At 50.8% G+C, this 134,890-nt stretch overlaps 12 protein-coding genes across 13 annotated transcripts in view; 2 read left to right on the forward strand and 10 right to left on the reverse strand.

Moving 5' to 3' along the window:
• Positions 1-433: 433 nt before the first annotated feature.
• Positions 434-9,956, reverse strand: ENO2 (enolase 2). The gene is made up of 12 exons (XM_066341109.1): positions 9,829-9,956; positions 6,830-6,921; positions 5,825-5,920; positions 5,479-5,537; positions 4,420-4,489; positions 4,128-4,261; positions 3,202-3,424; positions 2,564-2,761; positions 2,233-2,434; positions 1,928-2,036; positions 1,732-1,790; positions 434-1,399 (listed from the first exon to the last, which is right to left on the reverse strand). Exons 2-12 carry the CDS (start codon positions 6,912-6,914, stop codon positions 1,330-1,332), a joined length of 1,305 nt encoding a protein of 434 aa, XP_066197206.1. The 5' UTR covers positions 6,915-6,921; positions 9,829-9,956; the 3' UTR covers positions 434-1,329.
• Positions 9,957-10,168: 212 nt separating this feature from the next.
• LRRC23 (leucine rich repeat containing 23) lies at positions 10,169-16,102 on the reverse strand. Its single transcript, XM_066341110.1, has 7 exons — positions 16,007-16,102; positions 15,818-15,930; positions 14,718-14,971; positions 14,501-14,631; positions 11,610-11,746; positions 10,799-11,021; positions 10,169-10,514 (listed from the first exon to the last, which is right to left on the reverse strand). Exons 1-7 carry the CDS (start codon positions 16,100-16,102, stop codon positions 10,476-10,478), a joined length of 993 nt encoding a protein of 330 aa, XP_066197207.1. The 3' UTR covers positions 10,169-10,475.
• A 3,568-nt stretch (positions 16,103-19,670) lies between these two features.
• TPI1 (triosephosphate isomerase 1) lies at positions 19,671-22,458 on the reverse strand. Its single transcript, XM_066341113.1, has 7 exons — positions 22,275-22,458; positions 21,404-21,527; positions 21,243-21,327; positions 20,984-21,116; positions 20,788-20,873; positions 20,505-20,592; positions 19,671-20,229 (listed from the first exon to the last, which is right to left on the reverse strand). The coding sequence occupies exons 1-7, from the start codon at positions 22,384-22,386 to the stop codon at positions 20,111-20,113; spliced, it is 747 nt and encodes a 248-aa protein (XP_066197210.1). The 5' UTR covers positions 22,387-22,458; the 3' UTR covers positions 19,671-20,110.
• A 146-nt stretch (positions 22,459-22,604) lies between these two features.
• On the reverse strand, positions 22,605-37,424 carry USP5 (ubiquitin specific peptidase 5). 2 transcript variants are annotated; one of them, XM_066341114.1, is made up of 20 exons: positions 37,269-37,424; positions 35,717-35,842; positions 35,357-35,423; positions 32,374-32,507; positions 31,928-32,073; positions 31,461-31,645; positions 30,800-30,894; positions 30,101-30,294; positions 29,877-29,948; positions 28,575-28,656; positions 28,230-28,355; positions 27,639-27,792; positions 27,077-27,251; positions 25,687-25,775; positions 25,301-25,492; positions 24,627-24,770; positions 24,334-24,479; positions 24,096-24,249; positions 23,375-23,459; positions 22,605-23,207 (listed from the first exon to the last, which is right to left on the reverse strand). In XM_066341114.1, exons 1-20 carry the CDS (start codon positions 37,374-37,376, stop codon positions 23,114-23,116), a joined length of 2,568 nt encoding a protein of 855 aa, XP_066197211.1. In that variant the 5' UTR covers positions 37,377-37,424; the 3' UTR covers positions 22,605-23,113. The 2 variants fall into 2 exon arrangements, with proteins under 2 accessions (XP_066197211.1, XP_066197212.1); XM_066341115.1 differs by having other exon boundaries at positions 25,370-25,492; positions 37,269-37,423.
• CDCA3 (cell division cycle associated 3) lies at positions 37,398-40,222 on the forward strand. Its single transcript, XM_066341118.1, has 5 exons — positions 37,398-37,912; positions 37,986-38,115; positions 38,197-38,385; positions 39,316-39,437; positions 39,830-40,222. The coding sequence occupies exons 1-5, from the start codon at positions 37,799-37,801 to the stop codon at positions 39,962-39,964; spliced, it is 690 nt and encodes a 229-aa protein (XP_066197215.1). The 5' UTR covers positions 37,398-37,798; the 3' UTR covers positions 39,965-40,222.
• Positions 40,223-41,519: 1,297 nt separating this feature from the next.
• Positions 41,520-51,319, reverse strand: GNB3 (G protein subunit beta 3). Its single transcript, XM_066341117.1, has 10 exons — positions 51,094-51,319; positions 46,467-46,568; positions 45,890-45,928; positions 45,635-45,741; positions 45,460-45,523; positions 45,183-45,345; positions 45,009-45,075; positions 43,905-44,106; positions 42,597-42,813; positions 41,520-41,789 (listed from the first exon to the last, which is right to left on the reverse strand). The coding sequence occupies exons 2-10, from the start codon at positions 46,521-46,523 to the stop codon at positions 41,683-41,685; spliced, it is 1,023 nt and encodes a 340-aa protein (XP_066197214.1). The 5' UTR covers positions 46,524-46,568; positions 51,094-51,319; the 3' UTR covers positions 41,520-41,682.
• A 1,549-nt stretch (positions 51,320-52,868) lies between these two features.
• On the reverse strand, positions 52,869-63,962 carry P3H3 (prolyl 3-hydroxylase 3). The gene is made up of 15 exons (XM_066341116.1): positions 63,547-63,962; positions 62,793-62,945; positions 61,904-62,090; positions 61,645-61,776; positions 60,652-60,785; positions 60,280-60,369; positions 59,904-59,956; positions 59,666-59,724; positions 58,381-58,505; positions 58,161-58,256; positions 57,067-57,217; positions 56,781-56,898; positions 54,355-54,430; positions 53,815-53,955; positions 52,869-53,562 (listed from the first exon to the last, which is right to left on the reverse strand). Exons 1-15 carry the CDS (start codon positions 63,955-63,957, stop codon positions 53,350-53,352), a joined length of 2,139 nt encoding a protein of 712 aa, XP_066197213.1. The 5' UTR covers positions 63,958-63,962; the 3' UTR covers positions 52,869-53,349.
• A 1,109-nt stretch (positions 63,963-65,071) lies between these two features.
• GPR162 (G protein-coupled receptor 162) lies at positions 65,072-71,445 on the reverse strand. Its single transcript, XM_066341119.1, has 5 exons — positions 71,304-71,445; positions 67,823-69,593; positions 66,835-67,024; positions 66,122-66,273; positions 65,072-65,957 (listed from the first exon to the last, which is right to left on the reverse strand). Exons 2-5 carry the CDS (start codon positions 68,660-68,662, stop codon positions 65,430-65,432), a joined length of 1,710 nt encoding a protein of 569 aa, XP_066197216.1. The 5' UTR covers positions 68,663-69,593; positions 71,304-71,445; the 3' UTR covers positions 65,072-65,429.
• Positions 71,446-79,320: 7,875 nt separating this feature from the next.
• LOC136375555 (T-cell surface glycoprotein CD4-like) lies at positions 79,321-90,963 on the reverse strand. Its single transcript, XM_066341120.1, has 10 exons — positions 90,617-90,963; positions 84,642-84,772; positions 82,924-83,100; positions 82,692-82,835; positions 82,177-82,449; positions 81,367-81,729; positions 81,004-81,246; positions 80,795-80,913; positions 80,489-80,556; positions 79,321-80,069 (listed from the first exon to the last, which is right to left on the reverse strand). Exons 2-10 carry the CDS (start codon positions 84,700-84,702, stop codon positions 80,036-80,038), a joined length of 1,482 nt encoding a protein of 493 aa, XP_066197217.1. The 5' UTR covers positions 84,703-84,772; positions 90,617-90,963; the 3' UTR covers positions 79,321-80,035.
• An 8,794-nt stretch (positions 90,964-99,757) lies between these two features.
• Positions 99,758-105,898, reverse strand: LAG3 (lymphocyte activating 3). The gene is made up of 8 exons (XM_066339022.1): positions 105,819-105,898; positions 105,441-105,612; positions 105,019-105,245; positions 104,492-104,749; positions 104,034-104,327; positions 103,420-103,710; positions 103,033-103,148; positions 99,758-100,519 (listed from the first exon to the last, which is right to left on the reverse strand). Exons 1-8 carry the CDS (start codon positions 105,871-105,873, stop codon positions 100,412-100,414), a joined length of 1,521 nt encoding a protein of 506 aa, XP_066195119.1. The 5' UTR covers positions 105,874-105,898; the 3' UTR covers positions 99,758-100,411.
• A 15,588-nt stretch (positions 105,899-121,486) lies between these two features.
• PTMS (parathymosin) lies at positions 121,487-124,395 on the reverse strand. The gene is made up of 5 exons (XM_066341121.1): positions 124,166-124,395; positions 123,371-123,442; positions 122,567-122,648; positions 122,353-122,417; positions 121,487-121,741 (listed from the first exon to the last, which is right to left on the reverse strand). The coding sequence occupies exons 1-5, from the start codon at positions 124,211-124,213 to the stop codon at positions 121,691-121,693; spliced, it is 318 nt and encodes a 105-aa protein (XP_066197218.1). The 5' UTR covers positions 124,214-124,395; the 3' UTR covers positions 121,487-121,690.
• A 7,448-nt stretch (positions 124,396-131,843) lies between these two features.
• MLF2 (myeloid leukemia factor 2) overlaps positions 131,844-134,890 on the forward strand; it is a 6,529-nt gene continuing 3,482 nt past the window's right edge. The window contains exons 1-3 of the mRNA XM_066341122.1: positions 131,844-131,997; positions 133,771-133,897; positions 134,370-134,405. Of these exons, the coding sequence (XP_066197219.1) occupies positions 131,948-131,997; positions 133,771-133,897; positions 134,370-134,405 (213 nt within the window). The 5' untranslated portion in view covers positions 131,844-131,947. The remainder of the gene's footprint in view (positions 131,998-133,770; positions 133,898-134,369; positions 134,406-134,890) is intronic.

Consider the following 134,890-nt stretch of genomic DNA (forward strand, 5'->3'; position numbering starts at 1 on the left):
GGGAGGACAATCAGCATTTTCTCTCAAAGACTTGCCACTTCTGTCTACCATCATCTGAGTCCAGCAGACAGACTGTTGGGGGCCAACCCTGAGGTCTTTACATCAGTGGAAGGCACAATTAAAATCCCGGCACAGCAGATCTTCGTGCAACACGGTTTACTGAAGATGACAGGGGCAAGCCATCACACATGCCTTCCCTTTGATGTTTCCTGGCTGGTGGCCAAGAGAACAGTCTGACTGTGGGACAAAGCTGTGAAAGCAGGTGAGGGGAGCTGGGCCTTTTCTTCTGCTTGCCAGTCCCCTCTGCTTTCTTTTTTTTTTTTTTTTTTTTTTTTTTACCTTTCTGTGTAAGCATCTCCTGCTCTAGTGTCAAAACATCCCCACTTCCCAAACACTGGCAACTAGAGATAAACATCAGGCCAAGTCAAGCAACTCAGGTGTGAAATACATTTTAATAGAGTTTAGGGATCTGTAGTTTGTCTGTTGCTCAGCTGAGCATGGGCTGTCCAGAAGGTGAAGCAGACATCATGGGCGGAGGGGAGGGTGAAGGAGTGCAAGGGGGAAGAGAACAGAGAGAAAAAGGTCACAAGAAGCAAATGAGAGCATGGGTTTGTTTACGGATGTGCTTTAATATATTGCCCCGCAGTACTATGTGCTGAGCCAGAGACTGACAGCACGCACACGCACACACACACGCACACCCAGTGTGGGACAGCAGTGCACTTCAACACTAAGCTGCCGGCAAGCACAGCCCAACACAGCACAGCCCAACACGACACTGCCGGGGTGGAGGCGAGGGGCGCGGGTCCCACGGGGCTCAGCGCAGACACACGCCTGGGGCACAGGGACACGCCGTAGGCCAGGACACGTACACACACCTACACATGCACAACGAGAGCGAGCCGCTGGCAACACTCGGCCAGACACAGCCACGGGGGCGGCAGTGTCCGGGCACACCGGCCGACGCACAGATGGTCACCGCACATGCTTCGGCGAACGAGGGGACGCGCTGGGCACGCGCTCCCGTGCTCTGACACGTGAGCGGAGCGGCCCAGGCGTGGCCCTGCACAAACAACAGAGACACACAATGCCTAGATCCAGGAATGCTTATGACCCCACAGCAAGGGACATGGGTGTAGGCCGCTCTCTCATCCTTCACCTGGGTACATCTAGCCAGGGACACTTGAACTCGAAGGGTTTCGAGGTGAGAGGAAACCAGGTGACAGAGTGGGGAGAAAGAGCAAAAAAGGGAGCAGTGGAGGGAAAGGGGGGTTCAGAGTCTGTGAGGTGGGAAAGAGCAGCAGGATGGCTGTGCCCTGGGGACAATGTTCAAAGAACACTTGGGTTGCGAAAGTTGTGTCCGGCGAAGCGTGCTTCATCACCAAGCTCTTCCTCAATCCTGCAGGAGAGAGAGAGCACATGTCAGGCCCTTGTAGTAAGGGAGTATTGGAGGCAGCAGGGTGCCAGAGAGGCAGCTCATAAGCAGGGAGCTGACATGTGCCCGAGGAGCTCAGCTCCTGCCTGCTGCTGTGACTGCAGGGCTGCACCCTCATGCCAAGGAGGAGGAAAGGAATCCACCCCAGAGGCCTCCCTAGGATCCTACTGTCATCTCTGTGCCTTGTCTTTGTAGTATTTCACCGACGAGCCCCATCTACCCTTGAGCTTTCAGCTTCTTCCACCCAATTGGTCACTCCCCTATTCTTCTGCATTCCCATCCCTGGAGCCCCTTACCTCATAAGCTGGTTGTATTTAGCCAGGCGTTCAGACCTGCAGGGAGCACCCGTCTTTATCTGTAAAGCATTCCCCAAAGCAAACACTGTAAGACACTGTTATGACTTGTACCAGTTTCCCATGGCAGGGCAGGGGATTCTGTTTTGACACCCTTTTGCTTTCCTCCAGGTCTGTGCATGGCCTGGGTTTCACCTACCTGCCCAGTGCACAGTCCTACAACCAGATCAGCAATGAACGTGTCTTCAGTCTCCCCAGATCGGTGGCTCACCATCACACCCCATCCATTCTCCTGGGCCAACTTGCAGCTGCAAGAAGCGAGAAGTGCAGTCAGTAGCCCTACTCCTACAATTACCACCCATACAGGCACACTCTGCCTCCACTCTCAGCATCCTACACTTTGGTAGGGACACAAGTCTGTTTACCCAGGGCATAGTGTGACACCTGGCTGTGGTTCATCACCAACCCATTCACAGGACAACAAGGGCAGTGGGCTGGGCTTACGCTTGGATGGCCTCTGTGACAGATCCAATCTGGTTGACTTTGAGCAGGAGGCAGTTGCAGGCTTTCTCTTCAACAGCTCGTTCGATGCGCTTGGGGTTTGTCACTGTCAGGTCGTCTCCCACTATCTGAATCCCCACATTGGCAGTGAACTTAGACCAGGCCTCCCAGTCATCTTGGTCAAAGGGATCCTCAATGGAGACCACTGAAAGGACAACCAAAGAGGCACGAGTCAAAGCTGCTTCCCTTTCCCTTCCCACAACCATAGAGGGTTTGTGCCTGGTCGGTGTGCAGCCCCAGTGCCGATTCCCTACAGCCCTACACAGCAGCTCACCTGGGTAATCACGTACAAAGCTTTGGTAGAGGTCGCCCAGCTCATCTCCAGAAATGTAGCGACTTGGGTCATCTGGGGACTTGAAGTCCAGGTCATATTTGCCGTCACGGTAGAACTCGGAGGCTGCCACATCCATACCGATGACAATCTTGTCTGTGTAGCCTGCCTTGTCAATAGCCTCCTTGAGCAGCTCCAGAGCTGAGAGGAGAATTGCAGTCAGGAGAGTCAGCCCATGCAGAGAGGTCTGCCTTTTGGTGGGAGCCTCCCTTGGGAAGGTCCCTAGAGCCACTAAGAGTCTGGTGGTGTGATGGAGAGGTAGAAGGGAGCCCAGAATGCAACAGAAACATGCCAAGGAGCTGTAGGGGCTGTGTCCAAAGGGACGAGGAGGAATTCAAATGCAATTTCACAGCTCAAAGACAAGTTTGTGGAAGGCCATGCACATGCATAAAAGGTTTGTATGGAGAGGCTGTGACAGATCAAGGCAACCACAATGAGAAGGACTTAGAAACATTCCCTAACACAGGAAGTCAATGACACTGAGGCATCATCTTTTTAATCAGTCTGGGGAATGCTGTGAGCTGGGCATAGGAACCCATAGCATTGCAGGCAGGGGTACCCCATCTTTGTAGGGCTCTCACCTTCGCTATTTTCCAGGATGTTGGGGGCAAAGCCTCCCTCATCACCCACATTGGTAGCATCTTTGCCATACTTCTCCTTGATGACGCTCTTGAGGTTGTGATAGACTTCAGCCCCAATGCGCATGGCGTCGCGGAAGCTTTCGGCTCCCACAGGCAGGATCATGAACTCCTGCATGGCCAGTTTGTTGCCTGCATGGGAACCTCCATTGATCACGTTGAAAGCCTGGAAGAGTCCATAAGAGAGTCAGAGCTGAAGGAACTGCTCTTGGCACCCCTGAGAGGTGGTTCTCAGGTGTATCATCATGCCTGTTCATGCCATATCCCACAGGGTAACATAAGCACATCAGCTCCAACCATCAGACCAAAGGCATTTAAGCCTGGAGTCTTTCTTGGTTAGCACATGGTTAGGGAGCATTTTCCCCACCTGTTTCCCTCTCAGAGATCTCCTGAGCTATGTGTGTTTATCTATGCTCTTTTTTATCTATATGTGTTTATCAACAGTGCTGTCAGTCTCTCTTCCAGGACCTTTTTTCTTGACCTTGGGAAAATTTTAGCATCCACAACTCCCCTTGTGAAAGAGTTTTTCAAGGCAGCTTCCCCTGGTGTGAAGATCCATATGCCCTTGTTTTGAACTGCGCCCCAGAGGGTTCACATGATGCCCTCTGGTGCTTGTGCTAAGAATGAGTTCTTCAGTCAGCCCACCACCAGAACCTCTACTGTATCCTCCTCAGGTTCCTTTTTTCCCATTGAAACTTGACAAATCTAGGGCCTTGATTTGCTTCCCTGACAAGTACAGTGCACTCAGCTGATGTTTCAATCCCATAGCTCTTCCTTTTATCTACCTCCCAACACCTCTGAAGTTTCTTTTGGGAACACCACCCTTTTGGAGTTTCTGAAGGTGGCTGTCAAGGACAGAGAAGTCTTACTGGCACAGGAAGGATGAGGTCAGAGTTGCCAGCCAGGTCAGCGATGTGCCGGTACAGGGGCACATCCTTCTCTGCAGCTCCCGCCTTGCACACAGCCAGAGAAACTCCCAGGATAGCGTTGGCACCAAACTTGGCTGTGGGCAAAGGAGGAGATTGACTTTTCAGGTGGCAACATCCTGCCCAGTGGTGCCCTTCCCAGCCCAAACTTGGGTTCACCACAGCTTGGACAGTGCCCCCCCCTCCATCCCTGCAGCCTCCCATAATTTCCTGGCCAAAAAGAGGGATGAATTACATTTGTTCTCTGTGCCATCCATCTCAAGCATCAGGTTGTCTATCTTCTCTTGATCCACAACAGAGAGGCCCTGCAAGAAAGAAACAGCTCCTGAGAAGGGGACGATTGGAAGAGCTGCTGGCTCTGGTGTGCAGGTAAGGAGGCGTTGATGGAGAAGCTGGGGGTACAAGGATCTTTTCAGCTTGTGGGGGAATATATACACACAAAGCTCTGGAAACTGGTGCCCTGGTATTTAGTATTTTAGGTTAGGTAACCCTGATGGTGTTGCTGCAGTGCAGTGTAGATGTACCCATGGTGGAGAGGGGGTCAGCTGCAGCCTGGGCAAGGCCACGCATTGCTGGGGATACAGGACTCCCTTGGGGATTTACCCAGCCTTTTGGCAGCTTCCAGGGAGCTTTGCGGTGCTGTGGTCACACAGAAGCTAGGCAGAACAACACAGCATGCTCAACCTCAAGCAAGCAAATGTAGACTGGATGGAGCCATCGCCAGTGAGGGGGAGAGCAAGGCTAGACCCAACACAGGCAGCCCTCCACCACGCTGGGTGTTTTTCAGGGGTGGAGAGAACTGGGCTCTCAGCCAGAGCCAACCATGGGCTACATGGTGTGTAACATGTGGCGTCAGCTCAGCTCTCCTCAAAGCAGGTCTTTAGGTGTAAACAGGCTGCAGGTGTGACGCCACTGCTCTGCAAGGCTATGCCAGACCCTGCACGATGCAACCATTGCTCATCACACCAGGATGAGGCCAGACATGTGGATGTGATCCAGTGCTTGAGGGGGAGCACAGCTGAAAGGGGGTGAGCTCTACAGGGAGCACTGAGGGGACTAGTTAGGCTGCACAGATGCTGCGGTGGACCAGGAAGAATTAAATCCTTTCCTCCAAGAGAAAAGATTGCTGTGGACACAGACAGGCATGGAGGGCGGGAGGGGTGTGCCCAGGTTCACAGAGAGCATCGCTATGTCTGTTAACCCAGTGAGATGAAGAGAGGCAGAGACAGAGATCAGGGGACAGAGACGGACCAGAGTAAGCGTTGGAGAAGGGAGAACAAAGAGAAATCCTTACAGAGCCCACGAGAGCGGGGGCGACAGTGCTGTTGATATGATCCACGGCCTGCAGGACCCCTAAAGAAGGGAAGAGGCAGGGAGAGAAAGAGAGAGAGAGAGACAGAGTGAGGCAGAGAGAAGAGTGGAAGGAGGGAGGGAGAGGACCAATAGAGAGACTGAGAGAGGGAGACAGTGAGGGAAGATCGAGGCCTGATCTTTCACTTTACACTATGTCTGTGGTTCTGTGGTCTCCCTGAGGGCAGTGGGGCACGTCTATGCTACACCAGTGGGTGGGCAGTACCCTCCAGCAGAGCCCCCAACACAGGCAGCCCCGAGGACGAGCTGTGGAGCAGGCATCTCCCCACCTTTTCCAAGGAAACGTGACTTGTCATTGTCTCGCAGCTCCAGCGCTTCATAGATACCAGTGGATGCTCCACTGGGGACAGCTGCTCGAAACATGCCTGGGAAACAGCAAAACCGAGGTGTGAGACAAGCAGAGAGTGAAGAGGAAAAACCCTCATGCACCTGCTCCTGCCCTGCTTTCATAGGAAAGGATGCAGCAACTGCCTGTGCAAATGGATGGCCCCACTGGCTGGCTGCTCGTGGCTGGTTTACTCAGAGGTGGACCTCAGTGGCAGAAATAAATTCACCCAGGGCTTCCAGGCTGAGGAACCTGGATGTCAGGCACCCAGAGATTCACACTGATCCTAGAACTGTGTGTGATGGGTGGAAGTCTGGTTCCTCAGCCCTCCTCCTAGTTCCAGAGGCAGGCTGATTCACAGCCATCTTCAGCTTCCTCCCCCTCAGACTGAGGTTTCTGCCTCGCTGAAGAAGGAAGACAATGGTTGCCTGTCTGCTCCGGGCTCTCACTGCTCCTCACCCCTCAGCCCAAGTAGTTCTGGGCCCCGTGCAAATGCAGTTCTTCCAATTGAGACTCATGTATGGACATAGCTGCACAGGGATCTCAGGAACAAAGCTTCACCCCTGCCATAAGCACGGCCATGGATGTGCTACCAAACTTCTATGCCCTGGGACTAAAAGCATAGCTGCAGCAGGGGTATGATGAGAAGGTGCAGACATTTATGATAGAAAGACCTTCTGTCCCTGCTACGAGCAAGCACATGGCTCAAGTCACATACAGGACAGCCAGCTGTCTTGTGATTTGCCTGGCACGTGTGCAGACATGCTGAGCAGAGGCACAGGCAGAGCCATGAGTGAGTTTTGGTCTCTGCCTCTTCCCCTGGCTTGTTGTCTGCTGAGGGTTCAGCAATGAGAACCCTCCATGGTCTTGGTGTGCCAGGCTGCTGCACAGCACCAGCGCTGCCAGGGTGGGCAGGGCTTGCCTCCATCTCTTATCCTCACCCGCGTACCTTTGTGTGTGTAGAGGTCCACCTCAACGGTGGGGTTCCCACGGGAGTCCAGGATCTCACGGGCATGGATCCTCTCGACTGCCATGGTGAGTCTGTGGAAAGGAGAGAAAAGGATACTTCAGCTCTGAGAGGCTCCCGGATGTGGTGCTCACCCCTCTTATGTCTAGACTGACAGAGACAAGGGAATTCAAGGAAAAGTGACCATAGACATTTGCGTTAAAACTATTTGCCCCGGGAAATTTAGAAATTCACCCAGACTATAGGAACCTATGAACATTTTTCCAGGAACTGGCTATCTATTAGAATTTTCTCTGTCCCTCTGCTGCAGCTGACAAACTAGGAGTGGAACACTCTGCCTCTCTCCCTGCGTCACAGCACAGCGCCCGACGCAAGCCTGGATGGCAGGGATGGGGAGGGTGCCACGGGCAGCAGAGGGAGGGATCAGCTGGCGCAGCAGGGAGGTGCCCCTGGCTCTGGTGTCAAGGACGGGGCAGCGGCTCCTGGCATCTCCTGTCCCCTTGCCGGGAGGCGAGGACAGCGCCTGCCAGGCCAGACAGCAAGCTGCTGCTGTGTCCCTGCGCGGCGAATGGGGAGCCAGCCGAGCGTCATGGGCAGGGCAGGGGGCAGCCAGCCAGGGGGACCCCCAGCCCCTCTGCAGCCCACCATCCAGGGAAACATCCCAGCCTGGCTGTCCCAGACCCCAGCCAATGTCCCCGCTGCTGCCGAGCGCCTGCTCAGCCTCCCTGTGTCCCCTGTGAGCTGCAGGGTCCGGCTGTGCCAAGGCAGAGGGAGCGTGGAGCCTGGCAGCCTGAGGAGCCATCTTGCCGAAGGCCACGGTGCCTCAGACGTGGCAAAGAGGGCTCTGAAGGGAGTGAGGACCTGGCCCAACCCTTCGCTCCAACCCTCGCTCCAAGCTGCCAACCCTTCGCTCCGCTCCTGAGGTGGGGAAGCAGATGAGACTGGGCTGGATCTCTGCTGGGTGAGGGCGTGAGGAAGCCCAGCATTTTGGGGCACCTGGTTAAACCTGAAGTAGAAAATGTGCTGGTGGGTAATGATGGCTGTTTGAAAAAGCTTCTCTTGCTGTGCTTTGCTCTCTAGGGGTTCCAAATCAGCCCATTCCCCTCATGCTACCTTCTCATTCCCATGGCTGTGGGGCTGTGCGATGCTGTGGTGCTGCAATGAGGTGTGTGTCCCCCCATGCTCCCAGCGCTGCCAAGTTTCCCTCCCCTGGCTCCCACAGATGATTCCCTCAACCCTGAGCGGGGCTGGCAGAGGCCAGAGTAGCCATGGAGCCCTGGCCAGGTCCTCCTGTGGTGTGTGTGAGCAGGGGTGCAGCCAGCACAGGGTCTCAGCACCAGGGCAAGGGAAAATGAGCTTGAACCAGCACATCACAGCACTGAGGGGAGCTGAGAAGTAGGATGGGGAAGCCGGAGTCAGCGCTCAACACCACTGCTCTGGGTGGGTGGAAATCCCAAGGGTGTGAGGAAATCGTGCTGCTGCTCTGAAGTTTCAGCCAGAGCTTCTCATGTGGGGAGTTTCAGCCAGCAACTCCAGAGTTCTCTGCACAGGGCCCTCCACCATGTCCATCTGGGCTGGGATCCCCCATCAGCCGCTTTGGCAGTGCTCCTCACGCCATCTGGCACACACCACAGGAACTTCCTCCAGAGTCGTGCCGGCGCAGCCAGCCGTGAGCTTCCTTTGCAGCAGTGTCCTGGCTGTGCCTCAACAGCCTCACGGGGTACAGAGGGACAGGACCCCACTTAAAGTCATCTTTGACAGCACACCCGTGCCAGATGCTGTGCCTCTCTGCTTATCTGGTCACGTTGCCCCTGGTCACATCCCTGTGATCACATCCACCTGCCCCTCTTGGAGCCAGATCCGAGGAAGCCAAATTACAAGCCCAAATCCAGCCTTGCCTGCCCCACCCCATCACTTACATGATCTTCTCTCCCTGGCAGTCCTTCAAACCCTTTTCTCCACTTGTGTTGCTGCCCCGTGTCCCCTGCATTTGCTCTCTTTTGAACAGAACCACCCTGAAATCCCTGGTATCAGCTGCACTGTCCTGAAAGGAGGTCAGAGGCGGATAAGCTGGGATAAGGGATTGGGATGGAGCCATAGCTGGAAAGCCACAGACCACATCCAGGAAGAGAGAGCAGCCTGTGCAGCCCCCGTGAACAGAGGCTGGGCAGCGTACGCTGGGAGGCTGGTGCTGCTGCAATGCCTTCCTTGTGGAGCTGGCGCTGGCAGCAAATCCCTGTCCCTGCCAGGCCAGCACGGTGAAGACCTTTCCGCCAAGGCACCGCCACCAGTCCCGTGTGCTGCTGCGATTTCCCCGGGCTGGGCACTGCTCCCAGGAAGCCCGCACTGCTGCAGTGTCGTGACTGATGCAGCTATTGCTTGCCTGTCACCTCCTCTCCCTGCTCTCCCCCTCCCCTGTGGTGTGGGGCTGTGCAAATAGGAAAACATCCCCTCTTCTCCCTCCCTCTCCCTGAGCGCCCGCGTTTATGTCAACACCTCGGGAGACTGGGGGGCTGGTCCGCCCTGAGGCTGGATCCTTTCCCCAGCGGTGCCCAGACTGAGCGTTGCCTTCTCGCCACTACCACCCCCTCCCCCGGGGAAAGCTCCATCCCGCAGCACCTCCGACAGTGCCCTTGAGAGCACCACCTATCCTCCTTGGTTGCCCCCCCTTCCTGCCATTCCCTGGGTTCACGTCTGAAATGATGATTGCCGGGAGGGGAAAGGGGAGCGGGGGGGGGGGGGGCTTGGGAAGGAGGGAGTACCTCAAATTAAAATACGAAAGAAAAGTCAGAAGGATGGGGGTGAGGAGAGAGAGGTGGGAGGAGCAGGGGGAGGAAGTGAGGGGAGTTGAGTTGTTAATGCCGCTCACCGTGGTCCTTCTCCGAGGGACCCCAAAGTGCGTGTGGGGTTTGGAGGGCACAAGGTGGGCAGCAGAAACATGCACGCAGTGAGGGGTGTGCTGGCCGTGGGGAGACACTTACCTTCCTAGGGCACGGGTGGACGAGAGATTGAGAAAGTGCTGGTAGAAAGGAGAGAGGACGAAGCTGAGGAGGGATGCAGGACCTCAAGGGGAGATGATGTGTCCTCTAAGCCAACGGCGGCGGCAGCAGCAGGATGGAGACGCCCCTGATAGGGCCGGGACAGCAGCATGTGACCCAGAGCTGCGATGAGTCAGGATTTAGCAAAGCTTTGCAAACAGCACGTAGGGGATGGAGAGACAGAGAGAGGCAGGCAGCAAGGGATAGACGTAGACAGATGAGGGTGAGAGAGCCAGGGAATAGGAGTGGGTGTGCAGGATAAACAATCCCAGTCACTCCAGGCTCATTAATTATTTTTATTCAAATCAGAAAATCTTGCAAGGTTTTTTGGAATCAAATCGAACCACAGAACCTGTAACTCTCCCCTTTCCCCTCTCAGGCCTACTGAGAATAGAACATAGTGCAATGACTGCAAAAACACTGCAGTGCCTCAGGGCAGCTTCCAGGACCAGGGTGGGTAGCACTTCTCTTTTCTCCAGAGGTAAAATGATGTGAAGCTGGTACCTACAGTTCTCACTTTTACAGGCTCACATATGGGGAAAGGCATCATTACATCTTGACAGCCTCTGGAAACAGGTGTTAAAAACGGGTCACTCAGTCACTGTATCCTCAAGAGATTCTTCCATTTCCTGAAGAAGGGAAGAGGGAGAAGTTAATGACTCCATGCCCAAGGTCTCTTCCTCTTTCACTGCCCTCTTTTGCTAGGAGGGTCAGGAATTGCAGCAGGGTTGCATGTCGGCCACCACAACCAGGTTGCAAAGCCTGGCCTCTTTTTCAGGCTCTTGTGCTCTTGAGACTGACATCCCTCACCCTTCTCCTCGTGTAAGATAGTGGAGGAGAGGCTTTATCAGCATGCTTAGTCCTTTTTCTTTCTCTTGCCCTCCTCCTAATCCCCACACTGTGCTGTTCTCACCTTTTCTTTTTCCTTCCTTGTCTGATGGATTTTCTCCGCCTCTTCCCGCTCCTCTTGCTCGACTGGTTCCTTGTCGAGGCGCTGCAGCTGTGCCAGCCGGGACAGGACCTCCAGCCGGTAATTGGGTTCTTCAGCACATGGATTGTCCGTCAGCACCAGTGCCTGCAGCATGGGGAGAACCCGCAGCTTTTCCACCTCCTGAAAGCTTTTGATCCCATTGCTCCTGAAGAAAAAGAAGGACAGAGATCAGGGGAAGGAGAACCACGCAAGTAGGGAAATCCCTTTGGGACAGTAAGTGAACAGGACAGAAAAAGCAAAACTTAGCAGCATGAGGGACCACCGACCTTAGACCACAGATCTGTCACCTAAGATCCAGATCTGTCTTCAGCTCGCCAGACTGGGGAACAAAAAGAACACCTCCTCTGGATTTCTCTGTGCTCAGACAGTCCATTGAACCGTGTGACACCACCATAGCCCCACATGGGAAGCGCCAAGAACTAAAGGGCATTTGCAGGCAGAACACACTTTGAGGAACCCGAGTGACTTATGGCAAGGAGTGAAAAGCCTCAGGTGGGATATGAGAATGACTGGACAGACTGGTATTTTCTAAGAAGCCCAGGAAAGGCCCTGGCTGTTACAATGCCTAGACAGCTGCCAAACACCAGTTAAGGATGGTAAATATCAACCCATCCCTACCAGGCCTTCAACTTCCAAACCCCGCCCCCCCCTCCCCAGAAAACCCTAAAGATCTAAGTGGGAGTGCAGTCCGATGAAGGGATCTCTGGCCCAACACAGAGCAGGGAGGACCCACCGTAGATTGAGGTACTGCAGGCACTTCATGCTATCACAGAATCCATCCAGGACCTCAAGCTTGTTGTCACGCAGGTGCAGAATCTCTAGCTGCTCAAACTCCTCAAGGCCTTCAAGGCTGCAAATGGTGTTCTTGGCCTGAGCACCAGGGGGGCAGGAAGAGAGAAGGAAAATGAGGACACACAGGAGAGGGAACGGAAGTTATTTCTGGCCTTTAAACCTCTTTCTATCCTTCAGACTCCCTACCACTCATAACACAGTCTTGTCTGAAGCTCAACCAGGTAGTTCAGGGTCTTGGCTAAGTGGATTCTCAGGATTCATATTCAAGGACCAAAAGTTTGCTGAAAAAGTGTTTCCTGGAGCATCACTTGGTGTTTGAGACAAAACCACCCCACGTCAATACTCCACTGCCAGCACAGCACCTCTTTCGATGGCAGTGCCAAATCTGAGCCTCAGAGAGCAACACCATGGAGGGGAAAGCACACTTGAGCCTAAAATTAATGATTTTAAAGGATGAGTAACCAGCCTTTCTCAGTCACACAGTCCATGTAGTCCAGGCACCTTCCAGTAGCTGCTTCTCTTGTTGGGAAAATCTACGATGACCAAGAAGTCTCTTCTATTTCTCTGGGCTGTGTCTTACTTCAGGAAGTTTAAGATTCCCTATCACTGAATTTCATTCACTTCACTTGGATGTGGGTTAATGAAGCAGGGAAGTACTGAAGCTCTGAATTTCAGGACTAGTTTCACAGCAGGATTTCGGCTGGAAAAGACCACTAGAGGTCTCCTGCCCAAGCGGAGGTTCCCCTCAGCGCCAGCACCGACGCTCTGCTCTGTCAGGCTGCTCACCGCCTTGTGCGGCCAAGTCTGGAGCATCTCTTGCAATTATCATTTCCACGCCACGTTCTCCAGCCTGGAACTGAGCAGGGCTTTCCTTGCCCATATGGCTCGGGGCTGTAGTCGCTAAGGATGCTGAGACCTGAATGAAAAACGGGGTGAGAAGTGCTGTTATGCTCTCTCTTCCTCATAGACTCAAGCAATGATGTGGGCAATACCTGAGACTTAAAAAGGGGCACAGGCTGAACTGGTGGGACAGGAGAACACTTTAGTTCTGAGTTAATTGGGATACGGACGTTTTGTAGAACAGGAAGATTTCAACAGAATCTGGACAAAGGAGAATCTGGACAAAAGAGAATCTGGACCAGCTGGGCCAAGTAACAGGAGTAACACCAGGTCAAAAAGGGGAAAGTTGGATACTTAGTAAAGGCCACGTGAGCAGATTTAACAGTCAGAAAGGATTAGGACATTGTACCCCAGAGAAAATTGTGAGCTGGTGTGGGTGGGGAGCTCACTGATCACTGGTTTATAAAAGGAATAGTGACCTCCCATCACTCTCACTTTCTTCATCATTTCAGTGTGAATTGTTTTGCCAGGTCTGGCTTTGCAAGCACTAGCAGGGCAATGCAGAATGGGTATTTTTCAGATTTGTTTCATTTTTCCCCCCTAAATCAAACAACATTATGTCTGACACACCCTTAGATACCAGCTCTTCACCCAGATGCGATGCCACTGTTTCTTATGGAAAGTTGCCATCCATAGCCCATGATTTCCTCTCCCCTTCCTGCACACTGTACCTTTCTCAGGTTAGCCTTTGCCAGCACTGCTGCACCATGACCAGGAGCTAACACAGCCCTACTGTGAGCCTCAAAAATGATGCAACTGCCCCATGGTACACAGCCAGCTTGTAATCTGCCTAGTACATACCACTTTTTACATACAAAATTTCATCTGCAGCTATGTCATACATTAACCAAATGTGGTTCAATTCCTTAAATTTAACCCTTTGTCTTGAACCTTGTCCTTGAGGCATCAGCTGCACTTACCCAAGGCTAAAGTAACACCAAAATCTTTATACAGAAATCAAACTGTTACTGGGGGAGATTTCCCTGCAAAATGATTTAATGAGCAGGTAGACATGGGAGACAAATTCAAGCCCCAAAGAGTCTTTAGAGTCAGTTGTTCTAGTTTTAACAATCACCCCTTGCAATTTTCCTCTTCCACATGGGCAGCTCAGAAACCCCTCGTGCCAGGAACCTTCCCTCAAAAGAGATGCTCTGTTTGCTTCCCTGAAATAACTCACTAAGGTGACTGGGTATGCTTTGAAATGCTGTAGTGTATCTAGTGACCTATCCACTTCATCCATTCTTGGAGCACCTCCAGTCATAAAATCCCAGTTTTCCATCAGAAAATTGCAGGCAATCTCAGCAAGCAATCTCCTCAGTGTTTTCTGCCAGGGAATCTTGATGAAAAGAAGTGACATAGTTTTTCAAAGCCTTTATCATATTTAATTGCTTTTCAAGAGGTAGTGACTCAGGACATCTGTTAAGTCTTTGCAAGCTGTAGCACAGTGTGATGCATAGGGCTAAGCCATACATACTCTCTTCACTTGCATCCTGAGGAGTAAATGCTTCCTTGAAGTAATTGTTTATGATATTAAGAAACTGCTTCTCCTTAGTTTCACTGCAATATTGAATCAATTTCTTTTTTGGCAGCTGTAGGTGTGAATCATATAATTGTGCTGGCTCGAAACCAGTATTTGATTAGGCCCATCGGAGAGGAAAAAGAGGCATTGCCTCCCTTTGTCACCCAAAAAGCAAAGCTGTTGCTTTGGAGTGATCTCCATTTCTCCAGTGGTCCCAGGACACACAGAATACAAGCTTGCCCAACACTGCCTGAAGTAAAAACTGGCCTCCTGCAGGAGGTTGTGAGGGAAGAACATGATCCACTGAACTGACTCCTCTGTGATTTGTGGCCACTGCCTTTGTGCTATGTGGGCTGCAGGTGCAAGGCTCTGCAGCAGCTCTGTCCCACTCCCCAGGCTGGCTGATCACTTACCAGATAGAGCTTCTTGAGCTTGGAAACACTGAGCCCTGCTGTGGTCTTTATCTGGTTTCCTCGCAGCTCCAGGACTTGCAGACTGAACAACTGGTCTTGACTGAGTCCCAGCACTGTCTGGATTTTATTTTCTGAGTTGCCAGAGAGAAACAAGAAAGTTAATCCCACCTTTCCAAGAGAGTGTCCCCATAAGAATGAAGAGAGGTGGCTCTATCACCTTTCAGGCTGAGGTTGGCTAGGAGTGGGTGAGTAATGCCCTCCAAATCCATGATCTGGTTGCGATCAAAGCTGATGACTTGGAGGAAGGGCAGCTTCTGCATGCTGGCATTGGTGAGCAGATTCCCATCCACCTTCAGCCAAAGCAGCTGGGTTAGGCTGCTCAGTGGGGCCAAATCCTTCAGCTTGTTCTTTGACAAATCCACATACCGCAGGTGAATGAAGCGTTCGAGGAGGCTGATGTCTGTCAGGCCCCTGAGGGAGGGCAAATGTAAATAAAATATCTCTCATATTGCCCTACTACCATCTTTTGGGTTGCTCCTTGTCACTACTGGAGGGAGGACAATCTTCTCTCCTACTTCTCTGCTGTCCTAAAAAGCCTTGCTGAGAGAAGGAAGAAAAAGGCAGGTGATAGGGACAGGCCTGTAAGCAAAGATGAATGGCAAGATTGGACCTGCTTTCCTGGCAGAGGGAGTACTTACTCTCACTGAATTGTATCTGTCAGGACAGGGCATGGCCAGAGCAGAGAAAAGAGTAAGGTTTGGAGAGGGGTCTGTTAGACAATAGTGTCAACACAAAGGACTGTGTGGAAGGACTTTCCTAGCGGAAAAAATAGTGGAGATACCCTATGAGGCTGTTGAAAGAAACAGTCTTAATGGGGCCTTAGTTAGGTGGTTGCACTGGGGAGGCTGAGGCTCCAAACTGTCTAAGGCCATTGTGGCACAGTACTTACAGCTGCCTGCCTTACAGGTTAGCAATTAAGACGACAGATGTCAATGGATATTTCTCAGAGTGCCTGTAGGGAGGTCCCTCTGTTCAGGCCCCCCTAGGAGAGCACAGTCCAGAGTGATGGGCAGGCTGCCGCCAGCCTTGGGGGACACTGATGTTCCCAGCAGTGTGTCTGGCTGTGGCAGAGGCAGTGCCCAGGCCAGAGCTGAGGACGGACAGGCTATGCTGAAGCACAGACTGGAATGCAGGAGGCTGGAGAGCAGGGCCTGGATACGCTCCTACCCCGCGCGTGGCCGGCCACCAGCTTGCGGCACAGCGGCTCCACGGCCACACAGTGAGGGGCTTCTGCCGGGTCAGACATTGCACACTCACTTGGCTTTGGCTTCAAACTTCACATAGGCGTGGGCCAGCCCGTTGCCGGTCTTACTGAGGAGAGAGAGGCCCTCCTTGAGGACTTCCTCCGTCAGGGGACAGGGAACCGGCTCCTGGGAGAGAAGGAGAGAGCACAACGCCAGCGCTGGCCCAACCACAGCCAGGCGGCGCTGAGGGCCTCCCCCTCACCTTGTCTTCCTCATCCTCATCCTCATCCTCATCCTTCTCCTCATCCTCCTGCCCCTCCTCCTTCTCGTCCTCCCCCTCCAGCGGCTCGTCCTCCATGCTCCCGGGGCAGGCCGCGCTCGCCGCCTCCCGCTGCCCGAGGCCCGGCCGCTGCCATGGGAACGGGGGCGGGCCCGCTGCTGTCCCCGGCGCCGCGGCCCGGGCGCTCGCCAAGGCTCTGAGCGTGTCCCGCCCTCAGCACAAGCGCTTTGCGATCCCGCTCCGCCTTCCCGGCCGAGTGACATCTGCGGCTGTTAGCGTACCCAGAGAACCGAAGGATGTTTTCAGTGGGAATGGAGCTCTGTGCGCGCCCCAGCTCAAAACGGGCCCGGTTCAAAGCCAGGCAGGGCTGCCCAGGGTGGCGGGCACTCGGGCGGTGAATACGTAATTAACTGTTAATTCACCCTCTGGTAAATGTTTAATTAACATATTGAGCAGAATTAGCCTTGGATTCGGCATGAAGCCTCCCCAGATATGAACATGTGGATGCCAGGCAGGGGTTTTTGGGGTGCACTGCTCCAGCCCTGTCCTCCAGGCTGTGGAGCTGGGAAGGGCTGAGGCTGCCCGTGCCCAGCCGATGCCAACAGCGCCGGGTGTTTACCGGCTGGGAACGCTACTCACAGCTGATGGTCACCAGTGATCTGCAGTTAATACAAAGTCCAAGGCTCTGCTCCCTTTCCCTTCAGTGCACTTTGCTCCTTTGCAGTGCCTGGGACACGTTAGTGCTACGTAAGCTGGTCCAAACAGAGCTGCTGACACAACCATCAGCCGTCGCCCTTCCTGCGAAGCACCCCTGTGCTCAGGGCTGCACAGCAATCTGCCATCGGTGTGCCCCGCCTTGTCCTGCCCGACACCCTGGTGCCGACCTCTCCTCCTGTGCTACACATCTGGATTCACTCCCTGCTCATTATCACACAACCACAGAATGGTTTGGGTTGGAAAGAACCTCAAAACTCAGCTTGCCTCAACCACCCTGCCATGGGCAGGGATGCCACCTGCTAGACCACGTTGCTGAGGGGTCCATCCAACCCGGCCCTGAACACCTCCAAGGGGGGGGCAGCCACAACTCCTTTGGGCAACCTGTTCCAGTTCCAACCTCACCACCCTCAGAGTAAAGAATTAATCTGCATATGAACACTTCCTTTCCTGCCTTTGCTTCCTGTCCTAAACATCCCCTAACTACAGAAGGAAACCCAAATCTTTAAACTAGAGAAATTTTATTTAGATTATATATATATCCCAAACTTAATTATACTGATAATTTAGGAGGATATGTTCTAAAAGCTGGCCTGCACACCCATAGAGGAGTACAAGGTGATGGTGGCAGGAGAGGGGCACCTGCCAGGCTGCTTCCAGGCCCATCCCAGGAGCCATCAGCCCACTCAAGGCCCATTCCGAGCGGCACAGGGGCACAATGGCAGGTGGGAACCCCAATTAAGGACTCGGAGAAAGGAACACCCTGTCCAGCCCAAACCCAGGGGAGCCTCAGCCCCAGAGCACCTTTAGGATTGGGGCTGTAGCTGTGGTCAGGGATGTGGGACACAGGATGGGATACAGGGGAAGAGCATTTGGGGATTGCACAGGACTCGTTAGGGAGTGATTAGGGCAGGAACCAGGGGTGATCTAGGTCACATAGAGAAACAAATATAGCATACAGAAATAAAAAGGGCCAGTCATGTGTAAATAATTTGTGATGGTTTGTCCATGTCCTGCACCTGATCAGTGCAGCCTGTCAGCTTTTCTCATTAAACTCCTTTTGCACTTTGCCCTGGGCGAGGAACTTGTGGCCAGAGCACCACAGGGAGTTGGCTACTGGGGGGCTGGAAAAGTTGGGATTGAGGGGCAGCTACTGGGCACTGCCTGAGCCCAGCTCAGGAGGAGACACACTGTACATGGTGTAAATACTTCTGTAAATACAGAGATGCTCACCAGTGCACCTCCATCCTGCTCAGCTGGAGCAGGGTGTGGGATGAGGCTGCCAGTGCTGTGTGGGAGTGCTCTGTGTGGATAAATGTGTAATCTGTGTGGCCAGCCATGGCTATGTTTAAGTGGAATATATTCAGAGTCACAGAATAGTCTGAGTTTAAAGGGACACCCACAAAGATCATTGAGTCCAACATGTGTGCATGGTGCCTACTGGGAATACAAGCTCAGCCTGGCTATTGTTTGGGGCCAAGGATGTGGAGCCATTGCAGCCTCTCTCAGGCTGTCACATCTGGCACAATGCATTTTTCTTCAACAGCAACCTGTTTAAGATCCAACAACTACAGTTTGCTGTGAGGATCTGGCAGTATTTCCACTCCAGAGAGCTGCAGTCCTGCCAGAGAGCAGACAAAAAGAAGAGAAACAAGATCTGGCACTCCTACTGATATAGAAATTATTTTCCATGAACATTTTCATGCCCCTGCATTCTCTCAAAGCAGCAAGATCAATGCCCAGCTCCCATCTGTTTTCTTCTATGTAGGTCACTTTCCTGGGCTCTTGTGCCGTGGGCAGGGCTGGGCAGGAGCTGACAGCAAAGCTGCAGCTGGTGGGTGGCCCATCCCTGAGTGATTGTACCCAGTCCCTGCAGCCTTAGGATTACTGTGTGCCCCTGCTGCATCACTGCTGCTCTGGTCAGTGTGGCACAGTGGCCCCAAACTACACCCATGGCCCAGCAGCCTCTCAGAAACACATGCTCTGGTTGTAGAAAAGTTTTCAGGTTTTTGTGGGGGTGTTTTTTTTTTTTTTTTTTTTTTTTTTTTTTTCCCTGTTGTTGTTGTTGGTTTTGTTTGTTTGTTTTTGGGTTTTTTTTTCCCCTTTGAATTATCCTCCTCCTTTCCATATCACTCCACACACGAGCTGGCAGCTGTCACCTCATTGCTGCTGTCAGGCTCTTCCTTCTCAGACCACCTGATACCCTAGGCAGGAGATCCCTCCCATCCAGCACGAAGCTCCCCCAGCAGCAGTAGGGCAGGAGTCCCCACGGCACAAGGCTTTTTCCTCCTTGCTCCTCAGCTCCTGCCCCTCATCCCTCAGGTGATGCTGGCACTAGCAGCTGGAACACTGCTCATAGGCTCCCAAAGACGTATTGCCTCACAAATAAGCTCCTCCTTGTGAGGCACTTCTTTTTCATCACCCTCAGTACTACCAAAAAAAAAGAAAAAAAAATCAGAAGCTGGAAGTAACATGAAGTCTTGCTTCCTCACCCACCAGCACATGGCTGGACGCAGGCAGCAAGCACTGCCCCAACAGAGGGCCTAAATAAAATCCTTCCCTGCAGAATCAGAGCTGCTCCACTCTACATTTCATGAGCTAAGTCAATTAGCAGTCCTTACAGGCAAAGAGCAGGGATGAGCACATTACTGAGCCTGCCAGGGAAGACTGGCTCACTGCTAGAACAACCAGGTGCTCCAGCAGCTACTGGAATAGAGGCACAGATATAACAGAATCACCAGAGGCCCAAAGAAGAGCTGCTATATGACAGAAACAAGATGCAGTTTAAACCTGTGCAGTGCTTACTGAGGTAATAGTGGGCTCTCAGGGAAAAGCCCACAAAGCCCTCTCTGCAACCAGCCACCTCCAAAAGCAGTAAGTTCTCTACACTTCTTGTCCCTGAGATGCTTCCAAATAAGACCCAGGACACGCCTTTGCTTTTTCTGTTTTTCATTTATTGTTCAGTACGGGACACAGTGAGGTAAGACATCTCATGAGGGTCTAAGCTGACAGGTTCCTTGCTGATGGAGCTGAAGGATGCAAGAGACTGTGGTTCCTTTTTCCTTCCTGCAGCACCAGCAGTCCCCTCTCCCTGCAGGGAAAGGGGAAGATACTGGCCAGGTAGGCTGTGGGGTTTTAACAGGTCAACAGGAAACTGAGGATTCAGCTCAGAGAGGAGACTGTCCAGACTCTGCCGAGACAGGCTCCTGCTAACAGGACTCCAACGTGGTGGGGTGGTTAGCAGAACATCTAGAACAATGATTGTGGAGGGGGTGAGCCTCAAGGGAGGCCTCCGTACTGAAACGTGTGCAATGAAAGGTCCCTTCTTGCTTCCATTTGTTAACCACAAGGGACAGCTCCTCATGGGGTGCTTCAGTGTTTGGCATTGATAATATCCACAAACTCTGGCTTGAGAGATGCTCCACCAACAAGGAAGCCATCCACATCATGCTGAGAGGCCAGCTCCTTACAGTTGCTGCCGGTGACAGAACCTAAGGAGGGAGCAGTGTTTTAAGGTCAGATGTGACAGCTCTAGGAAAATAGGGCCAGAGCAAAGGCAGGACTGGCACGGTACCAGCCACCTCTTGTAGACAGCAAGACTATCTCCCATTTATCCAAGAAAGCTACCCAAACAAGCCAAAAGGTGATTCTTCATGCTCTGACAGTCAAGAATTTCCTTGCCAGGGAGAGAATGATGTACAACTGCAGCGACAGGTAGAGAAACTAAGCACTTCCTGCCTTGGAAAGTCGCTTCAGACTCACTTACCTCCATAGATAATCCTAGTGGACTGAGCAACAGCATCAGACACGTGGCTTTTCAGCCACCCCCGCAGCTTCTCATGAACTTCCTGAGCCTGCAATACAACACAAGAGTCACACTGATGCCTGAGCCCTTCTGCACACAGCTCCCTTCCAAAGAAGAGGGAACAGTTAGAGATTCTCTAAGTCACTAAGAATCTCCAGGAGATTTTCAGTAAGAATCTTCAGGAAGGTTTCCTGAGGGGGAAGGGTGAATTGGTCATTTAATCAGTCACCTCCCTGGCTCATACCTGTTGGGGAGTTGCAGTTTTACCAGTTCCAATAGCCCAAACTGGCTCATAGGCAAGAACCACTTTGCTCCAGTCTTTCACATTATCTAGAGAGGAGGGAGAAGGTAGAGGTGAGCACAGTAACCCCCATACTGGGAAAAGCAGAGCTGGAAAACTGCTAAAAAAACCTGAATGAACCACTTCTTTTTCCTCTTACCAGCAATAGCCTTGGTCTGTTCAAAAACCACCTTCTCTGTTATGCCAGCTTCTCTCTCATCCAGCTTCTCTCCAATGCAGGCAATGACTCCAAGGCCCTCAGCCAGAGCATGAGCCACCTTCTGCCCAATCAACTGAGAATGGAAAAGAAACAAGGCAGCCAATAAAACAGGCAGGAGGTCTGGTTTAATTGCTCGCTTTTGCAGTCTTTGCAGACCCATCTGAGCTGGACCACGGCTCCATTCTATGAAGCCACTCACCTCATCAGACTCTCCAAAAACATGTCTTCGCTCTGAGTGACCTAGGATCACCCATGCAGCTCCAATATCCTTGATCATTGCTGGGCTGGGGAGAAAGGACATGACTCACTGGAGGAAATTCACGTCCCAGAGGCACCCTGGTTTTACTCTCTGGGCCTCACCTGATTTCTCCTGTGAAAGCACCCTTTGGGACCTTGTAACAGTTCTGTGCTGCCACTGCAATCTTTGCATCGAGCTTCTGACGGGCAAAATCAAGGTAGATGGCTGGGGCTCCACAAACCACCTCTGCAAGGCAAAGCACATGGTTATCCTTGTGACAGGCGAAGGGCAGAAACTGTACCCAGCCACTGATTCCAAATCCCAGACCAAAGAGGTCATCCCTCCTCTCCTAGGCACGCACAGCCTGCCCCTCCTCACTGACATTTGGGGGGCCCTCAGCCACAGGACAATCTCTGCTATCCGATGACTCGACTCAACAGCAGGGAGGAAAGCCTTTTCCAGAGAGCTTAACAGGCGATACCAGGCCGACGGCCAGGTCACAGGGGTCTCTTGGGGAGTGCTCAGATAAAAGACAGGGTGAGAATCCCACCCTGCAGCCTGGGCCTGCCCTGGCCGAACCGAGGAGAGCTGCACCGGGTTGCGCCTGGGGTTGTAACCGGGCACAGCGGCGGGGCAGGGGCAGCAGGCAGGGCAGGGGCAGCGGGCAGGGCAGGGGCAGCGGGCAGGGCAGGGGCAGCGCTGCTTGGCGCTCCGAGGCCCCCGCTCCCGGGGGCTAGGCCGAGAGGAGGCGCGGTGCCCCCGGCCCGCCCGCTCCCGCGGGGTCTCCGGGGGTCGGCCACACGTGCCCGCCGGGCCCGCGGAAACCCGGATCTGGTTTCGCGGGTATATTTAGGACCGCTGCCGCGGGGTTATATTTAGGCCCCCGCCGCCCTCTGACATTTGCCGCTCCCCCGCCCGGGCCCGGGCCCGGGCCCGGTCCCCGGCTCCGCAGGGCCGTGAGGGACGTGCGCTACGTGCGGGCCGCGCCCTCACCGGTGTCGGCGGAGAGCTTGGCGCCATTCAGCGTGTGGATGAGCTCTCCCAGGCTCTTCTTGTCGCCGTTCATCTTCCAGTTGCCCCCCACGAAGAACTTCCTGGGCGCCATGGCGGGAACGAGAGGCAGCGGGGCCGGCACCGGAGGAGATGCGAAGGTCACCAGCGGCAGCGCGCGTGCGGGGACCGGCGCCGCTTTTATAGAGCGGCGGCGGCAGAGGCCACGCCCCGCGCATGCCCCGCCCCAAACCACGCCCCGCGCGGTAGCCCCGCCCCTTGCCCCACCCGCGCTTTCCCTCAGCCAGGCGGCGGCCAGACAGGAGCCAGGGGGGTATTTCGACTTTTATTTTGTCCCTCGTGTATTTTGGCATGTCAAGGGCACACAAGGGGAAGCGCTGCTCGTGGCCCGCCTTGCTGCCCGCCCCACGCCCACGCCCGACAGGGCGGGCAGCAGGAATCCCACCCCCCATTCACAAGCCACACGTACACACAAGCCCACTCCTCTCCTTCCGGACAGCAAAGAGGTGGCATCATCCCACCAAGCAGCGAAGCACTAGGGCTGTGTGTTACGGGGGTGAGGACAGTGAGGACATTTCCTATAGAAACAGATATTCCCAACCCCCCGAACCCCCTTCACTCATGTCCATGGGGGCTCCAGCCCCCAGTCGATTAGTCAGTGAACTCTTGTCTCCCCCTGTGTCTCCACAGAGAGGCCGTGAAGGGCCTGGGAAAAGGAGCAGGAAAGAGAAGGACCCTGCTCCCACCCTCACTGCCCCCACCCCTTTCCCCCCCACACCTTCAGCCCACTCTCCCCCCACCACACACAGCAAGAGGATGTTCTAGCTGGGAATCCGCTGATAGAAGTAGATGTAGCCCAGGTCCTTGGGGGGCTTCTCAGAAGCACAGACTTTCTGGTCGTTGTAGATCACCCACCTGCAACAGGCACCAGAGGAGCTCAGGAATGCCATTCCATGGTTAAGACACAACTCGATTCCACTCACCCGCTCTCAGCCCCAACCCCCCGAGACCTCTGAAGAATCAGGGGAGGGGGGGGGATTTAAAGTAGTGCCTCAGTTCCTTTACACTGTGGAAATCCTTACCTGCCATCTTTCTTGATGTGACAAACATAATGTCCACACATAGTTGAAGTGCCCATGTGGCTGATGAAGGCAAACAGCTGATATTCTTGAAAGAAGGAAGGAAGAGAGGATTGTCAGGGAAAGAGGAAAGGTATCTTATTCCTTAACACTCTGTGCAAGGCACTCTCTAGAGAAGGATCCCTGAAGGAAGCTCTGCTAGGTAATCATTTAGAACTGGATCCCCATCGTGTGACTGTGAGTGATCTTTAGAGGAAATGGGAAATACTAACTTCCATTTGGTCTCCTTTCTTTCAACTTTTTATTTGAGCCATGGGTGTTGGATAGGTAAGGCAGGGATTCTGCCTCCCTATAGCACCCAGCAGCCAACACCACTGGCACAAATTCTGTGCACAGACTGGAACTGCTTCTTTCAGTGGGAACCAAAAGGGCAAAAAAGTGTCCCAGAACCACTGGATAAAAGCATCACAGCCCTTCCTGTCTTTCACTTGATGGTACTTCCCCAATCTCTCTTTTATTGCCTTCTAGGTAATCCTCTATCAGCCTGAAAGGTCTAGACAAAGGTCTTGCCATTCCTTCCCTCTTCCTCCCTGCTTCCACCTCTACAACCAGACCAGCTCTGTGATAGCTGCCACTAAAGCCTGAAGTAGTGCATGGATCAGGAATTACAAAGTCATGTTGAGTTTGCACCCCAAAGTCCACATTCCTATGGCTTGAAACTCACTTCCAGGTCCATCGCGCACTTTGGGACCCACAGGGACAGATTCAGAGATGGACTCGGCTGCCGAGCGCCCCTCTGAGATATCCATAGCAGCTTCTGCATCGAGGTCATCAATGTGACTGAAGATCCAATCCACAGCACGCTCCAGACTGTTGTTCTGGGAGGAAGAAGAAGACAGTGAACTTGAGAATTCCTGCTCCTGAGAAAATCCTTGCTCTCTGATGTCACCTGTGCCTCTCACCGTGGCTCTAAGCGCTTTCATTGCCTGGTCCCGGGAGAAGCCCATGGAGACAATGGTGGCCACACTGTCTTCTGAAGGAGGGTCTGGGCAGGCAATAGTTGACCCTGGCCCACTGGATCCAGGGAGAACTAATGGGTTAGCGAAGTCTGCAGCAGGAAACACAACACAGCTCAAAGTAATTACATCTCTCCAAGAGGGTATAGCCCAAGTCCAAACTACTTCACTTTTCCAGTGTGGTAGTAGGACACAAGCACAGCAGCCCAGAAGCAATAAGCTTCAGCACAGCCTCATACCTGGATCGTCCATATGTGACATGACCCAGTTCATGGCTGCCTCAACGCCACTATTCCCTGTGTAATACACGGCTTTGCGGCAGGCATCCATGGGAAAGCCCATCTCCACCAGCTGGATAATCACCGACTCATCCAGCATGGGCGCTGTGGGAAGACAGAAGTTAGAGCCACCCACTCCCACCCATCCCTGCTGGCTCCATTTCGTCCTGTGTCACACAGCCTCTAAAGCCACCATTTCCTGGCTTTATTTCACACCAGGTTTCGTCTCTCGGCCTTTCTTCTTCAGAAGAGCAGTCTCACACACAGGTAAAGAACAAAACGATTCAACCCATGAACTCAGGAGCACTGGCTCTTCCCTAGGCTCTGAACCCAACCTCCCACTGTGGTTTGTGAAAAATTAAATACCCCTACCAATAAAATCCTGTGTTAATTCCAGCACTGCCTCCTCTAAATGCATCAGACATGCCATCTCCCCATCTTGCACAGAACAGGAATCAACAAACCCCCTTGCATAACACCCTTGCATAACAAAGTATGCAAGGGACGCAGCTGGCAATCACTGACAAAAGGACAGGGAAAGTCTGAGCAAGTGGGAAACTGCTAGCATGGGACACAAGGCAAGGAGAGCAAGGAAATGAGTCAGGCATCAGGAAGAGAGGAGGAGAATCACTAACATGTCGGAGAGGAGAAGTGAGGGGAGCAGAAGGAGTCGTCGTCCTCGTTGCCATAGAACCCCAGGCTACCTTTGGGCTCATCTGGTGTCACCAGCGGGGGTGCGATGTCCGGCATTTCTTCTTCTCCTTCCTGCAGCCCTGTTCCCTGCAGTGCAGAGATATCCAGCTCCTCTGGCATTTCAATGGAAACATCTGCAAGATATGGTCTTGCTCAGCCTCCATGTAGGGGCAGAAACAAAGGACTCGGCTGGGAAATCGAGAAGGGTAAGTCCCTGGGGATGCCTGGAGCAACTTTGGGATAGCTACTTTCCTCCTGGCAGTAATGACCACAATATCCATATGTGACTCCCAGTACCTATATGCTCTGTACTTCTCATCCTCCTTACCGAGCTTTTTGGGCACCCAGTCCAGACCGAAAGTGAACTTCTTGATCTGGATGACCAGATAATCTGGGAAAGAAGCGAACCGTGTCGTTCTGAAAGAGACACAGAATTATTTTTAAATACTCTGTCAGCAAAGATTGAGGGTATCTAACTGGTCCAAGAAATCAGTGAGTAGGGCAGAGTCATGTCCTGAGCAGGCTGGGGGATACACTTGCCTGTGCAGCTCTCCTGTGCTGAGCTTAAAGCTCCTCAAACACAGAACCATTTCTAAGGCAGAAACCCTGACAAGATGAGATGGAATGCAAATCTTGGAGATGAGAAAAAATAGTACATACTCTAACTTCCAATCCTGTATTTTACAAGCCTGGTCAGATTTTGTTTAATTAAAAGTCTAACCCTTAAGGAATGTAGTGGAAATAACATTTTTTATTAAACCAAGAGATACACCTGCAGGAACTGACAAGCTTTCAAGCACAAGAGCACTTTTTTTTATATGTAACAGAAGCAGTGAATTTTAAGTTAACTGAATTTGATTAAACATTATTTAGTTAGACAATTTGAGAGAGAAAATGCCTGAAATCTATGAAAATCTATGTGAAAGGAGAAGCACCTATAAGTGAGACAGATATTCATTACCAGGTGATACTTGCAACATGCTGTAGAACTAAATTAGGCAAAAGTAAAGCATTTGAATATGACTCAGTAAAAATGAAACAAGAATGTTACTTTTCAATGTGATGTTTGTTTATAGTAGCTATTGCTTAATAATGGAGTGTTAGAAAAGCACTTCCAACTCTTTGAGGACTTCCATTGCAAAAGAACACTCAGTAGCATCACAGCAGAAAGCTGCTTACATTTGTAATCTTGTCACTGCAACTTTGCACTGTTGCATGTGCTAGAGGCAGTGAGAAAAAATAAAGCTGTTTTTTAAACCTTGCTACTAGCATTTAAGTTAGCATTCTTTCAAAGAACTCACGCATCTGTTACACTCAGTGCTCTGCTGAAATTTTAACAGTTAAAAACTTGAAGAAATTTTAGAGATGGTGCAAGATCAGTGTCATCATACAGTCAGTACTGATTCCAAAGCTGAAATTTTAAATTGACAGTAAAAGCTACTAGTTTTCTGCAATATCACTGTGTTTTTGTAGCCCCTCAGCAACTGAAATGTGACAGCTAGGACCTCACTAGCACTGCTGTTCTGCCCACAGAACAGGGCAGTGAGGGCAACCACTCTAGCACTGATGGATCAATCCTCTCTCTGCTTCAATGTTCTATGGACCCAGGGTGTGGAGGACTACAAGCTTCAGTTTGGTTCTTCTCCCAGGCCACTACAAGAAAGCCCCAGAGATGCAGCTATGGCCAGTTCATCATAGCTTAATTGACACACACTTACTTAAGAGCCACAGACTTGGCCTGCAAGGCTGTGCTCCAGAAATCATCCACCTGCTCTGGAGCTCCATAGGCCTCTAGGCAGGAGCTGAAAGGCACCTTGGCTCGCACCAGCTCAGGCAACGGCTGCTTCTCCTCCTCTGCCTGCCTCTTCTTCTCCTCATATTCCAGCAGTTCATCTAGAGAATAAAGCAGAGGAGTCAAGGACCACCTCTAGGTACCTACAAAGCAGCTGGTGTAAGCTACACCCAGAGGCTGAGCAGGCCTATAGATACACGCCATCGAGAACGGAGCACAGCTTCCAGAGCACACTTCTGCTACTGCAGTCACTCCTGCTTTGCAGCTGAATCACAGCCCAGCTTCTGGTGTCCGAGGGAAAGGCTCTAGAGGGACATCACTGTGTCACACCACCTCTTAAGAAATCAGCCCGATCCCACAAAAGCAGGAGAAGGATCTGGCCTCAGAAGTGGCAAAGAAGTCCCTTTCTCATTTAAGGAGTTCTGTAAGGATAGTACAATATACAAACACAGGGTTTGCTACTGTTCTGGTCTTGGCACATTACTGACCTTTGTTGAGTGCAGCATCCATGGGCACAGGCAGCTGCATAATATAGTCCACACGCTGGGTATATTTCACCTTTTCTGTGGCCAGGCACTTCAGCTTCTCCTCCACCAGAAAACGGAAGACCTCGTTAGGGTTCTCCGAGCTGCGGCAGTTCCTCTGAAGAAGGAGAGATTAGAAGGACAGATGTAACATCAGAATGGCAGAAACAATGATCTGCAGTAACAGTGATGCCACACAGCAAGTAGCTGAAAAGTATTCACTTCTGTACCTAGTCCCCTAGAAAAGACAGCAAAGAGGAAACTAAGGCCAGCTTCTGTACTCCAGGAAGCCATGGCATTCCTGCTCCTAAAGAACAAAGTTTACATCTCCAGCTGTGCCACTCCCAAAAAAAGATTTCTCCATGGAATCAGCCCTGAAAACATGGCCAAGCACCTGTCCTTCTCCACCCTGGGAGGTGCTAGATGGCCCATTTCCCTGTGTTCTCTCCTCTCTGCTCCTATTGCCAGCTTCTCACCTCTACTCCTCACCCCTTGGTGTGGGAAGAAAATCAAGCTGGGCTTTTCCATGATTTGCCACACAGACTCAACCATTACCTCCACCATGTTGATGAAGTGCAGAAAGAATTCCTGCGCATCCTGCTGTCGGTTAGTGGAAAATTCTGGGTGCCCCTTTCCGATGAGGGACTTAAACATGCGTGGAGCAATGCCGTTTTGCATACCCTGCAAATAACAACGTGGAAGAGGAAGGTGGTCATAATTTGCCAAGCATGTGTCCTGGCATGTAGCATTCTATTCTTAGCCATGCTTTTCTCCAGGTGACAGGCCTTGGAACAAGCCCCAGCACATGCCTTCAGAAAGGGCTGTCCCTCCTTTGCCACATAGCACACACAATACCTCATGCAACACACGTCTCGAGAGGATGCTGTATCCAAGCCTCACCTTCTGATCTGGCTGCTGCTCCCCATCTGCAGAAGCTGGCCTTGAATACTCCCCAGAAAGCAGACCATGGCCCAGTTTGGCTCTGGAATGACAAGGTCACTGTTAGTATCAATGTTTCTTCAATTTCACATGCTCCAGGAGGCACATCAGCCCATCCAGCTTTAACACTGCAGTGGGCTGTCAGCCTCACATATAACAGCTTCCTCTGCTGCATCAGGCAAGATTCTTATTGTGGTCTGCTCTCTGGCCCCTGGAGACACGGCTTCAAAGTTACTAGGGCTTTTGGGTGCCAACCTCAACCACTGCTTGCACACTGAGTAGAACATGAATGAACAGCTGGTGCTGAGCCACACAGCAGCTGCGCAACAGCCAAGCTGAGCTGCAGCCTGACAGGGGAACAGAGCAGTGTCTGACTGCAGGAGACAACAGGGCACAGAAATTGTCTGAGCCAGAAATAGCACTGCTGGGAGCAGACTGATCACGTTTTCCCAGAGGAAAGACTGACTGCATGAGGTGCTTAATGGACAACAGTATGTGTTCAGCGATTTCCTCCTGTGCCCAACCTTCCTGCTACTCCATTTCACTCCAGTCCTTCCCCATCATTATTGCCATTTGTCTGGAACCAAACCTCAACAACTCCTCCCTTTGCCCAGGCAATAGTCTTTCTGGCTGTCTTACCTGAATCCCCTCTCAGTGAACACCTCACTCCAGGCTGCCCAAATTTAGAATCCTCCTGTACCACTGAACTCCCTGTCCACTAATGCCACCTTCCACTCCTCCACCCCGCACTTCCACATGCTTGTTAGAGAGCAGCTGTAGCACAGACTTCACATCTTAAAATGCAGCCTCATTCCAAATCTCGTGTTCCTCCTTCTGCACATTCTCCTGCACAGAACCTCTTGAGGGAAGCCTCTTTAAGCATACATAAGTCATCTACTGAGAATAAAGCTACCCAAGCATATGTATCCCCTTGCTCTTTGCCATCTCCCTCCACTGCAGACAGCAAGCCCCTTTAAACTGTTATGCAGACAGAAGCTGCTTCCCAGAAATCCCTGCAGTTTAACAGGCATAACATACATAGTACATTTCAGAGCCTGTCATGCACACGGGGTGCACTTTGTCCTCTCCACCTAAGGCATTCAGCTGAACTTCCTGGGCTTAGATCCTTATGGATCAAAGTGTCTCTGGTTACAGGCAAGGAAAGAGGCAGGAGGCTTAAGGGAGAACCCTGGAGCAACGCAGCACAGAGGGGATGCATCCAGGCAGCCTCAGCCTTCCTCCTCTCAACAAAATTCTACGTACACTTGTGTGCTGAAATCCTGTGTGGGGTCCGAAGGTGCACTTTGGAATATCTTCTCCAGCTTGTCCACATACCTGCAGAGCAGGACAGAGCAATCTAAGGGATATGCAGCTTCATCTGGTAAAAATGCAGTTCTGAGCATGATTGCTCCAACAGAAGCTCCCAGCTCTAGGAGATTTTTGTACTGATCCCAGACTAATGGAAAGGAGTGATTAAGCTCACTTACTTTCTCTGGAAGTCTGGGATACTGAACAGCACCTGCATCACAGAATTGAGGTAGCAACTGTTGCCCAGGTTACGGATACCAGTGTACCCAGGCCCGTAGAGGGGCTTGAGTTGAACACCAGACTCCTGGATGAGCTCCCACTCCCCAATGCGCTGGTTCATGTCTATTTCCAGTTCTGTCATTGTCTTGTCTGTCTGCAGAGGGAAAGAACAGGAAAATCCTCAAAGAAGACTCAAGGAAACACCAGAAGTGTGAAAAGTGCAATGCTGTAGAGTAACAGAGTCAAGTGCATTTTGTTTTAGTCCACACATAGAGAAGGAAGAAACTAGAGTTTTTCCATATGTATGAATACCTGGGACAGAAAGAGGAGGGAAAAGAAATATGGGAGAAATCTGAACCATTCCCTATGAAGAGGCATGGAAACCACACACTAACAAAAAGAGCTCAGCACCTGGGAGTCTCCCTGCCCACTGACACATAACCCAAGAGAAATAAACCTGAGGGACTTGAAAGAAAGGCAAAAAAGGGCAATCAAAGAAGAGAAGCAGATGAGACAATTCTCTTTGTGACAAAAAAACCCCAGGGTTTCTTGACCAGGAATGATTCTGCATAGCCACAGAAAGCTGGAATCCAGCTAAAACACCTCACAGTTGCTTCTCTCTCCCTCTGGGCCTATGGAGGACGCCACTTTCTCCTCACCTTCTGCATCTTGAGCATGTCAATCCCAAAGTGTGCCAGGTGTTCTGCCAGGTTGGGGTCCAACACCATGTCATCCTCATCGTAGGAGTAGACATCTATGCAGGAAGACAGAAAAAAGGGAAACTTAAAATGGCCTGTGATCTCAAATTCACAGCTGGATGAAGAAAGCACTCAGAACTGGGAGTTTTGACAAACAGAGTCATTGGGGTTTCTGCCCTTTCTCTGGAGAATTACCTAACAGACAGAATATTGAGATTCCTCCTCAACATGTGACTAAGACAACTTTGTCACCGATCAGGGTACAGAGGTACACTTATGCCAGGAGTAAGGAAAGTGGGTTACTGTGCCATATACTCTCTGCTCAGGATTTGAACACACTAGTCTTCAATAAACACCCCAACACAGAAAATCAGATGGCAACCTGGATAACTAGTCTAAAAGCTCCCAATTACAAGGGAGGGGTGGAGGAAGGCAAGGTTTTTTTAGCAGCTCGTTCTTTGCCTCATACAAGAAGCAGGTCAGAGTGGGAAAGTTCACAATGGGATGACACTGCATGTTCCAGGTCACAAGATGGCCAACACCACCCTGACACCTGCAAGAGATCTGTGTCAGCCTGAGTAGTTCCTGGCATCCCTAATCCAGGGAGGATCCCCATTCTCACCAGCCCCATCAGGAGTAATTGTTCCCAGTTTCACAGCCAGCGGGTAGCCGGTTTCTCGGTAGTGCTCGACTGCGTGGTTGTTGCCACCGCTGCCATCGAAGTAGCGCCGACCACAGAGGATGGCTCCGTCGGTCATGTTCAGCCACAGGTTCTCCTTCATGTCACACTTGCTGCACTTCCAGCCACTAGTGACAAGGAACAGAGAAAAAGAGATCAGAGGGAAAACCTCTGGGTTGTACCTCCCAAGCCCTCGCTGCCCACTGCAATATCCATAGTAAGCGATCTCACTCCTCTTTTACTACAGAACTGAGAACCCTGATATACCTTAGTGTGCCACCTCCCCAGAATCTACTGTGCCAAGGCACACTCAGAGACTCACAAAAGAGGTCTCATCTGCTGCTGCAGCCCAGCACAGGAGAAGGACCTGGGACCCAAAGTGACACACAAAGTTCCAGCACTATGCTTACCACGGTGGGATGCGGACATCGTTCTGAAGCTGCTGCAGGGAAAAAGCGTGTTTGGAAACACGTCGAACCTCCCCATCCCAAGCCTGCACCTCCTGCTTCCGTGAGGCTGAATCTGCTGTCAGGATGGCCTCAATCGCACTGGCAATCTGGAATTGGGACAGCAGGAGAAAACATGAAGGGCTACCCTACCACAGTAAGGGCACAAGAATCTTCCAGTGCCACAGCACTCCACATTTAGGCATGTCGGTTAAGACTTTTGGGAGCCTCAGCCACATACAAGCCAGAACCATGTAATATACAGCACTATGTAAGTGCAGAACAATCCTGATGTCTGCCAGCTGAGACTTCACAGCAACTCTGCAGGATCCCTTTTACACGGCAGTTTCCTTCTCTGTAATAGTCTATTTCCTCACCAACAATAAACACAGCCCTCCACCCAAACATACCCTGTCTTTGACCATGTCTGGTAGTCCCTCCAACCCATCACGTGGAATATCCAAATGGTCTGGCAAAATTACTATTTTTACATCTTCATCATATTCAAACTTTTCTTCTGTGATGTCAAATCCACCTTCTACACCTACAAGAAGAAAAAACATTGTGGTAACAGGTGAAATCAAAGTGCTTGAAAAGCTTCTCTCCCCACAGCTTACATGAAATAAGGCGCCATGACTAAGACAAAGATCTAAATCAGTGATCCACAATCTTCCACTTCTGGATCCCAGAGCTTCTGCTGGTGGTATGGACTTCACAGGACCAATTATAAGCCTAGTGACAATAGGTTTATTTTTCCCAGCTCTCTTTACAGATGCTTAAAAACGATCTCCAGACTGGCTACAACCAGGAAGTAAACTAAACCTCCTCTAGAAAGGCACTGGCCAGAACAGAGCAAATATAAAGCACTGGTGTTCATCCTTAACCAGAATACTCAAGACAATGAATGGAGATGTGCACGAAGAAATCACCTTGTAAGCCAAAGCAAAGGTCAGGTCTACTACCGTCTTTAAGAAGCCTGCCTCTCTTTCTTGCCTTTTCCAGAAAGGATAGTCTAGAGTACCGCACTCAAGCAAGGAGAACTAGGAGTTCCTCTGGAACCAGAATATCTAGAATTTCAGAAAAAGTCTGAATAAAGGCATAGTGATAATAGTTTCTATGCCCACCTAGCTGTGCTTTCCAGAGGTTGCAGCAGAGACAGGAGATCCATACATAAAGGTTATTTGCCAGTTGTAAAGAGTCACCATGGATGCTCACCAAAACATCTGCAGTTTCTGCCGATTCCCTCATCTACAGTTTTTGGATTATGTAGATACTCAGAGGAAAAGCTTGGCCTTCTCTGTTCTGCAGATATTCACATCCTACCTCCCAAAAGGAAACAGGCAGAAGACACGTGGCTTACTAGCAGCCTAAATCTCCTGTGTTTTTAAACTAAATTTACTACATTTCTGGAAAAATTGCATGCTGCGACTGCAATGATCTCTGCAACAAGTATCTGCATGGTCAACAACAGCTGCAAACATCTGCAGCTGCAACAAATCTCTGGAGGGAATAAAAGCTTTTGCTGCACAATGCCTCTGCCTCAAGAATCCCGTGTGCAATACAGTTCTGATAACCACTACTGTATTTCCTTAAAACATTCTTGTCAAAAATATCCAGTCCCATGATATCGTCTGCAACTCCCTCCTTAGATACCTCCGATTTTTTACACTGTGCATGAACTGCTATGTATGAACACAATGATTTTAGAAAACAGTCACCAGCATAATGCGACAACATACCTAGATAATCCTCTTCTGCGCCTCTTCAGCACAGCCCAGAGATTTCCCACCACCACTTCACAGAGCAGAGCAATACACAACCCCCCAGGGCATTACACAATTCCTAAACCCTAAACAAACTAGACCAGACTGATGAGGTCCCCTCAGGGGGTTACATGAACCTTCTGAGGCTCCAGATGAGGACGAGAGTCAACAGCCACCAGCTTGCCCTGAGGTACACTGCCACCCTTTCCATGGTGGAACCTAAGCACTACACACCACAAAAGTCCATCAAACAACATCCAGGCATAGGAGGCCAGCACTGTAGATCTCTTCTCATCATTGAGAGGGGAAATGAGATACAGAGGGATCAAGGGCTTCATTTTGTTCACAAATCTTTCTAGTACTTTAAAAAAATCTCCCGTGTCAGGATTAACTAAACCATCACGGTTCAGCAAAAACAAAGACAAAAAAAAAAAACCTTCTCCTGAACTTGAGACCATTGTCTCAAAGGGCTAATACTTTTTTTTTTTTTTTTTTTTCTCCTGCTCCATTCACACCACTAAGCTGTTATCACAGAGAGATATTTGCCAACCCACAGACAACAATTGTAGCAAGACCTTTGTAGAATTCAGAATGCAGAAATAACTCATAATGCAGACTGGGCCTCATCTCTCCCAAAGCAGCACAATCATATATATACAACAAAGCACTGGCTATCTGAAGAAATAGAGATCCCAGCCTCCCTTTTGCTAGAAGTGATCTTTGGGGCTCTATTCAGCTCACCAGAAAAACAGGGAGCAGCTGACAGTCTTTATAGTGGTGTTTGTGCTCTGGCAGCAGACAAGTCACTAGGGGTCTACATCAGGGAAAAAAGTGAGCCAAAATCAAGATGTTCATGGTCCAGATTCTGGATTTCCCTCTAGTGGTCAGCTTCCAGCAAGCCAAGAACCTGTTACTGCTACAAATGTTCCTGCCCATTCCTTTATGTGTCTCCATAGTGGCTCAGAAATTACCAGCTGAAACTGCTCCAAATAAGCAGCATCTCCACTGATTGCCATGACAGCCCTCTCATCTGGTGAAAGACAGTAATGGAATACTGGCTTTGTTCTTCCAAAACAGGGAGATTTAAATTTTTTTTTAATGTTTTAATGCTCATATGCATCTCCTCCAGTATCAGCCTTATAAGACCCAATGACCCAAAAATGTTAATGCAGCATTTCCCATTAATTTCTTCCCTGTCTGTATCAATAACGCTAGTTCAATATCCGAAGAGTTTAAAATACAGTTTATCTGCCAAGAGCTTCAAACTTACTTTTCTCAGACGCATATTTTCTCAAACTTACTTCAGCCCCATGCTGGGCACATTGTGCTTAAGCAACAGTCCCAGTCTGGTGATCCCCACACCAGGCTGAGCCAGGCACGTGGGGTCATGGCAGAGGCTAAAAAACCACACTTATCCATGGAAAACAAGATGCAACCTTAGACACAGAACACAACTACCACCTTAATGACTGTTCTACAGAAACTGCTCACTGGAGACACACTGGAAAACATGAGGTCTGAATTTGGCCAGGAATACCAGCCAAGAAGTGTAAAGCAAAAGAGACAAACCAGGCAGCTCCAGAGGACTGGCTGAACACCAGGACCATACAGTACATAGGTGCTTCCTTACCAATAGCCAAGCGAGTTGGTTTCTTCCTTGGGGGATCCCCAGCACTGGAGTTGGTGTCTTCTTCCTTCTGTGGCATTGAGAAGAAATAGGGAAATAAGAGTTAAGGGGACAGGCACACTGTGGCAAGCCTTAGGGATTGAAATCAAGCTACTCTGGAAACAGAAGGAAACCAGGTAGAAATAAGTGAGCAATTCATACAACAACTCAGCACAACCAGAACTGAAGCACAGGTGTCCCTCAATTCACCAGGAAAATCAGTCATATCTCAGGAGAGAAAACTCTGTATCTGATGGAATACACAGACACAGCACAGCTCACAATTTCAGAACAAGTTTGAGCATATATATTTTTATTTTTTACCGGTTTACGTGTTCTTTTGAGGTGCAGGTAGACCCGCTGGCCTGTTTTCTGATAGTGCTTTTCCACATACTGCTTCCCAAAGCCCAGGAACGTGTTCATGCAGATATACAAGCCACCATCTGACTCCTGGAAGGAAGGAGGGACAAAACTGAAGGGAATGCCATTCCAGCTGCTAGGATAGGCATGGCAGACTAGTCATTATTTGTTAAGTCATGGCAACAGCTCATTCCTACATAGCAGCCACAAGTAGCTAGTAAGAAATAGGATGGCAAGCCCCAGCCTGGCTGTCCCAGAAGAACAGGTACTCCTGTCATGATGACGTATTTAAAAAACTATTTGTGTGTTCATTTATGGCAGGATGCTACCAAATCCGGAAAGCCTGAGTTTCCACAAGAGTTTATCTCGTAAAAGGCCCTTAGCATGCACAGATTACAAGTTCAGAGTATGGTACCATCATTACTAGCAAAACTGTGGCACCCTGTCCAAATGTGTGACTCTCAGTGCCATATGGAATGATGCCAAGCTACACTGTGAGGAAGGTTAACAGACCACTGTTTACTTTTGCTGTTGTGTTCAAAAGCCTGTGAGCAGCTTGGAAACAGATATAGAACATGCCCCCACCATCCCATCGGCAGCTGGAAAACATCACACTCGTTCAGCAGTTACCCTTTTCAAATTGAAAGCGTAGGGGACTCAAATACAGAAGTTGGAAAGGAGGGAAACCACTAAGAAGCTTTCAGAAGCTGCTGGGACTGAGACAGAGTGGCAGTGCACAGTCAGGCATCACTGTGGAGCTCGGGGAGGGAAAGAGGACCAGGATGCCATGTGCCACTTCCTCGAAGGACCCGTATCTTCCAGCTGCATCCCATTTCTGCTGGGCTGGGGCTCAGCCCGGACAGGCGCCCGTGAGGAAGCTCAAGGGAGACCTCGCCCTCCCGCTGCCTTCGCCTCCGCAGGTCCACTTAGGCCGAGCGAGGGTAGCGCAGGAAGCGCAGGGATGCCAGCGGGGTGGAGATGGCTGGGGAAGGGACCACTGCCATCTTAATGACACAGCACCGCCTCGCCCCTCGCCTGCCGGGCCACGCCGCGCGGCCAGGCCGGGAAGGCGGCTCAGACCCGGGCAGGGCGGGACCCCCGGCCCGTCCCCCCGCCGCCGGGGGCGGGCCCGGGACGCACCCGACCCCCTGCCTCCCGCAGGACTATATGTCCTGGAGAGACCCCGCACGGAGAGTTCGGGCCGGGGGCACTTCCTCTCCAGGGACTCCCGGCGAGCCGGGCCGATCGGGGCGAGCGCCCTGCCCACGCCCGCCCCGGTCCCAGAACTACAGCCCCCAGCGCACCGCGGGCGGGCGGGGCGCGCCGCGGGGCACGCCGGGCACAGTAGTCCGCGAGGGCCCTGCGCGCCGCCCGGGAGCAGACGGCGCGGCCATCGGGGAACCACAAATCCCGTGAGGCCCCGCGCGGGCGGCGCCCCGGCTGGCGGCGGGGTGGGAGCCGGCCGCGGCGGGAGCAGCCCGGGCGAGCGAGCGGGCCGGCGGCGGGGCGCGCTTACCGGCGTGTCGAAGGAGAAGGCGCACTCGTCCTTGTGGACGCGGTCGCCGGCCTTGGGCACCCGGATGGACGGCAACACCGACAGCAGCGCCTCGCTCAGCTCCGCCATGACAGCGGCTCACCGCGGCACCGCCCACAGCCCCGCCCCACCCAATCGCAGCCCAGCGCGGTCAGGCGGGTCCTAGCCAATCGGCAGCGAGGCTGGAGGCCGGACTCACCGTGCCGACCGGCCAGCTCGCCCAATCGCAACCGGCCTTCGGCCATCGCGGGAGGCGGTGCCGCTCTCATCCACCAATAATGGCGTACAGAGGGGCGAGGGGGCGGGTCTGTCCCCGAAGATTGACAGCGGGGTAAGGCGGGACGTGACGGGCGGGGACTGCGGAGTAGACGGGCTGGCGGGGCGGGGAGATAGGAGTGACGTAATGAGCCCCGCCCCCTCGGAGCGGCCAATGGGCGGCGGCACCGCCCGGCGCGCGGGAGATTCGAACGGCGGGTCCGGCGGCGCAGGGGCGCAGTGCGGCCGCCGCCGCCATGGGGGTCTCCGGCAGCGCCCCCGCCACCCCGGCCGCGCCCCGCAACAAGCACCTGGCGCACGTCAGCGACCCCCGCTCCCCCACCGCCGGCATCCTGCGCACCCCCATCGAGGTAGGCGCCCTCCCGCCGCCGCTCCCCCCTGCGTGGCTCCGGCCCGCCACCCCCACGGCTGCCCTCTCCGCAGGTAGTGGGCTCCCCGGCGGGCAGCCCGCAGCCCAGCCCCGCCGAGCCGCCGGCAGGCACCGGCCAGGAGCGGGACCCACGGTCGCCCACGCCCGGCATCTCCCGCACGCCCATGAGAGCCGTGTCGAGTGGTGAGTGAAGCTGCCCTGGGTGGGCGGGCTGAGGGGCTGCCTGACTTAGAGGCTCACCTCGTCCTTCTTTGTCCCCGGCAGACAGCGTGGACCGCCTGGTGAAGCAGCTCAGCGAGGCCTTTGGGGCCGAGGCCCCGGAGCCGGCGCCTCCGGGAGCGGTGGGCCCCGCCGAGGAGCCGGCCCGGCGGAGCTCCCCGCCCGCGGGCGAAGAGGAGGAGAGGCCGCCCTCTCCCAGCACGGCCCGGCCCGGCCGCCCTGCCTTCTCCTCGGGTAGGTGCTCCGTGTGGGGCTCACGGCGCTCCGTGTGCCCGAGAGCCGCGCGGGATGGGCTGTGAGCAAGCTGGGGCTCTCGGCACCATCCGTTTGCCGGTGCCTTTCTCCGGGCTTGCTTCCCGACGGAGCCTGTCCCTATCCCCTAGTCCGGCTGTGTCCCACCGCCTGGAGCCTCTGCAGCCGGGGAACCCCTTTGAGAACTGCTGTGTTATCGAACTGATTTCCGTCCAGAGCTGAGAAATTGTTTTCAACCTGTATTCAAAATCAACTCTTCCCCTCTCTGAGAGGGGTTGATGGCTGTGGAGACCTGCCTAGAGGGTAACCTTAGAGTTTCTCCCTGGGAAGAGCTATGGAGCAAGTGTTGGCAGCACACTTGCGTGGGCACCACACGCTCTGTGCTTTGGCTGAGCAATGTGAGAGACTTTGATAGAGGCTGTGCCTCAGAAAGCTCTGGGCCGAGCACTGCTTCTGGAGGAGCAGCTGAGAACTGTTCAACCTGGAGAAGAAAACTCTCAAGGGGGTATCTTACTGATAGATACAAATACCTGAAGGGAGAGCCAGGCTCTTTTCAGTGGTGCCCAGTGATGGGACCAGAGGCAAAGGGGATGGAATGGTACACAGGAAATAGTTGCTTTTGTTCACGGTGAGGGTGACCAAGCAGTGGAGCAGGTTGTGCAGAGAGGTTGCAGAATCTCTGTCCTTTGAGATATTCAAGAGACACTTGGATATGGTCCTGGACAATGTGCTGTAGGTGGCCCTGCTGGATTAGTTCCTCTAATTAGTTCCTCACTTCCGACATCAACCTTTCTGTGATCCCTTTGCCTCAAAGCCCTTGGGTAAGTCTTTAATAAAGGCCAGGAGGCATTTGAAGTCCAGGACCTTTGAGCCTTGTCATGATGCCCTGGTGTGTTTCCTTTTGTCAACTAGTGAGCAAGCCCATAAGACACAAGCCCAACAACAAATTCATGGCAGCACCTGGAGGAACTGGCCGCTCTCCCCTCAGCGTTCTACGAGATGATAATTCTCCCAGTGCTCCTGCCCCTCGCCAGGTAAAGCTCAATGGGCCATACTGAAGGAGGGAGATTGAGCTGAAAAAAGAAGAATCAAATCCTTTAATTTCTGTATCTTGTAGGGTTCCAGTTTAGAATTGTGATCTCCTAGACCTAGGGACTAGTAACTTGACAAATGTTTTCCTGTGGGTCAGTCTTGTCATTAAATGTCTCCATGTCTTGTTCAATGTCTGTCTTTGGCCTCACCATGAAGTTGCCCATTCCAGTGCATTCTTTCTCTTTAGGCTGTAGAAAAAAGTCACTCTTGTATGTTGTCACAAGAGAGTTCAAGCTGAATGGCCTGAAAATAGACTACATATTCTGCTGAGAATTAACTAACCTTCAATTAACTTGTGTTTTACACTCTGTGTTTGGGTTTTTTATTTCTCTAGGGCAAGAGGCATGTGTTGGGAGAGAACCCTGGGGAGAAGAGGGAAATGGATCTGAGCAGGAGCCTTAAATCTGGGAACTGTGCTTGGAGTGACTTGAACAAAGAGAACCAACAGTGTCCTTTTGTGGAGAACTAGACACTTCTTTTCAGGATCTTGCTATAATTTGCTCCTATGTTTTGAGAATTTTCTAGTGGGGAGAAATCCTACAATAGACTGAATCTCCAAAGCAGTGTCATATTTCTCACCTATCCCTGTTGGGGAAACATCTCTCCCTCTTCCTAGTTTGTCATGTCTTATGTACAGCACAGAGTTTATCTCTTTTATTGTATATCAGCTGTATTGATTTTTCCATTGAGTTTTTATCTCTAGTAAATAAATTTGTGTTCAACCTTTGCTGACTGTATGTCCTGATATTATACTTGCTTGCCCAGCACAATATTTTCTTTGGGACAAGAGTCCAGGAACAAATAGTTCAGCCTTCCATTAGCCTTAAAACTGCCTTGGCCCCTACCTGGAGCATGCTGAAGGGTATGGCCTTGAATCCATGTAAAACAGTGTGAGCTGGGAAGCTGCAGCTCCCTGCAGGAAACTGATGTACACTCAATGTCACCTCTGGAATTGTACCGCTCCTACACTGACTCGAAACTGAGTTTTGTAAGGGACTGTCGTGAGGGTGAGATAAAAAATAACGTGTGATAGTATTGTCCATTAATATTGACCTTGTTGATCTCCAGCTCTCCCTAGCAGGGAGACCCAGGATGTTGCTCTGAGCCAACAAGTGGAAAAGGGGCTGAATAAAATGGCTATGTCCTGTAACTGAGCTAAAATATCCAAGCCTTGAATGGATGCACTTTCAGGTTGCTATCCCAACTCCAGCCTCTTCTCAAATAAAACATGAACCTCCTGCTAAAGCAAGGTCTGTGGATGAGGTGTTGACTGGCTGAGAGCAGCAGGCAATATTCACAGGAAGGGAGTTACATTTGCAGTAGCTCATTGCAATGCTGGAAAGAACACAGCCTGCAGTGCTTCTGTGAGCGTTCTTTATTTGCCTGGGCTATGAAGATCTAAACAGACTTGAAAACATGGGCTGATGGCTACTGGTTAGATAGGGTCACCATACAATGCAGGAGTCAGGCAAAGAGGGAAGGAACAGCAAGAAACAGACAATAAATAAGAATAAATATAATATTCCCTGATATTCTGGCAGGTCTTGAGGGCTACTTTTCTGCCATTTATGCATAGATAAGACTTGAACTAAGAAAAGAATAAATATATTCCCTGCTATTCTGGCAGGTCTGAAGGCTGCCTTCCCCTCCTTTATGCATAGATAGGACTTGAGCTAAGTGCTCCCATGTGGAAATGAGCCAAATTTACACTAGCTTTATGTTTGAGGTGGTGCCATAGAAATCTCAAACCCATTGTGTCTCTGGGGCTGTCTGCATGGATACAGGACAGCTGCACAGAGGAATTAGGCAGACTTAAAGCAGGGAGAAAGCTTAGTCTGGGGTGGGTGTTGCATGAGGGGTCCTCTGAAGGAAGAGGATGGGTAGCAGTGTTTGAAGGAATGTGCAGGGTGTCTGAATTGTACTGCAAAGTCCTGAGACATAAAGAACAGGTCTTCAAGCCTGCAGAAGGCTGGAAACTGCTGGGGCTGTTTAGAGGTGGAGAGAAGAGCCAGTGCATGTGCTTCTCCCCCCTGATCTCCTTTCCCTTTCACTCTGGGAGGCTCCTACAAGTGACCTGTGTCTAGAGACAAGTGGGACTGGTAGGTGGGCGTTTTTGTTGTGCTCATCTGATGATGCTGTTTTGCATGGGCCGTGCTTCTGCTGCTCTTCCCCTCTCTGCTGGCGTCCTCAGTTCCAAATCTTGAGGAAACTGTCCCAGGAGCCAGTGGCAACAGCCATGCCATCCGCCGTCACCCCCAGGCAGCTCACTCTGTTGTCGTGGCCAGAAAGGATTCCTGTGGTGGGAAAGAAGAGATGTCAGGGAGTGAAGGGGGGCCTGTGAGAGGTGATGGGGTTGGCCCTGCTGAGGACATACATCACAGGTCCTGCCTGTTCCCGCACAACCTCTCACAGTCAGCACACGGAACAAAAGCGCAGAGGAACTTTTGTGTGTGCATACAACCACCACCCACAAGGCCTGGTCAAAGGGTTTTTGGGAAGGTATGGCCAGCTGAATCCTCACACAACTGCTTTCACGCTGGAGTGTTGGTAAAACTAAGATGGGATGGGGTCCTTGATAAGGCTGAGAAGCAGCAATGCTGCTTGTGGGCTGCGTTTCATAACTTTTCAGAGGGTAGGAGCCACATGTGAAAGAAAAAAATGCCGTGTGTTCTGTGTATGAGCATCACAGAGTACCCAAAGATGTTGGATGGAAGCCCAGGTGCGCACTTGGCTTGGTGCCTGGCCACCAAGTGGCACTGTGAGTACCTGGAACTGGCAAACGGCAGACTAGGAGAATGTAGGATATTCTATTGGTGGTTGTGAGCAGTTTCAGCTAATAGGAACCTTCTTGTCCCCCTTGAAACAATGTTGTTTAAAGGCTTGACTTCCTTAATATTAAAAACCAATAACTCTTCTACCCCAGTGAGAGTTGTCCTAGTTCTTGTGTGCTCCCTAAGTGCGAGGGAGCTTTGTTGGGTTTCAGTCAGTATAGAACGTCTTCTGTGTAGGAAAAAAAAGTGCCTTGTTATCCCTAAGGTGATAAGGATAGGTAACAAGAGGCCTGGCAGGGAGCGAAAGGGGGACCTCAAGGAGGCACTCACCCACACGCTCTGCTTTCAGGGAGTCCCAGATGTTGCAGTTGAAGTCATCATACCCAGCAAAGAGGAGCCTCCCGCTGCGGGAGAGGGCGATGGAGGTGATCCCGCAGATGATGGTCTCGTGGGAGTACACGATGAGCTCCTGGTCCGCCCGCAGGTCAAACAGGCGGCAGGTGGCATCGTCGGAGCCCGTGCAGATGGCTTCTCCGTTGGGGAAGAACTGGGGAGGGCACAAACCATGCCTGAATGAGGTTTTCCTCTGATCCCGTTGGAATTCCTCAACTTGTCACCCCCCTGCTAACCACCGGGGAGCAACAGAGGCAGGAAAACCTGGTGGGACCAGACACTGGATCATAAAGTTTGAGTCTGATGAAGGGGGAGACTGATACTTCTCATAAGGCCTAATAACCCCCTTCCACTCCAAGAAAACAAATGGCCTAAGGGGCTAGAGCTGTTGCAAGATATCTCAGTGCTTGAGGAAGGATTATTTTAACTCCAGCTGTTAGATTTGGCCTTGACAAGTGTCCACCCATTATCCCCCAGCTGAGGTCTAACATAATTCTGGCTACCAGAGCCTTTCTTTCTCTGATCCTCATATGCCAGCCTTCTCATACAAGCTTGTTTTCTGTGGTTGTGCTCTGAGGAGTAAATAAAGGGTTCCTCAGGAGCAGGTATGACAGAAAACCATGTGGCTGGCAAGGTAGCCATGGGACAACTGAAAAAGGTTTTACTAATTGATGTCCGTGGAGGATGGTTTGAGCAGCAGACTGCAGGAAGCTAGCAGGCTCATTTGGTTAGCTACAAGGATTAGTCTGGCACGTTTCTTGTCCTGCCATCTCTGCAGCTCTGAGGGAGGTGCTTCCTCCCAAATGTCTGAGCTACCTGCCATGAAAATTTAATCTTCAGAAGATTCCGGGTGATCCCAAGTCCCCACCCCACCTCTTCTGTCTGGAGCTGACCTCAGCTGAGTTAGGAATTCCTGCTGCCTCACTTGTGTCTTGTGCCAGGAAGCCTGAACCTTGTGCCTGAACCACAGTTCCCAACAGCTGCCGTGAGCAGAGCTGGACCAGCACCTGTGTCAGGGTGCTCAGCTCCAGAGACCATGGTGTGCTGCCTGCCCAAGGCTTGGATGCTTTGGTGCATGGGAAGACCCCTCCCACAAACTTCAGTGATCTTGGGCACTCTCTGCTTCAGGCTGGATCATGGGGCCAAGATCTAAGGCCCTTGTTACCCTTATGACTGTGACAGCTTCTACCAACCTTGCCCCAGCCCCCACATTCCTCCCTAGCCCTGTGCAGACAGCATACATACAGAGATGGCATTGATGTCGGACTCGTGCCCCGAGAAGGTCTGACGGCAGGAGCCCTCCCGCACGTCCCACAGTTTGGCAGTAGCATCACAAGCCCCAGAGATGAAGAGTTTGAAGTCAGGGGAGACAGCCAAGCTCATGCAGTCTCCAGTGTGACCAATGAACACAGTCTTCTGCTGCCCTGTCTCGATGTCCCAAAGTGCGCTGCAGGAGGGGAGAAGAGAGAACAGCTCAGGGCAGAGCAGACCTACAGCCAGGCTGAAAAGCTGTCCCACTCGCAAACAAAAGGAGGTAAGCCATCTCTACAGCATGGGAAAATGGGTGAGAGCATCCCTGGAGTCAGCTGTATACAACAGGAGATATCTTCACAGCTGTTGTTGGCAATGCTTTTGCCAAAGCAGAGTTAGACTAAGGCTGGGGGGGTGTGAGGTATGGCATATTCCCGTAAGTGTAACAGCTGAAGGGAACACTGAGAGACAGTAAGAGGGACACAAACAGCAAAACATAGCAAACAGCTGAAAAAGGTCTTCTGTGTCCACGCTTGTAAGATGCAAAGCTCTTGTTCAGTGGGATGCCACACCACAGGCAGGCAAACAAACCCTGTGTAACCCTGATCTCTGACAGAAATGACACTCATCCTTGGTCAAGAGATTCTTCCAAAGCAGGTATTGGGATGGGGTGGGGTGAATAAAGATTCAGGACTGTTCTGAGTCACAGCACAGCAAGCTCTGAGAACCAGGAATGAAAAGATCCAGGCACTGCCTCTGCAGTGTCCCTTGCACAGAGGACAAGACTTGAGAAGTGGAGAACATATGAGTGCTCCACACAAAATTAAAACATTTTCTGTCCTGGTATAAATGACACTGTTCATTGTGAGATCATGTTGACATGATCCCTAGTGCTTGACCTGGCCTCAGCTGGGAAAAGAAGCATCTGCTCTGCCAAGGGAAGGAGAATGAATCAAGCTTCCTAAGGTGCTCCATATGGGCTTCCATGTAGGAGCAATTCTTCCTTAGATAGTGGAGTGCTGAAGAACGGAAGGACTGCACTTGTTGGTGTGTTAAGAGCAGAGGTCACGTCACTAGGATGCGGGAGAGAGCACTCACCATGTGGTATCTCCAGAGCTAGTCACAATATTGTTGTCATCAAGAAATCGGCAGCAGGAGAGGTATCCTGGGAAGCAGGAACAAGCAAATATGAGAAAAAAGGCAGAGACAGAAGGGTGAAGAGTGAAGTTTGGAAGCAGGAGGCACCCAGCTGCAGGCAGGCAGCACACACACCTGTATGGGCTGAGAGCTCCCTGCTCACTTTGACGTTGCCTTCACGAGACTTGAGGCTGTAGATGGAGCACATGTTGTCAAGGCCTCCACAGGCCACAAAATTGCCAGAAGGGGCATAGGCACAGGTCATGACCCAGGAGGAACGCAAAGGGATGGCATGAACCTGGGAGGACCAGAAACTGTGTCAGGACTCTTCACAGTAGAGAGAACAGGTCAAGGGCTTCAGCCTCAAGGGGACCCACTCCAGCATCCCAGTTTTCAGCCACCTGACTCCTACCTTGTTAGTTGTGTATGTGTCCCACACAATCAGTTTCCCATCTTGTGAGGCACTGACCATAAGTCTGTGAGAAAGGAACAACATCATGTTAGTGGCTTTCTTCCCATCAGAGCCTTCCTGCCCATCACACCCCTGTGCTGTCCTGCACCCAGCAGATCAGCAGCAGCGCTCTCACTTGGAGTCTGTAGACCAGTGCAAGGCGTAGATCTTGGCCAGGTGTCCCCTCAGGGTCCTCCGGGTCCGCATCTGGATGCGCCCAACAACCTCCATTCCGGACACAATCTGAACAAAGGGAGGTGGGAGAGAAAGAATCTATCTCAGACTACCAGAAGCTTTACTGCTTTCCACATCTCTGCCTCTTAACTCCTTCCTTACTGGATAAAACCTCCTCAGAGTGGTGCTACCTTGCCCAGTCAGCTCTGACCCTTACCTGAGCAAGCGTTGTGTCTGCACAGGCTTTCCGGGCATCCTGGAGAGGAGACAAGAACAGATGACACAGATTTAAAATATGCAGGGAAGGAAATGACAAGTAAAATTGGGGTAGTAGTCTGAGGGCTACTAGAAGTAGGAACTGTGGCTTTGGTCTGTTTGGATTGTGGCGCCAGCACAGGGGGATCTTTGTCTGATGATTAGGGCACCTTGACACCAGTCAAATGTGAGGAAGGGGAGCCAAAATTTGCTCAGCATCCATTTGACTGTGCTACACCCTTTCCACAGACCCTCCCACCTGACAGAACACCAGCTGGATGACAGACAGAGGAGATCCTGGGGATTCACTACACTCTTGGGACCCCTGTCCCCTCTTCTCTCCCTTCCCCTGCCACTCTTTCCCCCACCATGGTGTGAAGATCTCCATTAGCATTTAAAGGGCTGTGGAGAACTGCAGAGGGCTCCAAGTATGCAGATGGAGAAAGCCCAACTCCAGCTTGTGGCTGAGGAAGGAAGTTTGGGCATGCACTGGGGGGTAGACACGCTCTCAGCCGTTTCTTGACTGTTGACAACATTACCGCAATCTGCTTCTTCAGCTGCTCAGCCTCCTGCTTCATCTGCTCCATCTCCCCCATCTTCCTGACCTAGGGGTGGCTCCTCCACGAGGGGCAGCCTGGATTCTGGGGAGACAAATCAAAGGAGAGACACTAATGTGACTGCTCAGTTATGGAAATGTAGGTATCTCTGATAAAGGATTGGTGGGCATTTCTTGGCTCATACTCAGTAATATCATGCTGTGTCTGGCCACAGCCCTTAGCATTTGGGGAGGTTGTGCTGGGCCTTGTCAAAGGTCCATTTTGCCTTGGATCCTGCTTACACATACATGTGCAGAAGCTAAAGAACTCCAGGACCCCTTGCTGAGGTTCTGGTACCACTTGTCTGTTCATTTTTATCTTCTCCATCCCAAGCTTCATCAGCTTCTCCCTGTTCATCGCCAAGCTCTCCATCTCAGCTCCAGGAGAAAGAAACTTGATGGGGGGAGCCCACTGGCTATTTCCTACTGTTTGTCCTAAGCAAAGTCTCACCAGGCAGGACCCACCAACTCTCTAACCACCCTGGAAATCTATGGGGCTGTCGAGGAGCTCTCTCAGGGTTTCCTTCCAGTTTCACATATGGAAAAAAAAACCAAAACCAAACCAATCAACCAACCAAACAAAAAACCAAACCAAACCAAAATAGAATAAAAGGAAAGGAGGATGCTTGGGGAAGGATCTAAGAATAACATAAGTCGATAGGGGAACATCTCCTACTTGTCCAGCCCCAGCTTTTCACTGACAGCCAAAGCTAGAGCAGCATTACTGTATACAAGTCCTTGATGGACTTTTGTTCTGTGCATTTGTCCACACCATCTTTGTGCCCATGCCAGGTACAGCCTCCTCAGTGTACCCCATAGAGATGACTTTCACAGCTGGGTGGCAGACTCTGCAAAGAAGTTCCTGCTTCTGTCACTTCCTGGTCGCACTAGTTCCACTTGACAGTAGCTATATTTTGAGTCAGAAGAATGAGCAAATAACTGGTCTCTATCCACCTCTGCATCACTTGGTATTCTATACATCTTTGTCATATCCAGCCATTTTCCAGACTGCAGAGCAAACCTGGTCATAAGCTGTTACGTCCTATTATCTCTGTTGTTTTTTGAGATTTTTTTCAGTTATTTACAGAGCAGAGATTATATGTTTTTGCAGGGAGAGCAGGGAACCAGAACTGTAATCCATATTCAACATGCAGGTGCATAGTATTGTTGTACAACATCTCTGTTTTGTTCTCTCTTTCTTGTTATGTGCACTTAAATCTTCACCAGTGATTCTAGCATCTCCCACTTTTGTAGACAAACATGATCTTTTAATTGCTCCAACATTTCACCTGGATAGATGTGTGTCCAGATGTGCTCCAGGTGTTGCTCAAGAAGTGTTCCAGCAGCATCTGCAGAATTTCTCCTAGTCCCTGTGTGTCACATGACTTCCATCCCTGTTGCCTGAAGGCCTCATTTCCTCTGGTCAGGGAGGCTTTGGGTCTTTCCACGCCAGTCTTGTTCTCTTGCTGTGGGCAAGCACATCCAGACAGTTCCCAAATCCAGCCTTCGTTTGCTGCTTGACAGAACACTTCGAGTTTCCTTTAAGAGCTCCTTGCCTCGAATGTCACCATGGCTTTCCTTTGATGCCCCAGGCACAGTGGGTTTTTGCTTGTTCAATGATTCCTGAGGCATGGCTTTCAGCGTAGGAAAGAGAATGAGATACAGGTTTCCCCTAGCTCCTGAGAGGCTGTCCCAGCAGAAAGCTATTGCAGCATATACTTTGTAGACAGAGACTTGTGCCTGCTGCCTGCAAGGCTGGACAGAGCCACAGCACTGCTGACTCCCCCCCTGCTCACTGCCCATGCACTGGATGGGGCTGCCAGCCCCAGCAAATGGTGAGGGAGCAGAAGGGCAACCCGGGGCGGCACTCTCAGGGCCCAGAGGAATGTGCCATGGCCTGGGGCTGCCAGCCTCAGCTACACCAAAGGATAGGAACAGACCAGCTCCTGAGCTGGGCCCATCCCAATGGTTTTTATTCTCTCATTCCAACAGAGCAGTGATGAAGGGGCTCCTCCCAGCAAGGGTGCACAGTTGCACCTCATTGAGTGACCCTGGCCATGAAAGCCACCTCCTCCTTTGGGAAAGGGCTGGCATTCCATTCCACCTCTCGGCTGACTGCCAGAGTGGGGAGATGCTGGGGAAAGCCTTACAGCTTTCAGTCAGAGGCTGCATATCCTCCTTATCCTGTGGTGTTTGCCCCTCAGTGTACAGTGAAGCTGCAGGACTTCATCCAGCTCTGGTCACAGCCCACAGCACACCAAGTGGCACATCTGAACTTCCAGCCACCCTGTGCAGCCAGCCCTACCATTGTGACCCACACTTTGCCCTTCCCCAGTGTTCCTTAGGACTGATCCATGAATCCTAAGCACTGGGTTGCCTTGTCCTGCTAGGTAACCCACCTCCTTCTGACTCTCTTGTCCCAACCTCCTTTGCTTGGTTCCCAAGTTCTTCAGGCTGTTATTTCACTGTCCATCCACCTGCCCTAATTTTTCTTCGTAGACTTCTGGCTTTGCCCACCCAAACCTGCACAGAGATGGGAACCTTGCTCTCCTCCCTTCCTTCCAACTCCTGCTCCAGGTGAAGCTGGCTGTACACCTCCTCCTCATACCTATCAGATCTCAGTCTTCCTTTCCTTGCTCCTGCTTTTTTACCACTCTCTTCCCTTCTCCAGTAGTTTCTCAACTCTGGTACTAGCAAGGGAATGCCAGTTCACTGCTCTCTAAAGCTGCACAACCAGATGAGGGGCTTTCAGAGCCATAGGCAGATCAAACAGCAGGGGCAGGATATCGAGGACGGATAAAAAGGGCTAAATATAGAGAAGGTGCAGCTCAGGACTGTGTCCGAACCTTTAAATCCCTCTGAGGGAACACTCTAAATGAAGTTGGGAATTGTTCTCAGCCTCAGAAGGACAAGGAGCCACAGATGAGTGATAATAATAGCTCCATCTTTGCCTGTCCATCATGTCCCAGAGCAATTTGTGGAGAGTGAGTTACCCAATCCCCAGCGTAGTGCAGCTGCCTCCCAGGAGCACCAGGGCAGGTGTGCAAAAGAGCAGCTCATTACAGTCATGTAAATTTAGGGATGGGGGAAGAACAGAGGAAAGTGAAATGGAGTTTGGCCAAGGCATGTTCCTGCCTTGACCAGCAGAACCTTAGGGATACACATTTCTTGTGGATCTATCAATCAGCTCACAGCTGCTCACAGTGGTTGCCCAGGCTAGTTTTAATGGGAAGGGCTTCTAAATGGTGCACACTTGGTACTTTCTGGAAGTAAGGGCTCTTTCAAGTGAATGCTAAGCAGTGGAGGAAACCAAGTCTTTAGGTACCTTTGAAAGAAACAATCCACCACTCTCAGCACAGCTATTGACAGGAGGACCTTGGCACCAGCACTGTTCCAGAGTTTTGCCTCCTGCACCCTCCACCAAGGAGCAAGCACGGCACAGCCAAACAGAGCGTGGGCTTGGTCAGTCCATGCCGGACCTGTTCTGAGCTCTGCCTCAGCTGTGCTCATCCACTTCACAGCTCTTGCCTTTGGAAATCACATTTCACTTCTTCTGCTCTCCAACATGACAGTTCTTTCCCCTCCTGCCTTTTCTAACATTTCTTGCTGCAGCACTCCTGTCTGTGGGCAACCAAACCCATCCTGAGTCCTTTGGTGTCTGCTCATAGCAGATCAAATGCCTCTGCTGTGGTGCAAGACGGATGGAGGGGGATCTGGAATGATCCATCTTCTGCCTTTTGCTGCCACACCCTGACTTTTCAGAGCAGTGGCCATATCCCTTGCATGATGCCATGGAGGTGGCCCATCTTTCTCCCTGGGAGCTGTCCCTCCAAGTCACCTGCATCATCACTCCCTGGTGGGGATAAGGGTGCAAGTAATGGGTGGGAAAACAAGGCAAGGTGAACCCTCTTATTATCTATTCCTGGATAGCTTCCCCTATACTGCAGAAGGAGTGGTCGCTCTGTGAAATGTTGGGAGAGGGCTGTGAACGGAAAAGGGAAAGGTGCAAGAAGAAGGACTCTGTGTGAATAGGCAGTGTCCCTGGGTCTCCGTGTAATCCCTGACTAGCTTTGCAGGCTCGCCCTGGTGACCCTGGGCTCCTTGCAGAGCCGGATACAGAGATGATCCCTCTCTCCTGTGATGGAGATCAAAGGTCAGGGTAAAATTACCCTGCTCTGCTCCTTGCTTTCTGAGGGCTCCTTGTCCGCCCAGAACAGCAGCCAGCTGCAAAGAGGTGTGCACAGGGCACACTGGGAGTGCAGGGCTGCGTACAGGCAGTGAGTGCCAGGTGGCTCAGAGGAAGTGTTACCCTCCCACTCCAGTCTGGAAATTGGTGAGATTTACCTGCCCAGCAGAGAACAAGCAACCTCATCCCAGTGCAAAGATTCCTCATCACTGTAAAGACACCTCAGTGCTAACCCCAGCTCCTTTCCATGATCTTACCCTCCCTCACCCTCTGATGGGACGAGCCCTTGCTCAAAGGCTCGCCACAGAATCACTCCAAGAAACTCAGGGTCTCAAATGCCAGATTCACCAAGGTGACCTCAGGCATCGCAAGGCGGCAACCTTACCGGGATCTGTAGAGCAAGGTGGGTTGCAGTCCCTCCTGGATGGGACCCTCACAGCCTGCCTCCCTTGCTGAGAATGGCTCCTCGCTGCCCAGAAGTCCCTTATACCTCTGCAGCCTCCAGTCAGTCCCGTTGGTCCACCCAGCGAGTCCCTTGCTCCCTCTCTGCTCCTCAGCCTCTCCCAGGACTGATCTCCCCATGGGGAGCTGGAAGGCTGTGAACGGGAGGGGTTGGGGGAGGGCTGATTCCAGGAGCAGCGTCAGGCAAATTAAATCAGACACCAGAGACTTGGGGAAATCGGATTGGGACGTAATGCAAAGCAGGTGGATGGGGAGGGGTGAAAAGAGAGAGTAGCACACTGCTCCTGAAGGGAAAGAAACAATCCCAGGCGGATTTGACTCCCTCTGTTTATATCAGCAACAAACTAATAAAGTGAAGATTAGCCAGAACAGCCTAGGATTACCAGCCACCAGGGCAGGGCTTGCTGTACCTCACAGTCACAGGAATTCCTGTTTTCCCAGGGACAGCATGGCACTTGTGTCCTAGGCAGGGCGGAAAGAGGGATGATGCCACCACAGAGGGCCTGCAAAGGGAAAACCAATGGCAGGGCCACCACACCCTCTCTCGGCTGCAGATGGAGCTCTGGATGGGGAAAACAGAACTGGGCACAGGGGCCAGGGGTGGCAAAAGATTTGGTGGCATGCCTTTTGGCAGCCACTTTAGTGGGATGCTGCGGGGGGATTATCTTGGCCTCAATCTCTTTTAATCTCTCCCGCAGCTTTGGCCCAAGCCTGAGATAAATACCTTTTAACGGATCTCATCTGACGTCAGGAGGCCATCAGTCTAATCACCCAGGCCACCCTTGGGCAAGGCAAGCCAGAGATGTGGACACTGGCCCCTCACCCCCCAACATGTCCTCATCAAACAGGAACCACCCAGCAGCCCCCACAAATCATCGGGATGGACACGCCGGTGCTGGGATGTGACAGGCCCAGGGAGAGGGAATTGGAAATACACACAATCGGACTTTTTCCTGTAACCCTGGGGAGGATGGGAAGCAAAAAGGGTTGCCAACACAGGTTTCCCAAGCCTGAGTGTTAAGAAGTGTCAGGATTCAGACTGAGGAAGGACTTCCCTTTCCATGGAGCAGGGGCCCTGTGCCAACAGTGACAAGGGGATCACTCACCCGCCTCTTACACCACTGGCCCTGGCTCTACAGATTTCTTCCAGCTGAACTGCACTTGGGGTCTCCACACACAACTCATCAAGGCTTGAGTATGTCATGACCACAGATTGATCTCTTGATCTAATGCTTCCCAGGAAAAGGGTCACTGCTCTTTTAGATACTCCATATCCACCCCATTCAATTCCTATTTGGCTACAATATAATCCCATCTCGGGACACTAATCCCCTGGGCAGTGACAGCAGATTGTCTTTCTATCAGGGTGGAAAATGATAAACAAAATCTCTCTTCTGCTTTCAGGGACAATTTAGTGCATGGAGAAGGGAAAAAAATGGAAACAAAAAAAGAGAGCTCTTGCTACAGGAAAACGTGAGTGTACGGTGCTTTTTCTTCAAGGCATTCCTCTCCCTTTCCATGTTAGCCACGTCACAGCTGCCTTTCCCTCTTGCTCTCCCTTATTGGAAGTAGGTGACATCTGGGCAAATACTTTGTTATCTTTCACTGAGGGCTCAATCTCCCATCATTTGTTAATTAAATTTCACTCAGAAACAAGTGTGCACATCTCCCTGGTATACAGACTCAAGCTCCCATCAATATCTGTGTCCAGCATTTGGCTTTTATTCCACATACATTCACAGCCCCTCACCTTTCCTGTCTCAGGTCACTTTGCAAGGTTCTGGAGTTTGCAGGTGCTTAGGAAATTCCAAGGCTTTGAGTTCCTGAATGTGAGACAGCCCTTGCTGAAAGACTCCAGGCTCCTCCTCCGCCTCTCAGATTTAGCCCTGGATGGCCAAGAGGTTGGCACTCAGAGGAGTTCAGCGAGAAGACCTTGTCTTCTTACTTCCGAGTGAGACAAACATGGTGAGGCAGTGAAGCAAGTTCCTGGTGTCACTGACTTCCACACTGTGCCCTTCTCCCGTTTTTCAGCTGCTGGGACACGACAGAGAAGAAAGCTGCACCCCTCCCCATCACTACGGCTCTACCACACTAATGCACTGCTCCAGGCCTCCGTGGTCCCAGTCCTCCTGTGACCTGCCAGGCCATGGTGTGTCACAGTCCACAGGGCCCCATGCACTCAGAACTCATCTCTGGCCCGTAGCACCTCGGGGTGCTGCTTCCTGTCCAAGCCAGGCTTCTGTCTCTGCTCCGCAGGCTTGGTTGCACGTCTGGGAGCACGAGGTTCTGAGGAGGATCTGCTGCTGTGATCAGTTCCCTGACGTTTGTCTCCATCAGGCTGGTCCTGCTCCACAGCCCTCTGCTTCATCAGCTCCTCTGCCTTCACCCGTTCCTGCAGCCACGGAGACAGAAATGATGTGAATCCTCCCTGCTGGGGTCTCCACAAAACACTCACCCAACCGCTCCAGAGCCCACTCCCCCTTTGCAGGACCCGTCACAGGCTGGCTCCTCCACCAGACACCTCGCCAGAGGGCAACCCCCAGCTGCTGCACTTGGCCCTGCCCCAGGGGAAAGCCCAAAGGCTGTTCCTCAGTGGGATTTGATCTCACTTGGAGGTATTTGTTTCCTCAGCATGGCCCTTCACCTGCTCGGCGTGCTCCTGGGAGTGTGTGTACCAGAGGGCAATGGCGCAGCGCCTCCCGCGGCTCACGGCCCACACGCCGTGGGGGTTCTCCTTGCCAGAGCTGAAGGCCACCAGCCGCCCACACTTGGGATGCACCTCGGCCTGCCAGGAGAGAGACAGGAGACCGTGAAGCCCGCAGACCCCTCCACACTCCTTCTGCAGAGGTGACACTGTCTCAGGGAACGTGGAAGAGCAGAGAGCTGCTAGGCATCTGCAGCCAGTCTGTGAGCAAGGCCGTGGAGAGGGACAGAGACGATCAATGAGATAACAAAGGTCACAGACTGGAAAAGCCTAGAAAATCTCAGCGAGGAAAGAGTCAAACTCTCCTCTGTCTGAGATTTGCCTCAATTTGCCTTTAGCTGGCCCTATTTGAATCTGCCACTGCACCAGCACTGGGTTGTTTTTGGAGTGGTGCGATCCAATAACCAACCAGTTTCCTCCTGCCCAGACTAAGTCTCACCTTCAGTCCTCTCTCCCTCTTTTGGCCAGTCCCAGACTTACTGTGACAGTCACAGTGTCAATCTCAGTGAAGAAAAGGCCCCCGCCTTGGAAGTCATCATTGAGGTAGAGAATGCCACTGCGGACAAAAAGAAAGAGTACATATGTGTGGCGAAGCTTATTCCTCCCAGATGCCTCTCCACACTCCTTGTCACAGGGTCAAAAGCAAGTGGACCAGTTAGCAGGAGAATCCATCTGAGGGTGTTAAATACAGCAGTGCCTAGCTCAGGGGAGTCTCTGAGCTGCAAACCACAGGAGGCTGGGAGAGTATGCCAGGGAATTAGCTCTACACACTTGTCCCGCTTTATTTTGGTTTGTTCTTAATCCTCTGCAGCATGCATCTGTGGCACTGTTTGACAATGCCCTGGGCTTGACAGACCTTGTTTCTAACCTGTTGTTTATGTTTCAAAGTTAGGAATAATCCAACTCCTGGAAGAGGAGACTGATCAGCAAAGAAAGCCATGTCTTAACAGCCAAGGAATTTCAGAGTAACATTAGAATTAGAATGGTCAAAGAGAGGCCTGTTGCATGTAGAAAAGAAAATTAAACCAAGAAACTTCTTTACTGCAGTTATACAAAAAGAGAAGTAGTGACACAGCCCAGGTGAGACCGCAGTCAAATAGGTGACAGAATGGACCAGAAACTACCCAGGTTCCTCTTGGTATTTAATTAAGCTGATAGAAAACATCAGAGGAACAACAGAGGCTCTTAATTAACAGGACTGAGAGGAAGAAATACAAATCATCACTGTGGTTGCTGAAGCAATGTTAAGGACATAAAGGCAGTGAGAGGATTACCAGCCCTGAAACCCAGGAAGTTGTAGCTCTTCTGCCACAGGGTTTTAATAAGGCTGTGAAGCCAGGGTGGTGACATGAGCGGAGAAAAGCAAGGACAGCTCTCACACGTCCAAAGGGACAGGAAGGTAGGGATAATGGCTGAAGCATAAACAGTGTTATCCTGACCTCAATAGTCTGCTTTAGACTCCATTTCTGAGAAGGGTAATTGGAGGACAAGAAGTAAATGGAAAACGGTCTTAAAATGTAACATGGGGGTACTAAAACCAGATTGGGCTACCCACACAACGTTTGAAAAAATAGTGGATTTTCGAAGGAAACACTACGTGCTCAATCTCAGCAGTCTGGACTCTGGTAAAACGACTCAGAATGGTGCCATGGGGGAAATTTCTAACGTAAAGAGAAGGTGAAGACAAGCATGAACAGCACACAGGGACCAGTGCACCACTGGCACCCAAAGGAGCACTGTGCACCCAGAGCAGCATCACTGGAACTCGTGGGCCCCTGGGTCCAATCCTGTTCAATATTACCATTAATGTCTATAGCACAGATCCACAGAAAAGATCCTGGAAGTTTGGAACACAGTGACTTCATTCAAAAGGACACTGTAAAGAGCTCAGCCCTTGAGCTGGTGGAGCAGTCACAACTCAAGCTGCAAGAGGACAAGGGTACTCCCAAAAATAGCTCAGTGGCATAGATTCCGAGAAGGTATTTTACCATCCTTTCAGGTGGAGTCAGAGAACCCAGGGAGCAGTGAAGGGACAGGACAGCTTTCTCACAGGAAGGACAGAGATCTAACTAGTTACACGACAAAATCTGGTAACTTGACAACCAAGTAAACACAGCTATCCAAAGGGAAACAAATCAATGATAATGGAAGCCCTCTAAGTCCCATATCCTCATCATAGCTGCTTAGAGATTTCTGCTCTGGATACAGCTACCATTCCAAGAAAAGACAAGTAAAAATTCTGGATGCTCAGGGTGAGTAGATGATTCCTCAAGTAGGAGGAATCAGCTGTAGTGAACTGACCTCATCTGGCTGCAGTGTGCAACAACTGGTATAACCATTAAACTATACTTCAGGGTCTTCCACAGAGGAGTAACACAACCTGACACGGGTTAGAAAAAACATAAACTCTCATGTGGAATGGAAAAAACCCAACACGAAGTATTTGCAGTGAATCTCGAGAAAATAGTCACTGAAGTACACTGACTGCTCAAACAAAAGGAATACAAGGAGCCTGACTATCCTCTTCCTGTAGTTCACAGAATTCAGTAAAAGATGGAACACGACTACAAGAAACAGCTTGTCAAGAGGCCTGGCAGCTCACTGTAGCACTGTGGTAGACCCACAAGATAACAGTTTGATATCATGGTTCTAATCTGTGCAGACTCATAGCCTCATTCTGCTCTCTGTTAAAGCTGGCTGTGCAAAGCAGGGAGGGAAAAAGGGCAGGTCTTCCCAGCCTAGGGAAGGTGTTTCATACCTCGTTCTGAATCTGATGATCCACCCTTCAGCCTGAAACTACAGTCCTGGATGGCTTTGAGCCAACCATCACCTGGTTTCTGTAAGCTAAACTCATCCTCTGATGGGGCCAGGGATATTTTCACATGATATAATGCAGGTGCTCTTACCTGTAGTCCCTGTACACATAGGCAGGAGGTTCCTTCCAGCACTCTTGCCCTTCAGGATCCAAGAGACAATTATCAGCATGGACAGGATGACTAAGATCCATGCGACCTTCCTGTTCCCCTGAAAATATGCAAAAAGGAATATGGGCATTTTCAGTTTCGAGAAAGAATAAAGCAGAGAGAAAGGGGTACAATGAGAATAAAGGGAGGATAGTCTCCTGAGAGCACACGGCTGGGAGTGAGGAGACTCTCTAGGAGACAAGGACTAACAGGATAAAAGGTTCTTTACCATCTATAGCTGTGCGACACACAAGGTGTGTGAATGAAAAATGGAGTTTCTTTCCAGGAGTAAAATAGGACTCTATGATTTGCCGAGATTTCTCACTAGCCTGCAGAAGCAATTTGGCGTCTCTCCATTCCACGTTCCCATTTTGGGCCAGCTACAAGTGAAAAACAAGTCTGTTACAATACTTACAAAGACACTCTAAGAGAGGATACACGTACACAGTACAGAAGAAGAGACCTTTGTAAAGCCCTGTCGTCACTCGGGCAAGAAAAGAAGACATTTTCTCATTTAAATATAACTCAGGAGTACAACTGTACAGCACAGCAATTATTTCCTTCTCCTTGGCCCATGAAGGCACATCAGGAAAGCTGCACCATTTTGGGTCTCCCACTACACAAGAGATACTAGGAGACTGAAGTGAGTCTTGAATGAAGAGTGCTAAGATGGCAGGAATGCTGGAGCACATGACTCAGAAAAAGAGGCCAAAAGATTTGGCTTTCTTCAGTCTGGAGAAGAGAAGGCCAAAGGAACATCAAAGTACACAGTTTCCTGTCACCCAAAAGGGGGTCACAAAGGAGATGGAGACAGTGTCTCCTCAGAGATGCACACTGAAAAGAGGCAGCAGACAAAAGCTGCAGCAAGGGAAATTTTGGCTAGATATGAAGAAAAATTTCACGCTCACAGGACTGGTACAGCACCAAAAAAGTTGCCCAGAGAGGCTGGAGAATCTCTGCCCTTGGAAATGTTCAGACCTTGCCTATGCAAAGAATTGAGGGATTTCATCTAGCTTTGGAGTTAGACATGCTGCAAGCTGGAGGTCAGATTAGAGATCTCAAGAGGCTCCTTCTACATTAACTTATTCTCCAACTCTAAACTAAGCATGTCTGCCTCACAGAAGAGAAAGCACTTGTCAAGCACTCCAGGTACAACATCCCTGAATGTGACTGAAGAGGAAGCAGGTCAGAGGAGACCACAAGTGTTGTGAGGGAGCACACCCATAATAGCACCCAGAGCGCAATTCAGAGAAGAAAACACTCAGGTGGCAAACTCTCTTTCTGGACAATTAAGAAGGCAGCAGACTCACAGATGCATTTTACCTGCATGGCCTTCAAAACAGTTAACCCTTCAAATCTCTCATGTGGGGTGTGAGGTGACCGTCTTGCTCGGTATCCATCTCCTGCTTCCCCTGCTGCCTGGAATACAAGGATACAGGTGACATGCATTAGGCTGTCACCTCTCCTCCATGGAAACTCTACTCCCCAGTCTGCTGAAGAGCAAAGTACACACACAGGAGCTCTTACAGCATCCTGGCCTCACCTTTGTCAGGCGGAGAAGGTCCTCACACTCAGACTCTGTCAGCACTCTGTCGAACACAACCCTCTGCGTCCCATTCATCTGCTGGGAATCCATCGTGACAGCAATACCCTCAAAAGGCAAAGGACCTGTTGAGAAGCAAAGCACAGACAGGCATGAGCAAGCTTTGGGCAAGAATCCCTCAGACACCAACCCCCAGCCTGGATAAGGAAGTGGAGAGACACTATACATTCTCTGAGAAGACAGGACAGTTCCCCAGAAGTGCCCGCTCCTCGCAGACCCCTCACATGCTTCAGGGGAACCAGAGCACCAGCTGAGGAAGCTGGCCTACAGCACGTGCTTCAGGAGCCAGCAGAGACTTGGGACTTGCTGGGAGAGCAGCAGAGAGCTGGGGGAACTTGAGTGCACTGTGGATTGCAGCAGCAGAACAGGTCCAGCCTACTGGAGTGAGGCTCTGGAGAAAAGAAGCAGGTAAACACCTCCATCAACCCTCCTTTCAATCATCTTTCATCAGCATCTTATCTCAGAATTATCTCTGGTGAATCTTTCTGCTTTTTTCATCCCCAAAGAAAAGCACTGGACATTAGCTGACGATTTAGCTTTTTGATCTTTGGCCTTTTTCCCCACCTCCTCTGACTTCTCGATGATGAGGAATGCCAAGGCACTAAGGACCTTAGAAGGCTCTGCTCTCACATGTGCCACAGCAGAGAACCACTTGGGGTCATTTTAATCAAGGAATCCACTACAGAGACCTTCAAGAGGCTCTGTATCCCTGTGTAAGAATAGGAGACCAGCAAGAACCCGGGACTCTGCACTGCAGTCTGTATCATTCAGCCACGAACCCTTCGGAGTTCTGTTTTTCAGGGAAAGACTTGCCCAAGCTAGATTGTCTGCTTCCAGTTTCCATTTCCCGGTCTCTCCCTTCATGACCCTTTCAGAAAAACGTTGATTGAAGTTGGGCTGGTGGAGCTGAACCAGGTTTGGTGTAGACACTCCTGGCACACTGAACAGGGATCTCATCCACAGGCTTGTTACACATTCAGGCTGTTCCCAGCTTCTCCAGCCACAGTGCCCTTTGAGTTTGCATGCCAGAGTTGTATGCAGTGAGATTTTGCAAGATAACACATGCATCAAAGAGGAAGAAAAGAACAGTGAGAAGACTTGCTGAGCCATTCAAGTCAGTCTGCATCTAAGCTAGCACTCAAATGTCTGAGGATGGAAGACAGCACTTAGCCTGAGTAAGCCTGGCTGACTGCATCCAAGATCTCCCTCAACCTCTTTTACTCACCCCTCTTCTCCCTCTCTTCCACATCCAGAGTTTCCTGCTTTTGCTTCTCCTGATCCTCTCTCGGGAGCAAGGGAAAAACAGACACCAGGGCTGTCAGTACACAGAGCTATGCCCAACCCTCTTCTGTAGTAGTATTTCACATCCTTTCAGTTCCATTTGTGCCCATTTCTCTTCGTAATACTATTCCTTGTACCACCCCTACTTTTACTGCAGTCCTAGCTGACATGCCCAATCTTACCTGTATTTCTCCTTTAGGTTCTCAGGAATCAGCTCATCTGGAGTCCAAAGATCCTGTAGGAAAAAACCACAGGTGTTTCAGTACACAACAAACCTTGCACTGCTTCTCCAGTGAATATCAGACCAACCAATGTAGCCCCCTTCTCAGGACAGACAGATGGAGCCAATGCATATGGTTACAGCAGCATTTCCAAATTAACTTCAGTCCTGAAGCAGCAGAAATGCCTCAAGGATCCACCTCATAAGGACTTGGGGGTCCTTCTCATCAGCATCTGATCCTTTCTGGATCATGGCCTAATAAAGTGAATTCTGACAACTGTGATTGTGGACAATTGGTGAAACCATGGCAGGAAGATTAAGGCGATACTGTTACTTACAGGGTCATTAAAAGTTTCTCCCAGATGTTCCACTGCATAATAAATCAACTTCTTCTCCATCAAAGATCTCTGCACATAATGCTGAATACTCTAAGGAAGCAAAGAGACTGTCAAACAACCACATAAAAAAGACAATCCCACCCCTGTCCAGGGCACAAGCCTGTCCCATCACCCTGCTGTGCACAGTTAAAGCCTGTTTTTGTCCTGAAGGGACACTGACTGTGACAGACCAGAAGTAAACTCCAGGTTTTTCAGTCCTGGCCTCAGCACATGTCTGCAGTGAAACACCTTTCCCTTTTTGTCTCTTGGACTGTGATCCTGTCCTGTGGGACAGGGGAGGGCCAAAAAAGGCAGACCTGGAGTTGTGACTACCTGTCGGGCTGTGACAGCTCTGTCCTCTCCCAGCTCTGTGCGATACTGTTTCATTTTCTCCAACATGGGCTCATCCGTGGGATAGAAGAGCAAGTAGGAAGCAGCACATTCAGCAGCTAGTGTCTGGTTCCCAACTTGGGCAGGGACAGAAGAGAACAAACACTCATGTCTCTGAAAGGCTTGAGCAGCGAATGTGTACAGGCCAGCAGCACCCAGTGTCCCTGTCAGGATCTGGCAGCTGGCCTTACACCAAGTACACATCAACCCCCACCTAGGAGGACTTCCACCCAACAATGGGAATGAACCTGGTACAGAACAGGCATGCTTTTAACACTTACTGGGAGCTGGTTTATAAGAAACAGATTAAAAGTAAGTATATTTTGAAAGAGAAATGGTCCCCCTTTCCTCATGCAACAGACAAGATGAAGGGTCTAGCAGCTTCTTTGAGATACCAGTGCTCTGACAGAAAAAACATGAAACAGCTGGGGCAGTGCGGGCAGGAGCAGGGGCATTCAAAAGAAGGGCTGAGGGATGTGTGAAAGTGACAGAGTGACAGGATGACCACTGTCATGACAGGCCATCATTGAGCGAGGGCAGGTAGGGCTGCCTCAGAAGGAACACCACTGCTGAGGGGAGATGCAGCCTCTAGGCAGGAAGTGGGAGCCTGGTCTGGAGCCATGTACTGAAGAGGAGGGTATAAAACACTCATCAAATAGTTGGAACAAGGTCCTGAAAAAGTGTGCTGGAGGAAAGACATGGGAACAGCCTCCCATCACAGAACTTGGGCAATGAGACTGAAGAAGACCACATGGGACATCTCCCAAGGTGGCCACAGACTTGAACAGAGGTTCTGGGAAGAGTTAGGGGGCAAACCGAAGTAGAGCTCAGGTCAGTGTGCCACTTTTCCCCAGACAAGCTGCCCTCCGAGATTAGAGACAAAGGGCAAGTGTAGGTGTGCCACAGCATAACCTGCTGGTTTGTGGCTCTGCTCACCCTGGCTGTAGGCAAACTGCAGTAAATCAAGATGAGAGGGTATGAAATCTTCTGTGGCAGAAATTCTCCCCGGTTTTGTGGCAATTTCCAGGACGCACTGCTGCCTGCACTTCAAAACCTGAATATAATGGGCTGCAAGAGAGAGGAACGAGAAAGGCAGTAGCCCACACTCCTCCCAGACAGGAGTGCTGAGAGGTGGGATGTGCCCAGTGCGGGGAGCACAGCACTCCTGCCCAATCCTCTGTGCCTCTAACACTACCTGCAATGGCTTCATACAGGCCAGGTTGCATTTTCTCCTCCTCGTCCTCGTCCTCCCAAGGTCCTTCACACAGGGCACGACACTCTTCCAGTGCGGACAGCGCCTCTGAGAGTGACTCCTCCAGCCTGGCCACGGCCTGCAGGTACTCATCTGCATCATAGTGCTGCACACCAGTCTCATATGCCTCCTGTGAAGGACAGATCCAGGTCCCTTCATCAGTGTGCGTGACATCAAATGATGCCCTGAGACTTCTGAGTCGCTCACAGGGTGGTGCTGACATACAGGGGCCTGCCTGCTCATGCACAGTCAACCACACAGTGACAGCAAATCCTACACTTAAGCCAAATAACTGTCATCAAAAAGTCTCTCTGTCACACTTGCAGTGGGCTTGTCCTCACCCTGAAGAGAAGGCTGCAGGGAGATCTTCCTGCAGCCTCTCAGACACAAAGGGATCTGAGCAAGGCTTTTGACCAAGGCCTGTAGTGACAGAACAAGGAGTAATGGTATTGAAATGAAAAAGCATTTTGACGTAAATTTTTGTTATTAAAAATATTTGTTGGATTGGAGATAAGATACTTTTATGATGATGGTAGTGAGACACTGAAGCAGGCTGTCCAGAGAAGCTGTGGATGTCCCATTCCTCGAAATGCCCCAGGCCAGGTTGGATGGGGGCTTTGAGCAACCTGATCTAGTAGAAGGTGTCCTTGCCTATGGCAGGGAGCTTGGATTAGGTGATCGTTAAAGACCCCTTCTAGGCTAAATCTATGATTTTGAGTACGGGGGCCCTGTCTCAAGCCATGGCCTTTGTGTGAGAACAGATCAGGGTCCCAGACCGCTCCCTAGGGTGGAATAAGAGCTGCACATGCGTGGCTCTGCACTGAGCCCTCACCCAGTGTGGCGTGGCCTCCAGGTCCTGGAAGCTGTCTGCCTTCACCCCTGACATACGCCGGTACTTCTCGATGTCCTCCCGCATTTGGAGGTGCTGGGGATTAGCGACGAAGAAGGTGTGTGCTGCAGACACGGCCTGATCCAGCTTCTTGAGCTGCAGAGAAAAGGCAGCAGTGCCTGTCATGCTCCTGCAGCTCTCTACTGTTCTCACCCCAGCAGCTTCCCGGGTTCACAGAATCATGGAATTACAGAATAGGTCAGATAGGAAGAGACCACAGAGGGTCATCTGCTCCAACCTCCCTGCACAAGCAGGGCCGTCCTACAGCACATGGCACCAGATTGCATCCAGATGGCTTTGGAATGTCTCCGGTGAGGGAGATTCCACAACTGCTCTGGGCAATCTGTTCCAGTGCCTGGTCACCCGCATAGTAAAGTCCTTCCTAATATTCCACCTAAAGGTGGCACTTCCTGCGCATCAGTTTCTGCCTGTTGCCTCTTGTGGTGGCTGGCACCAGTGAGAAGAACCTGGCTCCATTCCCTTGGCAACACCCTTGCAGATATTTATGCGCATCAATGAGGTTCCCTCTCGGCTGTCTCTTCTCGAGGCTCAGGGAAAGGCGCTCACCCCCTCGGCTGCCCGGCGACCCTCCAGGAGAGCCGTGCCACGCCGGCCCCCTGCCCTGCACGACAACACCCCCGGAGGCGGCAACTCCCACCCCTCCGGGGCGAGCCCGCCCCCGGGGGCCGGTGCCCACCTGGAAGAAGGCCACTTGGAGGTAGTTGTAGGGCTCCCTGCGCTCGAAGTCGCGGCGCACGGCGCGGCTGGCGCGGTGCGCGGAGGGCGCGGGGCGCAGCCGCCGCCCCAGGCAGCGCTGCAGGCAGCCGGCGCGCTGCAGCACCGGCCCGAGCAGCGCGGCCTCCCAGCGCCCGGGCCCGCCGGGGAAGGGCTCCTCCCGGGCGCAGGCGGCGCGGCAGGCGCGGCGGGCCGCCCGCAGCCCCGCGTAGCTGTGCAGGGCGCGCTGCAGCAGCTCGGCCGCCCGCGGCCAGTCCCGCGCCAGGTACGCCCGCACCCCGTCGGCGTACAGCAGGTCGAACGGCAGCAGCCGGCCCGGCGACGTGGCGGCCGCGGCGGCGGCGAGGAGGCTGAGGCACAGCAGCGAGGCCATGGCTCCGGGAGGAGAAGGCGGAGGAAGAGGAGAAGGGGTCCGGGGCGGGCGGGCGTCCTGGCGGGCCCCGGGCTCGGCCCACCCCGGGGGCGGCGCCGGTCCGGGGCCGCGGTGGGCGGGCGGGCTCGGCCCGGGTCCCGCTGCGCGGACCGAGAGCCGCCGCCTCCTCGGGGGTGCCGGTGCTGCTGCCCTGGGCCCGATGTGGCCCCTGGGCCCGATGTGGCCCCTGGGCCCGATGTGGCCCCTGGGCCCGATGTGGCCCCTGGGCCCGATGTGGCCCCTGGGCCCGATGTGGCCCCTGGGCCCGGCGGCCGCCCCAGCGCGAACCCTCCCTTTGGGGTGGGTCACCCAAACGCCTCCAACGAGGCTTCTCCTTGGAATCGCGCTTGGGCACTTCGTACTCCCGTCACTTGGAGAACTGCTTTGGGGGTGAAGGGCTGCCTATCTCCCTCTGACACTGCCAAACCTTTGTCCATGGCTGGAAGTACAGCCAGCACCAGCCAGAAGGTCCATGTCCCACACACTACTCTTGCAGCTCCCTGCCAAGAGAACGTGTCTGGCGCAAGAGCTGGCTCCAGACCTCACCGCTCCCAGGTTTGATGGTGTGGGCAGTTGAGGGGGCCTTCCTCCAGAAGCCTCTGTCAGCTTTCCTGTTTGGCTGAGAAGTTCGGGCCATCTTAAGTTTCACACAGAGTTTGCACTGGAATCAACAGTTTGCACTGGTGAAATAAGATGTTAAGGGTCAAGGTCTTCTTGGAGAGAATTTAATTCTTTCCAAGCCTGGAGTTGCCTCAAAGCAAAACCTTTTGCTGAGCAATGTTAGAAACCCGAGGCCTCTCCTGCTTAGCACCACATCTGAAACAGACAGAAGACCTTTCACCCAGTCTCCCATGACAACTCCTCTAAGGGCATCATTCCCTTTCCTGGGCTGCTAAGCATCTGCTGCCTTTCAGAGGGACTGACAAGGAAGGATGAAGAGAGAGGAAAGGAGCCTCGCACATTCTGCATTTCCCTTCCAGAAGCCTGTGAAGCTTCATTAAACATCGGGCCAATCATATTGTTTCTATGGAAACAAAATTATTACTAATATAGTATTTTAAAAACAGACACACGATTGACACTCCAAATATAGAATTTTAATACCATTCTGCGCCTGCCTTGTCTCTTAGGGCAGAGCGGATGCGAGGGTGGAGTTCACAAAGGGACGGGACGGGCAAGGGTGCCATTTGGCGGTGGCAGCGGTGGATGTGTTTGTAACCTGAGAGCAGGCACAGGCTGTCTGTCCATCCGTTGTGCTCCCTTCTGCGGATCTGTCCCACTTCTTTTTCCCCCACCAGCATGGGGTGCCATGTTTTCTGCCTGCTGGTGAGAAAGATGAGAATGCAAATTAGTGATTGGGTCCCGGGACAAAGGGAACGCTTGAAATTTTATTTAAAAACTGTGATGGCACTGAATGTTTTCGATGCTGTCTCTCATAGTTTGGGGTCCTGGAAGGTCTGTGGCTCGCAGGCCTCTAGGGTCCTTTCACATGGCGCCTGCTCTCCGTCCTGCAGATGCCAGACTTCATTGCCAAGCACGGAGCAGCGGCGTGGCCGGTCGGAATTCTCCTCCTCCCGGCTGCCGAGGGAGAGGCGGCGGTCGCGACGCGATGCGAGCAGGAGACGGGAGTGCCGCGGGCTGCAGGCTGGGCTGGGTTGTGGCGTCTCATCGATGAACGTGGTGATCTCATCTCGGAAGAAGCAGGCGCTGGAGCTGGAGCCCCGGGGCAACAGCCCCCCCTCCAAAAATTGCCGTAGGCTCGTCAGCTCATCTTCTGGGGGCCGCCGGCGGTGCTGGTAGTCATGCAGCTGGGGAGGCAAGAAACCAGGGCCCCCAGGCTTGCGGGGGGTGGAAATGCGGATGTCGTCAGATGAAGACCACTTGTGTAGGAAGGATGGAGCAGAGCGGTGGGCGGAGAAGATGTTAGTCTCATCATGTGACATTCTCCGGGAGATAGGGACCTGGAAAACAGAGAAGGGGGCAGGTGATGGAAGACTTGAAGAGTCAGAACAGGAAGGGAGTAGCTGAGGCTTTCTCAGAGAAGAGTGTCAGAGGACACAAAGGCGTGGGAAACTGACAAAGAAGGAAGTGGGTTGTGGGGCTGCCCTGCTAGCTCTCGGCTCACCTGCAGATAATGCACCTTGTCCTGGGGCAACAACATGTGGTGCATGGGCAGCAGCTTGATGTCCCGAGAGTCCCGCTTTGCAGCTGCAGCACCGTTCGCATCGAATCTTACTTTGCAGATCCTGCCATCGCCATAATCGTCACATACACCATCTGTTGGCAAAGACAAGAACGGCAGTCAACACTTTTCAGTCAGAAGCGGAGCATTATCGGGACACTTGGACATCATCCTAATGCTTATCTGACTTGTGCTGCCCTACTTGCAGCCCTCAGGGCTCACCTCTGAACAAGGACCTTGTCTTTCTGCTTGCAGCAGCACTAAAGCACCCAGACAGTGCCCTAATTCTTCTGTCTCACCTTTGAATTGCTCGCTGTCAGGTCTTGGACCTCTGGATCAGTGACTTGGGCTGAGGCCCAGCATGTCACTTTGGTTGTGGTTTGGCAGCCACACACAATGTATCTATGCTTGCAACCAGCGAGGAGGATGTTGCACTAATGCTTTCTGGACGCTAGTCCTAAGGCTACAAGTGAGTGGCAGAGCTTTCTACAGAATAAATTTTCTTATGGTTGCTGACTTCAAGGTGTAACATGAATGTCACTGAGCCACCTGCAACACCACAAGATCCTTTTCCCAAAGAGCCCCTCTTTCCTCTGTAGTCTTTTTGGGGAGGTGGCTAGAGAAGAAAGGTGAATGTGGGTCAGTGAGGAGCTTACCATCCTCTGTGTCTTCCTCAGACATGATAGCCACACACTGCTCCCACACAGTGCGGAGATCTGCTCGGTAGCGCTCGCAGGACCAGATGAAAGAGGGGAGCAGCAAGGTCTGCACCATGGAACACCAGAGCACAGCCAGAACCATCCAGGTGGGGGCTGTATCATAGCGCAGGCTGAAAAAGCTCACGACCTTTAAAGGTAAGAAAAAAGCAACAATGCCCAGGAGACAAAAGTAGGGATCAAGGAAGAAAGGTAACACGAATCAATTCTGTAGTAGAACATAATCTGTCTCTAAAGGATTAATCAAGTAATTACCCAGTGTCCCTTTGAAAAACTGCTCCTGGGGTCTTGCCCCAGGTTTGCTGGACCATATATTCCAAGCTGTCACATCTCTAACATGAGACCTGGTGCTAGCATCCCTTCTTCCTGTGCTCATTACCAGCTGGAGCTAAATAGGTGCTAACAAAGGACACAGCCACTGGGAAAAAAAATAATCTGTGACTCAGCCTCTCCTCTTTTAAGGGTTCTTTTTGAGAACTTCTCTAGCTCTCCAATTTTGCACAGAATCGACCAGCTAGCCAAAACCTGAATGCTGCCTACAGCCATACAAGCAGAAGGAAAAAGACAACTGGATGCATCAGCTGTTAAAGCTGTTGTATCAGCCCTCCAGAAGCAAACTGGAGAAATAGAAATCTCATTGTTTTTACAAGTAAGTTTGCAGAATAATTTCCTCTCCTCTTAGCCACTTAAAACTTGCGCAGTGGTTTTAGCTGTGCATTCCCCAGGCTTAAGACTTAAGAAAATGCTGCTGCGGAAGGATGAGAGAATTACTGCAATCTTTTTAAAACCACCGCTCAGAATAACACAGATTCAGATGCGGCAGTTCTGCGGCTGGTGGGACAGGAGAGATCCTTCTCTAAAACTTGAGAGAAAAGCAAATCTGGTTTAACTGCTGACTCTGAAGGGAAAGGGAGAACTGGATGCTTACCAAGATAGGCACCCCAGTGAGCGTGTCGTACAGGAAGACAATGGCGCTTATGAGGTTGGTCATCTGCAAGGAGGTCTTGGCTGACTCGGAGCCGTCCAGTGAAGACCTCCTTTTGCCTCGTACATCCTCCACCACAATGGCTGGCACATTGAAAGTGGTGTGTGCTGATGAAGAGCAGGATGATGCTTCTTCTGCTCTCTGATGGCGGCACCGCCGGCGTCTTCTGTGTGCCCACAGGGTTTGGTAGAAGGTGATACCCACGCACACCAAGCCCATGACGATTCCCCCGAGCAGCAGGAGGCTGAAGCAGACACCGAAGCCCAGCCCTATTTTGCTGACAATGAACTGGCAGCCACGGGCATAGTAGCGCTCGCCATTGTTGTGCCAGCCGATGGAGGGCAGGGTGGAGAGGATGAAGGACACCATCCAGATCCCCATGACTGCGTGCAGAGCCTGCTTCTTGGCATTGCTCAGGCGGTAGTTGACTGGCCACCTCACCATCCACATCCGGTGGTAGGAGAGGGAGGCCACGGTGAAGCAGGTGGCCAGCGCCAGGGTGTAGTACGTGGAGACAAAGACCTTGCAGATGCTTTCATTCCAGTCATAGTCAGAGGACTCGCGCCGCAGCTGCACCACGGCATAGGTGGTGAGGGGTACTGCCGCCATAAGGATGTGCGTGCCAGCAAGAAAGCATAGCAGCAGCTCCAGAGGCTTGTGTTTCTGTTGTTTGGCCGTGATGCTGAGGATAATCCAGGAGTTGGCCAACAGAGCTAACATCCCACACGCCAGCCACCACAGTGAGTTGTTGTGCAAGGTGGACTCTGATTCAGAGTCCGCCATGCTGCCGCCCCTGCTAGACTGCACCCTGCTTCTGCTGCTGGGATTTTGTAAGAGGGTGAGTGGGACTCTGCACTGGGGGAGCCACGTCTCTCCTCATCTGCTGCTGCAATGTGAGTTGTTTGCACGCTGGAATGGTTTCTCAAGGCATTGCCACCAGGTGCCAGGCAGAACAGCCGTCAACTCTGTCTCAGTTCCAGTTTTCCCTTTCCCTCCTATCCGATTATATTTCTTCCCCTCGTTCTAACTTTTTCACTTGCTTTTTTTCTCCCTTGTTCTCTTTCTTTCTTCCACCTTTTTTTCTCTCTCATGAACACTTGCCAGTGCTTCTTCCCTCACTCACTTGGGCTCACTTTTTTTTTTTCCTCCCCATCTATTACATCACTCTCCTCCACTCTTCTCCCAAATAAAAAGCTCTTCTTACTTCATGTGCCCACCAGACACCTTCTGACTCAAAGACCACCTTCTGCTAGGATTTGTGAAGGCTACACACAAACAAGGACTTCTAGGGACGCCAAACAGTTTGGCAGAAACACGTGCCTGCTTCCCAGTGTCCTAGGGAATGAGGAGCTAGGCAAGAGTTTTGGAGGTGGCAGGAAAAAGAGCAAAGGTCTTGACAAAAAAGCAAGGGTGGTCATACACTGTATGTAATTCCCCTGTCACCAAATGCCACCACACTTGTGGCCAGGTAGAGGTTCCTGCTAAGGCTGTCAGAGAGCTATCAATGAAGAGGGAAGGGTGAGAAACAAGATTCAAAGGGCTCCCTACCCAGGACCTCTCTGCACTCTCACTACATTGTCCTTTTTGCTGTTCTTTTTTTTGCTGGTCTTTAAAGCCTTCCTGCACAGGGCACAGCTGGCAAACAATAAGGAGATGGCAGGAAGGGGAAGATCCTTTTCAAAGGTTCCCTTGGAGATTCAGGGCATGAGTTTCACTGTAGAAGAGAGAGAAGAGAAAAAGTAATTTAAGATCATTCTATCTTCCAGATCTCTCTCTCCCTCTCTCCTTGCCCACACTAACACCTTGTCATGATTTAGACAGAGTGGAGCATTCCCTGTATCTTACAGAGAACAGAACAGCCAAATTTGCACCAGTCCCTGCACAGCTCAGACTGGACTCGAGTCCCCACCAACTCAATCCCGTGCTGCTGAGACACACTATGCTCCCTGCCCTTCCAGTCCTAGGCTCCCTACCCAAAGCATTACTAATGCCATTTCGGGCATGGAAGGTCTGATCTGCATCATCCCTTGCAATTCCAGCCCTGCCATCCCCATGTGTGTGCTGCTACACCCCTTGTTTCAGCTCTACAGCTCACACAGCTCCAACAGTCTTTGGACTTCAGCTTCTCTCTGCCAATGATCTGGTTTTTAACATGCTGCTCCCATTCTGTCCCATCCATGGGTGCATTCCGCCATTCCAATAGTAGTCTGCCATTCCACATTCTTGACACACAAGTCTTTCAGCCACATGTTTCTGCTGGAGCAGTTCTGGTCTCCAGAGACCCCCACAGTCACAAGCCCAGGGAACAAGACTACTAACCTATTCCTGAGACTACTTACCTTTGCCTTCCCTGGTCCTACCAGCTCAGACCCCTTTCTCTGTCTTCATGCACAGAGGACACCCAAGCACTATATTCCAGGAAGGTACAGGCCTGCTCTGTGCCTTGACCAGAGCAGATGTAAACTTAATCTCTACGTGGATGGCTCAGTACTCAAGCCTGAGCTAGTGGCTCAGTTCCTACCCCTCCTTCCCTCTGCTTCTCCATATTTTCTCACCCTTTCTGTGACCACCTGAGGCTTTGCCTCCTTTCCTCCCTGCTTGGAGCAGTTTGCCATGACTGGACTGGCGATGCCCCCATTCTACTCTGTTTCATTTTTCCCCCCCCTGTACCACCACTCTCGCAGTTAGGCCTGTGGCCTCTGGAGACAGTTTCAGAACTATCCATCTCTGATAATCCCAGGGGAACGAGTTTCCTTGCAGCATCTCCTTCTGCTGCCCTTCCCACCCAGCTTGTTCTGGTGGCCCACACTGATCCCTTGATGAGGCTGGAATCCTCCCGCTTCTGCTGGCTTTGGGGCCCAATTCTGCTCCAAGCTGTGGTCCTCCCGCTCGCGGAGACCGGAGCGCCCCAGAGCCAACGCAGGATGCCCAGGTCGGGGAAACCCGTCCTCACCTGGCCACGCTCCCTGGATGCACCCCACCGCCCATCCCGCCAGCGGGGCAGAGCACGGGAGAAGCTCGCGGGGCTGTTGATGCAGGGGGAGGCGAGGGAGGGGGCTCGGCGGGGAAGGTGACCCAGAACGATTGCAAAGAAGCGCGGAGAAAGCCGCGGTGCCGGCAGACGCGGCCGGCCGGGCCGAGGTCCGCCGCTGCCCCGCCGCCCCCTCCCTTCGCCCCCCGCTCGGCGGCCCGGGCACGGCGGGGGACCGGCCGCCCCGAGCCTCGCCCGGCGGCGGCGGAGCGCAGCGGCTCGGCCGGGGCTGGGCTGGGCTGGGCTGGGCGGGGGCCGCGGGGCGCCCCGGGGCGCAGCCGTGCCCGGCGGCGGCGCCGCCCTGCGCCCGGCGGAGCGGGGGCCGCCGGCGGCGGAGCGGGGGCCGATCGCGGCGGCGGCGGCGGCGGCGGGGGCCGGGGGGACCCATCTTACCTCTCGCCGGAGCAAGCGCTGCCATGGCGACGGGCGCCCCGCGCGGCCGTGCGCGCCTCTGCCCGGCCGTGCCGGCCCCCGGCCGCCGCCGCAGCTCCGGCCGCCGCAGGCAGCCGCCCCGGCCCCGCGCTCCGGCCACCGCCGGGCGGGGCTCGGCGAGGGGCGAGGGGCGGGGAGCGCCGGCGGGGGACGGCGGCGGGAGCACCGCCGGGCCGAGCAGCCAGGGGGCGGGACGGGCGGACGGGAGCGGGAGCCGCCGCCCCGGCACCGGCCCCCGCCCCGGCACCGGCCCCTCCGCCGCTCCCGACGGGCCGCGGCGACGGGGCGGGCTGCGCCCGGCCGTGCTCCCCGAGCCGGGCTTGGCCATGGCCCAGGCGCGGCGGGGCCCCGTCGTGTGCAGCCCTCCTGCCCCGCGGGGCCACACGGGCCGCCCCCACGGTGCCGCGGGCAGGACGGGAAGGCGCCGGCTCCCTTTCCCACAGACGGGCGTGAGGAGGCACCCTCGTGTACGAGATATGGGGAGGATGGGTGCGAAGTGAGGGGAAATCAAAGAGCTGGTGCTGCAAAGGGTGCTTGGAGGACGAGGCGCCCAGGGCATCGGATGCCCAGGGTGCCTCAGTTCGCACAGCTGCTGCGGTGGCCTCTTCCATCACCAGCCAACAGCGTGGTCCTGCACACAGGGGAGAGGGGGAAAGGCAGGACAGGAAGGTGGAGCGGCAGTGCTGCTCAGAGGAATGGTTTGTCCATGTCAGAGGGGTAAAGCTCCCCCTCCACCTCACCACGGCAGTCCTGGCTAGAAAGTCTTCACCAAACAATAGACATCTCATTTTCCTGTTACCCGTCCTGCTACTGAAGTGAAGGCACCAGTACCTTCCTTGTCTTCATTCATTTTAGGGCCAGATTTCATTTATCATTCTCAGAATTGGCTGAGGTCACCCCGACTGTCTTAGATACCAAGGAATTTCACCTGGGATTTGTAGGATCAGCAGAGGGAGAGACCCTGAGGAAGAAACTCCTGCTGGTTCTCGGGCCCAGGGCAGCAGCGAAGGCAGTTCCAGAGGTGAAAAAGAGATATACATTGCAGTAGCTGTATGACAGTGAGTAGAACGAGGAACCGCTAGAATAGATCCAGCTTTGTGTCAGGTAGGTGATAAGAGATATTTTTGAGGAAGACAGGTTGTGACAATGCTGCCATGATCTGGCTGTTCTTTGGCGTGAGGAACTCCCACAGAGGAGCAATCTTGAGGTGGTTCAGCTCAGTGGCCAGTCAGTCCAGCGACAGCAGGAGCCAAAGATGTGACAAAAGACAATAATGGCCCTCCTCTGTCATTTTTTCAGTCTATCATTTGCGGGGGGTTTATGCCTTGAAGTGAGAAGGTCTGTATCCACAAATGTAAACATTTGTGTAGCTTCAGTTGTCATTTGTATGAATTGCTTCATGTGATAACTTCAACATCACCATCCTCTTCTGATTCAGGAGTTGAGTCTCCTTAGCATGAGTTGTTAGCCTGCTTGTGTGGGTGAATAAATCCTTGTGTTCTCTCAGGGAAACAGCAAACCAAGCTTCCAGCACTTTCTGTACTGTCTGCCTGCCTCTTCTCCACAGAGGAAGGGACAAGCTGCAGCCCAGCATCTCTTCATGGCTTAGGTTACACCTGATAGAGACTGGTAAGCAGAACTGGATGAGAACAGGTCTCCAGTCTGAAGCTTCTTGTGTTTGCAAATTAGTCTGGGTTATTACTTTGAATGAAAGCAAAAAATTGAAGTTTTACTGTGAAGCGGAACAAACTCTGTTGGAAGAAGAGCTCTTACCCTAGGGCTGTCACAGTCCCAAGCAGATGCTTGTCCATCCATCTCATCTAAATGTATTTTAAAGATTTCCAGCTTTCTAGGTTCACTGGGTTTTATAAGAGGCGCGTTGCAACTGTGTATATGCTGCATATTGACAATGCATATGCAAAGGAGCACCAATACTCAGATCTGGAAACCCTGAAGCTTCACAGTGCCTTCCCTGTGTATCTAAGAAGTCCAGGCTAGAGCTGTGACCCCCCCACAAGGCTCATCTCTTAGGAGGACCCACACAGCTGGGAGCAATTTTTAATTCCTACAGAGTCAGGCTGTGCTGTGACCAGCAACCTGCTGTCTAAAGTCTCCGCTCACTAAAATAGTCTAAAGCATCCAGGCCTGAAGAAACGGTACTGTTACAATGTCAGGGTATGAAATGGTTTCTGGAAAAGTTCACTGCATAAAGATCAGTTATTTCTGGACAGCAGCTCTGCAGGTCCAGGGAAATGCACTTCCCAGAGGTACCTTGGATCCTTAAAGGAACAGAGCTCATTAACCAAGGAACAAACAGCAGAATCCTAAAAGCAGAAGCATTTACATGACAGCCAAATGCACTTCACAGGGTTTTGATTGTTTGCAGCTCTTACTCAGGACTTTGATAGGAACCCTGGGAGGTTTCATATGTTCCTCACAGATCATGGATGGAATTAAATCCACCCTCGGAGCCCCAACACGGCTTATACAGCCTCCTATGAGGTTAGATCGGTGTGCTTGCAAGCAGGTTTCCTGGCATCCTTCCTGGCTCTCTGAGCAGGGTGTGGTTAATGGCTAACAAGAATCCAGCCAAGCATCTCCCTCCAATGACAGCGACTGCAATGTAGATTTGTCATATCCAAACCTTAGGTTCTATTTCTAGCACTGTACAGCAAGATTTAGTGAGATTTCTCGGATATTTCATCTGCAAAATGGGCAATTGATAATAGCTCTCATCAGGGGACAGATGACTAGTGCTGTTTATGAGCTTCACAGAAATATTTAGGGTTCACAATGTATAAATGAGGATTTGGACTTGAGGATGCCTGTTTACCACTGAATGTGTTTACTTACACAGCTGGGCACCTCAAAAATTTTTTTTCCTTTGTCACATACATAAATATTTGTATATATTTACCATGAGAAAAGGAATTGCCAGGGTAGCCTTGTCAAATACATGATGTTGTGATACTTACTACATGCTATTTTGCAGAGGTGTGTATGTCCTCCTACTTCCCCCCATCCCCCTTCCCATTCACTGTAATGCTTTGTGTGTCCTTCTCTTCTGAGTGTTGGGGACCCCTTTTTCATCCCTCTTGCTCTTGTGGCATCACTGATATCCCGGCTCAGTGAAATCCAGTCTGTAAAAGATGTAAAGCTGTCATTTCAGAATTTAATTATGCTGCTTTCCAAAATTACCGAACACTTACTTGTTTGTTCTCATACACAGAAAAGATAATTAGGAGCTCTTGAATCATTAGTCTGGGAACCCACAATATCTGGAAGGAGCTGAAATTACTTCTTTGCTTTAAATTTGTAACACTGAATTGCAATTTTCATTTAACCTCTAGCTTCTCTAGGTATGTTTGAGGTTTCCCAAGGCCAGAACAATCATTTAATTCAAAAATAGCCTGGGCTTTCAGGAGCACTGCTGACACGCTGGGTGCAGCTGGCCCTTGCCAGGGAAGCTCTCTGGCTCCCCTCGTTGTTTCAGGAGGTGTGCTGGCCTCTCTGGAGCCACGGTCCTCACACAGCCAGCATCACTGTTACTGCTGGTCATCTCCAGAGCCTCATCTCCACACAGCACACGGACAGGCTCAGAGGAGGGGCTTCCCAGCTCTGGAGCCTGAAACAGGCACCTTGACAAGAGCCAGCTGGTGCTGAAGCGTTGAGGAGCTGGGGTTTCTCCTTTCTTCCTTTTTGATGCCTTGCCAGCAACGCAATCTCTGCCACCACTCTTATTCTGCTGTTCTTTGGTTCTCCAAATCTGGAAGTACCTCCAAGACTTGGCCAAGCTGGCTGGAAAATGAACAGAAGGAAAGCCAAAGGCTTCTTCAGAGGGGATGCCAAGTAACGACGCTGGCATGCATGAGGCAAAGGCTGTGGTTTGGAGATGTTGCTCAGAGGTGAGTTCACTTACAAATAAATCCTGGGCTTCCTCCTAGGAAGCACACACTTGGGAATACTCTCAGAAAGCAACCAATTCAAAGCTGAACAACTTGGAGGAGTCTGGTACTCCAAGTCTACCCTCACCTTTGAGAAGGATGGATGGAAGCTACTCTTTCTCTGCAGCAGCGCTAGGCTGAGTGATGAGCCATTCAAATGGATACTGACACTGCCCTTCCTCTCCCCGCCCCATCCCCAAGACAAAAAGAAATTAGAGGAGGCTGAAGTGCACAGCTTTTTCCCTTCTAGACCTTGGGAACATGCAAAGAAACACACAGGGTCATTTGGCTCTGAAGGCTGAGGCATTGTGAGTGCTTTGCTGCAGAGCCTGCGGGGAGCATGAGTCACATGGATCGCCTCGGCAGATCCGGGCTGACAGCATCCACCAAATCACCGCCTCACGTTGCACTCAAAGGGCAGAAATAAACTGGGAAGCAGGAGGGGCTTGGGGAGTTAGCGCTATGGGACAGGGTTATTTCAGCCCGTGTGTTCCTAGCTCAGCAGAACTGGACAGGGCAGTATATCCTCGGTTGTGTCCAACCTCCTTCCTCCGCTGGAGCAAGGAGGTTTGTGGATCCTGACCGAGGACCATGCATTGGAAGTGGGTCCAAAGGACTGAAGCATGTGCTTTTTCCCTTCTGCAGCCCAAAACCACGGGGAGCAGTAGTACCAGAAAGACTGACGTATATAGGAAAAATCAGCACTTCACATATTTTTCCAAACCCCTGCTTTCTGTGGTATTTCCACATCACTACACAGAGCTCTTGCTGACACTGTCATTTTGTAAGTATCACCATGTATGCCATCATCTCAGGGCTACTCTGATGAGCTGTCACCACATGATAAAATAAGTCTGTCATTGTGTTTGCTGCTTTGTGGAGTTGTTTATTGCTGTGGTTTGTGTCATGTAGAGGCATTAATTCCATTGCATAGTGTAGATGCACCCTTATCACACCTAGCAAAGGGAGAAGTCCTCAACATTTCCTGAGAAGGAGGACCAGGATAAATGGAAGACAGCCTGTAAAGTCCTGGCTTGGGCAAGATGTAACTGTATTCCATTCTAGCTGGGGACTCTTCTAAGTTGACACATTTTGTGCAAGCTTGTTCTTATCTATCGGTTTGAATCTCTAACTCTGTGCTGCCTTGAAGCCTACACTGAAGCTTTCAGTATTGCACTCAGATGGGAAGCAAAGCCCAACTAGGACTGACTCTGGATAACTTTTCTCTCAATCAGGGCAGTCCGCGCATCTAGGGAAGAAAGGAGGTCGTCATATGAAAAGACACAGACAGGAGAGCTGCCAAAAAAAAAAGAGATTTATAAGATTAGAGCCTACAGTGGTTTGTACTTGCAGGTGAGCTTCAAGTAGAGTAGGGCAGGGTCACAACTTTTGAGATCAGGAGACCCACTAAGGAACCGTGCAGTGTTGAGGAAGGCCTGTCATTTTTGTTACAGTCATGCAGATGGGAGAACTGGAAGCTGTGCATCTGTGGACGTGGCTGTGTGCTTACAGGCATCCCAGTGGCACCATCACATCTGCTGTCGTGCTAACCAGGCCACCTGGAAGCAGATGGAGGCACCTTCTGCAGCGATTGCAGGGGTGTGAGGCTGAGTGCTCTTTGCAGGTGAATCCCAACTACGTGTAGGGACAGAACCTTTGGTCACTTGTGAGGACTCAGTGTGCCTCTTCCAGCCTGTGGAAGAGAGGAGAGCTGCATCCTGGCTTTGACAGCTGTCAGGCACCTCTGTGTTCTCCCAGTGCTGGCACTGTCTGCTACCCCTGCATTTTATCCTTGACAGGCCAGGTTTGATGTGCTGAGAAGAAATTAACTCTACGCTGGCTGAATCTGGTACTCAAGGTTTTTAATAAGCCCTATTAGTTTAGTCTTTTATTGTTAGGATGATTCTTTTGCTGAAAAAATAAGGGCTGTTTTTTTTTGGTAAAGAGGTGGTTGGTTCAGCTGTCAGAACTTCAGGTGAGCATCTGAACTGCTGGAGATGGCTGCAGTGCTAAAGGAGCTCCCAACAGATGTTCACCCAGCCTGATTTTTTGTCCCATCCAGCTGTCAGGTGGTACAGGATAATCCCTCTGCTCCAGATACCCATGTGAGTGAAAAAAGAGGCTGATTTTGGTACTTAAGCAGTTATTTAAGGTGAAGAGTCTGAACTGCAGAAACAAGGCTAGTTTTTTGTTAAGGGGGTTGTGCCGAGCAGTATGGCATGACCACTACAAGACCATCACTGACTTTGTACTCATTTTCCCCATACAGCTCCTAAAATGCATCTGTCCTTGAGCCATGATGATGCCTTGTTTAGCAGTTTAGTGGGCCACCACTGGCTCCTAAGGTATGCTGGCAGTTCAGGGGCAGGATAAGAGCAGGAAGAGCAACTGACTGCACCAGGATATGGACCAAGGCTTTTCCAAAATTAACACAGTCATGTGCATGCAAGCACACGCTATGGGAAGGAAAGTGATGTCAGCGTGGCCTTTGTCACTCCTGTTTGAGTGAGGATGGCTGTGGAGGAACAGGCCTGACACCAGTGGGGCCCACACCTGCTGCCACAGCTGCCTGGGGCTGTGTCCCCACTCCAGGGGCTGTGGGTGGCGGGTTTCCCCCGGCTCACAGGTGTTGCCTGTGCCGTTGTTGCCGCCCGTCTGTTGTCTGTCAGTAGCAGAGTGATGCTGGCATGTCAGAGAGCCCCTCCTCCAGCACCAGGCATCCCACCGAGGGTCTTCACCACAGGGAGCCCTTCCCACAGCCCAGCGCCCCTCTGTGCCTGTCCCCAGCAAGGCCAGCACAGACCAACAAACAGGGACTGCAGCCAGTGACAGCTGTAGGACCTCAAGGCCTTTTTGACCTGCCACTAGCAGACAGTAGAGTAGCTTCTATAAACACAAGATTTCTGTGTACATATTTTAACAGCATTTTTCTTTCAGGACGTTCTGTCATCTCTAAGCATGCAAGCAGCATGCTTTTAGTTCCATCTGAAATTTCCTGGCCTTTTTTTTTTTTTTTTTGTCCTCTTCTCATCTCCTTGAGCCAAATAAAAGGGTCATTTTGGTGAGAAACATTTTGAGTGGTTTTCTCAGAAGCATCTGCTCTCTGCACTCTATGGGACTGGGCAGTTCAAGGCTGGTTTTTTCTCCTAGGAAATTACTCTCACACCCTTCCCAAACTTACCTTCTAGATCAAAATTCAGAACATTTTCGGGCTCTGACTTCCAGAATCTATTGGTATCCTGAGCTGCCCTCCTGATAAAAATAGTTCTGAATTATCCCACTGGTCGTGCTGTTTTGACTTGTTTGTTAGCTGTTTATGGGAGAGGTGAAAGGCTGAGGGATAGATATGGGGGACCAGATATGTAGGTCTAGGGGTAAATATGTAGGGCATAGTCTGCCCAGGAAAGGCCAATGATCATGGACAGACAGGTTTCACAGAGAGCAAAGAACTAGTGCATTAAGGAAGGCCCATGCCAGCCAGGGAGGCTGGAGATAGTGAAGATCAGCATTTCACATCCTAGCAGGAAAGAGAGAAATGTGAATTTGAACCAGACGAGAGCGCCTCAGAAAAAATGTAGTCCAGCTTGCAAAAAATAACTTCCAACTCCAAAGTAATTTATTGTCTCTCAGGCAGATAAAAGAAGAGCATAAAATTGGTTCCACAGGAAGGTCAGATTAAGTGCATGAACAAAATACAAGCATATTATATATATGTGTGTGTGCATATATACATATCTTCTGTTCAGCATCTCTCATTATAGAACTGGGGATCAATCATAACCCCTCAGGGTTTCTTGTCTTGTCCATTGGCTCCTAGCCAGACAACGTCCCTCCGTGGCATTAGACTGGGGGAATGATGAAGGAAGAAAGAATTACATTAAAACAGGAGAAAGGGATTCACAGAGCACTATGGGCTGCCAGGTGTTTAGGTACAGGCAGAGACTTCATCAGTCCTTGTGATGTCAGTGCTGCAGTACTACTTTTTCAGCCTGCTGCAAGAGAAAAGTACTACGTGAGTACCACCCCCCAGTTGGTTTTTTTTTGCATAAAGAATGACTGCCTGCCTCTGTAGCTGAGGTTGCAAACTGTTATTTGAGCATCCACATGGCTGCAGTTTGGGTTTCAGTTACACTGAGCTGCTTACTTGGCAAAGAGAGTTAGAGAACAACTGTATCAGCACTTGTACTGCACAGATTTATCTAGATTTTGATGTATCTGTACAGGCTTTGTCCTCTCTTTATGGGGATTATTTTTTAACTTTGATAAAATGTAGGTGAAAAGAAGGTGAATTTTTTGACATGTTATGTTCTTCACTGCATATATATCCCAGCTCTGATGCAGTATTTGCCAATAAACATTCTCACTGAATTCTTGGTGACAGTGAAAAAAATTAGGTGAAACTATCACAGTTTGGCAATGTCACTGGTGAAAGCAGAAGTTCTGTTCTGTACCCAAACATTCATTGAACTTGTTCATGCAATCATTTATCCTTCCCTTTGCACTCCACTTCCAGTGACGGAATGGCTGTCAGTGTTTCCAACAGCTGCTCCTGGTGCCTGATACCATATAAGCTTAAAGACATGGAAAAGGGCAGCTTCTCTGCTAAGAAATCCTTGCTCCCATGAAAAGGGTCATGACATGATGGTGTATTTCACATCACCCAAAGCCTTTAGGAAAGGGTATAAATCAGAGTGTTCTGTGATTTTTTTTTCTCTTCTTTTGTTACTCCTGGGAGGTTATTGGCAATTTTCACCAACTGCAGTCCAGCACTGTGCTAGCAGAGCTGGAATGAAATCATAGACATCATGGATTTTTAAAATTTTGTTTCACCCTTGTGCTTGGTTGTGTGCCTTCCATATTCACAACCTTGCTATCCAGATCTCAGATTCACTGTGGACTCTGCCAAAGGACTTTGGAGCTTCTGCTTGGGTTGGGCCAACATCTCTCAACATTAAGATATTTTGAGTGAAACCACTCTGCTCAAAAGTTTCCCAGCACAGAGTTTGCAAACATGGGTTTGGGATTCAACATAGCTCGTAACTCTTAAGCAGGATTTAACATGAGTAAAAGCTGCAAATGCTGAAATGCAGCTGTACTTTTTCACCAAAGAGGCTCAAGTTCAATTTCTCCCCGCTCAATTATGCAGCTCCTCTCTCTTGAAAACAGTTTTTGCCCATTCTGGGTGCCCTCATTGCCACTTACTGTTGACACTGACACGTCTTGTTTTCCAGCAAGTATTGTCTTGCTTGTGCCATCCTTTTTGCCCGTTGCTGCCAAGAGAGAAGGGACAAAGAACAATTGGATAATTTTATGCTTCAAATGCTTTCCTCTGAAGTGGTAGTAAAGTGCTGTCTGACGTCTGCAGACTACCTATCTCAAAAACTTGCTTTGAGTCTAAGGATTGGCCCTTTGTCTGTTCTGACCTGTACTCAGACAGGAAACCTGACTCCTCCTGTGGTTTGGAGAGCAAATAATCTCTGCACCCTCCACAGGGACCACGGCACTCACCCTTCTCCGCTGCCAGCTTATACCACTGATGATGCACAGGCACCCAAGGGCAAATGCCAATAAGCTGCCTCCAACGCTTGCTCCAATTATCACGTTGTTAATCCAAACAGGAGCTTCCTCTGTGGGAGGATAAAAGTATTTAGACACAGAAACAAAGAGAATTTTGTAGCTTTAGGGTTGGGGCAGGGATGTGATGCTAGTTTCCATACCTACGTGGTAATGAAGGCTTATCTTTCTGTCACTGTCTTCTATGAGGTGACATCTCCAGAGCCCTGCAGCAGTGATGTTCACCTCCAGCTTTACTTCCTGCTGCTTCGAGTTCTTTACATCCAGCTTAGTCCCATTCACACGTTCCCAGCGCAAGTAGGCACTGGGTGGAAGTGATCCAGAGACCTGGCAGGTCAGGGTCATATTGCCTCCTCTGGAGAGTGGCCCAGCAGGGTTAGCTGAGACTGTAAAGGCAAGAAAAGGACATGTGAGTGAGGGGATAGGAAGATGGGTTCATCCATGCTCTTGTGGATTGCAGGTTTCTGCAGCTCCTCTTCTTCATGACCCACTTATTTTCCTCTCACCTTTCATCACCACCAGCTCTATCTTGCTCTGTGCATATCTTCCTCGGTACTTCAGCTGGCACTGGTACTGACCAGAATGGTTGAAATGGACTTTGGGGAGCTTCACTTCTATGGTACTCTCAGGTTTTCTCTCAGGTATCTCAAACAGAAAGTTGCTGCTTTTTTTGATCTCCTGCAGCTGTCCTTGTGCTGTGACATTGAAATCAAGCAGCTTATGAGCATTTGCACCTTCCTGTTGTTTCCAATTCAGCTGTCCTGTGAAATCTTCTTTCCATTTTATCTTCTGGGAGTTCAGACGCCATGACAAGATGACAGGGCTATCAACAGTTGCATACTTTCTTTCCAAATCTGGATTCTGAAAACCTGAATTTAGAAGAGACAAGGAATACAGAGGCAGGAAAAGCCATGGTTACACTTCTCCATGTCTACCCTTGATCCAGAGGGAGGCACACTGCACTCATTTTAAAAAGAACTTGGAGAAAAGCCACGACATCCTCCAGAAAGGTTAAACACCATCTGAGAATAAGACAGCAGAAAGATCCAAAGCTCCCAAGCACAGCAGAGCTGAGAAGAACAGACCCTGAGGAAAGGAGAATTTTCTCCTCACCAAGCCTGGAGAGGAAAATGAGTGCAAGAGTGGAACAGAACTCGGGCAGCAGAACAATCTCCAAGCTGCATTGTTGGAAGCCCTGGGAAGTCAACCCTGGAGCACCAGTGCTTGGGATGTGGAGATTAAAGGTTAAACTCATAAGCCAAAGGGAACATTGGTTCCCAAGGCTGTGTGTGAGTTCCATTTTTGTTGTCACGTACCTAATACCTTCACAGCAAAGGGGATGTTCTGATTAATCAATGGAGAGTCTGAATGGACCTGACACACCCAGATCCCGCTGTCCATAGCCTCCAGTTTCTTTAAATTCACTGTGTATTTTTGATGGCTCTTGTTTTGTAATATTTGTGTTATTTTTTTATTGTTACTGTCAAAGAATGTGATGCTGAGCTCGGGTAGAGGATCAGATGAATTTTGCGTTAAAACCAGCTCAGGGACTTCATTTTGCAGAAAATGCCCATCCGAAGAGATTGTCACTGTAAAAAGAAAAAAACACATCTGGTAAGTTAGTTCTTCTCTCTACCTGTGAGAGAAAGATAAGTGTTACAGCAAAGAGAACATGGAGACGCCATGCTCTGGAGATGGAGAAGTGAACTGTGATAGCCCGGGACATAAGAAATTCACCTGGATAAAGAATCCCAGCAGAGATGTTTCCCCAAGCTCTACGGTCCCCTCCCCACCTGGTGACTAAAAGCCCTCCACTCACTCAGTCACTCACATTTAAAGACGTGCAGTGAGATTCTGACTTTGTGAGAGTTGTATTCACAGGTGTAGATCCCAGCGTCCGAGAGCTTCAAATTCCACACCTGCAGCTGTTTATAGGGCGTCTTGATGCCAAATTTATCAGCAATGAAAGCTGGTGCTTATGGAAAAATAGGCTTGGTTAGAAGGGAAGAGGTTTTCTTCCCAGCTGTGTAAAGGGAAAAGGGGTAATGAATTGGAAGCCTTACTTTTCCAAACTTTTAAGTTTTCCACACGACATAGAAGAGTATCTTTGTACATCCATTTCACAACTGTGTCCCGAGATAATTTTGAGTCAGGAGGTATGCCTGTGCAGTTCAGGGTCACCTCCCCTCCTGCCAGCCCAATCTGGAATTCATTTTGGTGCGCCATAGTGGAGATCAGACCTGAAAGTCAATACCCACCAAAAGAAGGCATAAGTTTGCTTTCTGCAGGGTCACTCAGTAAACACTTCCCAGCCCTCCAAAAAGATGCTGATATTTCTCCTCCCTTTTCCAGACACTGAAAATGTCCTCATTTTCAAACTGCAAAGTTTCTGAACTTGTCACTTCTTTGTATCATCAGGCAAGCAAGCAAGCTCTTTTATTACCTGGCTAATGGTTATTCTCTTCTGCATATATTCAGAAAAAAAGGGAAAATGCCAGTAGTTATGGTGAACTGATCATCATTCGGGATTTTGAAATGTCAACAATTTTACTGGAACAACCTTTTTCCACTGGATAAGACTTAGTTATTCTACTGGTAGCAACTGAAGGACGGCATATGTTAGCCCTCCTTCATTCCCCAGTCAACACTTGATGCAGCACTGACAGATTTGCTTACACCTTCTTCCACTTTTTGCATGGACAAAGACTGAAAACGCAGAAAAATGAAGAGATAAAGTAAAACAGAAAGAAAGAAGGCTGACTTAATGTCAAGTTCCTGTTCTTGGGAGGAGGGCTATGTGACAGTAAAAGAAATAGGATGTATAAGGTTGAAGAAACATTAGGAGTGGTTTCCTGGGAGAATAATTTCCTTTCCTTCACTGTAAAGATTTCTGCAGAAGACCTCAAGAAGGAGATGGAGTTCCCAGAAGATTTGGAATAACAGGGTTGTGGTCTCCTGCCTCACTGCTGGTGAGCTCTCAGAGATGCCTAACCTGCAAATCCCCCAGGTGACCTGCATACTGAGGAGCTGTAGAAATGTAAAATGAAAAGTTTATATTAATTCAATGTAGGGTTTGCCAGAAGTTACAACCCTCTAAGAGGTAACCTGCAACCAATACGGATTTCTGATAATTGCATATTGAACTACAGAAGTTTATGATTTTGTCTTAAACTGTGAAATTAGAAAATGTTATTAGTAAGAGTTGGTATCTTTTGCTTCTTATTTGGTTCTAGGCTGCACAAGAGCCTTCCAATCTTTCCTCTGTGACCAGAGGAACCAAAGCTGAATATCTGAGAAATGCAGGCTTGGCCTTTTCACTATCTTTCCTTTCTTCAAAAATAAGCACTAGAATATCCACCAAAGCTTATACCACTAGCAGTCAAGCTAAGCAAGCCAGTAGCATTCCATCTGTAAGGGCGAAGCTGTGATGAAATTCTGAAGATCACGTCAGAGGTGTGGTTATTCATCACAGATATTTTTTTGCCCAGACAGCTGGAGGCAGTGTAGAGGACAGTATTTTTCACTCTGCTTGGTGTGTATCCTGGTTCTCACAGGACCCCCACTCCTGCATCTCTACAGGGCAGCTCCTAAACCTGGTGATGCATCCTGGTTTGGGCTGGCAGGCATAGCAGGCTCAGCTGGGAACAACCTGAGTCCCAAAGCTAAACCATGTGAGGAATCTTATATGACACATCAGAAGGAGCCTAGAAATACACCGAGTGTTGTGAGGCTTGTGAAAAGGCTGTAAGAACTGCGAGGGTTTGCTGAGCCCAGGACTCACCCAGATGCAGAAGCAAGAAGGCAGCAGGCGTGCAGCTCAGGGCTGTGCCGCACGGCTCCATCACTGTGGGAATGCTGCTCCTGTCCCAGAGAGCAGGGCTGGAAATGCTGTCACTGCCAAGGGATCTCCTCCTGGAAGACCCAAATGCTCTGTTAATAATGTTTGATTTTCAGGCCTTGATGGATGGGACTTGTGTTCCCAGTCAGCTCCCGCCATCCTTCAGCACAGCAAAAGGGAAGCTTATTGGGAAAGTCACCAGAGCCCTTTGTTTCAGCAAAGAATCCATCTGCAGCGTGCCCCTGGAGTTTGGTAATAAACATTTCATTTTACTCATCCCTAGGTTTCTGGCATTCATCAGGCAGCAGCTGTTTATACTGCCAAGAGTTCTGTGCTTTTTTACTTCTCTATGGTGGATTATCATCACTCTTACAGAGATTAAAGCTAAACACATACAGGGCTGCATTAACAAGAGCACAGCCAGCCCTGCTGGAAGTAGAGTGAAGTAATTATTTCTTTCTATTTGGCACACCTGAGGTCTCATCTAGGATACAGGGTACAGTTTTGGGCCCCCAGTACAAGAAGAATGCCAACAAACTGCACAGAGTTCAATGGAGGGGCTAGTGAGATGGTGAGGAAGTTAGAGCACCTGACACACAGGGAGAGGCAGGAAAATGGGCTTGATAGGGAGAAGGGAGCCAAAGTGGAATCTAATTTCAGTTTCCCATTCTCTAATGGATATTACCTAGAAGAATAAGCCACATTCTTCTCAGATGTGCACAGGGGAGGAACAGGAGGCAGCAGCCATATGTTGAGCAGGAAAATGTTGACTAGATATAAGGAAAACTTTCTTCCCACTGAAGGTGGTTCAGCAATGGAATAAGTGCCAAGAGATGCCAGGCAATCTCCACCATTGGAGACGCTCAGAAGTTGCCTTGTCAAGCCCTGAGCAACATGTTGTAGTTTTAGAGTCAACTCAGCTCTGAGTAGGAGAAATAACTGGAGACCTCCCAATGTCCCTTGCCATCTAAATATTTCTGTGTAATTTTGTGATTCTGTGATTACAGCCATCTTTAGGCTGTTATTAATATTTTTCTTCAGGTTTCAGTTTGGGAATTTTTTTTTGTTTGGTTGTTTGTTTTTTTTTAAACTTCTTACCTTAAAAATCTCAATAATCAGCAAGTCTGATGTAGGAGAGAACCTGCTTGAATTCTTAGGACTATTCGATGAAGAGTACGGGGAGAAGGGAGGAATGAGGTCCAAAAAAAAGTTGCGTGAATGGTAGCAAAACCTTTAGTGGGAACTGGAAGCTAATGGTCATGTTAAGGTGGGTTACCAAATTAGATGCAGTTTCTGACTGTAGCAAAGACCAAGTGCTGGTAACAGGTGCAGCTGGGTGGCCTGACAAGGTGGAGGGGGCCACGGCTGCTGGTGCAAGGACACTACTGAGCTGACCCTCCTTAAACGAAGGCATATATCATGGAAGGGAAGCCAAGCAGCTTAAATGCTCTGGAGAGTGAGCGAGCCAGTGAGGTGACCTCCCTTCTCTGAAAGCAGGCAGTCCCCACGCCAGGCGTGTGACAGACTGAAGGCTGGAGTTTTAATGGGATTAAACTCAAAAGAAATGCATGAATCATTTTCTACAGTATTCACATGTACGATGTGCAATATTAAGTGTAATATATTCTATTAGAGCATAATTTAGTACTGAAATTAATTTAATGATCAGAGCATGCAAAGCTATCAAAGAGTAGATGAAAACATCAGCACTAGATTTAAATGGAGATCAGGTCAGTACAACATCTGACATCCAGACCAATGCAGACACATGCACAGATGAAAAATATGTGTGCAAGAGCAAGACAGCAGCCATATGCACCATCAGAAGAGAAACAGGTGGCAAAGACACAGTCAGAGGAGACTTGCGTCTTGCCTCGTGCAAAACAAAAAACCTACCCCAGGCAAGGAAATAATCGCATGAGCTGTTTTCTGCGAAAATTGTAAAACAAAGGAGCAAGTTCAGACGATTGGAGATCACTCCTAACAAGATGCAGAGGCAGTGATGAAGCAGTTTGCTGGGTTAAGCTACAGAATAAAGAAAGGGACACTAACAAGGCATCTGTATGCATCTCACTCCTAAGGAACATCGATATCTGAGAACTGGCACAGGGCCCTGAGTAAGATCCATTCCTGAGGTGACAGGAGAAACCTCATCCCTGCTGTGAAATCTCGCATCACCTGTTTCTGTGGGATGAAAAAGTCAGCCCCCACTCTAAAGTAATATCCGTGAATTAACAGCTCAGTGATGGGTTTCAAATTTTTTAAGTCATTAAACTTTATATAGGTAACAGAACAAGTAAAAATTAATGAAATCACTGAGTCACATCTCATAATTTTGTTTTGACTGGGAATCTCTATTCTCCTGTCATATGGCTTCAGTTCATTCTTTGCCTTCTTGCTTACTGGTTATTGAGCAAAACCACACAACCAGAGCACTGTGGGACTGGTGAACTACCGACCTTGTGCATCTTGGTAGATGCAGATTGATGCATCTTTGTTCTTCTGTTTCTTCTCTTGGTTTCACAACTTCTGCATTCCCACTTTGTTCACACTAATCTTTGTATTTCTGCGGCAGATCTCCACAGTGCGATGTTACCACCTACATGTTACAAATCGGTGGGGAAAATGGGTTGCCCTCAGCTAGGATTTCCTTTACACACTTTCCCTCTCTCCCTGTTTGTTTCTGCTTCTCATGCATGCCGCTTCAAATTCCCCCCTGCCTTTCTGTCTCCTTCTGCATCCCTCCAGGCCGGATCAGAGGCAATGCTGCTCCGGAGTTTACGGATCTCAGCGAGCAAGGCTCCTCTGTTAACAGAGCAAGCTGCTCTCATTAGCGGATGCTTGCAGCAGACCCACAGCTTTCTTACAGGCAGCCCGGCTGTATCTTACCGTGGTACTCATAAATTAAGCGGTGTCACAGAATGTCCCCAGGCACTGGAACATACTCATCAGTCCTGTTAAATTGCTGGTACATTTCCTGACACATTTTTGGCCGGGGACAGCTCTCGCTCTCCCGAGCAACTCTTGGGATTCATTTAGGTGTTAGCATGGGCCAGGGACCTCTCCCATTAGGTGGCTGGCATGTCGCCAGTTCATTTTGGAGGTTAAGTGAGTTTAATAGCCCAGACCATCTCATGCCAGCTGGCCTCTGTGCCAGAAACAGTCCAGGCATACTTGATTTATTAGCACGTCTAGCAACGGAGGAACAGGGCTCCCTCCCAAGTGAACATTGATTTCCTTTTCATTTTAACTTCCCCCTCTTATTAAACTGGTTTAATTTCCTTCTTGACTTATTTTAATGATCCCTGCCTCTCTGAGGGATAGGAAGAGGAGAGCTGAGGCAGTGAGTGGGCTTGCTCCAGAGAATGATGCCTGCAGGACCAAGTCATGCCTGGAGAACATCTGCTTGAGAGCAGGGCTGGCAGCCCCTCAGTCCCTCCAGCACTGAACCCCAGTGGGTGATGGCTACAGAGACCTCTCCACAGGCTGGCACTGGCATGACACAGGAGGAAACTTAAATTAAAGAAAACCTCAACAAATAAAAACTTGGCAATCGCTCCTGATGCAGAGCAGGCCATCTCCTTTTCTCGGTATGCTCCTGTGCCTCTTTCTTGCAGTATGGTTTTGTTTTCTCTCGCTCTTGTTTGTGGCTGTGCTTTTGATCTGGCAGCAGCTTGTTCTGTCAGGGTGTGGGGGGGCCCCACAGCAGGGCTCCACACCTCAGCTTCCGCTGTGGCATTTCCCCGTGCGGTGCCTGCCGGGCCAGGGCCCAGAGGTGCAGCTGCGTCTTGCCCTGCTCGAGAGTTAGGCTCAGCGGTGGGGCTCTGGGCTAAAGGGCTTCTCTTCTTCTCAGTTTCAAAATCTGAAACAAAGCTGACCTGGTTCTTTTACCAAATACTGGTTTCTTTGAATTTACGTCTTAACGTTGGGTGAGCAGCAGGCAGGGTGAGAGACCAAGTGCAATGAAAATAGCCAGCAGAGAGCAAAGTTATGACAGCAGGGAGGGTCATTTCACGGTGCCTAATGTGGCCCTGGACCGCTTGAGCCTGTCTCCATTTCCTCCTGAGCATCTCTGCTCATCCGAGAGCAGATGCCACCCTCCCGTTGGAGCTCCTGGGAGAGGGAAGCGCTGGAGCAGGATCCATGTGGTCACAGGTGAAAGCAGCTGATCCTCACTGAGAGAGGTCCCACCAGCAGGACAAGGCAGGGTGGCAATGTCACTGTGTCAGCACCAGCTGAGCTGCCCTCAGCCATGAAGTACCCCACACCCAGTCACGTGCCTGGAACCATGTGGTGGCCACAAGAAGTGGCTCCATCTCCACAGCCCAGGCTACTCCCTTTTGGCCTAAGGGGAAGCCAAGACTTGCCTTTCTAAAACCACTGGAGGTTGTGACTAATCCAAGCACTGTGATGCACTCCAAAATCAGCTCCTTCACCAACTTTCCAAGCTCTGTATGTGCTTGGGATGACACTTGAGTATCATCCCTCCCTAATCTTGCTCTGGTGAATACAGGGTCCTCATATGAGGCTGTGGCAGATAAGGTGGGCACCATCCCTGGGTGCTCAAGAACCACTAGTGGGGATAAGGTGGATGCTCAGTCTGGATGAGCTGAGCCCTGCTGTGCTGCAGGCAGCTTTGGCAGACAGGTCTGTGAGACACTGGGGAGGACAAAGGAGAATTCAGGGAGACCTCATCATAGCCTTTTAGTACTTAAAGGTATCTTATTAAAAAGAAGAGGGACTTTTTACATGGTAAAATAGAGATAGGAGAAGGAGGAATGGTTTTAAACTAAAAGAGGGTAGGTTTAAATCAAATGTTAGGAAGAAATCTTTAACTCAGTGAGGGATGAGGCACTGGAGTAGGTTCTCCAGGGAAGCTGTGGCTGCTCCATCCCTGGAAGTGTTCAAGGCCAGGTTGCATGGGGCTTTGAGTGACCTTCTAGTGGAAGGTGTCCCTACCTGTCGCGGGGGTGTTGGAATGAGATGTCCTTTAAAGGTCCCTTCCAACCCAAACCATTCTGTGATCCTATGATTCTAACCTGCACCAGGGACTGTTGAGTTCATAGTGTAGAACACTGAGTAGTAACCTGAGCTCAACCTCCATGCACCATGTGGAGGAATATCTGAGGTGGCTGACGGAGGCTGAGTAGGATACGCCACCTGAAAGTTGAAAAATTCAACCAGAAATGAAACTGCTGCTTTCAACAGCGCAGCAGCCTGTGGAAGGGGAAGGCAAATCTCTTTTCCGTTGTCCTGAAATTGAAAGGATCCCTCTTTTTCCAAGAAATCCTGCTCGCTCAGCCCTGAGCTAATGGATCAGCAGCATTGGCAGCCAGTGTCAGGCAGTGAGCCAGTCAGCCTGGATTAGCAGAACAGACCCCTCCGGTCTCAGCACGTACAGATGTAAGTAGACATCCTTACTTAGCTAGAGACTGGCATCTTCTTATTTTTGCAGGCTTTTTTTAGAATAAAGTTCTCCTTCCTGCAGGGTACGTGGAGAAGGTGATAGCAAGTGGCAGCTGGTAGAGGGCTGCTCCCCAATGCATTTGCAGCCCTTGGGGATATGCCAGTGACAGGCCTTCATATAGGACATATTTCCCTACATATGAGTTTAAAAGATCCATGAGATCCCCAGGCTCTGAAGCAAGTTGAGCTTTTCGTAGGTCCCTTTTTTCCTGCCCCTTTCAGAGAAAATCCCAGGAAGACAGTTTTTAGTTAAAATTGAAAGGCCTCGGAAAATTGTCCAGCCAGGAGTATTATCAAGTCAAAGGTTTAAGATGGTTTTACAACAGACCTTTAAGAGGGACAAAACCAATCCATCTGTGCCGAAACAGCAACTTGAGTGGAGTAATAAAGTTCGTAACATTAAAAAACCCAAAAACAGGCTGGCCTCTTAGCAAAAGAAAGAGTTTCCTTACCTCTCTTCTCTCAGCCTCTGTGTTTCTTGTGTTTCTCTCACCCTTGTGTTTGTCACCTGCCGTAATTGATCTCACCCAAGTACAGCTGAGACAAAGGAGGAACCAAGTCGATGTTCAGCAAGCAGATGTTCAGGTGGCCTCGATGTCTCCTCCTCTCCAGCCGGAGCGACAGCCAGGCCTTGCTGGCAGTCCAGGTTCTGCTGATACCCGCCGACTGCTCCGGGCAGATGGTGATTTTCCAAAGGCACGTGATTTCAGCTCTGGGTCTGAACAGCAATGGACCTGAGCGGAAGGCGATGTGTGGCAGCGGTGGGGAGAATGAGTGTGCAGAACAGAGAGAGCCTATTGGCCATGGGGCAGCTGAGGGAGGCCGTGACGGGACTGAAACTTAGACATCAGTGGTTGGGAGCTGGTTCTGCTCCACGGAGAAGGAAAGCTTACAAACTAACAGGGTAGCTCAGCAGATCTGGACCCAGCCCACACCTCCCGCACTCTGTGAGAGTGATCTGAGCTCCATCTCCCAGCCTGTCTCCTGCACCACCACTGAGAGGAGGCACCTCTGAGGAGCTGACCCCAGCCCCACCCACCTGTGGAGAGTATGTCTGAGATTTAGAGTGAGATGAGAGAATATTTTCTTTATAGCAGTGGTGGCTTTTCCTTGGCTGTCTGCCAGCACCCACTCAGCTGCTCTCTCATTCCCCCTCCTCAACAAGGTAGAGGGAGAAGATGTGAAAAACCCTCTCAGGTCAGGATAAGGACAGGGAGATCTCTCCCCAGCTACTGTAATGGACAAAACTGACTTAACTTGGGGGAAGCTTAATTTAATTTATGGACAACTAAAAACAAATAAATTGATAAAATAGTGATTAAAAAACCCAACCAAACCAAGCCAAAATAAAAACGTCACAACAAAACCCCATAACTTTAAAAATCTTCTCCTACCTTTTTTTCTCCCTAGGCTGAACTTCACACTTGACTCTTCTGTCCCTCTTTCCCCCCACAAAGTGTCACATGGGACAGGTCATGGGGGTTGTGGTCAGTTCATAGCATTTAATTCTGCTGCTTCTTCCTGCTTATGCTGTTCTTCTGCTCCACCATGGGGTCCTTCAAGAAATGCTTCCTCCCATGGACTGCAGCTCCTCATGTTCATCTTGACATCAGAAAGATGTTCTTTACAGTGAAAACAGTCACCAGAACAACCTCCCCAAGGATGTGGCAGAGTTGCCATTGCTGGAGGCTTTCAAGGTGTGGTTGGGCAGAGTGCTAGATAATCCCATTTAGGAACCCAGTGTGGGCCCTCCATAGGCAACAGCTCCTGCCAGAAAACCTTCTCCAGTGCAGGCTCTCCACAGGGCTGCAGGGGAATCTCAGCTCTGACACCTGGAGCACCTCTTGCCCCTCCTTCTCCCCTGATCTTGGTGTCTGCAGGGCTGTTTCTCCCACGTATTGTCCTTCCTGTCTCCCACAGCTTTTTACCCTTTGTTAAATACACTATCACAAAGGTGCCACCATCATCACCTATGAGCTCAGCCTTGTCTGCAGTGGGTCTGCTTTGGGGCTGTCTGGAGGTGGCTCTGACTGACATTGGGCCAGCTCCTTCTCACCTCTGACAGAAGCCACTGATGCAGCCCCTCCAGTACCAAAACCTTGCCCTGTAAACCCAGTGTAAGGTTGCTCTTCAGTAACCTGTACCAACCTGCACCACTACGAATCTCAGCTGTTTCCCGTCTCTGTAGGGTGGAGGAGGGGGCTTTTGTGGTTTCCCACCCACATTTGGTGTCTCTTTCTCTCTCTCTGAATCCCAGCCTCAGCCAAGGTGGCGGAAACCCACTGAGCCCCAGACATGGCTGAGATTTCATCTCTGTGCCACCCACTCTTCTCCTTTTGGCAGTGCCTTGCCCCTTCATCTGGAGGATGGGGGTGTGAGATGCAACCAGGCTTTGGGGAGAGCAGGGACAGACAGCCACAGCAGCGAGGTCCACAGTGTGCCACCAGCTGTGACAGGAACAGCCATGGTCAGCACAGGAGCTTCTCCACTGATTGTGACTTTGGAGAAAGATGGTGTCCTATTTCAGAGAGGCAGTCACCTGCATGAGACAGGAACTTCCCTAGTGATGGATACAAACGATGGGATGGGATGGGGTGGGATGGGATGGGATGGGATGGAATGGGCTCTGCCAGTGTCCAGAACTTAGGAAAGCCCTTTTCTGAGACACAGCTCTCCTGCAAGAACCTGACATATCACATCAGCATCTTCCAAACTCTCTCACATGTGTCAAATAGAAATGTCCTCTCTGGTCCCCAGCTGCCAGAGAGTGGCTGTCCTGGGAAAAGAAAAAGAGTTAAGAAAACTAAAACTCAGGTTGGGATTGTAAGGCCGTGACATCTCGGTGCTTGGGGATCTGGGGCATTGAGCTGATGCTTCAGTTTGTACAGATTCTGGCTTGCATTTTGTCTCCCCAGCACGCTGTAATGCAGAAACATTGGCTTGTTTTTAAACAGTTGGTTTATGTCACTGTAAATATCTACCAGAAATAGCATTCCCTGAAGGGGTAAAGCTTGCAAAATGCACTTGAACTTGCTGTAGAGTTGCAAGGAGAAGCAGGGCTGTGGGTCTGAGGTGACAAAGCTGCAGGCTTGTCACGTTGTGAGAATGCCTGTTCTGGATCCACTGTCACCCTAGGGTGGGGATCCATCTCTTGGAGCTGCTACAGTTGTGCAGTGAACAGGTGCCTCTGGGACTAAGGGTCACAGTGTGCAGTGACGTGTTTGTATCACTTTCATCCAAGCATCTCAAAGCACTTTGCAAGCATTAATTAAACATCAGAATCCAGAAGGGATGAATAATATTAGCCAGTCAGTCTCTCTTCTGAATGTAATATTCCTCATAAATATTTAACTGGTTTTTAAGTCCTTTGCAAGCCTGGTTCTCACCTCTCTGGGACAGTTGCTGTACTGCACCCCTGGGGAAAGGGGGGCTCATCCAGCATCACACACTGACCACTCGGCACAGCAAGAACAGCCTGAGCACTAGACACAGCTCTCCCCCCACAAATCAGTGGCTGTCATGTTTCCCTGCTTTATCCCCTGCAGAGACACTCTGTGCTGTCTCTCTTTGCTCTAATCCCATCACCAGCAATATTTTTGCAAGCTTGGGTTGGAGAGAAACAGATCCTCTCAGCGGAGAGAAGAAGCTTCCAGGCTGTGCTGGGTGATGGTCACAGTCTGCAGAGATGCTGTCTCCAAGGAAGTGAGAGATAAGAGGAGAAAACGGCCTCAGAAATCAGACGTTGAGAAAGACCTTTTAACTGGCTGCACTGGAAAGCCAAGATCCCTCCAGAGACCACCTCCTTAAAACCAAGTTCCCTGCACATCAGAGGGGGCTATGAGTGTCCCTCTGTAGTCTGACAGGTGAAAGATACCCAGATGTGTTGGAAAATTAGTGACTGCCCAGCGGTATTGGAGAGAAGGAACAACAAGTGTTTGACACAGCATAAAAACCAGATCTTCAGGCACCTGACTACCAGCAGCTTCAAAGGCCAGGAGCGTTCTCTTTGCAAGAGAATTACTGACATCTGGTGAGCCTCTCGAGGGGCATTTCTGATGCTAGATGTGGGAGCTAGAAACAATGAGCTGGCTGCTGAGGGCGGCCAGTGATTTGCCCCAGCACAGCTGTGTTCCTCAGAAAGGGGAAAACTGGGTGGAGATACCTCTCTGCAGGCACTTGGAAGCCTGAATTGGGAAGAAAGGGCTCTCTAAGCAGAAATTATAAAGATTCATTTGCCGATCACAGTGGAAAATCAGGAACTCTCCAGAGAGGTTCTCCACGAGCAAGGGGTCCCATGTATTTAATCAGGAGGGATGGAGCCTGATGGAGCAGGACTAGCCAGGTGTGCTGGGAAACCAGAGACTGCTTGGAGGGCACTGGGCAGAGGAATCAAGAATCACTGCCTGCAGAATTGTGTCACCAAAAGTGACAGGGACTAAAGCGAGCCTAACCAAAACCAAACCCATGTTAAGGCCATGTGAGAAATGCAACAGGCAGGAGGGAGGTGTTTGGCAGAGTTTTTAGGGACCTGTATAGGATGTATATTGCTTACCATCTCACTATTACCGGCCTTGGCAAAAGCGAGGGGGAGAAGCTGGCGGCGGTAATTGTTTTGATACACAGCTGGAGGTGTTTCATCAGCACAGAATCCCGCCGCACAGTGCACTAGATGGCGGCATTGGCTCGGGACAAGGAGCTGGGAGGGACCGCGGAGCAGCCGCCGGGGTGTCCCCGCAGAGCTCCGCCGGCCCTGGGAGTTCGTGGAGTCACCGAGAGGTTTGTGTGGGAAGGAACCTGGAAGATCGCCCAGTCCAACATCCTGCCATAGGCAGGAACACCTTCCAATAGACCAGGATCCAGCCTGACCTTGAACACTGCCAGGGATGGGGCAGCCACAACTTCTCTGCGCCAGTGTCTCATCACCCTTACAGGAAAGAATTTCTTCCTAATATCTAATTTAGGATTTTGAAGGGCTGGGGAGTGAGCCAAGGGTCCTAACTGAGCTCCTGACATCCCCCAAGGCTTGTTAGGGGGCTTGCTGTTGTGACCCCCTAGATGTAAAACCCAGGTCATTTTACATACAAAATGGGGGAATGCTGACCTGGTGACAAGAAGGAAAACACACAGTGCTTGTAAAAGAAAATAAAGATGAGAAACCTCAGTAAGAATGAGAATTACCGAACCCTTGCAAAATCTGCCCTTGTGTGTGACTTCCTGTGTTTCTGGGCAGCCAGAAACATGTCCCATGTCCTCCTGCCATGAGTCCCTCTGAGATCCACCTGTTCTGGTGGGAGTGACACCCTGTTCAGAGCACACCCTATGACAGTTTTTGGAGGGAGTCACATCCAACTGGCAGGTGAGCAGGGTGGAAACCTAGGAAAGAAACTCTTGAGTCTCATGGAATCCACAACTATGAAATGACAGTCCCAGATGCTTTGGAACTTAAGTGGGTGGCACAAGATGCACTACCCACAGCAACAGCATTCCCATAAGGAGATTGATTTGATGGTTTTGCCTTTAGAAGGCCAAAGCAAAACTCTGCATATTTTGGGTTTATTCATCGAAATGTTGAAGAAATGGAAGCAGAGTACTAAATTATGGGAATTTTTTTGCAGAATTGGTGCTGATATTCCTCCCATAAATTTGACAAGCAAATATAAAACTCAGTGTGCCTTAGTAGCCTACATAATTCGACATCTGGTTTTAACATTTTATTTTTTTAAAAGGCTGTGCAGAATGCACAAAGACCACCATAAATGTATTTTTCTTGTCGTTCTTTTGTCAGATTATGCTATTTGCTAGCACTTAACCTCTCACTGTAAATCCCTCAGAAGTCTGTGTTGCAGAACATCTGGACCTAGTTATGATTTTTTCTAATGATGCTGATCTTTCTTACTGAAAAAAGATTAGTTTGGGATTAAAGATTGTCTTGCTATTCCTTTTGGAGGAGTCCTATGCAAAGGAATTTGCATGCACAGCACTTACTTTGCATTCCTTAAGCCCTCGTCTCTGCTAAAAGGGAATCCACTGGATTTCCTGTGGTTTTTTTTTTCATTTTCATCCACTATGCAATGAGATTTTATGGCAAGGTCTAGATAGCTGGGGAGCTACAGAGTTGGTTTCTGTGAGGAGGTGCCAGAAGCTGCCCCCATGTCTGATACAGCCAATGCCATCTGGCTCCAGGACATCGATGGCCGAGGCTGAGCCATCAGTGATGGTGGTAGAGCCTCTGGGATAACACTGTGAAGAGGGATGGAAAAAAAAAAATTAACAACTGCAGCCAGAGAGAGGAGTGAGGATATGTGGTAGGAACAGCCCTGCAGATACCAAGGTCAGTGCAGAAGGAAGGGCAGGAGCTGCTCCAGGTGCCAGAGCAAAGATTCCCCTGCAGCCCATGGTGCAGCCCATGGTGAGGCAGGAAATCCACCTGCAGCCCATGGAGGTCCATGGAGGAGCAGAGATCCACCTGTAGCCCATGGAGAACCCCAGAGCAGGTGGATGCCTGAAAGAAGGCAGTGACCCCATGGAAGCCCACACTGGAGCAGAGTCCTGGCAGGACCTGTGACCCCATGGGGAGAGGGGCCCATGCTGCAGGTGGGACTTGTGACCCCAGAGGAGACTCATGCTGGAGTAGTTTGTGTAAAACTGCAGCCTCTGGGATGGACTCAGATTGGAGAAGTTCATGGAGGGACCCCACACAGGAGCAGGGGAAAGTGTGAGGACTCCTTCATCTGAGGAGGAGAGAGTGGCAGAGGTAACAAGTGATGAACTGACTGCAACCCCCATTCTCTGTCCCCCTGTGCTGCTGTGGGGAGGCAGGTAGAGAAAACTGGGGGTGAAATTAAGCCTTGAGGATGGAGGTCTTTTGACATTTGAGTTTATTTTCTCAATATCCTGCTTTGATTTGATTTTATTTGATTGGTAATAAATTCAAATAATTTATCCGTGGCGAGATGTAATGATAATCAATGAGTGATCTCTCCCTGTCCTTATCTGGACCAATGAGCCTCTTGTTGTACTTTCTGTCTCCCATCCAGTTAGAGAAAGGAGTGATGGAGCAGCCAGGGTCAAACCACCACATTCTGATATGTTGAAAATATTTATCTGAGTTTCGCACCTGTAGCTAGATACACACAAAGTATTCTGTCACCATCTTCATGAACTGATGAATCCAACTGTTGGAGCAGTGCTGTTCCCAGGCCCCCCTCACTCTGGGCTATCTTCTGTTAATGGCCCATCAATGCCTTGTGCATGACTCAGAGATAACTCCCTCCGGGAGCTATCTCTCTTTAATGGGCCATCAAGGACCTCCTGCATGACTCATCATCCCATTGTGAGATGCCAAGCATTCTCACCTGGATATAAGCTGGGATTTGGGACAGAACAGGCAGCCCACACCCACTGGATTCCCAGAGGACCAGAGCTACCAGACCTACCAGACCTTTCTACAGGATCACTGCTTCAGGAAGACCACCTCACCTGGACTGCTTCCATCACCCTGCTCAGGTTGTATTCTGACTCTGTCAGTGGTCTTTTGTATTATTGCATTTATTTTACCCTTTTTCCCTTTTCTTCTCATTAAATTGTATTCCTGACTTGGAGCCTCTCTCTTGTTTTGCTTTCAAACCACAACACCGTCGTATGTTATTTGCTTTATTTCCTGTTTCTATTTATTGACTCCACTTGAAACAGGTTTCCAGATTTGTTTGCTTCATTGCACAGACTCTTGGTCCTTCCACTTCAACTCTACCAACTTGCCTTGTGCCATCTTGATTTGGAAACATTTTCCTATATATAGGAATAGTTTCTGGGAAGGAAAATCTAAGCTGCAAAAATACTTCCAGTCTTTTGCTCACTGTAACTGCACCATGTCAGGCATCTGCCTACCATGACAGGCACAGTGAACACAGCTGAGTATAAGCTCAGTGTTGCTGAACTTCTTTCAGAGGAGCAGACAAAACACTGAAGGGCTGGATGGAAGTAGTGCAGAGAAAGGCTCTGTGTCTCTGTGCAAACCCGCACTGCTCCCCTGCTGGGCTGCTGCCTCCTCTTCCAAAGCAAAGGACCCAAGCAGAGCTGACCATGCAGAGAGATGGGTCTGTGCAAAATGTCAGAGAGAAAGTCCTGAAATCTGGGATTTGTACCTGAAAGGCAATGAGTCAGGAGGGGATGGGGAAATAACAAAAAAGAGGATGTGATAAAACGTGGTAAAATAATGGCCATCCAAGGTATGATAGATTTGGGAGTCCCTCTTTTCCCAGCCTTTGTGATGGGAGAAAAGAAAGCGGTGAAAGTGGAAAGCTTTCAATTCAAAAGTGAGAGAGGAACCATTTTCACACAGTGAATAAGCAGATCCAAGGACTGATTGCCAGAGGAAGTCAGAGAGTACAAGAAAACAGGGAGGTTTGAAGACAGACCAGGCACACATCTGAGCAATGAGAACATCCAGGCTGGTAACAGGCAGTGCTGAAAGTGTTACCCACAGGAGGAGAGAGCACCCCATTGTGTGTGAGAAGAGAGAGCAAACCACTGCCAGGCACTGAGAGAATATTATGTGATCCTGATGGATATTGGATTGCCCCTTGGCCCCATGGGGGTTAACCAACATTTTCTCTGCCTCCAAAGCATCTGGCAGAGAGAGGTGATTAAGCTAGACAGATCACTCCCACCTGAGGAAAACCTGAAGCATTATCATTTGCCTAGGAAGATGCTGGTACCATGCTGGACTGTCTTGCCTTGTGTTGGTTTTGCTCCTGGGTCTGCCTGAAATTGCGTGGGATGGTTGAAGCAGACAACCCTACCTCGCAGCTCTGCTGCCCTTCTCTAAGATTCAGTGGAGAAAGGGTGTCATTTTCAGTAAAATACATGGATAGCTGACCAGCCAAAGAGCTGTGGAGTCCAGACATGCTCCCTGGAGTGGACTAGTTGTGGCTTTTGGGTGCTGCTGCTGCTACCTGCAGTCTAAGGATAAGTGAGTGCATTCACTGCCTAAGTGCCTGAACCTTTTGGGGAGGGCAGGTGAGAGCCACACAGTAAGGAGGTCTGCTCATGTGCCTGCTGAAATAAAGAAAAGCTGGCCTGGCTGTGGTGACTTTCAAGTCAAGAGAAACTTCAATCCTGAACACAGAGCAGCCACAGCCTGGGGATCCATATGGGAGAAATCACACGTGTGACTCTTGTTACTAATAAGTGTTTTTCTGGGGTGGCATTCAATGGCTGCTCAAGAGCAGTACCATAGCCCTCCAGGGCTGTTCAGAGGGGACGTGAAGAGCATTCTCTGACTACATGAAACCTAAACACATTGAAGGTCTTGAGAGGTAGGGCCTGGCAGACTCACACTTACATTGCTAAGTACATGCTTAGCAGGAAGAGAGTGACAAAGAGCCATAATACCACTTGTAGATCTTTCAGGAAAATGTAAGGCCTAAAGAAATAAATGAATGAATGAACAAGGACAGTCAGATGGGAGGAAAAAAAAAAAAAAAAAGAAAAGAAGGCTCTGAAACACAGCAAAAAGGAGAGACTGAACCTGTGAGTCTTCCTTCTCTAGTGGCATTTAATTTCCCCTTCCCCGCTGTGAAAATGTCAGAAACGAACAGGCAGCTTCAATAAAACAGAACTGAAAGAGAAAGAGAAGGCAGCAAAAGCCTTAGAAATGGCTTCACACAGGCAGAGGTACACCCAGCCCCATCAAATAGGCACAATCCTCCACAAGCACACACAGGGGTCAGTGGATGTTTTTGTCACATGAATTTATTTTAAGTGCGAAAATAAGTTTCTAATAAGTTAAAATGCTCAAAATGTGCAATGGGGCAGTGAGCAGGGCAGTGCAGGGAGAGTGAGAAGAGAAGAGAGTGAGCATGGGGGGAAAAACATTGTCAGACCATAGGGGAGATGGATTCTAGCCATGTCCTGCATCAGTGTTCCACCAGAAAAAGCCTGAGAGGCCATGAAGGAGGGGCACAGAGGGGCACAGAGATGTGGCACCGAAGCAGGCAGTAGCTACTGGCTCAAATACCCCAAATAGCTCCAAAGCATCCCTGCTGCTGGCCACCTAACTGCAGTGGTGAGTCTGCCTTGCCCTGGCTGCAGCTTCCAGCCCCTCTGCAGGTACAGAGCTCCCAAGGTCCCCTGCATTGCTCATGCCATCCCTAGACCCTCCTGAGAGGTCTGCATGGTGCCCATCTCTGTGTGGCACACAGAGTTTCATCCTCCCATGCAGACCAGCCCTGATGCCCCTGCTTCCATCAGCACTCTGTTTGCTGGATCTTCCCTTTCTGGTTTTCCTCCACGGACTTCCCTGGCACAGTGACTGCAAACATCCCTTCCAGTGCTGGGAAGGCAGGAGTCTGCGCCTGAAAGGGAAACAAGAGGCCACATCAAACACAGGAGACAGACTGAATGGCACCAGTCTGGGCTTCCCCCTGCCATGGAAGTGTGTCCTACTGCTGGCAACCATAAGGCTCCCATTCCCTCCCAGAGCCAGGGAAGAAGACACTCTCTGAGACATGCAATTTCCTCTGAGGAAGGCTGGCTCAACATGATCCTCCTCCGTGGTGTCATGGACATAAGGAATAACAAAGACAGGATATGCCTAAGGGAGAGCAAAGACTGATCTGGGCAATGACCAGGCCACGGGCAGGTTTGATGGTATGTCAGATTTTACAACATCATTTCGGAGAGAGGTAATAAAGGCATAAAGGCTTGTGCAAAATGAGGTAAGAACAAATTAAATACAGAACCACTATCACAAGTGACTTTCCAGACAGTGGAAAAGAGGTACATCTCAGGGCTCCCGATAGGAGTACGGGGCTACACAGACTGCACAGCAAGAAGGATGAGATTAGTTAGAGAATGGCATGGTAGGTGTGATCTTAGCTAAGAGGAAGGGACTGGGGTCTTGCTGACAGGTTTCTGCCAGGCTGAAGGGAAATGAAAAGCACGAGTCTTCAAAGACCAGTCATTATTGGCTCAGAGAGTGTGAAAGCGCTAATGAGTTAGGCAGCTGATAAAGCTGAGGAGCCTCATTTGGAAGAAAGAGGATGAGAATATCATGCAAGACACAGATATTTTAGGAGAAGGGATCACTAACCTGAATGACAGGATCAATGAAATGCAACAGTACTGATCAGACATTGATAGGATCAGGGAATTGGAATAGGAATTCCTAATGTGTGAGCAACAGCCCATCGGGTGTCCATAATACACCACAGGGGGCATCCAGTTTCCAACCAGCGCAGGAACAGCAAATGCAATCTCAGAGGATGCCAGCAGAGAGAGGGAGAGAACCAGAGAAGAGCTGATATCTCTGCTCGAGGCACCTCATCTGCACTCTGGCGGAGGACGAGCCCAGCGGGGAGTCTGTGCAGAGAAGGGTGTGAATCACAGAATCAGAGAATCAGAGGGTGGCTGGGGTTAGAAGGACCTTTGGAGGTGATCCAGTCCAATCTCCCTGCTAAAGCAGGGCCCTCCAGAGCTGGGTGAGGAAAACCCATGGATCGAGGACCTGCGCTGCAACACGAGAGCCTGGTTTCCTCAGCATGGCAGGGCCATGGGAGCATATGCAAATGCTTTGGGGTAGTGAATATCCTGGAGGGATGAGAGATGTTTAAACAAACAGCTGGACACCCAGGTATCCTATTTCCTGCTAGCTGAGGCTTTACAGGTTCCCTGTCAAGGGGTTCCAATCCAAGGTTTTGGGCCAGAAATGTTGGTTCTGATCACCTTACCCTGGACCTGCATGCTTTAGCGAGTCACACAGAAACTGTAGACCTCTGCCTCACATTATCCTTTACCATCAGTGCTGATTAAGGATGGATGACGAAGAACCTGTCACGAGCTGCTCTTGCACTACCCACAGCGGTTTTTTAAAAATTTCCACCTTGCTTCTTTTTTGATGCTGCCTGCCTTCAGTCTCCAGCCACTGGGACCTGCTAAGACTTTTCATCAATTTTGTCACATCACTTGACTTCAGCTCAAGGCAGTTTCAAGGCTCCCAGCTCTTTCAACAGGGTAAGCTCTTCCAAACTTATCTTGCTCTGATTGCCCAGCCCCTTCCCCACTAGAATTGTCATTGTGGGCCCTGTCCGTGAGGCTAAGTAGGAGGCAGCTGCATCACATCTACTCCCAAAAAGTTCCCTTGTCTGCAAAAGGAAACCCTGACGGACGATTTTTCCATGTAATTAATTTGCAGAGCAATAATATGAAAACTGCGAAGAAACAGTCTGACTTGTTTGCTTTTCCAGTGACGTGCTGGGGAAGGATTAGTCCTGGCCTGGTCTTGGGGATCATAAAGGCAAGGTACAAGGGAGTTTTCAGAGGACAAGATATTGGAATAAGCTGAGCAAATGAAGGGCATTAAGTTGCCAGAAGCTGAGAGCTGAGGTGTGGGGGCTGAGCCAGAAGCAACAGCCCTGCATCAATATCGGTGTCTGGGCACCAGCAGGTATTGATACAGAACAGGAGATGGTTACATTAAAGCATCCAGCTAAGGAATGAGAGAGGGGACAGCTACAAAAGCCTGGCAATTAGCCCTCCTCCACTACAGCATGGCTTGATCTCTGGAGGAATAAACACGAAGCTTTTCAAAGCTGGGCTATGATTGTCCCTTTAGAGGTTTTCTTCCTTCTCTGAGGAAGAAAACCTCTCTGCCCCCAGAGGAACGCCATGGTTAGCCAGACCTGCCCATGCCCAGGGTACAGCTTTCCCTGTGTGTCCATGACACTGTCAGCAGGTTGCTCCAGCCCCATAGCTCCTCTGGCCACTGTGCCCCAGGGCCTTTCACTGCTGTCTCTGGAGTAATCTGGAGAAGGTCAAATAAGGGTGGATGTACAGGAAAAAGATCAGAAATGGGGTGATGGACACTTACCCTTTTTTGTAGGGCCAGAGCCACAACACAAATGGCAAGCAGGAAGAAGAGGGTGAGTGTGAGCCCAAAAGTAACCTGGCCACTTAAGATAGAGGGAGCACTGGAGACCTGGGCACCTGTGAGGAGGAAGCACAGTTAGGAAGGGAGGGATGGTTGGTTTTGCGCCAAGGAAAGGGTGAGACTGCAAACAACAGGCAAAATAGGAAGGAGTGGAGGGATCTGGGTGGAGCAGCATGAGGAACTGGTAAAAGCTAAGAGAGGATGACAAGAAGATGGGATACCAGCGGTCCAAGAGGAGAAGGACAGGATGGGGTTGAGAGAGGAAAGGGCACCAGAGAGCCAAGTAGAGTGAGAAGAGGTTGTTTGCAGACCCATAGGGGACAGTACCTGTGATCTGCAGGTCATACTCCACTGCTCCCAGTCTGCCTTCTGGGCCATGCACACTGCATTCCCAGGTGCCCGTGTCTTTTTGGGACACTTGGGGTATTTCCAAGGTAGGTCTCATCCAGGAACTGTGGCCCTCCAAGTGATGAGAAGAAGCCACAGCCAGCTTGCTCTTAGTGGGGGCTGAGTCAAGGTGCGTCCACTGGAAACGCTCGTGTCCCTGGGAGTGTGTGAGGCTGCAGATGAGCAGCAAACGATTCCCCTCAGAAACTGGTCCTTGGATGCTCGGAGTCACTGTGGCAAAGGAAAAAGTAACCTGAGGAAAGACTACAGGCATGTCCACATCTCTTCCTCATCCATCCTTCTTCTATTGCATCTCTTCTTTATTACTTCCTCTAAATTATTTTCTGTGTCTTTCTCCTTCTTAAGAGGACTAATCAAGTCACCTAGGAAAAGCCCTGATTTCAGCAGAGTCCAATACCATGCAGTGCCCTGAATAGAGATCTTGTTTCCTGCCCTGGGGTGGGAACCCATGACCATTGCACTGACAGGCAGGGAGGTTTATCTGCACTGAGGGACCCCAGGGGGGTGAGGCACCTCCCAGTCTCTCCTCTCACCTGTAACCACAGCCAAGGTCACGTTCCTGCTGATTGTCCCGTGTCCCACAGAGACAGCGCAGCGGTACTGCCCTGCATCGCCTGGCCCCACCACGGGGAGATGCAGGGGGAAGCTTCTGCTGCTCACGTTCTGGGAAATGTCCCACTTTTGCAAATGCCCTCCTGCAAGGTGGCTCCAGTGGGCTGCCACCACTCTCATCCCAAAGGCACTGGGAAGGTAGCTCAGGCTGCACGGTAGATCGGCTGCAGAGCCAGCTGCTGCATAGACCACAGGGTTGGCTGGGCCCTCAAAACCTGAGCCAGGGAAAGAAGACAGTGTGGAGTGGTGCCTGGAAAGAGCTCCTCAGAGAGGTGACTGACCTGGGAAGTGAGGACAAGGTGGGAGCTGGGAAGCTGGGGTTAGTCAGTCGCATCAAAGCTTGGGTATGCTGGGGTATCAACACAGAGGTTGAGCTCACCTAGAATTTGCAGGTTGAATGTGGCAGAAATTATCTCCTTGTCAGAGTACCGAAGCTGGCAGCGCCATGAGCCCGCATGACTCATGGCTGGATAGAAGATGGAGAGAGTCCTGGAGAAGGAGCAGATGGTCCTGGAGGTGGGGCCCAGGTGCTCATTGTGGAACCAGCATGCCTCCACAAGGCTGGCCCGGTGGCTGGAGTTGCAGCTCATCAAGAGCAGCTCATTTCCTATCACAGGACTGGGTGGGTTGAGGGTTACTGCAAAAAGAAGGGTTTGGGTTGCGGCATGAGCTAAGGTTCTAGGGGAGCTACCAAACCAGCCCTTTGTGCCTGTGCTGTCCTAACTTTATCCCTCAGGCAGCTCTCCCTTCAGAGCTGAGGGCATACAGCAGGAAACTGCACTTCCCAGAGGGTGCTGCCTGTAGTCTCACCTGCCCTGCCAAACACTGCATCCCTACCCTGTCCCACCTTTACAACCTCCCCAGTCCTAAAATCAACATTCTCCAGGTTTTCCATCCCTCTCCTACCTGTGATCACCCCCAGCTCCACGTGGCAGCTGTGGACCTCTGTCTTGTATGTCACCTGTGCCTCATACAGCCCAACGTCCTCACTGCGCACCGGGGCGATCCGCAGGGAGAAGTTGCCATTGCGCCAGGCGGAGTCCTGGAGTGACACCCGGGGCTTCATGCACAGCGCTGTCTTCTGGAGACCCGAGTCCCCAACTTCCAGCACCACGTGTGGCTCCTGGTGCACACTGGAAGCAGGACAAGTGAGCAGCTCATGCCAGAGGTGAACATGAGATCAAGGGAGGGGAGCAGGAAGGAGGGAATATGAGGCAGGATGGAATATGGGGAAGAAGGAAATATGGGGAAGGAGAAAAGGAGCTCAAAGGGCCTCCAACCCCCCCATTCCCCCAGAATGACTCGTATCTCTTTTGGCCTTGGCATACCTTCCCCCATGCCGCCTCCACAGCACAGATATCTTGTCAGGCAGCTGCTTTGAACTCCCCCTCGTCTTTCTGGGGCTCAGGTGGCAGGGCAGCACGGCTGAACTCCCCTCTCTGACCCACACTTTTTGCTCCCTGATTGTCCCCTTCGATAATCCTGGTGCAATGTAGCCAGCTGTAACAAGATGGAAAGTTGAGCAAAGAGTGGGATTCAATATTATCCACCTTTGGTGGGTTAGAATACAACATGGTATCTGGCCACCTTCTGTGGAGTTAGAAGGGCAGAAATTCTCCCTTCCAGCCTTTCCAGGGATCAAAGTAACACCCATACTCAGATTACTGAGCTACTCTGCCCTTCCCAATATGTTCAGCCCCTCTTACCAGTGAAAGGCAGCAGAGTGAAGGTGAGGAACAGCACCAGGGACACTGGTGTCATGGTGGCATCCAGGAGAGGGGCTGCTTCTCACTCAGGTCTGTACCTAATGAGGTCCCAAGCTTGAAGAGATCAGCAAAAATGAGGCATGGGCAAAGAAGGTTGTTAGAGTGGGTGGGTGAGCACAGAGGGGTCAGTGGGACGTGCTTGCTGCCATGCTCTCTGTCTCTCTCTGATCAAAGCATTTCCATAAATGCCTTTATATTGCAGGTGGGCAGCGAATTTCCTCCTATCACTAAGAAGATGCGTCACGACCAAGAAACCAGTCTGAGCCTGAGGCACGTGAGGGCAGAGGAGGGAGGGCCCAGAGACACTGCTCTAAGCATCTTTTAGTGGAAATTCTTTGGGTCGCTGTTGTTTTTCTTACAAGTTTCGCTTCTCTATAGCCAGTGGAAAAAGTGTAGAAGACACTTCCCAGCAAGTACCCTTCATGTTTTTCTTTCATCTCTTACCTTTTTTGGTTTGATCTTCCCGTCTCTTACAGATTCTCTCTAATTCTTTCAGGGGTTTTGAGAACATGTTGGTATTTTTTCTGCTGTTCTTTCTTTTGTTGTTTTTCTTATTATGATAGGCTTTTTACCTTCTTTAATCTTACAAAGGTGCTGGTTTCTTGGCTTTTTCTCACAGGTCAGTTCACAGGCAGCATGAGGAAAGGGTCTATGTTAAGCTCCAACCAAGACACATGTGACTCATCAATCTAGAGTTCAGGGCTAGTACGGGACACAGCTGAGGTGGTCCAAGGAGACAGACAGGAGCATCCAGAGAGAAAAAATAAGCACTGAGGAGAGGTGGTGCATGCTGTGGCACTCTGAGGGGTGTGAGGAAGGAACCTTCCTGCTCCAGCAGGTCTGGGGGAAACCCACTCAAGCTCATGTGCTGAGGGGGCTCATCCTAGCCCCCATGCAGCTGCTGACCTTTGCACAGGGTAATACATTTCCATCCATGTGCCTCATCCTGGGGCCCCTTTTTGTCTCAGAGAACCCCACTGTTGTGGTTCACAGTTTCCAGCAACCCACTGTCTCTGACTCTTTCGGACTTATCAGCCCTTCATGATGGGTGTTAGACACCCAAGCCCCTTTGGTGGCTCATCCACCAAGGGCTTGGGCTTTTTCTGAGGCTGAGGGAAGGGAGGTGACTCATAGTGGCCGCTTCTTGACTGTAGAAGGAATCCTTGCTTGCTCTCTAGTTCTCCTCAGCTGTGTGGTGAAGGTGGAGGATAAAAGAGAGCCAGTGCTATGCTTCCCTTCAGCAGACCTCTGCTGTAGGGACAGCTGTCAGGCCTTTCATCCCACGTGGCTCTGAGTAGTGGAACTGGTGTACAGGTACAACCTTGTGTGCCTCCACGCCCCTGAGGGACTGCTCTGTAGTGGCCCTTCATGCCCTCTTGTGTGACACAGCCCAGGGCATTGCATGAGAGAGGAAGAGACAAGCGAAGATGGGGGAGAACTTGTTACAGTTGTCAGGAGGTGTTTTTTTCCTCCTGTTCAAGAAAAGCAGTTTGTGGTGACCAGTTCAAGCAGAAAACATCAACCTCTCTTTCCCTTGAATCAGCAGCACAAGAATGGTGTGAGTGTGTGGGTGAAGACGAGAGAGAGGGAGAGAGAGAGAGAGGAGGGAGTTGGAACTGTGGTGGGGAGACACATACAACTCCACAGTCCAGCACCCTCTGCTCCCCTTCTCCTGGCTTTTTTCGGGGGACACACTGAGCTCGCTGCTCTCCCCCTTTATTTCAACCCTCCCTGCACTTATGGCCTTGGCATCTTGGCACTGCCCCTCTCACCCCCCAAACCAGCCTCAGTGGGATGTGTACTCTGGGAAATGCTTGTCTCTTGTAAGGACCAGCAAAGGAGAGGATGTGTTTCCATCCAGCTGCCGCTTCCCGAGAGGCGGTCCCAAGGCAGCCCGGGAAAATGACAGGCATTGCCTGGCACTGGGGGGGCATTTGGGGCCGAGGGCTTATTATGCTGAGTGAGCATGTTGTGAAATGAAGGTTTTGGAGGCGCCGTTTTACTCAGCACCAGGCTATCTTTAGCAAAGACTGGGTGACGTTTCTCTCTAACGACCCACTTTAAATGCTGACTCCTCGAATGGCATTTTCGTCATCTCCCAGAACAGGACCCCGGCGCAGAGATAACAGTGACCGGAGAAACATCAGCATGGGAACGTCTTCTCGGAAGCGCCTGTGTGGGTCCCCCGGGCGGAGAGGCTGGCAGGCACGTGTGGGACCCTGGCAGGGCCATGGGAAATGACAGGCAACTCCACAGGGAGCGGCCAGGGGCAGGGAGACAGGAGCCCAGCTGACTAAATGCTCCTTTGTCTGTGCCAGGCATTTGTAGCTTCAGCCAGGTTCCAGGCGCGCCCACAGCAGACACCTTGCGCACAGCCTTAATACATCGCTTTTTTTTTGTCTGTCCTGGAACTTCTTACAGGTGCAAACGATCCTTACCAAGAAAAATAGGAATAGAAAACACCTATTCCTATTCTGCAGTAGATTGAGTGTCGCTGCAGGAATTTTTCGTTGTGTTTCCAGATTGCTGTCATACTGGGTTTTGCTCTGAGAGATTCCACTTCCAGAGTTCGGTGTCCTTGCAGCATCAAGTCTGAAGGTGGTCACAATCTTCTGCTTCATGGTGACTTTCTGAGGTGCTCCAGAATTTATTTGCAAACTATAGCTGATCTAAGAAACCACACCGTGGCTTGTAGCCCGGGTTATCAGCTGCTCTGGGTGTTCCTGAGATAGAGTGCTCGACAGAAGGACTTCGTGTAAAAAACGTCCTGATTGCTGTTTGCCCAGCGCAAAAGCAAACACAGCAAGCAAAAACAAGTTACTTACTAATAAGAGATAACTAATAACTCCGTGGCAAGGGACTGTAAACAAAAAGCAGCCACACCTGGGGAAACAGAAGGGAAAGTCTGGCAGGGATGTGGTGTGAGCAAGAGCTGCTGGGCAGGTTAGTACTCAACAGGCACCTGCACAGGCAGCAGGGTTTCCAGGGATCAGACTGGGATTAACTGCAAGACTTCTGGCACTGACTGGGAAGCTTTGGGAGCTAAAAGAGATCTAAGGGCAGCTGCAGAGGGGAAGGAGTGGAGCTGTCCCTCTCTGGGCACTGGGGATACATGCAGTGGTTCCCAACACAACACTCCATTGCTGCAGTGGGGACAGGCAGCAGAACACTGAAGCAGAAGGAGGCAGTGCCCACGTCTTGGCAGGCTTTGAGTGAAGTGCACAGTGGGGAAACACACTGAAATAACACCCCTGGGGTAGAGGGATGCAAGCCGCTCTATCCACACAGAGGGCCATGGTGGTTTCTACCAAGGCACCAACCCGAGATGCATTCTGTGTGTGAAATTCAGGGTGGGTACAAACTTCCTTTTTTGAGAAAGGAAGTGGCTGCTCCAGTCTTCTTTCTGTCCCTCCATGATGCCATGAAGCAGCAAATTGTCCCCCTAGGGGCAGGGTATACCCTATGTCAGAGGGACCTATTCACCTGAGGTGAAGAGGCTTGGAAAGCAGAAAGTCCACATCACTCAGCAGATCTGGGTGAAACCAAAATGTGCCCCTGCAAAAGTCCTTGGAGTAGGAAGAGAGATTGGATGCCTGACTGGGAGGCTTTGCTGAAAAGGCCCTTTTTAGAGGGTTTGCTGGATGGGCAGTGCCTGAGTCACCACAGGTCTCTGATATGGTGCTGAAGAGAGTCTAGCGGTGGCCTGCTTCCCAGAATCCCACAAAAACACCTTTAGGAATGCATAGGTCTGTGGGATTTTTGGACAAATTTGCAGTCTTTTTCTACAGTGCTAAAAGGCGAGCACCCTTTGTATGGCAATCCTCAGGAGACAGCTGAATATCCCAGAGAAACCTGAATTAGAAAGTCAGGAACAGCACTGGGGGGGTGCTGACTGAAGCCGTGGGCTGCATTTCTGCTAAAAAAACCCTGGTGATTTAATTACTGAAGAGAATCTGCAGCATTCACGGACATATTTGGCAGCTGGCAACTTGTATCTGGCCAGCATTCGCTGTGGAGAAGTGTGTAACTATTCTGCTTCAAAAGATCCTTCCCGGAGGAAAGATGGGAGGCTGCAGGATCCCCTTCGGTCGTCCAAAACTACCTGTGGAGGTGGTGCTGGCTTATCAGTACCTTGGCCAGTATCTAGTTAAGTGATGTCTTTGCTGTCACAGCCCCTGTGTTTTGCAACACAGAGGGTGAGGTGGATTAACAACAAAAAAAATCCATGCAGCAGGTTAGGTTACATTTTGACTCATCTCTCATTGCGGCATTCATGCTTTTAATCCAATGGAAAAATATGCAATAGCCTCCCAAACGTCCTAGGGCTGCAGTGGCTTTTCTCAAGAGCAAAGAGGTACCCAGGAGCTCAACATGTGGTGGTAAGGTGGTTTCAGGACAGGCTGTGAGGCTGATGCTGGACATGTAGTGAAACCAGGGCACCCAAATTCCCCCAAAAGACTGCAAAAAAGCCCCTTGTTAGGTGTGGCTTCTTTGGTTTTCAGTCTCTCCACATTTTTGCAGAGAGACTATACGACTGCTTTTCCTGGGGATTTTTTGGCCTGTGGGACCACCATAACAGATGTGGGTCGTGTCTGCTGGTCTTAAGACCTAGCAGCAGATCTGGGGGAACAATAATATTTCTCCTGGTGCCAAGAGAGAAGACTTGATCCACATATTTCAGGCTCATATCCCCATTTCTGCTTTTTCTCTCAATTGACAGTATAGAATCTCCCCAGAGAAAAATCACCACAAAATGTGGTGATTTTGCAGATGTGCCTTCTGCTCCTGGAGCTCAAATCCTTTCTGTGTCCTACTCTGGGCAGCACCATGGGCCTCTCCAATACAGAAGAGGCACCTTGGTCATGTCTCAGATGCTGTTGTTCAGGGCACGGAGGGGTCTGGCTTTAGGCTTAGTAGCATGTGTCCTCAGGAGCTCTGAAAAGTAGGTCTGATCCATGTGCTGTGTTTTCATGGTGCATCATGGCAGGAGAACAGGAGCTCATGTCTCATGGTCTACCGGATCTCTGGAAGCTGCAGGCAAACACTTAGTAAATAGTGAATATGTTGTTTCTGTCTTAGTGGGAAAGCAAGCTCTGAAAAAGTGTAGGGTAACTAAAGGAACATGTGAGGCAATGAGAAATCATTTGCAGAAGCATACAGCCACAGGGGAGGTTGCTGTGGGTGATGGCACAGCAAGGAAGAGCACAGCAGTGCTCCAGAATAGTCCTGAAGAGAATAAAGTCTCTGATTTGGTGATCCCCAGCCACTTCCCTCTGAACAAAAAATTGCTAGGGAAGGAGAAGGTGCATTTTTAAACTGAAAGGGCTCGTTGTAAATCAAAATGGATTTATTCCTTTATAGTTCAGTTTTCAGCTGGATCAATTCTCTGCTGCTCATCAGTGTTGACAAAAGAGAGGCAGCAGGAGAGATGAAAGGGAGGACGGGATTGCCCCTCTCTGCAACACTAAGCATCTGTGCTGGGTTAACAGGACCATGTGCCAGACTGCAATTCAGAGGGTGCTGGCAGCTGAGCTGTGTTTTCAGTTTCCTCTTCACTTGGCACCTCATGGCAGGTAGCACCCTGCATACTTCTGCAAGATACCTTCTACTGCCCCACTAAGAAAAAGCCCCACAAAACCAAATTAACCCACTTGTTTGTAAATCACAGCATCAGAGGAAGATTCAGGTGGAAAGGCACCTCTGGGTCTCCACTCCACCCCTCTGCTCCCAGCAGGGTGACTCTCAGACTAGGCTGGGTGGCTCAGGGCCTGGCCCAGGTGAATCCTCAACACCTCCAATTGTGGATAATCACTGCTTGCTGTGCTCTTGCCTTTAGCACTGCAAAGAGACCTCGCTGGCTCTGGAGGACCCCTGTTCTCACTATGCTGGAAGATGAGTGGCACGCACAACAGGCTTTATCAGTGTCGGGGCTGACCTTATTCACCCTCAAAGGAGGCTGGTGCCAAGGAGTTGGAACTAGAAATGGACTTTAAAATTCCCAAGGAGGGGTGAGGTCTCCTGTGCCACGATGAGGGCTGAGAGAGATCTGGGTTCCCAAAATGGAGAGCAAACTAAATATTAGGAAGGTCTGCCAGGAGCTGGTCACTGGGGCTCCGTTGAAGCAACACGGAGTAAACATGGGTTTAAGCGTGATTTTTTTTTTTTTTTTTTTTTTTTTTTTTTTTTTTTTTTTTTTGTGGGGGAGCATATATAGTTTTTCCTAGTTCTAAGAAGTTGCTGTTTGCAGACAGCAGATCCCATTCTGGAGGAGGAGCACACGCTGAGCAGCCTTCTCTCCACTGTAACACGTTTCTTTGCCAGGTTCTCCTCTGAAAGCCACAAAAGACCAAAGGACTCTCTTAAGCTGCACAGCATGTGAGAGAGCAGAAGATAAAGCAGCTAATGCTTTTGTGTCCTGTGTAAATACTTCAGACCCTTTGCTGATGAGATGAAAGCGTCCTAAAAATTCAGACTATGTGAGCTTCCAGGGCTAGGCTGCCACAGGATTTGTTCAACATCCAAATGCCCATGGATGTCTTACACTGCCAAAACATGGTTAGGAGGGCCTCAGAGCTCTGCAGGTGTGACTGTCTCTCCTGGCAGGGTGCATATATTTGGCAAGGTTAATGGGAAGCCACTGCCTCCTAAGACCCCTGGTAAAGTCACACTTAGAATTCAAACATAAGGTTCTGTGTTGAGGAGCAAAGTATATGGATCACACTTCCAGAACAGAATACAGTATCCTGGGAAGACAAGACTCCAGGGAGGGAGATAGATGATAACATGCTGTATAAAATGGGATCTCAAAGAGTGAACAGATTGTGTTACCTCTGTTTACAGCACAAGTTACTGGAATGTGTCCATATTTCGAAAAAGGATGTGGAAAAATGGAAAAGGATTTAGAAGAGCAGTACAAAAAAAAATCTCACTTGAGAGCCCTGGGGATCTTGCTTTGAAATGAATGAACTTGAGGTGTTTGATTTCTTCTACCTAATCTGAAGAAAACAGCGGTGAGCTCAGGCAGCAACTTTACTGCAAACAAAAGGAAATTCATTTTACGTGTCACAAAGATGGTGTAATTCTTGTTAGAGGATGATGTGGAGGCCAGGAGTATAAATGAGTTTAAATACAGATTGGGTTATTTTTAGAGGATCAGTTCTTCTCTGGCTTTCAAATATGCTGACCTGGTATGAGTGGCAGTTTAGGATGTCCATGACTCATGCACAATCCATCTTTCGTATTTTTTTTTTCCCATGAGCAGAAGATGTGAGCTAGAGTCAGACTCTCCACTCCAGCAGAGGAACACAAAGATGACCAGAGGCACAAAATTAACCCCCAAAATCTGTCTGGAAAAGAGGTGCATGTTTCTCACAGAAAGGCACTGACAGAGGAAGAACTCTTGTCCTGGCCTCTTCACCACCTGCAGACTGTTAACACGAAAAATGGTTGATGGCATCCTCTTCCTCAGCCCTAGGATATGGGACTCTGCAGGATTAAGGCAATTGAGCCAAACAATCATCATCATAAGAATAAAACAGTATCTACTCCGATTTCTCCAGGCTTTTCCCTTACTCACAGCTGTGACTGGAGGGCCTCCCAAAGAGCTCTTGTGTGCCCTTTTTAAGACTCAGAAGTAAAAGCCAGCTTGTCTTGCTCTGCAAGAAAATTCCAGTGGAGGAAAACAGTGGATGAGCATGACTGCTGAGCTGAGGAAGATATGCCACAGGGAAAAGGAAGGAAAATGCTCTTGGACTCAAATGAAGTGAGGTGGTGGTGGCATGTGGGTGTGGGGACTTTCCCCCGAGTTTGGCAGGGACTGCCTGTTTTTTCCCTAGCTACAGGTGCTCAGAGGGCTCATTTGTTCCAGCCCTGAAGGAGATACAAGGGTGTCTATGTTTTCATTATTTTCTTTCAATTACTATAATTTTCTTCTGTGTATTGCTTCTGAAGTCAAAATAAAAGTCACTCTGGTGGACTGGTAACCCCAAGGGCTCTGTGTGCCCCCTGTCTGAACTGTAAAACCAGATCAGCTTGTGCAGAGGAGGAAATATGGGCAAGATGGTCCAGTCATGAGCCAAGGTAAAGTTCAGAAGGCTTAATAATGGAAAAGGAGGCTGCAGTCAAACTGCCACAAGAGTAGTTATTCAAAAGGAAAAAAAAAAAACTAAGCCAAGGATAACAGCATTTCCTGGTTTGTGAAAAACAAATGCTTGGGGTCAATAAAAACCAGAAGTTCTCAAAGTGAAGTGGCATAGACATTCAAGGGTCAGAAGATGATTTGGAAACCTTCCTAGGTTCCTGAGGGTGGGATTCCACCTTACAGTTGTTCTCATGAGGAAACAGATCCAAGAGATGCTCTTCCAAGCTTGCCCTCCTGTCTCAATGTCACAGGAAATGACAGCCCCTGGCAACATATTCACTGCCTCCAGTACAATTTCTGATAATATGGTCCTGCATGGGGTTCCAAGACAGACCAAAGTAACATTTTGGTTTAAATGAGAAGGACAAGAAAACATGGGTGTGTAACTAGAATAACTAAAATTATTTCTATGGCAGGTTCCTACAGATAGCTGCCTGAGCACGACTGAGTGGATGAGAAACTGTGCTGAGGGTGGAAGGTTCAGAAAACTTTTAAAATGCTATTGCTGACGTGTAGAACTGAAGCTGCAGAGAGTGAGGAAAACAGGCTCCTGCTTCCTAAGGGTGAGACAGTAAAACTCCAATGCTATACCCAGGGATCCAGTAAGGGAAGGAACACTGCCGGGAAAGGATCCAAAATCCCTATGTGCCTTTCTAGTGGAGGTCCCTTGGGCTTGTCTTGGACTGTCTAGGCAAAGGACCGCGTCTCCTGGAAGAGAGAGACACACACCCGTGCGTGTTCAAATCAACCCGTGGACACACAGCCAAGACCGGTGTGACCAGGACTGACCACACGGGGACTTGTCAGTTCTCCAGGTTCCCCGCTGGTGTGATCAGAGCCATCCCTGGTGGCTCCAGCTGAGCGGCAGCTCACAGCCCGCCCTGTGCCCGGCGTTTCGGGCGCACAGGCACCGGGACCAAGTCTGCTGGCAATTTTCCAGTCGTGTATTCCCGGACAGATCGGGTTCGGTGCCGCCAGGGGGCCCTTGCTCGGCGACAAAGCTGCGCTTGGAGGACCCCAGCCATGCCCCTTCCCGAGATAAATGTGTCCCAGAGGATCGGGAAAAGCAGCGTAAGGCGCGCCCTCCACGCTGAGAGGTACCGGTCTGAGCCAGGTTTGGTCGTGCTGCCTGTTCTCCCAGGGTGATGCTCTTTCTCAGCACAAGCAGAGGTCTTGAAAAACGAGATTAGGGCTCAGCCTTTGTGCCCCGAGTTAAGGCAGAAGGACTTGGTCCTGCTGGAGGTCCCCCCGGAGTCCTCAGTGCTAAGAACATGTACTGCACTAAGGTGTTCTGCTGTACAGCACCTGGGACACCGCAGGTGCCACCACTCTGTCCCAGCTCCAGGACACCTGTCTTCTGTCTGCAGTCTGGAATCCCGTCTGCAGGCTTTTCACACTTGGAAGTAAAAACAAAAGCAGCCCTGGGGGATACTGGGAGCACCTGTAGGGTCCTGCCAGAGATGGGAGATTTGATCTGAAGTCAGGATTTGATCTGAAAGCCCTTTAAAGCATATAGAAACCGAGGTAGAACAGGATCCTCCCCCAAGGAGAAACTAGTCAGCATGGCACACCATTAGCAATGCTATACCAGAATGCTTATTTCCACAGCTATGGAAAGGGATTCACAGACCCTGATGCAGTCTGTATTTTCTTTAGTTATGAGCAAAACCTCCTGACTCATTTGAATTACAAGGCTGGCTTTTTCTAACATCCCTACTGAATCTTCTGTGAAATTTACCTTGTGAAGAAACATCAAATTCCCAGCTCAAATCTGGGTCCATATTTACCATGCTGCTGTCCTGGAAGCTCAGGAGGTTTGTTGGAGCCGTATTTGATAGCTTCAGCTCTTTTCAAAACTGGATCTCACACAGGAAAACAAATTGTCAGTACCAAGAAACTTCTCAAAAGAAAACAGCAACCAGTTATAACGTTCCCAGTGGGATTCCTGGTGTGCTTATGGACAAGCCTACCTGGGCTCATGCTGGGCTCATGCTGGGAAGTGCTGTCCAGTAAAGACTTTTTTGTCAAGTCATTTGGATATGCAGCAACAGAAAAGCTGCCAAAGGATGCTTCAGGCAAGGGGCTTTGAAAGTTTTCATTACAAATTGTTCAGCCTAATAAATGAATCCTAAAATGATGCGTGAATTGTTGTAAGACCAGGGAAAGTCTAAGCCGTGACTCTGCCTGGGCTGCCAGCGAGGTATTGGCAGACGCAGGTAATGGCAGGGCTCTGGAAACTGGCTATTTTTGATACATCTTACATCCTTTACTGGGTGCAGGATCTTCTATCTTGGATGCAGGGAGCCCTGGTAACATTTTGGACATAGGGAAAAGATCTCTCATTGCAGGACATGTAGCCAAGCACCCTGCTGACCTGACACCACTGCGTGAAACTGAGAATAAAGCATCTTGTACCCGGCTAGGACCCTGGAAAAGCTGACCTGGACTTTTTGAGATGCAGTGTTAGAGAATGGGAACAATAAACGTCATTTCAAAAACCACTGGAGGTCTATAGAATGTGCAGCTCCTACAGCCCCCTGGTGACAAGTAGCATCAGTCAGATGTCACCCACAGCACAGACATGAGGCGTGTGCTCTTCTGCCCCCTTCCATGGGTGATGTGCAGCAAGTCACCGAGCCCCCTGCCATAGCCTGCCTGCACAGGGACACCTGACAAGGTGAAGCTTTGTCTGCTCTTATTTCCCAGTTCTGTGAGGCTCAGCTGAGGAACTGCTGTTGTGCACAGATACTTCCAGCTGGGACTCAGGCTTCCTGAACAGCCTGAGACAGGAAAGCATCTTCTTCTGTGTCTACAAGGAAATGCCTCCCACAAGAGCAAAGCTGTGCTTGGTGGCACCACGCTGGGCCCATGAGCCGTGTTGTGTGGCTGAGACCCCTGAACTGTTAGAAACCTTAGGTCTCTCCTCACCCCTGTGGACTGTCCAGGCTTTCCTAAAACCATAAAACCCCACCAGGAAATAATACTGCATTTGCATGGCAAGGTTTTAGTCGTGGAGGGGTTCCAGGGGTGGTTTCTGTGAGAAATTACTTGTGATGAATGGGCTGCAAATCCCTGCACTGATGGAGGGGAGGAGGTAGAGAAAATTTGGAGTGAAATTGAGCCCAGGAAGAAAGGAGGGATGAGAGGAAGGTGTTTTAAGATTTGGTTTTATTTTCTCATTATCTTGTTCTGATCTGATTATTAATAAATTAAATTAAATTTTCCCCCAGTCAAGTCTGTTTTGCCTGTGACAGTAATTGGTGAATGATCTCTCCCTGTCCTTATCTTGACCCATGAACCTTTCTTGACATGAGCCTTTGCTGTATTTTTCTGTCCCCCATCCTGTTGAGAAGAGGAGCATTAGAGCAGCTTTGGTGCGCTTCTGGGGTCCAGCTGGGGTCAACTCACCACAGAAGGAAACCCCAAATTCACCCATTGATGAGACATCCTGTCCATCTGCAATATGTCCTGAGCCTGAGCCCACACATGTAAACACAGACTCCTTCCCTGAGAAAACAGACCGGAGCAGCCATGAGCATGGCTGTCTTTGACTCTGTGTTTGAAATAAGGGAGAGAGGTGGGAGGGAAAAGTACACAGGCTTCTTAAGGATCTGGGAAGGCAAGTTGTTTCAGTTTCCCATATGGCATATGGGAAGTGGCAGAGCAGTGTGTCTCCTAGGCAGAGGGACTAAAGAAGCCCCTGATCTCAGGGAGAGTGGTGGGGGAGAGGAGAAATAATCGGTCTTCACTGGTTTTTTAAAGCTAGTGCAACTAGGTGATTATGGACTTTCCTGAAGCAAGAAGGGTTTTCCTCCCAGACCAGCAGTGGCTGGAGGGCTCACATTTTCCAGGTCTGAAGGAGGGCTCACGACTCTGCCCATGTGCTGGTTTTGATTATTCCAGTCTTGTATCATCCATTGAGTTAAAACTGATGTGAAAGACAAAAGAAGCTGGACAGAGGGGATAATTTGCCTAAGGGGAAATGAGAAGGTGACAGCTAAAAGATACAAAGAACATTCATTTCTGGGCTCAGCGCTTCAAAGTGTCTTCAGACAGCTCATATTTTCCATGGCAGGCCTCTATTTCTTCATATATCACAGAAATTGGTAGGTGGAAAGGGACATCTCAGGATCCCTAGCCCAGCTCCCTTGGTCACATCAGAGCTGATTCCAGTGCTACATCAGATTGCTTAACCAGAAGCATCATCTGGTTTTATTCACCCTACGAGGCAGCACTGTTGGTCACCTGCAGCAGCCAGAGCTGTCCCCATAGGTTTGGCAGCTCTTTCACAACCACAGCCTTCAGGAGGTCTGCTCATCACTCTGGTGGGCCCACCTGTCCAGTGATCCCTGCCCAGGAGCAGGGGTCCCTCGCTCATCCAGGCTGGGACAGGGAACCAGCTAAGACCACATAGGTGGCTCTGCCTGCTCTCTGCACTGGTGTCAGCGTTTGCTTTTCCGGACCACACAAAAGGGCCATCAGACACAGAAATTCTCAGTCTAGAGGGAAGTTTAGCAGAGCCTGCAAGAGCACGACTCTAACACCTCTACAATTCCCTCAGAACAAGCAGACCTGGAGGAGGAGGAGGAGAAAGAAGGAGATCTTCAGCGCTGCTCGGCTGGCAGGACCAGATCTGCTGTAAGCTTGAAGCAGGTTCCATAGGAAACAAGGAAGGCACAGCTGAGGGAGTTCTGCCCCCAGCTGATGAGGCTAACAGATGGTCACAGGAATTAAATGAAATGAGCAGAGAATTAGAGCTGAGAAATAAGGCCCCGAAAAGGTATCATCATTTCTGAGGAATCACTGGTGAAGACAGGCTTTGTTCTTACCTTGCTGACACCAGCACGACACGACTGATCTCATTGCGGAAGAAGAATTAGGCTGAAAGATGAATAAACTTGCGGGCTCGGACACAAACCAAGCACACAGGCAGGCTTGAGATGAAGTGCAGGGCTTTGCCCTGCATTCTCAACTTTTTCTGGAAACCTATGCAACTGCTTGCTGAATTCACTCTGTCAGCCAAAATACCACTGGATTCAGCATGGATCTTTGCAGATCTACAGGAAAGGAAAAATCTGTGTGATTTTCTATTGTGTAATCTGTAGCCCTTACCACAAGTCAGACATGATGCTCTGCAGGTCGCCAGCATGAAAAAAACCCCAAAGCAGGTATTTTTCTGTTTCTGTATCTCTAGCTGTATCTTCTAACTATCCACAGACAATGACAAAGGTGTTCAATACAAATGAGTAGGATGGAAGGAATAGTAGAAACTGTGGAATCAAGGGGCTCATAGAGACATGGAGAAGCTGTCTGGCAGCCCTTTGTCACTTCCCTCTGCCCTGCAGTATTTTCCTCAGAGGAAAGGAAGGGTGGCTGCTCACATTGCTACTGCTGGCCTAACAATCAGCTGCTGCCCCACTTCAATCTGGATGACTGCCTGGATAGAGCCAGTGGTGCTGGTGTTGCATCCACATGGGAAGCAGAGGTGGAATTATGCCTCCACAGCTTCTCATTGGCAAGCACATCTTCACTACCCCTAGCCAGGCACTGCAGCGGCGGTGGGGAGGAAGTATGAAAACTGTAATCTGCCTGTGCAGAGATTTTATCATCCACTGATAATTTGTCTTCAGTGCTGAGCAGCAAAAGCTGGCTGCCGAGCAGGAAGTTTGGGGAAGTCCTGAGGACTTGCCCAAATCTGGAACAGACTAGAATCTGCAATTTTTTTTTTTTTTTTTTTTTATTTTTTTTTTTAATGGAGCAATGCTGAGAATACCAAATTGCAACAGCGCAGCTCCGAGGTTGGCGCCGGCTGGAGCAGCCCGTCGGTCCCAGCGCCCAAGGTGGGAGCAGGGAGGGGTGTTACCAGTCACTCCCAGGCAGCAGCGACCTGCTCGTGGAACGCGGCTCTCGGGGGAAGGCGCCCGAGCTGCCGGCAGCTCCACCAGGAATGTGTGCCGGGGCGAGGTGCAGCGTGATCCCACCCGGGAGGCACCCACGGGCAGCGGGGGCTTGGCAGCGGCTTTGTCCGTGCGCGCAGCCCTGCAGCCCGACCCCGGCATCTGGAGAAAACGGCGGCGGCTGCTTCGCCCCTCTGGAGACAGGGAAGTGTTTGCGCTGGCAGTGTCTGAGCCGCTGCTGCAGTCGGACAAGCACAAAGCCGCTGACGAGCTGACAAAAGTTGGTATTATTTACAGCTCCCGGTGGCTCGCTGTGCGACTGCCAAAGAACGAGTTTAAAAAGAAGAAACACGAGCGGCGGCTTTAAAGGTCTGCACAGATAAGACGACAAACGCTTGACAGCTCTCCCCAAGGCAGCTGGCGGGACGAAGAATTGAAGCTCTTGCCTCTCAAAAACGCTCCCTGGTCTCTGCGACCGGTGCCGTGAGTCACACCTGAAGCCAGCCAGGGCGGGGGGCCATGGGACAGCGTGAGGTGACAGCAACACCGGGCTGCAGCCAGCAGCTACAGCTTGGTTTCTCTTTCCCTTCTTGGTTTCCCTTTCCAAACCCCTTCTGCCCAGTGCTGAGGCCAAACAGCAGTTCCAAGAGATTCAGGACAGCCCTGGAGCTTCGTCCTGTGTTTGTGCCATGTAGCTGCAGCGTGACAGGGGAGCAGAACTCAAACACGCTGCCCCAAGAGGCCCTTCAATAACCGAAACATGCCCTTTGATCAACCTCTGGCCTCCCTCTCCACCCACTGCTGGGCAAGCCACCCCCTCTTCCCACAAGGCAACTCCCACCGACCCCTGCAGGATGTGAAGACACAGCCATCCACGCCAGCGAATTGAAATATTTTTAAACGCTTTTATTTACAGTGCTTGTTGAAAACAATATATATATTTATATCTATCATCCTCGTGATGTCTGTGCCATAGAAAACGCTGTGGCTATATTGCCTTTAATTTACAAAAAATGGTCACAAGAAAATCTGAAGGGAAAAAATGGAAATCAAAGTTTGGTCCCCAATTGTTTCTCTTGATTTGTTTTAAAAAAGCCTCCAAATTAAAAAAATACACAGCTCAGATGAAATTCATATATAAAAGCAACCCTTATCTTCCGAAAAATTCACGAGGGCCAGCTTGCTGTCATGTAAACTTTGAAAAAAAAAAATAAAAGCTTAAAATAAATCTTGTCTCCGTGTGTCACTTAATAGAACCATTATTTGCTTGTAATATTCTTTGTCTCTCAGGGTTCAGCGGGAAAGCAGATGAGAAGGGGCCTAGGACTGGGGAACGCACCATGAGATCTGTGCCCGCACCCCCTGGCTCAGGGAGGAGCTCTGGCAGCAGGGCTGGGGAGCAGGAGCTCTCAAGAATCTCATACCAGTGACAAAAACAGGCGGGCAGGTGACCAGGGGACGGGAGGTGCTTTGCCACGTGAAGTGCCTGGCAAGGTTGTGTGCCCAGGAAACCATGAGATTCTCGAGGGGAGAGGAGCACTGGTAAGTGGGGCGCAGTGAAGGGATGCAGGGGACTGGGACAATTTCAACTGGGGAACGTCATGGACGGGTTAGGTCTTTGGGTGAGAAGGGAACTGCTGTCCTCCCCGTTTGAGAGCATTTCTAATCTTTCCTCATCTGAGATTGTGTGAAGCCAGAGGCTAACGGGCAGTGCAAGCACAGGCTGGAATGGAGGAGGAGAGATGGACGGAACAGGGGAGATGGGAGGGGAAGACTCAAGCTGAAGAGCCGTTTTCTGTCTTCTGTCTCTTTGGATCCACTTCATCCTGCACCAGTCATGGGGAGAAAAAAGGAGTTACCATCAAACAGTCACCACCCCAAGGTACATGATTTCTCCACAAAATTCTTAACTGCTGCTCTTTCCTCCATATGGCAATCTCTTGTTAGGCCTACCCTAAATCCAATCCCCTCCAAAGCACTCTGGAGTGCCTGACACAGCTGCTGTGCTGGTCGTGGTCAAGATGTGGACAGTTCCATTCAGAGGGACACCACACCCATGCAGTTACTTCCAGGAGGTGTACAAAGCTGAGGCTCACAGCACTCCAGACAGACCCCAGGGTGCACCCTTACAAGTCCATCTCCTGGCCTTGTCGCCACGAAGACAGAGGTAGTTCAGAGGTCATCGCTAAGCACAACCTCCAGCACCTCGACTCACTCACTCAGCACCATGACTGCTGGTGGGAGGACCTGCATCCTACAAGGAGCATACAGTGATTTACTATCCCCTTGCCACATCAGATTTGTTTACCCGTCTGCTGCTGAAGCAATGAGACCCGAGGCCAGTTTGAGATTCTCAGCAGCAGCATCCACATGGATTTAATCAACAGCAAGTAGCCTTGTTCCTTCTCCCCACCATTATCCTCACACTACTTCTCACCTCCTCCTCCTCTGCAGATCGTTTCTCTGCGTGGCCATCCTGCTCTTGCCCATTCTCATCTGCTTCTAAGCACAAGCAAGAAAGGAAAATCATAGGTTAAACTGAAGCAGCATTTAAGGGAATGCAATCTCACAGTCAAAAAGGCTCAGAGAAGGAATTTCCCTCCACAATCTTCTATTCCTCTGCAGCCTCCTACTCCTTCAATTTTCCCTACCTTCATCCTCATCACCACCTTCTTCTTCATCCACATCATCAGGATTCTCTTCATCATCCTCATCAGCTCCGTTCTCCTCATCCTGAACGAAACAAATTGGTCAGAGAAGAAACTGGTGCCAGGATGGCCATTTTCATGCACTCCCTGCTATAAGCACAATTTCCAGAGCTTCAGCCACTTTAGGTGTGCATTGAGTGCACTGTTACTCTGACACCGTTATTCCCACCACCCCTGCTGAATGCTCCTCCCAACCATCCTTCCTTCACAAAACAAATCCTTCCAGTCCATCCCCAGCAACACGAAGCTCCTTGTCTCCCACGAGCCTACATCCTGATGAGCTGCCGCCATCCCTCCCGACAACCAAAGCATCTCTGTGATTACAGGCTAATGACTTAGCCAAGGCTCACGGTACATCTGCTTCCAGATCTCTCTCGACCTCCATCAATCTGTGCATTTCCTCACTGTTCCTGCCCCCACCTTCCCCAACACAAGCTCCTTATGCGCCTCAGGATACCTCAGTGAGCGCAGGACCACATCTCCCGTGCCACATTCTCCCACTTGTTCTCGGCTCCATCCCCTTCTCTGACCTTTTTTTCTCCCTGATGGGCTGTGCTGACTGCACTAAGTCCTTCAAGGCTCATTCTTCACAATTGCCCAAGAGCTCGCTCTCCCTTTAGCTCTTCGCTGGAGCTCCCTTGGCCTGCCCCCTTTCCTAATCTCCCATATTCCCCTCATATTCGTTACCCACAGCGAGCACAAAAACCTCCCCGACGTCACCAAATCTGCCCCTCAGAAGGGCCTCACCTCCACTATCTCCTTCTTCTTTTCCTTGTGGACTGCCTTCTCTTCGAGTTTTTCCTTCTTTTCTTTCCTTTCCTATATATGAAATTAGGTGCGGGGGAAAGGGGGAAAACCAACAACATTCCGGCGGTCAGCGGCAATAAAAGACAGGGATGCCTAAACAAAGAATGCTCGGAGGAGAGGCGGAATAGCGGGCGAGGAGACATATTAGGCGTTAAATCCGCCCGCCTGACAAAGGAAAACAGCAGCGAACGCGCGTCAGAGCTACTTTTAGCCTGCACACGCATGTGGAAACCAGAAGCGGCACAGAAGAGTTTTAACGATTAAAAAAAAAAAAAAAAAAAAGGAAAATAAATCTTGCCCGTAGGATCGAGCCGTTTCCGGACCCCCCTCTCTCTCTCTCTCTCTCCTCATTGCACCCCTCCCTCCTCCTTCCCCCGCCATCCGAGGGCCCGCGCTTTGTGTCCACACAACTTTCCTCCCGCTCCGCCGTGACACCGCTTCCCGCCCCCCCCGCCCCGGCTCCGAGCGGAGCCGAGCCCAGCGCGCGCTCGCGCCGCCCGGCCAATGGGGGGCGGGGGCGGGGCGGGGGGCGCGAGAGCCCTCGGGGCCCCCCCCGGCCCGCCCCCGCCCCCCCATTGGCCGGGCGGCGCGCGAGGGGCCGCGCGCGCCCCCCGCCGCCAGGGCGCCTCGCGGAGCCCTCGGCCCCCCCGCCGGGCCCGTTCCCTCCCTCCCGTCGGGAGCGCGGCCGGCGGCGAGGATGCGAGAGGGGAGCGGGTGGGCAGGGAGGTGTCTCACCTTAGCGCTCAGCTCCGCCGGTGCCTCCTCGACGCGTTTTTCCGACATCCTGGCCCCCCGGTTGCGAAGGGAAGAGACCGGTGGGAACCGTGCGAGGGAGGGAGAAGAGAGAGCGAGGAGGGGTCAGCGGCGGGAGCGCCAAGTCCCAGCGGTCCGCAGGCGGCGGCAGGATCCCGCCCCGGGGGCCAAAGTACCAGGGTCTCCCGCGGCGGGGGGATCCGCTGGGGCAGGGGATTTATACAGCGCCGGTGACGAGGAAGGAGGGACCTGGGGAGGGAGGAGAGAGGGACGGGAGGCGGAGGAGGGAGGAGAGAGGGCCGGGCCGCTAGAACAATGTGCGCTCAGCCGCGGCAGCCCGGCTGCGGGGGCGCACCGTGGGTCCCCGCAAGGCGCCGCACGGCCCCGTCGAGGCCGGCCGAAAGCCCCGCTCCGCGGTGCTGCGGCTCCGACTGGCAGTGTCCGAGGAGGGGAGCCCAGCCTTCTGCCCGCAGCACGCCCGGGGTGCCGCCCGTATAGGCTGGCTGGCTCTCCAGGAGGAATCCGGGGGAGGCGAGAAGCGGCGCTGCGGGGCCGTGTGGGAGGGCAGCGCTGGCGACACGCGGCCTCCTGCCTGGAATTTTCCACTCCAGCTGCCCGCCCTTCCTCCCGCTGGAAGCGCTCCCGGCGGCGAGGCTCCTCCCGCCTCTCCCCACCTTCCCCCCCCTCGCCTTGCCCGCCCGGCGCCGGGCGCTTTTCCCGCGCTCTGCGCGCGGCGGAGGGAGTGGGCGGGGCCTCAGACAGGGGGTGGGCGGTGCTTCGCGGAGGGAGTGGGCGGGGCAGCCGGCGGTGGCGGGGGGGCTGATTAGCGATCGCATCCCCCGGTCCCCATATAAGGAGGGGCTCAGGCTGGGACGCCTGATTGGGCCATTCAAATGAGCTCTCTGCCTGGCAACAGGTTTCCCATTGGCTGGCGGCGGCCGGCGGGGCGGGGCGGGGGCGCGGGGCCGTTTGGTGCAGTGCGAGGCGAGAGGGGCCGCAGGCACGTGGGGCGGCGGGAAGGCGCGCGAGGGCGCGGGCGGTGTCCCGTTCGGCTCGGCTCCTACTCGCCCGGGACCGACCTCCCGCCCCGGGCCGCCGGCCGGGCGGCGCACGGCGTGCAACACTGACCCCTGCTGCCCGCCCGCCTCGAACCCGGACTCTGGCAGACGCTGCCGGTGCCTCCCTCCGGGCTGGGAAGGATCACCGCCCAACTCCGAGTCTCTCTTCAGCCGAAGGTCCTTCCTGCAGAACCGCAGGTGGTGACTTGCAGCTGCAGGGATTTGTTGCTAATGAAACAGATGTTCCCGTAGCTGCGCTTCAGCCCGTTGTTTATCAGCTTGAGCAGACCGGGATGACTAAATTCCCTTCACCTTTCCCAGAAGGTTTGTATTGTCCCGCTCTTAGTCACAGGCTCACACAAAAGAAAAAAGAAAATAAATCTGCACGCTTTTGCAGGCCTACCTACATACAGAACTAAGCGTGCACATGAGCGTGTAGGGATATACACGTGTACTCAGTCATTCTCACAGGTACAAGGCAAGGTTATTAATCCATCTGGCTGGAAAATGTGTTGAGGTACACAAGCCCGTGTCCTTCAGATACAAACTCAGCCTCTGTGCAAAGTCAGGGTTTAGAGCTGGTGCTCTTGACTTTAATCGAATGTGTCTCCGTTTGAGCATTTAACAGCAAAGGCATTGGTATTCGTGGAACAAAGGGCACTGAGTACAAATCTCCTGAAGGAAAGTATGAAAGAGATTGGATAAATTATAATCTGTGTGAAAGAGAGGTAGAAGGTCCCCACCTTGTCATCTCATCTCCTCCACAGCTACAGCTGCTTCTCTCATGATCTGACTAATTAACGTTCTTGCCAGCTACGCACAGTGCAGAGTGCCTGCCCCGAGAAACAGTCCTGTAACTCAGACACACACATCTAGACTAGTACCAAAATAAACCAAATTAGGAAAACGCATGCATTAATTTTTTTTTCCCTACTGTTTCACAAAACCCATCTGGCCAATTTCTCAGGTCTAACTGCTCTCAGCATTCTAGCCCTGGTTTGGTTTAAGTACCCCTCTTCCATCTTGGTCTTTTGCAAGAAGAAAATCTTAATTTCTAGATATGCACCTAAAAACATGACCCAAAAAAAAAAAAAACCAAAACCCAAAACCAACTTATAGAGTGGCCAGATGTTATTCCTCTCCGTTTCTTCTTGTCAGACTGTGCATGGCTCGTTGCTCTGCTGTTCTCACCAATCCAGGATTTTATCCTTTTCCTTTACACACTCAGCTACTGAAAACACGAAATTACATTGACACATATCCCTTGGCAAAGACATCTTCACGTTAATGCAAAACAGGCCTTGACACAGCATCCTAGAGGGGAGAAAGCAAAAGATTACGTTCAGAGATGTTCCCGTGCCCAAAGCTCTGTGCTGACAGAGACTGTGCACCCATGGATGCAAATAGACAAACACCTGTTTGGGCAAGGGGAGCTTGTTTCCAGCAACCTGTGGGATGGAGCTGTTTGGTCAGCACTACAAACTGGCATGACAGCAGCGACCTCTCCTTTCCTCCCCAGCACTTGCAGTGTGCAACCTCACGTTGTCCCTTCCACGCTCCCCACCACATCCCCTTTGCAATTTTTACCTCATCTGCTGCGTCTTGGCATTCGTCTCCTACCTGTGTTCTTGGCAGCACTCTTCCCATCATCCTCTCCCTGGCTTCTCTTTGTGACATTCTGTATCTTACATACAAAATTCGTCTCACATCCCCTCCTGTGTTTTTCACGTCCCATTTCGCTCTGCATGATTGTATCAGCTGTGCTTTTCCCCTTAAATCCAACGTGAAACTCTTCTTCATTCCTTGTGACCTGCCTGTTTCTGCATTCTGACTCTTCTTGCCCTTTGGCTCCTCTTGGTGAGATTCCCTGGGCTTCTAGTGTGCAGCCGCTTCCCTCAAGCCCTGAGGGCATCCATTGACTGTCTCACCTAGCTCTTCCCTGTGACTTCTGCTCCTCCACCTAATCTGTGCCACTCTGCATTTCGCCTGCCAGATCGATCTGCAGCTTTTCTCTGCTCCTCTCTCCCATCTGTGCTTTCCCCTTTGTTGCAAACGCAAGTACACTCATTGTGTGCTCTGCAGATGCCAGTCCCTGCTCAGTATGTTCTGTAGTCTTTGTCTGTAGTTGGTTTGCCAGCTCAGCAGAATATATTCCACCCTTTTCGGGGACTTATGTCCTTAGACAAAATGAGGGAGGTACAGAAGTTACATAACAGATCATTGTGTGGAACAGACACTGTCCATGTCTGCCTGTAGCCCAGACAACAATGGGAATGTCATTTTCTCCGTAGAGTGTCACAATTTTGGTGTCATACCCTGTTTGTGGTTGGTGTTTATGTTGATGTGTGCATGTGTTTAGATGCAGTACATGCTTGTTTGCGTACAGAGGGGATATTTTCCTTCTGTTACATTCTTTCACTTTTGCGAGCATAGGAAGTATGGTACCTTTCTATTGAGGTGTGCACTGAGCTTGCAGGCATGTGCCATCGCATGTGAGCACGTGGTTGAGATGTGTTTGGGCTTTCATGCGTGGTATCTATTTTTCTGCTCCCAGAAAATGCGGGGTGAACGCACCTAGAAGCAATTATTTATGCATTTTGGTCTATTACCTTGCTAGTCATGTCACTGTGTTCTGATGGGGGCATAGGAGATGGTGACTTCTGTGTTTATTTTGAAGGCTGAACAAAGTAACTATGAGCCATTTTCTGAGCAAAAGCAAAACACAATAACTGGGTATTTTAAGAATTGTATTTACTGAGCTAACTCCTAAGTGGTTCCAAACCTCTTCCAAACTGTTTGCTGAATAACAAAAGAGCAGAAGGATGTGTATTTGCATTAAATTTTCTTAGATTTACATAAATCCAGGAACGGAGTACATCTGTCCTTTCACTTACAGCACAACCAGCAAAATTTCAATGTGCAGAGGGAATGTGTTTATATATTTATATATTTAACCCATTTATATATTTAATCCACGCTGTTCATCTTTCTGTTCTGTGTCCATTAAAAATCCCAGCTGAGAATTCGCTTTGTTCTTCTTTCACGATGCCTATACTGAAGTTAAGAGGAAATACCCAAGAATTGAACCGCGGGCCAACTTTGCGTTGGGAAATGGCTTCCTGAGAGGCAGCATATTTAAATAAGCCCTGCAGGAGGGCCGGGAAGCAAGGCAGGTAACACAAAGAGAAGGAAGCAAGAGGAGTAGAAGGGAATGAGGAGGGGTGACACAGGTTGTCAGAAGACTGGAAAGGGGAGGGATGTTTTCAATCGTGGTTTTTTGTGAGCCTCTCTTTGCTAACGTAGCACAGATGGAGGTCGTGGTTCTCACTCACAGTGTGACAGACACACTCTTAACACGAGCAAAATATTCCGAAAGTAATCGCTGCCACGCAACGCAAGCTGCAGCCACCACAAGCTGGCTGTAGCATCCCAAATATGAATTGTCACATTTGAGGATCAAATCAGAGCTGTCCTTCACTCGGGGTGCCCTTCATCTGAGGTCAGCGTTAGTTGTTGGGTGAGGATTACGTAAGAGACACAGATGAAGGGGACCAATGAGGAAATGGCTGTGGGTAGCTCTGACTTCTGGTAACGAGGATTTCTTTGTCTTCCAGGCGTCCACGGGGCCCCTGGAACATTCGGGCGCGTTACGACGCTCTTTGTGCCTTGCTGGCCGGAACGCTAGGTCCGTGCCGGCAGCAGGTACCAGGGCACGGCTCCTCACCGTGCCCTTTATTTGCCTTCCCCACGTGATGCCCGGTTTGCCGTGCCCGGTTTGCCGTGCCGGGAGGGCGGTGCCGGGGGCGGCAGCGGCGAGGCGGAGCCCCGGGGCAGCGGCGCCGCTCATCGCTCTCCGTTCTGCCCCGGCTCGCTCCTCCGGGCCGCCTGCTGAGCGCCTTCGCCCTCCTCTTCCCTCCCCCGCCTTCCCCGCAGCACGACCTGAGCAGCTCAAAGGGAAAAAAAAAAAAAAGGAAATGGAGAGACATAATGGTTTTTATTCATGGTGAAAAGGGAAGGGGCCTGAATGGAGAGTGTGAGAGGAGCAAGATGGGAGCCTTGTTTTTCATTCACACCCCCAACGTCGCTCGTTATTGTGACCCAGGAAATGGCCATCCCCTTGGAGCACATCGGGCATAACGTGGTGAGTGCTGTGCAGAAACCTCTCCTAGGAATACTGCAGCATCAGATCCTGCATTCCTCAGAACCGCAGCCTTGTCCACATTCCACAAAAAGGTTGCCGTTCCAATTCCTCCTTCCAGGGTTTCACGCAGCGTTTGCCACCAACATGACTCTCTGCAAGGAAGGCTCCCTCCAGGTTTGCTGAACTGGCAATGGCCCCGGCAATGCAGCCTTTGGTAAGGTGTCCATCAGGTGTAAGGACTGCCTGTGAGGCTGCAGAAATACCCAGGGAGAGCCCCAGCGTCAGCCCCCAGGCTCACAAACTCAGCCCTTGGTTTGCACTTGCAGAGGAGCAGCATTAGGGACAGAAAAAGGATCTGCAAAGCAGTGTTTGTTCCAGACTCTTTTCTGTTCCTTTCCCCTCTGTGTTTGAAGGCAGCAATGCCTGACTTATAATTTGGAAAATCTGAGAGAGCCCTACCATCTCTGGGACATTGCAGGAGTGGGAGGATCACTGGTATCAAGAGGACAGGAATTTATTTCATCCCAGATCTGGGGAAAAGAAGAAAGAAAAAAAGAAAGAAACCCAAAGAGATGTTTACACTTCTTCCCTAGAAGCTCTTTTCCTCCCTTTGCATCCTGACACCTGAGGTCAACTCCACACTCCGATCAAACACCAAGAGAGCCCGAGAGCGAAAGGAAAACACACCAGACAGGAGAGGCTTTCCAGACTGGAGGTCTCTGAAGGATGATTCAGGTTTGCAGAAGCAGCATTGGAGAGGCTGAGGCAGCGCCAACAAGGGCTTTGTGTGAACTTCAGCACTCACAGATGAGCGCTGAGCTGGTGACAGGAGGCTGTTTCAGCAGCTCACTTATGAACAACCTCCCTCTGAGATGTTTGGCCCTGCTTAGCCTGTGCCGTGCCCATAGGACTTGTGTCCACCTCATGATCCTGCACCATTGTGCTGTCGACAGTTCCCCTATTGTGGACATTTTCGTTTCAGTCTCTGCAGAATGCAATTACTGTGTTGCAGAATGCAATTACTATGTACAGAAGGGACTTCTGAAGAGTCTTCTGCATGCACACAGGCACGGGCCTCCCGTGAGAGGTTTTCTTTCTCAATACTAAGAAGTTTTGAGACCTGCTGTGGCAAGAAATATTGCCAAGCCCGCTGTGCATTTCACATGTAAAGCATGCTACTGGGTCATTTTCCTGTGTCAGACTCCGAAATCCAAGGGCATTGCTCCTGCCACAACTCAGGAGTTCGATTTCTCAACCACTTCTTGCAACCTGCTATTTCCAGTCCTCTGGCACGGCTCCACTCTGGCTCCTGCGCATGGTGGGCCGGATGCAACAGTCAACAGAAGCACCACTGAGGAAGCGTGTGCTGAGCTGGAGCTGGGATGAGTCAGTCTGCTCTCCTCCCTGTAATCCAGTGGAGCTGGCGGTAGCTGAAGGCAACCAGCATTCCCCAGAGACGGTGACAGAGGTGTCATCCCCCTGCTTTCTGGGGATTCCCCAGCAGTGCTGTAGGTGCACACAAGTACCTACGCTTCGCCTGTGATTGCCAGTGGCAGTCCAGGATCAGTGATGACCCAGGGCTGGCTTACAAAGTATCCTCCCTGCTTCTGCCGGCAGAGCACCGTGTGTACACGCTGTCCATGTGCTCAGCGCAGCCACGCAGCTCCGTAGGTGCCTCCTACATGCCCATGCCGTGCAGGAAGCCTGGGATAAGTGCTGCCTCTGCAGTGGCCAGGCATCGCTGTGGACTCTGGCCAGGAGCCAGCTGGCCACGAGCCACAGGGGTTACTACAGAATCACAGAATATTCTGAGTTAGAAGGGACCCATCAGGATCACCGAGTCCGCTCCTGGTCCTGCACAGGAGCGTTACCAAGGGTGACACCGTGTGCCTGAGAGCGTTGTCCAAACCCATCTTGAACTCAGGCAGGCTTGGTGCTGTGGCTGCTTTCCTGGGGAGCCTGTCCCAGTGCCCGGCTACCCTCTAAGTGAAAAACCTATTCCTGATAGACCTCCCCTGACACAGATTCATGCCATTCGCACGAGTGCTGTCACTGGTCCGCAGAGAGAAGGGCTCAGTGCCTGCCCCCGCGCTGCCCGCGGTGAGGAAGCCGCACGGGACGATGGGGCCCGCCCGGTCCCTGTGTTATCACCGCGTCCCGGCATTCCCACTGCCGGGCCGCCCGGCGGGAGGAGCGGCCAGGGGGCGCTGTGCCGCGCGGCCCCGCCCTCGCCCTCCCCCGGGGCGGGCGCGCATGCGCGGCGCGGGCGGGGCGGAGGCAGCGCGGTCCGGGGCGCGATGGGCGCGGGGGCGTGAGCGGCCCGGGGGCTGGGGCTGCGCCGAACCGGGACCGCCGACGCCGGCAGGCACGGCTGGGCTGGGGCACGGCTGGGCAGGGGCGCGGCGGGCGGGCCGGGACCGGGATCGGGGGCGGGGGCAGCGCTGCCATCGCCTGCCAGGGCCGGCGGGGGGGCGGGATCCGCCGCTCCGCCCCTCCCCGCCCTCAGCCCCGGCTGCGCTCACCGCCCTCTCCCCTCCGCAGAGGCCGCCCCCGAGCGAGGGAAGCATGTTCCGGCTGATGAGGGATGGCGAGCCGGAGGACCCCATGTTCGCCATGTGAGTCGGGGTGGGCATCCTGCGGGGCCATCGGCGGCGGGCAGCGAGGGAACGGGGGAGGGCTGCGGCACGGATCGTCCCCGGGGAACGTGCGCTGCCCCCGCGTCCCACCCGGCGGGCAGAGGCCGGCCGGGCCCGGGGAGCGCCGCTGCAGCGCAGCTCTCTGGGGACGAGCACAAACATCCTCCGGAGCGGCAGCGCGGCCCATAACCGGGGTCGCGTCGGTCTCCTTTCCGCGATATTGGAGCGTGGTCTTGGAGGAAAGCGTAATAAAGTAGGCCAAAAGGCATCGCAGCTGTCTGAGAGGAAGAGAGGGCTGGAATAACTAATCTTTTTCTTTGCGCAGGGATTTTTTTTTTAATGCAAAGTAGGGTTGCAGTTGAGATAGATAAAATCTGCTGCTCTGTCCAGTGTTTGTTGCTGTGCTGCACAGGAAGTCATTAATGGAGCTGGACAAGGCTGCTGAAGCAGTTGACAAGTGGTGAGGAACAAAGTAAAGAGAAGACAACGAGTAGTTTTGAAACACGACTATTGAAATCTAACAAAGGTCCCAAGAACTCTTCCTGGGATTCCTTTCACTGAATGTTTTTGTTTCCGTCCTCACTACAGAAATTGGATGCTATTGATAAATTCTGGCAGTGACACTAAGTTGGCAGCCCTTGCCAAAGTGGATAAGGAATAGACTGTAATACAGGAAGAATTTGATTATGTTAAACGAGACACTACTAGATATTCGGTGAAATTTATGTGTGTAGAAGAATAGTGCATTTTTTGCTTATGAAATCAGTAGTAAGCAAGAATTTTATCAGCTGTGAGCAAATTAGCAGGAGAGGAGGCCTTGATGTCCCAGTTAGTCACCGAATGACGGTGTGTTCTCATTAACATGGCAGGTATGAGTCTAGCTTTTATTATGGGAAGCATTTCCAGTAGAGACAGAAAAGTATTGGTTTGTAGTGGGTACTTCTGTGATCTCTGGAATAGTCTGTGCTGTAGAGGTCATTAATGCTCAAGAGGGATAATTGCAGGCTAAAGGATGTGCAGGAAAAAAGCTATGGTATTTCCCAGAAGTTTTTAATTGTGGCCACCATATTCTGTGACTGTTTATCCTTACCTTCCTTTTCCTCCTCTTGCTTCACCAACGTGTGTGAATGCGTGCAGCCCTCAAAGTGGAGGCTGCAAAAGAAGGGAAAACCAGTTTGAGACCCCAGTTATTCCCTTTCACCCTCAAATCTGGAGAAGCTGTCTGTGGTCTCAACCCCTGGGGCGCAGAGGGGTGTCAGGCCATGCAGTCCATTCTGGAGGTTACAGTCTTGCATCTCACTGTTTGTGTCCGTGTACATGGAGGGGTGAGAGGATGATATGTAGGATCTCCCACTCCCTGATGCCATTACACATAGCCCTCACTTTGCAGCCAGGAAGGTCTTTGTGTACCTTCCTACAAAAGATATTAGAGCAGTGAGGTCCTGGAGTGGCCTTGGCTGTACTTGGTTCCAGAGCAGTACTGGAAACAGAACACCAACCTACTTCTGGGCAGACAGAAATTAGTACCTGAGAGGGCTTCTGTGGTGTGAAACTTTCTATCACAAGAAATGTGATGGGATCCAGAGGTCCCTTCCAGCCCCAGGAATCACCATAGACAACACAGACTTCTCAGGATTCTGAATTTTCAGCTTGGGAAGGGATGTACGGTTGTGTAAGAAAAACTCAGAGCTGGGAGGAGTGGGTTACACGGGGGCTTTGTCCTCAGCATTGTTCTCTCCACCTCTCCACAAGGGATCCTTTTGCCATCCACCGGCAGCACATGAACCGCATGCTGTCGGGGAGTTTCGGGTTCGGGCCGCTCCTCGGCATCACGGACGGCACCACGCCTGGGGCTCGCCAGGCTGGCCGCAGGATGCAGGTAACGGAGGGGCTGACTGCAGGCTGGAGTGGCTCAAACTGATCTGTCACTTTCTGTCTCCCACCTTTCCTGGGCTGGGCACCTCCCTCTCCTCCACACAGGGTGGTGGGTGCAGAATAAACCTCTTAGGCAGTGGTGTTCTGGTCCTTCTCTCTACCCTCACCTCTGTTATATTAATGTGTTGAATGCAACTGCCTTCTAGGTTGGATGGGAGGGAAGGAATAGACATGTTGTGTCTCAAGGGTGTGAATTCATATAATGGGGAAAAATTTAGGAGCATCACCTCATGTCTGGTTTGTTAGGGGTGATATGGTTCAACCCCCAGGAATCCATGGGGCACTTTCTTGATCTGTTTATAGAGCCTGAGTGTTCCCAGTTCTGTTTCTTTGAAGGATTAGTGTGTTCTGATGAGGATCTAGTGTTTGGCTGTTGCAAAGTCATTCTCTGTTCTTTTTTTCTGTTCTTCTGGCAGGCAGGAGCTGTTTCACCCTTTGGGATGCTCGGCATGGTAAGTTTTCTGTTTTTCTGGGTCAGATTAGAGGCTTTCCAAATAGTGGCTCCATACTGAGATTCATCAGCACTGTGTGCAACCAGTGCTAAAATGTAGCCATCTGTGAGCATGACCTATCCTACCAGGTAGGGAGGATGGGAATGTCTGAGGAGACCAGGATGAGCTTTAGATTTATAGTAAATGGAATAGGGAAGAGGGAATTGAACTGAAACTGGAAGCATCTGGTTTCTCCTGGACCTCTCATTGAGTTGCTTTATGACTTCAGGCCTTTACCTTGTTTCCCCTCTAATGTTTTAATCCTGTCCGTGAGCTGGTTTTGAACAGAGAGTCTCTATATATAAGGGGAAGTTGTATTTGCACCTTGACCAGAGAAAAGCCATAAAGCTGTTATAGCACAATATTTCATGGGGATTGGGACAGTTAATATCTGGGAAGAGCAGGTAGTCCCTTAATAACCTCATATGTCTGAAAAGAAGCTGCAG

Source organism: Sylvia atricapilla, chromosome 2, assembly GCF_009819655.1.
Source record: "Sylvia atricapilla isolate bSylAtr1 chromosome 2, bSylAtr1.pri, whole genome shotgun sequence".
Classification (NCBI taxonomy): domain Eukaryota; kingdom Metazoa; phylum Chordata; class Aves; order Passeriformes; family Sylviidae; genus Sylvia; species Sylvia atricapilla.

Excerpts from the sequence above, each read along its gene's own strand:
- CDCA3 (XM_066341118.1), top strand. The coding sequence starts at position 37,799 with ATGGGGGTCTCCGGCAGCGCCCCCGCCACCCCGGCCGCGCCCCGCAAC. Across the intron at positions 38,116-38,196 it reads CATGAGAGCCGTGTCGAGTG|ACAGCGTGGACCGCCTGGTG; the intron begins GTGAGTGAAGCT and ends TGTCCCCGGCAG. Across the intron at positions 38,386-39,315 it reads CCGCCCTGCCTTCTCCTCGG|TGAGCAAGCCCATAAGACAC; the intron begins GTAGGTGCTCCG and ends TTTGTCAACTAG.
- GPR162 (XM_066341119.1), bottom strand. The coding sequence starts at position 68,662 with ATGGCGGACTCTGAATCAGAGTCCACCTTGCACAACAACTCACTGTGG. Across the intron at positions 67,025-67,822 it reads TCACTGGGGTGCCTATCTTG|GTCGTGAGCTTTTTCAGCCT; the intron begins GTAAGCATCCAG and ends TTACCTTTAAAG. Across the intron at positions 65,958-66,121 it reads ACAAGGTGCATTATCTGCAG|GTCCCTATCTCCCGGAGAAT; the intron begins GTGAGCCGAGAG and ends TCTGTTTTCCAG.
- LAG3 (XM_066339022.1), bottom strand. The coding sequence starts at position 105,873 with ATGACACCAGTGTCCCTGGTGCTGTTCCTCACCTTCACTCTGCTGCCT. Across the intron at positions 105,246-105,440 it reads TGGAGGCGGCATGGGGGAAG|TGTGCACCAGGAGCCACACG; the intron begins GTATGCCAAGGC and ends TCCTGCTTCCAG. Across the intron at positions 100,520-103,032 it reads CTCTGGCCCTACAAAAAAGG|GCGCAGACTCCTGCCTTCCC; the intron begins GTAAGTGTCCAT and ends TTTCCCTTTCAG.
- ENO2 (XM_066341109.1), bottom strand. The coding sequence starts at position 6,914 with ATGGCAGTCGAGAGGATCCATGCCCGTGAGATCCTGGACTCCCGTGGG. Across the intron at positions 5,921-6,829 it reads GGACCTCTACACACACAAAG|GCATGTTTCGAGCAGCTGTC; the intron begins GTACGCGGGTGA and ends GCTGTTTCCCAG. Across the intron at positions 2,435-2,563 it reads CTTTGTACGTGATTACCCAG|TGGTCTCCATTGAGGATCCC; the intron begins GTGAGCTGCTGT and ends TTGTCCTTTCAG.
- TPI1 (XM_066341113.1), bottom strand. The coding sequence starts at position 22,386 with ATGGCGCCCAGGAAGTTCTTCGTGGGGGGCAACTGGAAGATGAACGGC. Across the intron at positions 21,528-22,274 it reads CAAGCTCTCCGCCGACACCG|AGGTGGTTTGTGGAGCCCCA; the intron begins GTGAGGGCGCGG and ends TTTGCCTTGCAG. Across the intron at positions 20,230-20,504 it reads CACTAGGATTATCTATGGAG|GTTCTGTCACCGGCAGCAAC; the intron begins GTAAGTGAGTCT and ends CTCCCTCCTTAG.
- GNB3 (XM_066341117.1), bottom strand. The coding sequence starts at position 46,523 with ATGGGGGAGATGGAGCAGATGAAGCAGGAGGCTGAGCAGCTGAAGAAG. Across the intron at positions 45,742-45,889 it reads CAGACACAACGCTTGCTCAG|ATTGTGTCCGGAATGGAGGT; the intron begins GTAAGGGTCAGA and ends CCCTTTGTTCAG. Across the intron at positions 45,076-45,182 it reads GGAGCTCTCAGCCCATACAG|GATACCTCTCCTGCTGCCGA; the intron begins GTGTGTGTGCTG and ends CCTGCTTCCCAG.
- LRRC23 (XM_066341110.1), bottom strand. The coding sequence starts at position 16,102 with ATGGAGGACGAGCCGCTGGAGGGGGAGGACGAGAAGGAGGAGGGGCAG. Across the intron at positions 14,972-15,817 it reads AAGTTTGAAGCCAAAGCCAA|GGGCCTGACAGACATCAGCC; the intron begins GTGAGTGTGCAA and ends GCCCTCCCTCAG. Across the intron at positions 14,632-14,717 it reads AGCCAACCTCAGCCTGAAAG|AAAATAAAATCCAGACAGTG; the intron begins GTGATAGAGCCA and ends CTGGCAACTCAG.
- LOC136375555 (XM_066341120.1), bottom strand. The coding sequence starts at position 84,702 with ATGGAGCCGTGCGGCACAGCCCTGAGCTGCACGCCTGCTGCCTTCTTG. Across the intron at positions 82,836-82,923 it reads AAACTTAAAAGTTTGGAAAA|CACCAGCTTTCATTGCTGAT; the intron begins GTAAGGCTTCCA and ends TTTTTCCATAAG. Across the intron at positions 81,247-81,366 it reads AGAGCTGGTGGTGATGAAAG|TCTCAGCTAACCCTGCTGGG; the intron begins GTGAGAGGAAAA and ends TTGCCTTTACAG.
- P3H3 (XM_066341116.1), bottom strand. The coding sequence starts at position 63,957 with ATGGCCTCGCTGCTGTGCCTCAGCCTCCTCGCCGCCGCCGCGGCCGCC. Across the intron at positions 62,946-63,546 it reads TCCAAGTGGCCTTCTTCCAG|CTCAAGAAGCTGGATCAGGC; the intron begins GTGGGCACCGGC and ends TTTTCTCTGCAG. Across the intron at positions 56,899-57,066 it reads GTGTCGCACAGCTATAGATG|GGGAACAGGAAGGTCGCATG; the intron begins GTAAAGAACCTT and ends GCATATTTTCAG.
- USP5 (XM_066341114.1), bottom strand. The coding sequence starts at position 37,376 with ATGGCGGAGCTGAGCGAGGCGCTGCTGTCGGTGTTGCCGTCCATCCGG. Across the intron at positions 28,657-29,876 it reads CAGGATTTCAGCACACAAGT|AGCCAAACTGGGCCATGGTC; the intron begins GTACGTAGAATT and ends TTGTCATTCCAG. Across the intron at positions 28,356-28,574 it reads AGCAGCAGCCAGATCAGAAG|GGTATGCAAAACGGCATTGC; the intron begins GTGAGGCTTGGA and ends TGTTATTTGCAG.
- PTMS (XM_066341121.1), bottom strand. The coding sequence starts at position 124,213 with ATGTCGGAAAAACGCGTCGAGGAGGCACCGGCGGAGCTGAGCGCTAAG. Across the intron at positions 123,443-124,165 it reads CGGCGGAGCTGAGCGCTAAG|GAAAGGAAAGAAAAGAAGGA; the intron begins GTGAGACACCTC and ends TTTCATATATAG. Across the intron at positions 121,742-122,352 it reads GATCTGCAGAGGAGGAGGAG|GATGAAGTGGATCCAAAGAG; the intron begins GTGAGAAGTAGT and ends TGACTGGTGCAG.